Genomic DNA, 143,165 nt, shown 5'->3' on the forward strand with positions numbered 1-143,165 from the left:
CTCCACTTCAGCCTGTTTCCCCCATTTCCAGTCAGCACAGTGCGTCCTGCCTGTGTTCTGCCAGTGTGCAGAAGCCCAGTGCCTCTGGGGCCCCATTCCCCATCCCTCATCACCGCTCTGTCTCCCTTTAGGACCCTTGCCAAGTCCCACCAGGCCCCTTTTCAACTGTGAAATCCAGCTTTGGTCCCAGGGCTCAGCTCTGACCCAGAGAGAAGCTAATTTGTACCTATATGTACCTTCCCCTACCTCTCCTCCCTTCCCTTTAGGTCAGACTAACCTACATCTAATCACAGTGACTTGACTCATCAGAATGTCTCTTCTCCAACCCCCTTCCCCACCCCGCCACCCACCCCTCCCTCTAGAGGCAGCGTGCTCTGCAGTGTTGCTGCGCCCAGTTCTGTCCTCCTTGTGCCTCCAAGGCAGAGGATGAGGCCAAGGCTTACTACTGTAGTGGACACTGTGGGGGGGGGGGGAGCATCCCATGGCCAGGCCACCATTTCTCTCACCTCGTCCCCCCTCCCTGGGGTGGGAGGAAGGGGCCCAGCCCCCACAACTCTCTCCTGGGTGAACAAGAGGAAAGGAATGAGGCAGGCGTGTCTGACTGCTCCTGCCTCCTCCCTAGGGACTCTCACTTGCCTCCCTTGGGGGCCGCTTCCTGGGGGAGGGGGAGAAAAAGCCTGTGCTCCACTGAGACCCAGCGCTGAGCATCTGGAGAGCCCCTGCTGCTACAGGCAGGACCCTGTCTAGGAGCTGCTGGGATTTGGCAACTGGAAGGGAGGGAGCTGAGGGCAACCTGGTGGGGCAAATCTCCCAGCTGCTGGGCAGGGTGCATCACCCAGGGGGAGGGAGATATGATGTAGGGAAATTCAGAGGTTTGATGCAACCTGGCAATTGGGAAAAGGAACAAGACTCCATTCTTGTCTGACTCATCAAAGAAGGGGCACCATTCTGAGGTAAGCTGAGGCCAACAGCAGTCTCACCAGCTGTGAGCAGCCGGAGGCCTGGATGAAGTAGGCAGTGTTCTTTCTCCTAAATTTTGATCCCACCTTGCTCTCCACCACTCTCCTTCTTGAGGGTTTGCTCCAGGAAAACTTCACATCTGAAAGCCAAGGAGAGTACAACAGCAGATCTAAACTGCCTGTTCAGCAGTGTGCTCACTGGTGGAAAAGGTGATCTGCCAAAGGGCCCCCCGAGCTAAGGATCTGGGGGCACAAGAGGCCCAGGCAGGAAGCCAGCCCTCCCTAGCCGGGCTTACATCTTCCGCCTCCCTTGCTTGGACTCAGAGAGGCCCTGAACCCAGACATTGAGTCTCCGGGTCCTCCCCCCACCCCTCGCCGCACCTCCTGGCCCCACCTGCTCCCTGGGGCACTGGGCTGGGTTGAGCTGGGTCTTGCCCAGGAATACTCCTCTCCAAGTGCCTCCTGTGTCTGCTGACGGGTGCTGCTGGGCACTGCCACCCGTCCTGGCTTGTGGCAGAGGGTTCAGGCACAAGGTGGGCGGCTAGGGCTCTGGCACCGAAATGCCCCAGCCCCAGCCCCTGCTCAACATCTTCACTGCCTCCATCTTAGTCAAGGCCCATCTCTGGCTTGGAAGGTGGCTGTAGCTTCCTAACTGGCCTCCCTGCTGTCACCTTGTCCCTCTTCAGCCAGGTCCCCATAAGCAGCCAGAGAAGTCTTCTCCATGTGGAAATCAGACCATAAGCCTCCCCTGCTTAAGACCTTCTGAAGGTTCCCACCCCTCCGAAGTAAAATCCCAACTCTTCATATTGATCTGGAAAGACTCATGATGTGGCCCCTGCCCACCCTGAGCTCCTCTCCTGATGATCTGCCCCTTGATTTCTTCTCTCCAGTCACACTGGCTCCTCCAACCTGCGGGGCTCTTCCCCCTGTGAGAGGTTTTGCATCTGCAGGGCCTCTGCCTGGAAAGCCCTTGCCCATTTGTTCATGGCTCTTCTTGTTGGCTGAGAGAGGCCTCCCCTGACCGGTGGCTTTATCTAAAGGATCCCTGAGCCCCACAGACCACTCCACATCCAGCACCCTGCTCCATTCCCTTCACAGCACACATTGCTCTAGGAAATGATGGTGGTGTGTTTTGACTTGTTTATTGTTCATCTCCCCCAGCCAGCCCGTAAATGCTAAGGGGCCAGGTGCCGTGGCCCTCTTCTTCACATCAGTATCCCCTGTGCCCCCCACTTCCTGCAGAGTGCCAGGCTGCAAAATAGAGTGCAAAATAAATATTTGTTAAGTGAATGATGAGGGGCAGAGGCTGGTGGCGGAGGAGTGTCTGGGACCTTTATAGAATCACTTCAGCTCAATTATGCCCATTTCTTCTCTTTGATCTTCCTTCCCCTGCCCATCAGCTTCTACTCCTTCCCACTCCAGGGGAGGAGTGATGGGATGAAAGGAGACAGGCCAGGGGTTGCCTGTAATACCCAGCCCAGCTGAGTTGCCTCTTGGGTGGTGGTGGGGGGTGGGGTGGGGTGGGCAGAGGGCACCAATTAGTCCTGGAGCCCACATAAGTGAGTGGTGGGGTCCAGACGGGCCTGGACTGGAATGCCCCCTGACTCTGACTTGATGTCCCTCAGAGCTGGGAAGGTCCTATTAGGTCATCTGGTCCAACCTCCTCTTCCAGGAGCCAAGGCGACTCTGCCCGGCCAACATCAAAGCCGCGGAGGGCCAGGCTCAGGGAGGGGAGCCTTCGTCAGGCCCCAGGGGCCCTGGGGCGCTCACTTGCAGACGCTGACCCACTCGGTGATGCGGCACTCCTCGCAGACCACGAAGCAGCACCAGTGGAAGCGGCAGTGGCAGCGCTCGCTGCGCGTCTGGCGCAGGATGTTGTGGCCGCGGCCGCAGCACATGCTGCCGCAGCCGTCGGGACCCGCGCTGCTCTTGTTGCACAGGCGGCCCACGGTGCCCGCCGAGTCCAGTCGCGGCTCCCGCTCGCAGAAGTCGGGGGACTTCTCAAAATAGATCAGGTCGGCGGGGCTGGCGCGGCGGCGCGGTCCCGGCCCCGGGGCGCCCGGTGCCGGCGAGGGTGCCCCCGCGGGGCCCGGCTCCAGCTGGCCGCCGTTGCGGTTGTGCGGCCGGATGAGCGTGGCGCGGTGGAAGCGGCTGCGCAGCAGCGCCCCCACCGCGCGGAACTCGGGAGTCACCTGCCAGCACGTCTTGAGCTGGCAGCTGCCTGACGTACCGTGGCACTTGCACTTCCGCCGCATGTTCTCCATCACCGCCTGCGAAGGACCGCACGGTGAAGGTGGCACCCACGGCCAACCCCTCTGCCCTCCTCCCACCCTGAGGCTGGCTTGCGAGAATCTGGGCCTTTGAAACCAATTCCCAATAGACAGGGGCAAAGCAGAGGGCCGCGCAGGGGGCCCCAGAGCTCCTAAGCCCAACAACTGCGCTCCTGCGGCTCCCCCATCCACCTCGCACCAGGCCAGGCCCTGGGGGAATTCCCTCCTTCCTGTTCCCTTCCCCTCCTACCCCCCTCTTCCAGCAGCTGCAGGGGGCCCTCGGGGGCCACCCAAGTCTGCCCTTACTTCCTGAGGGGGGATCCCAGATCCTCAGGGAAATTCCCTCTCCTTCCTCAGGCTGGGGCTAGGAACTGGGGGGTTGCGGACCCACTACATGCCAGCCCCAAAGCCTCTGGTCCCCCTCCAGGCTGTGAGGTAGGGGCTGCAGTGAGTCTGTGAAAACCCCGTGGCTTCCTGGGGTCCCGCAGGGAGCCTAAGGAGAGGGGTGGGGTCTGGGAAAACACTCCTTCCCCCGCTCCAATTATGCTGGCCAGGGCTTATTCTGCTCTATGCTGAGTGCCATTGTCCCTCCTAGCAAAAAGGGAGCACCAACAGGGGCCAAAGTCTTTACATGACTACAAACCAGGAGCGGAAACCAGAAAGCTGGGCTCAAAAATGCAAGTGGGGACAAAGATTCTTGGGCCACCAAGGGAGGTGGTTATAGGATCACAACCCCCACTCCCACTTCATCCCAGCTCTCAGCCTGCTCTAGAGTCTTCCCAACCCCTGGGCCTTATCCTCACCAGACCCCATAGGAAGTTGGCCACATCCTTTTTCCCCCCAATTCTCTCCAAAAACCCACCCTCAGTCAGGAAGAGTGAAGATGTGGGGGCCCTACAGGCTGGAGGGCCATCCAGAGCGGGGTCCTTCCCCTCCGAGTCTTAAGAGCTCCCACAGCTTATGCGTGCACGCTGGGGCGTCAGCAGCACGTGGGAACCAGCCCGCATGTCTCCCTGGCCAACAGCTCCAGAACATCTGCTTCCCACAGGCAGCAGCCGTTAATTAACCCGTTTAACGAGGAGGCGGTGGCACCACTGGTATGGGCTGGGATTGTATGGAAGCTTGGGAGAAGAGTGCAGGGACAGGGCAGGCCTGAGTGGGAGCTGGACGTGATCTGAGGGTGGGTGTGCCTCAGTTTATCCGCCTCTAAGTCAGGCTGAGAAATGCTGAGCCAGCTCCGAGTCTAGGTGGAGGGAGAAGTTGAACCTGCTCCAACTGAGAGGCTGGAAGGAAGCAGAGGGAGATGGAGAAGGGGCGGCCGCGGTGAGAGGGGGCTGAGAGCAAGGCCTGTGCAGGCAGGCAGACAGGGCCCGAGGAACCAGGAAAGGAGGGTGCTGAGTTACCCTGCGGGCCCCGGAGGCATCACAGTGTAGACTCTACAAGCTTCTTAGTCTCTTGTGCCTCTGTTTCCCTATCTTAACATGAGGCTAAAAATAATACCCACCTCCCAGCATACTTGTAAGGACTAACAGGCTGGGTTGCAGTAGAGGGTTCAGACAGGGCTTGGTACATAGTAAGCACTCATCCCATGCAGGCTTAATTACTGCATGCATTCCTTTCTTTCCCCCCCTTTTTTTTTCTTTTTCTTTAATCTTTTTAAAAAATTGTGATTGGCCTTTGAGGTAGTTATGAACCTCTGAGGGCATGATGGCCCTTGGGAACCTCACTTAGCAGGAACCCCTCATTTGAAGACTCTACAGAAAGGCGGGAGCGCCAGGACCAACGACGAGGCAGCCGCAGACATCACAGAACCACAGAACATGGAAGGGGGCGGGGCTTTACGAGGGATGTCGTTCAACCTTCCAACTCTATAGGGGAAGTCACTGACGCCTGGGGTCCTGACCCACGCCCTCTCTTCATTTATTTCCCAAGGAAACGGGAGCAGCAGGTTGGTCAGCCAGTGAGCTACTCCAGGGCTGAGGTGGTTTCTCCCTAAATCCCCAGGACCAGGCAGTGATAGGCACACAGCAGGCTGCGGCCAACGCATGTTTGTTGACTGAATAATTGCGGAGGGGGGCAGCGAGAGAGGAGGTGACTTAGCAGAAGCAGTGTAGTCCCAGAAGGAGAGGTGGGCCTGGGGGCAGGGGCGCGTCTTGGGCAGAGGGATCTGGGGCAGGCCCAGGGGGCCGGGCTCTCACCTGTCTCCCCACTCGGTTGTTGTGGAGCCTCATGCGCGCGTGGATGTCTCTGTGGGGCTCCCGGGAGTCCAGAAAGTCCTTAGAGAAGCGCTCCCCGAAGCCAACATCCGGGCTACAGCCGCCCCACTCCCAGGAGTCCTGCAGGCCGGAGCTGGCGGGGGGCAGAGTCGGGTGCTCGGGAACCCCGTGGCTCAGGCCCTTGCCGCGCTGCAACGCGTCCAGCTGCAGGCGGTGCAGCTTCCGGCGGAAGGCCTCCTCATCCCCGCGCCGGGACGCGTCGCAGCCGCAGGCCCGCAGTTTGCCCAGGGCGCACGCGTTGGACACCGCGTGCACCACGCCGGCTGCCGCGATGGCGTAGGCAAAGGCGCTCTCTCGGAAACCTGCGGTTGGAGATCCAGAAAACATGGGTGTTGGAGGGACCTCAACAGCCCATCCCCCTGCCCAACCTTCTTCCAGAGAGGGAAGCTGAGGCACGGCACGAGATAGGGTGAGGTACACGCGCACAGAGTCAAGTTGGGGCAGAAATTACACTAAAAGCCAGGTGTTCTACACCTAGTCTCCTCCCACCTCTCTTCTTTTGGCACCCCGTTCTCTCCCCCCCCCCCCCCCCCCCAGCAAGCTCGGAACTTCTGGGTCTAGCCTCTACGGTCGGGCAGAACGTGTCTGATAAGCACATTCCTTTTAAGGCCAGGGGCTTAATCTATTGTCTGTTACAGAGATATTTGCTCTTTTAAAAGAAACCTGCAGAAAAAAGGCAAAATTCAACCTAAAGAATCAGTTATCTGTGATAGAATTCCCAGTCCCAGATGTTAATGGGCAAGAGAGGAAGTAAGGGAAAAGGTCTTCTCCTCAAGCCCCATGCCCCAAGTTGCCTACCTGGTGTGTGCCACCACCGTAGGCCACTGCAGAACCCTCCCTGGGGGCCAGTCCAGACGCAGAGAAAAGGAGCCAGCAGGGCTTCCCTTCCCTGTCCACCACGACATCCCTGCCAAGCAAAGGGCACCACTGAGGCACCCTGCCTGTCTGTGGTCAGTCTAGGTCAGCTGAGAGGTTGAGCGATGCTGGAGGTACCCCGGTACCCTGGCCAGGGTCTGGCCTGTAGTGATGTTGAAAATCGAGAGGGAAGGGCAAGTGAAGACAAGCGCAAGGACTCCCCCTGGCTGGCCGCTCTCAGGGCCCAGGGCTGAGCTGGCCTGGCTGCTGACCTTACACTGCTTTCGTCCTTGGTGCTCCCATCCTGAGCCGGCTTCTGGGAAGGTGGGCCAGTGCCTGTGGCTGAGGGAGGTCTATTTGCCAAGGAGAGTCCAGCTCCCGGATCTGCACGCTGCTTAGTTAAGAGTATGGACTATGAAGCCAGATTGACTCTACCACTTACAAAGTGTTAACAGCTCTGTCACCTTGGCCAAGTGACAGACGCTTTGTGCCTCAGTTTCCTCATCTGTAAAGTAGAGGTATTCACTCCCTTGTTGTTTGTTCCAAGAATTAAGTGAGTTAGTATAAGTTTAAAGTGCTTAAGGGAAGCGGATGTGGCTCAACTGATAGAGTGTCTGCCTACCATATGGAGGGTCCAGGGTTCAAACTGAGGGCCTCCTGATCTGTGTGGTGAGCTGTCCTGCGCACAGTGCTGCTGCGTGCGAGGAGGGCTGTGCCACACAGGAGTGCCCCCGCGTAGGGGTGCCCCACGCGCAAGGAGTGCACCTTGCAAGGAGAGCACCTTGCAAATAGAGCCACCCTGTGTGAAAAAAAAGCACAGCCTGCCCAGGAGTGGCGCTGCACACGTGGAGAGCTGATGCAGCAAGATGATGCAACAAAAAAGAGACACAGATTCCTGGTGCCGCCTGACAAGAATCAAGTGGACACAGAAGAACACACAGAGAATGGACACAAGAGAGCAGACGGGAGAGAAATAAATAAAATAAAATAAATCTTTAAAAAAAAATAAAGTGCTTAAGACAGTAAGTACAACATAAACATTAACTATTACTGAGAACGTTTTCCTGCTGTCTGACTTTACTCACTCCTGCTACAGTTCCAGGCCACTGCTTCTTTTTTTTTTTTTTTTTTAATTAATTAATTTCTCTCTCTTCACCCCCTTCCCCAGTTGTCTGTTCTCTGTGTCTATTTGCTGCGTCTTGCGTTGTTGTCAGCGGCACGGGGATCTGTGTTTCTTTTGGTTGTGTCATCTTGTTGTGTCAGCTCTCCATGTGTGCGGCGCCATTCCTGGACAGGCTGCACTTTCTTTTGCGCTGGGCACTCCTTGCACGCATCAGCACTGTGCATGGGCCAGCTCCCCTCGGGTCAAGGAGGCCCAGGGTTTGAACCGCAGACCTCCCATGTGGTAGACAGACGCCCTAACCACTGGGCCAAGTCCGCTGCCTGCCACTGCTTCTTGTTTCACTCAGAGTTGAGACAGAGCCCAGCAGCTCCTGGCCCCTTCTAGAATAAATCACTTGGGACACTAGAAGCCCACGAAGCAGACTTTCCTTCTCTAGCATCCCCTTTCAGCTCATGGCATCGTAGTACCTTTTCCCTAAGGAGGGTGCCCAGGTGTGAGAAGACAGGCAGGGCTGGGGCTGGGGCTGGAGACTTCAAAGGGGATGTTGGGATTGATGGGAGCTGCAGATGAGTGGAGACTGCTGTGGGAGTGGGGCTCAACAAGGAAGGAGAGGGGACCTATGGCCCTGGGGAGCACACCCTGTGTTGATTCTTCTATCTATGGAACTCTGAGCACTTCTTTCATTGTGAGGAGTCATTAGCCTGCTCCTAGGACAAACAGGAATACTCACACCAAGGCAGCCCAGGTCTCAGAAAGCATCTTCCCTTTCCTCCCACCCACCAACACACACATTATGCAAAGGAGGAAAGCCCAGGGACACAGGGATTATGGAGCTGAGTGCAGCTCCAGCTCTCCCAGCTCACAGGCCTGGCGACTTCCTGCTCAAGGGCATTTAGCTCTCTGGGAGTCCTGTGTTGAGAAAGAAACCCAAGTAATACAATTCCCAGTCTGAATGATGCTGCCCACACATGGCACCAAGAAAGAGCAGAGGCTGGTCTAAGAGATGTGCAGAGTCAACCACCATCTTCCAGGGCCTGTCACTTTCAAGGGCAGGCCTGGAAGACTGGAGAAAAGTAGTCTGCAGCCCACAGAGAGCACCCCTACCGCCCACCGTGCAGCTGAAGCTGCCTTCCCCTACAGCACTCCATGGCCTCTGACAGCTGTCACAACCACGTGTAGGGGTGAGTGGGCCACCCTCTGCTCTAAGCACCCAGGCCTTATAGAAGTCTAGCCCACTGGGTCTACCCCCAGCTCCTGCTCAGGTCCCGGCCCCGACCGTCTGGACAGATGCAGGCACTGGGCCATCTGGCCAGCTGGACGGGGAGGGGGTGGGGTCATGGCCAGCTGGGCTGCCTGGGGCATGGGAGAAGGGGGACTTGTTAAGACACACAATTAGCTGCCCTGCCTTTGATCTGGGACAGGGATTGCCAACATCTAAGTGGAGTCAGCTGCTGCTGCAGGCCGCAGCCAAGGGCCAGCAAGGGGGTGGGGGAGGAGGGTTGGAGGGCAGGGGAGTGTGTGGAGGACAGGGAGTTTGGGAGCAGGTAGGAACCACCAGGAGTTAGAGAGATTTGAGCCCTGCCCATTTGAGTCAAGGAGGGAGAAAAGGGAGAGGTCTCGTCTTCATTTGCTCTGTGCAAATATTCAGTGAATGCTTCTGCCTCTGGACTGAGGGACAGATAGAGAGGTATGCATGTGCGAACACTTAGGCGTCGCACTGAATGTGACTTTGCATTTGCACAAACATGGGTAGGGGTGTGTGTGTGTATGCATATCAGGCTCATTTCTTGGAGCACTTGCGCACTGCAATAGCTCATCTCGGGGCACATGTCGGGAGCTCGAAATGGCCTTATGGCTTGGGAAGCAATGTGCCAGCTTTTCAGTGCAAGCTGTAAGATCAGCTAGCTTGCATTTGAATCCTGGCTCTTCCACTCACTCACAAGCTGTGTGACTTATAGCAAGTTACATAACCTCTCTTAGCCTTATTTGTAAAATGAGGATAGTATTAGGATCTATGGAATGGGGACAGTGTGGAGATCCTAAAGCATAGATAAAGTGCTATAGAAGATTGCCTGACACAGTATGTGCTAGCTACCTTTTTGGGTGCCATCACCTAGGCCTCAGTTTCCCCACCTGAGGGCCACCACATACCCCATGCCCTGGAGACTTAGGCATAAAACCATTTCTTTCTGAGGATGAGAGTGAAAAGGGAGGTAGGAGAAGAAAGAACCAGGCCTTGGAGGGCAGAGGCTGAACACTCAAAGTGCTGGCTTCCCCTGGGCTGGGGGCCTGGCTTCCTGCACAGCCTCATGCCCCCACTTTCCATCCATTTTGAATGGGTCTGGGCCTTAGGGATGGCAGTACCTAAACGGGGTGGAGCTCCGAGGCTCCGCTTTGTGAATCTACACACACTCCTCTATCAAGTCTCTTGTAGACTCCTCATGCCCTGTCACTCCAGCACCCAAGCCCAGCCCCGAGCAATTCCTCCCTAAATCTCCCTCTGGTACCCCATGCTGAGCAAGAGATTGAGGGAGTTCTCTGTTTCTCACAATGAAGACATCAGATGTTCTGCTCAGCACTCTGTCCAGCCACCAACTGCCTGGGTCCACCAACTGCCTCGCAGTGCCAGTGCCCTCAGCACCTAGGTCACAGCTGCCCTGGGCAGGGCAGTGCAGCCAGCATGGGCTTGGGGCCCTCCCATAGCTTTTCCCTGACTCTCTACCTACAGGGAGTTTCCTATCCCTGTGCCCCACCCCCCAGGCTCCAGCACCACTATATGCCCTCTCTGTGACTGGGTAAAGCCCTATTCTATGCCCTGCCTTCCCAGGCTTGCCCACTCCAGGTGTGCAAGCACCCCCTCCCTCTCCCTCCTACATCAGAACCCCATCCCTCCAGCACATCCCATCCCAGGGAAGGTGTCAGGACAAGTAGATGACATAACAGCACTGGTATGGAAGGCCCAAAGGACCACCTCCTCCCAGCAGTCTCTGCATTTTAAACTTAAACATGGCAGAATCCATTTAAGAGAAGCCCATTGGCAGCCTGGGTCAAAAAAGGCTTCTGATATTCCACCTGGGGAAACCAAGGCCACCTGACTCCATCATGGACCCCACATGGCTTGAAAATAAGGGAACCTGGGGGAATGACCCAGACCAGAGACGGACTGCCACCAAGAGTGGACTTATGGGATTCACATTTAGCTAGTCCTCAGGGTGGTGGGCCAGGATGGATCCGGATGTGACGCTGGAGAAGAGTGACTCCGCATTCGAGTGAAAGCTTGTCATAGTGGTGGCCCCGTGGAGGGAAGGTGGCAGCCCCATTCTAGAAGCCCAGGGTCGCCTCCAAGGAGGGAGACGTAGAAACGAGGTGTATCAATGAGAGAAGCAAAAGCCACAGAGCTAGGGCGGTGTTGCAAGGCCAAAGGAGCCCAGCCCTCCCCCAGCCCCAGAGCCTCTGCCCTGCCCCGTCCAGGCGTTGGGTGCCGCCCCGCTCGGTCAGCCCCGGCAAGCCTCCCCCCTCCACCCCTAACCTCTCCTCCCCGCCATCCCCCCGCTCACCTCCTACTTATTAAACTGCAGGTGAACTCGAGAGCATCTGGCACCGCGCCAAACCCGCGCGATTGCGCGGCTCGGAACTCACCCCCAAGCCTCCGAGCCCCTCACGTTAGGCAGCATGGGAGGGGCGGGGCGAAACCATCAGGACGTTCGGGTCCACCCAGTCCAGAGCGGACAGGAGGACCAGAGGGGAATAGGGGGCGCGGAGGCGGAGAGAAGACGAGGAGCCAAGTCTCGCTTGCCCTACCCCAGGCAGCAGGGACGAGCCTACCCGAGACCCCAGTAAGGGGAAGCCGAAGCAAGGGCTGCGGTGTCCTCACCGCGAGGACCCGGGAGCTTTAGGGGGGAAATGGGACTGCGGCGAGCGCGCGTGATCTAGAAACCCTCGGGTGGGCGCGGGCGCGCGGCGGCAGGGAGCGCCCGCCGGGCCCCGCCGGGGCATGAACGGCAGAGGCGCGTCTCTTCGTGCCAGCGCGCGGGGCGGCGGGGGCGGCGGGGGCGGCGGGGGCGGGGAGCGGCGCTGGGCCGGCACTGGACCGACCCCCGGGGTCCCGGGCAGCCGCTTTGGGAGGACTGGAGGGGCGCGGGCTGCGGCCGCTGGGAGGACGACGGGGCGGGGGCGGGAGCGCCGGGCGGAGGCGGGGGCGCGCTCTTGGAGAGCGGCGTGGCTGGGGCCCGGAGCCGTCTGCCGCGGCCCGCGGGGATTAGTTCGCGGCTGCATGCCGCCACACGCGTCGGGCCGGGCTCCGCCGCGCAGAAACAGAAACAGCGCCCGGGGCGCCCCGGGAGAGGGAGGAGGGAGAGCGCGCGGAGGCGGGGCGGACGGCCCCGTGCTGAGTTGGCCCCGGACTTGGGGGCCCAGGCGATGCAGGCAGTCCTGGCCAGAAGGGAAAGACCCTGGCTTTCCAAGGTCTCTCTGAAGTTGGGGTACACTGAAGTCTGATTACCCCGGAGGGTTCGGGCGCCAAGACCAGAACACATTTGGGTACCCTTCCTCCTCCACTGTCACCTGGAGACTGGAAAAGTCCCAAGAAGGGTTCACGGAGTCCCCACACTACCCCACCCTGGCAACTAAGGAGAGATGTATGTGCTGCTAGGCCCATACCGGAGGCCGGGCCTCGACTTTCCCAAAAAACCTGAGTCAAGGTCTAAGATATGAGCCAGGAGGAGGTTGTGAAGGAGATGAGCAACAAAACCTTCGGCTGTAGCTCCAGCCTGAGCCACTCTCAGGATTGTTGGCCTGGGCCCTGGCTGACCCGGAAGTCTGGGGCAAGGGGGATCTGGAGTGGGCTAAGGTTTCTCTGAACTGTGAGGGGAAGAGGGCTCGGCAGGGTGCCAGGCCTGCAGGGCGGGAGGCACTGGGCACCGGCACACGCCCACCCAGAGCCTCTGAATAAGAGAGGTTTTCAGGGGTGGCAAGGATGACACAGAGGCTGGCGGTGTACCCCGCCAGGAGGAGCTTCTGCAGAAACAGACGTTGTACCTGCCCAGGCTTCCCCACCCGCACCATTTGGCAGAAAATTCCCAACCTTCTCCCTCCCCTTTTCGTGCCTGCTTTATCCCAGGCTCTCCATCTTAAATGCTGTTTACTAGGTAGAGGAGGGTAGACTGAGGCAAGTGACAGGTACAGCTGTTTCCTGGGCCTGATATATATGGCATCATTGATGGGCAAGGGAACCCAGGAGCCCTGTGCTCTCAGGCATGAGACCTGCCATCCTCATCCCACACAGCTCAGCCTGGAGCCACATTGTCCCTTGTATGTATGCCTGGCCCCGTGGCCTTTCTGAGAACAGACAGAGGCAGGAGAGCACGGCTGGCCTATGAACACATGATAAGGAGGGGACTACCAGCTTGAGAGAGTGAGTTGGGGGATGGCTGGTGGACAAGTTCTGGGGGAGGGGGATGCTGGATAAGGTGGGCAGGGAAGTGGGAGGGGTGACTACCTCTGCTGAAGATGGGACTCTCGTAGGGGATCTTGTTTCTGGTTTCAAGACTAGAGCAGTTCCAGCGCTGGTCCCGGAACTGGTGCTGGCATTCATGGATGGCGATCTGGATGCCCTGGATGGCGGAGGCAGCCACGTCGGGGTGGCGCACACACACCTCCATCTGCCGCCGGCTCAGGCCTGGCAGTGTCAGGCACACTGTGTTGGCGTTGAGCACAGGTTCGGGGGGCAGGCGGAGGCCTAGGATGTCGTTAGGTGCTGACCTGAAGGGTGGGAATGGGTTGGTGTTGGGTGGGCAAACCAGGGACCAAGGCAGCAGTTACCTGGCCCCATCTAACAACACACACTGCTTCTGAAGGGTTAGCCCATCATTGCACCCCCAAAGCATTCTCCTTTCCTTGATTTCACCATCACCCCCTCCAAAACAACCCATCAAGCCACACACGCACACAGGTAAATGTGCAAATGCACACACATCCAGTGTGCATGCACACACAGTATTTCATAAGTTCATCTCCAGGCACAGATGCCCACACACGCAAAGTCCCCCAGTACCCCACTCCCAAAGGCATGTTCTCAAACAGTCAGCGTTCATGCAGACACACTTTTATGCATGCCATGGTGTACACACAACCCCAGGAACACACACTCGCACTTCATCAGACATCGTTACAGACCCTCATATACAATCAAAGACAGTCACATTTACACACACAGGTTCATTTTAATGTACATTGGCCCATGAGCTCTCACTTTCACACCCATACACATGCACACACATACTGCTGTTTACCCGCACAACTTGCTGGGCTCATTAGATGACACGCATGCACACACCAAGAGCCCTTCCGACTGCAGTCTCTCTCTGACCCCACCTGGGCTGCTTCCTTCTAGGTCCCAACCCCTGCCCCTCCCTGGGGGTGACCTCCAAGGTGGAGAAAGACAGTTTGAGCTTCCTCCTGGGGTGAGGGTGTGTGTAGGGGGGTGCCTTCTCCAAGTGAGGCAGAGACTTCAGGTTGGCACACCCCTCCCCAGACACCTCCCCTCCTAGTTGCCATCACTCTCCTCTGCATTGCCGGGTCTCTCCGGACTGCCCATTCCCTGTTACCTGTCCAGACGCTCCTAACAGGCACTGTCTTGCTGGAAGCCAGTGCTTCCCTGCGACCCCGGCGTCCCCTCCTCCCAGGGCCCCATGCCCCAGCAGGATAGCCAGAAGCCCCTGCCTCTGGGGGTCCCAGCTTCTAGGAAGGCGTGCCATGACATGAGGGCTCACCTGGGCACGGCGGCAGCCAGCAGCAGGAGGAAAAACAGGAGCGCGCAGAGCTCTGGCCGCGGCTGGGGCCGAGGTTGGAGCCGCCGCCAGGGGCGAGGGTGGGCGCTGCCCATGGCGCACAGGCCGTGACGCGCCAGAGGTGGGGGGCTCACAGCCCCGCTGGGCGAGTGAGCCGGGGACGGCGGCGCATGATCCGCCGGGGTCGCGGCGGCTGCGACACACAGCTCCGACGCGGGTCACGGCTCCGGGAGCAGACGGCGCCCTCCTCCAGGCACCATGGGGCAGCGCCCCCGGGCACCGCCCTCGGGGGAGGGGGGCGGGCGGGCGCACTGAGCACCTCCTGGCACAGGGGTCCGGGGAATTTCCCGAGGCCCCCCTACGACAGTTCCCGGTGCCTCTTGAGGGGCTCGGAGGTGTAGCAGGCTGGGGACACGAGGCTGGTATGCTAGGGACCCCCCAGCGCAGGGCGGCGAGCCTGCGCTTCTGAGGGCGAGCGCGGATCCGGGGGGTGGGGGGCGGCGCTGTCTGTGCCCAGCCCCACGGCCCAGCTAGTGAGTGACTGTCCCAGCCGGGGGAGCTCCGCCGCCTCCCCGCTCCCCCCACCCCCCTACATTTAGTGTCTCAGGGCTCTACCCCACGTGACGTCACGGCGGGGGTGGAGGCGTAGAGGCGTCCCGAGGCCACTACATCCTCCGAGGACTGGGGTGGGAACCACTGTAACGAGGGCAGGGGTGAGGGACAGAGAATCGTTGGGGTCGGTGAGCGTGTGCTTGCGGAGGTGCTCCAGCGCGGGGCACGCTGGTTGCTAGCCCCGGGCGTGTTTGTGTGGGAAGGTGTGTTTTACCGTGAGGTGTGTGTTGTTGGGCAGTCCCCCTCCCCCCCAACAGACATCTGCAGGGGCTGGAGGGGCCGGGCGGGCCCCTCTGCTTCTGCCTCTCCACCTCGAAGGGACTTCCCAGGCCTGACTTGTGAGGGAGGTGCCCGGCCCTGCGAAGGGGTTTGGCAGCCTCTAGCACTTGCTCTCGTTGGATGTGTGACCTTAAACCGGTGCCTCCTGCTGGCTGAGCCACCCCCTGCTCCTTGTGAAATGAGTTTAACAAGGGCCCACCTTGCCTCCTGCTGGGAGCCAAGAATGGCACAAGTGCCGGGCCTCCAGTAAATGTGCAGGAGCCCAGCCCTGGGAAGGGTGGTGCACTGTGGAAGGAGGGGTCAGAGAGCCTCTTTAATCCTGGAAGAGGGCTTTGAGGTCATCTCATTAAGCCCCCTTCTATTTCACAAGAAAATATTGAAACTCAGAGGAGTTCATATTGAAACTCAGAGAAGGCCATGGCTTACTCAAGGTCACAAAGCACAGTTAGTGGAAGAATGGGAACCAAATCCAGTTCTGATTCCCAGTGCAGCAGCAGCAGCAGCAGCAGCAGTCGCCGTGGTGGCCCCAGCATTGAGCACGGCTTGCCTGCACCTGCTCTTGGTCTTTGCACTGCCCCTGGCCTGGCCCTGCTCTGGACCAGCCTCCTGGCTCAGACTTCCTCTTCTCTGAGATCGCTTCCTGCCTCCCACCCTGGCTGAATACCGGGCCCCACCTTTATATGGGTAGCGTGTGCTTGGGCCCAGGCAAGGATTTGAGGCAGAGGGTTGGCGGAAAGAGGCTTGTTCCGTGAGTCCTGATAGCAAATCTTACCCCCGCTGTGGCCTCAGCATCCTCCTCTGTGAAATGGGTACAGCCCCTCACTCCATGCACACCCACACCTCTCCCAATCCCCCTGGTCCCTCGCTCTGAAGAGAGCCCCTCCTGGTTTAGGGACAGAATTATCCAAGCTGCTGGGCTCAGAGACAAAAGGAGCCATTCCTGGAATTGCCCTTCCTTGGGGAACTGGAGAAGAGGGAAGGGGCCTTCCTGGTCCCCAGACTGTCAGGTGGTGGGGGCAGCCTGAGCAATGGCAGGCTGACAGTATACTCCCCCTCCTTCCCCCCATCCCTGCCAGCAGCCACCGCAGCTGTCAGGAATTAAGGGCTTGAGGCTGCTGGGGGTGGCGGGGGGAGTTGGGGGAGCAGTCTGGCTGGACAGCAGGGAAACAGCCAGGGGCAGGAAGCAGTCTGCGTCAGCCAGCACCTTGCCTGACCCTAGTCTCCCCCTGCCCCCAATTCTCCCATCAGGTTGTAGAGACAGGACAACAAGAGTTTGGAAAGAATATGGGGAGTGACAGGGCAGGACCAGACTCAATACATGAAGGAGGCATGTGCTCAGGGCAGGAGAGGGCACCAGGGACAAGCCAGGATGTGGAGTCATGCTTCCACTGTCCCATTGCTGTTGGGGAAATTGAGACCCAGAAAAGATTGGAAACAGGCCCAACGTGGCACAGGGAACAGATTCCTGATCCAGGTTGCAGGCCTCCTTCCTCCCCAGCCAGTGCTCACACTTGCCCGCGCTTGACCTATCACGTGGATCCGCTGGGGTAGGCTGTTTTGGGATGCTGCTGAATCAACCTTTCCAGGGGCAAGACCTGGGGTCCTCACGTCTAGGCAGTACCCCAAGTGATTTTGGTAAGGGCCTTGTTTGGGAAATGCTGCTGGCCTGGTTGAAAGGCTGGTTTTCTTTCCTTCGGCCTCCCTTTAATGAGGGAAGGTCCCTTTGCGCTCCCATCCTCCATTGCCCTCGTAATATAGGTGTGCAAAGGAGGGGGAGAAGACTCCAGGAAGGGTTCTGGCCCGAAGTCATGAGGGTCTAGGGATGTGCAAGCCAGAGGAATTTTTCTTCTCCTCTGTTCAGGCAAGGGAGGACGTGCAAGCACTGGGACTTGGCAAGGGTGTCGATGAGGCCAGAGAATGTGTGCTTGGACCCCAAGCTCCACCCCACCCCCATGGCCAGGACCCTATCAGGAGGCCCCCAGGACCCACTCTGGCCCTGCCCTTGCCCTGTGCCCTGGCCCTCAGCCCAGCAGCCGCTGCCTCAGACCACAATTACAGGGGCCACTAGGGGCGGGGGGAGCACTGGGATGAAAGGCGGCTTCAGAATGGTTCCAGCTGTGGCAGCTCTGGAAGAGGCTTCGGGGAAGGGTGGGCTGAGGAGGACCAGGGTGAGAACAGGTGGGACCCTCACAGGCCCAGCTCTCCCTAGCTCAGGCCAACGCAGGCTGAGCCCTGACACTCAGCTGGAGAAGTCTGTCCTGGTGAAGACGAGAGGGATGGAGCCTTAGGCTGACATGGGAGCTCTGTCCTATGGCCCAGCTTGGGGACCACGACCCCTCAGCCAGGTGAGGGGCAATTGCTTGCTGCTTCAGTCTCTCCAAACTGCCCATATGTTTGGTGATTGAAGGGAAAGGGAAAGGTTTCCTGAGCCCTGGGCTTCGGGCTGATTCTGGGCCCTCCAGCTCCACTTCCCCACCCATCTGTCTGTGTCTGGGCTGTTCCTGGCGTGGCCATGCACACATCCGGGACACCTCTTCCCCCACCTCCCCAGGTCCACGTGTCTCCCACTGCTCAGCCAGCAGGGGTCCTGGATAGCTCAGGCTGGAGATGAGCAGCTGGTGGAGCAAGGGGTGGGCAGGATGTGCAATGGGGACCCTCCTAAGCTCCGCCTCTGATCCCTTGCCCCGGCCGAAAGGCAAGAGCCCCCTCTGAGTTTAAAGAGGATCAGGCTAATGGTGGTCAAAGGGGTGCTTCCTAGGTCATCACTCTCACCCCTCACCCTTACACAGGGCAGTTCCCAGGCCCCTGCTGGGCTCTGCCATGGAAGGCAGACCACTAACTGTGACTAGTGGTTTACAGGCTATAAGGCACTCCCCATTTCACACAGGGAAACTGAGGTTCAGAGAGGTTAAGTGACTTGACCAAGCTCCACCTAATGGGATTCCTTTTAGCTTTCTGGATGTAGTGTTGGTTTGTGCCACTGCCTCAGTTTCCCTCTCTGGTATGTTGTAGAAGGATGCCCAGTTATTCCTGCCTCCAGAGCAGGCAGTAGAGACTGGGAGGTAGGCATCCCAGCCCTAGGCGTGCACCAACCCAGAGGTCCCAGGCAGTCTGGGAACCCTCCTTGAACTGTCCCATGGCCTTGCTTCCTTTTAGTCCTGCTCTCTCCTGCCCACCACTCTTTTGAGTTTTCCAAAAGTCTCGCAGATTCTGCGTCTTCCTGTTAACGGGGATGCTGGGCTCTGGGCGCTCTCTGGTGGTCCCTGGGAGAAGTGCAGGAGGTAGGAATGATATGTATTGTACCCAGAGCCCTCAAGCAAGCCTCATTTCTCCTCCACTTTCCTCTTGGCAGGAAGCAGAACCCAAATGCCCTTCACTTCACGCTGCAGCCCGACACCTCCTCCCCACATATGCCTCACTCAGGAGCCCTACCAAGATCCTTGAGGGCTGAATCAGTTAAGGTAATAAAGGTGGTTGTGGGCCCATTGTTGGGGGAAGGAAGGATGCACAATTCTGGATCCTGGAAGTTATTGCTGGAGCCTACCATATACAGGATGAATTTCCCTTCCTTCTGTTGCATTTGAAGAATTCTGCTCTCTTCCCTGTACCCCCATTCCTTGTGGTCCTGGGGTGGGGGGTGGGGGAGGGAGGCTGCCCATTCCAGCCATGCTAATACATCTGCCTGGACTGTCACAGTTGTTTCAGGAATGATCACGCTTGTTTATTTCAAGCTGGAACAATCAGAATCATCCTTGCTTGTGTCTTCTGCTGGAGATAACTGGGAAGGCCTCTCTTCCTTTTGGATCACAGCTCTAATATTGTAGGCACAGAGCTGTCAAATGGGGAAAGCCTGTCTGCAGTAGTAGAGAATGAAGACAGTATGCAGAGACACAAAAAAAGCAGAAGTAATAGAAGGGGGAGAAGGGGAAGAAACAGCAAGAGCTGTGATATCATTGGAGCTCCTGGATTCAGCTATGCCTGAGTTCAGAATTACCCTGGACTTTCCAAGTATAAGATCCAATAATTCTCTTTTGACCTAAGCTAATTCAAATTGGGTAACTTGATTTGCAATCATGTCCTGCCCAATACTTGCAAGCATCCTCTCTATCCCCATTCTCATAGCAACTACCTGCCATTTATTAAACAAAAAAATGTGTCACACAAATTACTATTTGTCAAATGCTTTGCTAAGTGTTTCTCATACCTAGAAAAAGTCCTCCCAACAATTTTATGAGGGTGTGAGATGGATTATGATGACTGCAAATTCTTGTCATTCCCCCCATTGAGAAATAGAATCTATTACCTCTTCCCTTGAGTTTTGGCTGGATCTGTGGCCTGTTTCAACCAAAGCAAATGTGCCAGTGATGCCATGGAACTTCCAGCACTTGACCTTGTGAGACATGAAGCTTCAAGTGTGGCACAGTCCCTCTTGAAAGCCAGCCTCAGGTAAGGAGTCTGACTACCCTGAGGTCAGCAGCCTGTGAGGAAGCCTGAACTAGCTACGTCGAGATGGAATGAGGCCCTGGAGGAGCTCTGAGGCTCTCCAGTGAAGCCTCTTGGACTACCCAGTCTGGCCCGGCCACCAGCGGAATACAGCCAAGGGGTGGAGCCCAGCCTATGCTCTGGAGCAGTACGACCCACTTGAGTTCTGACAAATTCCCCACCTAAAAGGTCATGAGAAAGAATGAATTGTTATTATTGAAGCCAATTTGGGATTGTTTTTACACAGCAATGGATAACTGAACAGGGTAATATTACCATTGTATAGATAAATAAACCAAGCTAACCCAGCCGGTGTTGTAAACGTCTAAGCAGAGCAGAAGTAGCCCTCAAACCTAGGGTTCCTGGACCCAAAGCTCATGCTTTGCCCTACGTATTTGGGTGGGGGAGTCATTCTCCAATTAGTCTTTGGGCTGAGGGCAAATTGGTGGTTCTGAATCCCAGCTTTTGGGCTAAGTCCTCCCCTTCCAGGTTCACTCCTGGAGAGCCCAGAACCCTAAATCCTTACTCTCCGTCCCTTCATCCTCACCTTCTACTTTCTGAAAGGAACCAGAGACGAGGATTTGTGGATGGGTGCCAAGAGAAACTTTAGGGCAACCTTGCTTCCTCTCCCTCCCAGATGCTGTCCTGGGCATCTTTCTCATTTCAGTGGGGGTGAAGTTAGTTTCAATTGTAACCAAGTCTGAGGTCTGTAATAACATTTTAAAAAACCACCTTCTACACTGCATAAAAAAGTGTTTTGCTTTAATTCCATGGGCTTGAATGGTATCATGTCCTCAAATTCCCTAGCGGATACAGAAACAGAAAGGCAGATAAGTGTGCCACAGTCCCTTAGACACAATGGCAAACACTGGCCTCAGAGATGAGTATGCCACCGGACAGAGGTTTCTGGTAGCCTTCTAGAAGCTCTCACTCTGTCCCTCTAAAGAGGAGTCATTAGCTCTTTCCCAGTTTGCACACCCAGGTCCTAGAGGTGTGATAAGGATGAACAGGAAGACAGGCAAGAGAGAGATTTTGGCTTCAACGACCGCCTGAGGGGGTGGGGTGGGAGCGGGACGGGGAGAGAAAGTTGGGACCCAGGGTGGTGACCCCTGAGATGCTAGTTCTATGGAAACCACCTTCCTTTACACCCTCCTTCCAGAGCCTGGCCCTTGGGGAAAAAGCAGGAGACCCATCATCGCCTCCCCCCAACTCTGGGCCCAGAGCATCATTTTAAATACCTTTATTGACACTAAATTCACCCACCCATCCCAGGCCAGCTGTTCCGAGGCATCCAGAACTTGGCATCCAGACGCTTAGAGACTGGCTCTTTGGTTTCCAACTGGGGGCCAAGGGGAGGAAGGGCCTGTATAATCTCCCCCAGGGAACCCCCCGGAGCGCCCCTCTCAAGGGCCCCTCCAGCTCCCTGAGCCTTGGCGGGGCCGGTGGTGTTCATCTCTAGCCTCCTGCCCTCACAGTCTCCATAGGGAGAGGCTGGGCCAGTGCAGCGCCCCCTGCTGGAGCCCAGAGGTCCCGCAGGGGCCGAGAGGCGGTGTCCGCGCAGAGTGGAGAGCGGCGCGGCGGGTCAGAGGCAGAGGCTGAGCTCCTTGCTCACGCGACATTGGTGGCACTGCACCACGCAGCACCAGTGGAAGCGGCACAGGCAGTTCTCCTCGAGCTGCACGCTCTCCTGGCGGTGCCCGCGGCCGCAGCACAGCAGGTCGCAGCCGCTGAGGTCCGGGGCACTGCTGTTGCAGGCGCGGCCGCGCGTGCCCGGCGAGCCGGTGCGCCAGTTGGGCGCGCAGAAGTCGGGCGAATCGGCGGCGCGTAGAGGAGGTCGGCGCGGCCGGGAGGCTTGAGCGTGCGGACCGCGGGCAGCAGGGCTTTGCCGTCGTTGGTGCCCATGACGCGAGAGGCGCCGTGGAAGCGCTCGAGCAGCTGTGCGCCCACCTCGCGGAACGGCGGCAGCTTCTGCCAGCACGTGCGCAGCGCGCACGAGCCGGACAGGCCGTGGCACTTGCACTCGGTGCGCGTGTGGCTCCGCACGGCCTGCGGGGAGCAGAGGAGCGGGCGGATGGGTAGCAGATGGGAGGGCGCGGGCAGAGAAAAGCCCAGAGGACGAAGAGAAAATAAGAGGGGTCAGGGGTGGACGGCAAAGAGGAAAGCGGGGACGAAAACAGAGAGGCCAAAGTGGGAAGGAGATCAAGGAAGCGACAGCCCGGAGAGGAGGAGGAGGGGGAGGGGGATGATAAAGATGAAGAGTAAGAGAAGGGGAGGGTAGTATGTGGCGCAGGAATTGCAGGATCCAAACCCAGGTGGTGGGGAAGAAGGTAGAATGGATGGCAGGGGCGAGACTCTCCGTGGCGGTGGGGGTGGGGGTGGCAGCTGTCGCCGGCCTAGCCCTCCTGCCAGGCCGGCCTTCTCATTCCTACCCCTCACGCCCCCAGGTGGCGCTGAACAGAGCCCGCCTCCTGGGTGTCTGTCTCCGCACCCCTCCCCAGCCCTCTCGGACAGGTATGTGGGCCTGTCCGGACATTCCTTTCCTGGTTCCTCCTCCTTGCCTGCCTGATGTGTAAGGCCCCAGCCCTAAAGGACACAGGACGTGTGTGGGGTGTCCCTAGAGCACCCTAGAACTAAGGCACAGGGTGCAGGAGGGCCCACCATGAACGCATTACTGAGAAGCGAACCCAGGAAACCTGCTTCTTATTCACTATTTGTGTCTAAAGCCGGGAGGCTAAGACCTGCCCACTGCCCAGAAATTTATGAGGTCAAATGACCCAGAGAGAGCTCTCTGGAAGCTCACAGTCCAGGGGTCAACCTGACCTACAGACTTGGGTGTCCCCACCCCCCTCCGGCCCACCCATCCGAGAGCCATCTGACCCAGGCAGGCTTCTTGCCCCCTCAGCAAGGTCTCTGGGGTCCTCAGTGCGAGGAGGAGGGGAGAGCTACCTGGGCGGTGGGCAGGCGAGGCTGGACTGGCGTGCCGAGCAGGGATTCAGCCCGGCTGCCCTGGCCTGGCCTGACCCCTTCCTCCCTCCACCGGGATCCACTCCCTGTCCTTTGCTCCTTTCCAAGCCCCCTGCCCCTGGCTCCTGTTTAGCCCCACTTCTCCCCCCAGCCTAGATCCTGCTCCTTTGCCCCAGATTCTATCCTTCTTCTCATCTCCAGCTTTGGTCTCTCTTCTCTGCCCCTGCCTTGGTGTCCAGAGCCCTGCCCACGCCAAGCCTTTCCCGACTTGTCCTGTCTCAGAGGAACCCCCTCCCCACCTTGGGTCCCTACAGGCCTGAGTCCTGTTCCTGGGATGGCCCTCCCCACCTCTCCCCCTGTATCAAGTGCCTCCCTCCTCTAGGCTGGAGGCCTCACTTCCCCACAAGCTCGCCCAGGCCTCCATGCCCCCCACACCCATTATTAACCTCCTCTTACACTCACACACCCCACCCTCTCCGGCGTCCACCCTCTCCCGCATCTACCCTTCCCCCTCTCGCGCTCACCCTTTCCCCTTCCTTCCCATACTCACTAGCCGGCCCGCCTCGTTGTTGTGCAGTTGCACGAGCGCACGGATGTCTCCGCGTCCCCGCTTGTGCCGCGCATCCATAAAGAGCCTTGACTTCTCATCCCCGAAGTCCACGTCGTCGCCGCAGCCTCCCCACTCCCAGGCGGCGCTGCCATCTGGGGAGCCCGCAAGGGCCGGGGCTCCGGGGGAGCCGGGCAGGCCCGGGGGCCGGGGGCGGAGCGCGCCCGCGGGGTGCCTGACAGCCGCACTGCAGCAGCTCACCCATGGAACAGGCCTGCGTGACCGCGTGGCTGGCGCCGGCCGCGGTAATAGCAAACACGAAGGCAGTCTCCCGGATGTCTGCGGGGGCAGAGAAGGGCTGTCGGCAAGCAGGAGAAGGGCTGGGGAGGGGAGGTCTGCTGTGGACAGGACAATGTGTCATGGGGGCCAGGAGGGGTCTGGGAGGCAGGGTTGGACAAGGTGTAGAGGTGAGGGTGGGCCAGGGTGCCCAAAGACTGCCGAGAGGAGGGTTCAGGCAGTCCTGCCCAAACCACCCCCCTCTCCTCCAGCCTTCCAACCTGGACAGGGCACCTCCCTCCTCGCACTGACCCTGCTGCAGGATGCGCCCAAAGGCCTTGCTGTGGCTGGAGCAGTTCCAGCGGCGGAAGCGGAACTGGAACTGGCACTCTCGCACTCCGAGCCGTGCGCCCCGGGCTAGCTCAGCCACCACTTCAGGCTCAGCCTGGCACAACTCAGCCTGCCGCCCTGCCAGCCTCCGAGCCTTCCGGCAAATGCTGGTCGGATCCATGACCAAGGGGCTGCCCACGGCCTGGGAAGCAGAGACGGGCGAGTCAGAGGTTGTTGTTGGAGAGAAGGGAAGAGGCGCTCACCTTTCATCTCCCACTGGCATTGAGGACAAGGACTCTCCCAGCCAGAACCCAGGCATGTTTCTCATGGTGGGCGATGGAGCTGGGAAGCAACCAGAGCAGCCCCATTCAGCAGGCAGCCAGGAATTGTGACACTGCCCCCCCCCCAGTTAATTGAGATTGTCCTGTCTGGTTGCCTCACCATTCCATGTCTCTGTCCTCTCTTAATTAGATTCTAGACTGAAGATTACTCCAGAGCAAGGATCCAGTCTTATCCTTCTATGCCCTAAATGTATGTGTTCTTCATTAATAAATCCTTACAGGAATATGACTTAAGGTGAAGAGAAGGCAGACACCAGGTAGGACAAGGTTAAAATTCAACAGGTCTGGTCCAAAAGGGAGTCAAGGAAGAATTTATCAAAAGGAAGATCAAGAAATGGTCAAGAAAAGGAAGCATGTCTCATAGACACCAATGAAAAGTAGGCAGTATCAGAGAAGGATCTGGTCTTAGTGGACCACAAGCTGGACATGTGTCCAGTGTATAGCCTAATGCTAGAAAGACAGGGGCAATCCCAAGGATATGGAAAGCCAAGGGATGTTCAAATAGCTAGGGAATGGAGTCTCTAAGGAAAGCCACACCTCCTTTCTAGTCCAAGTTTCTCCCTCCAAAAATGGGAGGGTTGGACTTTGATCTCTAAGGTGTGCCCTACCAATCTGATATTTTGTTTCCCGGAACAAAGCAGGAAGAAGGAGCTAGAGACTGAGACTCTGAAGCATGTGTTGTGAAATGGGTGACACTGACTTGTCTCCTGTTCCAGGGTCTAGCCTTTCCAGAGCAGGATGGCAGCAAGCAAAGCTTATTACTAAGGTGACATCACTTAAGGGGGGTGGAAAGGAAGGTGTCTGTTTGACCTGGTAGGTAAGTGCCTCATGGAAAACACACACTTTGAGAAATCTCTCCACTCTTGGTCTTCAGTATACCTGAGGAGAGAACTGCCATGGTTCCTCTATACCTGAAGGGTAAGCCTGTCAGGTGTTCACATCTTGGGGAAATTGCTTTAATGGGATTGTTCATATTTGAACATTTAGCTGCCCTGTAGAGAATTAGTGGGCACGGCAATCAGAAGCCCAGGGTAATGTGAAACCACCACAAAACCCTTCTGCAGAGGGCAGAAAAGAGACTCTGGATTGGGGGGAGAGGGCACTAGGAGATAGAAAATGTAGAGGAAAATGGTGGTAGATGGGTGCCAAAGGTCAAGGTGGCCTGCTGTTCAATTTTGCTTTAGTGCATATCTGCCCCACGAAGCCCATTTGTGCTACAGGTTCAGGCTGCCCAGGCATGTTCTAACTCCAAACAATGAAATGTAATGATCTTAAATAGCAGCAAGAGGAAGTTGGGTCTTAAGGTAGAACTTCTTAACAGCGAGAAATGAAATACATCAAGAGGTGGCTACAAGAAGGTGTGTAAGTGCAGTCTTTTAAGGTCTCTTAACAGTACACTCCAACTGTCCTACAAGCCGCTCCCATCACCCTGCCCATGTAGTTTAGGAACCAAGGTTTTCTTCTCTTTGAAGAGACCTTACATTTCAGAGCTTCCTTCAGCTGATCAGCCGTGGATCCCAACTGATACCTGGGATAGTCCAGCCCTCTTTCCCAACCCTAAAGAAGTGATAGATGGAGTAGTGGAGAGTGGGCCATGGGTAGGACAGCCCAAATTGTTTCCCAATGACCCAGTGACCTTCAAGAGTTCATGGTTGATATGTCTGTCTGTCTGTCTATTTATCTATCTATCTATCTATCTATCTATCTATCTACCTACCTACCTATCTATCTATCTATCTGTCTATTTTTATCATCCTACCATCTATTCACACATTCCACCTCACAGCAAAAAGGATTTGAAGCAGCTACTAGCACGGTTATACAGGAGCTGTAGATAAACCTAGAAGCTCCTTGAGATTTGGGACTGTCTTGTTTTCCATTGAATCCCCTTGTAGCTTTCTATGTTCTAAATTCATCTACCCCCCAATTTTGTTATGAAAATTTGCATATTAAAAATGGTTGTCATAATAGTCAATCAAACACCATTTAGCATATGTGTGACAGTTTGAAGTTTTGTGAATCCCAGAAAAGGTCATGCTCTTTGAACTAATCCATTCCTGTGGGTGTGGGACCCTTTGATTGCATTAGATTCAGTTATGGGATCTTTTGATTAGATCGCTTTAGGGCCTTTGATTGGACTACATCAGTGAGGTGTGACCCAGGCTAAGTCTCCATCCTCTTGCTAGGGCTTTATGTAAACTGAGAACTGAAAGCAGAAAAACAGAGAAAGCCACCATTTTGACTCTGCCATGTGAGAGAGGACTGCAGGAAGACAGAGGAACCCTGAGAGGCTGAGAGAGAGGCCAGAGGCTGGAATCAGTGGAACTTGGAAAGAGGCCCCTGAGAGGCAAGGCCCATGGAGCAGCTCAAAGCTAAAGAGATGTGCCATGCCATGTGCTTAATTGCCCACAGCTGAGTTTGAGGAGAAAGCAGCCTGGAGGAGAAGGCAGAGACCCAGACAGAAAGCCTCCATTTTGTCTTACCACGTGGCAGGACTCCAGGATCTGCCAGCAGCTGACCTTTGGTGAAACAGCCTCTCTGGTGATGCCTTGATCTGGACTTTTTCACAGCCTCAGAACTGTATGCTTTTACCCTAATAAATTTCTATTGTAAAAGCTAACCCATTTCTGGTCTTTTGCTCCTAGCAGCTTTAGCAAACTAAATGTTTGTGAATGAATAAATGAAGGAATGAGCCATCTAAGGAAAAATTCCGCACCTGAGCCCAGGCCCCTGTTCATGACTCCTAATTTGAGTCTTCAAACATTTTCCCACATTGGGATGCAGGGGCAGGGAAGAAGACCTCTCTGCAGCTATGCGGCTTTTTCTGCCACCTCTCTGTCTAGGATTCCAACCCAGGGGTGTGGGGTTCTGCAGCCTCTTCCCTATCTGCCCCCTCAACCCCACCCTTATGTCTCTACGTTCCCCAGTCCCCCCACCCCCACTTCACTAACTCCCTACTTTCCCAAGGTTGAATGACTGGCCTTATCTTCCCAAGGTTACTCTGCCCCATGCCTCTCCACTCTCCACTCCTCCCCTAGGAAAGCAGGAGGAGTTGAGGGCATGCAGGGGAGAAAGGCAAAATCCTCTTGACCTTGTCTGCTTCCCAGGGGCTGGAGATAGGAGAGGAGTCAGGGGCAGCCTGAAGGGCAGGGCCAGGGAGATGAGGGAGGAAAGGATATGGGGTTGGCCCTTCGTGGTGCCTGGTCAGGGTCTGGCTCCTCAGGCCGGCCGTCTGCTGGGAACTCGGCTTGTTTACAGGCTGACCAGGAGGAGGGATGGGCAGTAGGAGCAGCCAGAATCCCAGGGGACCAGCTTGCTCCCTGCCCTCCTGTCCTCCAGCCCGTCCTGAAGTCATAGAAAAGGAAACTCCAGAAGGGGGAGAAGCAACTGGGCATTGGACAAAACATCAAGCCACTCTCTAAACCCTGGTCTCTGCCAGCTCTGGGTGAGCTGAGCCACTCTGGGCCAGTCAGTCCCACTCTCTGGGTTTCAGAAAAATGAGGACTTAGCATGGGAGGCTCTCACAACCCTTCTAACACCAACCTCTGACTACACATCAAGAAATAATTCTCCCATCTTCCTTCTCCACTCACCTTCCTTGGGAGTAAACTCTGCTTTTTGGGCCTCTGGGTAAGTATTGGACTGAGATCAGACTGGAGAAGAAGATTTGGGGGAATCTGCATTATTGTGTGTGTGTGTGTGTGTGTGAAGCTAAGGAACCCAGTGGTGATAGAGGATTTATAAGTAAAATCTGGAATCCTAATCAAATAGCCATTCCAGGGCATAGGAAAAAATGAGGCTAGTCCTAAAAGAAATCAGCATGCAGACAAGAAGGGACAGGCCTAGGGCTGGCCATTCTAACTGTCTTGGCCTGTGCCAAGAGCTCCCTCCCAGGGACCATAATTGATGAGAACGTCAGGGCGATCAATAGCAAAGTGGGGTGGCATAGGGACCAGCCAGTTCCAACTGGGCAACATCCGTAGACCCAAGCCCTGGAGGCCCCAGGGTTCCAGCCTAACCGGTCTATCTCTACATTCAGGGGGCCAGAGAGAATGCCAGAGGTCATCTAGTCCAAAGCCACCCACCCCACCCCTGTTTTACAGATGAGCAATATGAGATGGGAAATGACCAAGTCAGGCCACTCAGTGGAGGGATTCCCATTGGAAGAAAAGTTAGGAGGATTTTTAAAAAACCAAAAAGTGGCTGGAGGGAATTGGCTGCAGGAGGTATCAGAATATCTCAGGTGGCCTTAAACCATCTTCTACACAGCTCTTGCTCTTAGCTGGTTTGGTCCACTCTTCATTAATCCCAGATCACATTGCTGAAATTTTGGATTCAGTGCCACCCCACTCCCCACTCCCAGGTCATCAAAATCTTACCCTTCCTCACAAAGTTAAACATAGAATTGCTCTGTGACCTGGCAATTCCTCTCTTGGGTATATGCCTCTAAATAATTGAAAGCAGAGACTCAAACAGATACTTGTACAGCAAGAGTCTTAGCAGCATATTTAGAGTAGCCGAAAGGTGGAAACAGCCCAAATGTCCACTGACAGATGAATGGATAAACAATATACAGTATATCCATAAAATGGAATATCACCTGGTCATAAAAATAAATGAAGTTCTGATACACCTTACGACATGAACTTTCAAAGCATTATGTTAAGTGAAATAAGCGGGGTACAAAAGGACAAATATTGTATGATTCCACTTATGTGAACTCTCTGGAATAAGAACTTCATACAGATAGAAACTATTGATAGGTTAGAGGTTACGAGGGGCTGTGGAAAGGGGAAATGGGGAGTTACTGCTTAATGGGTAAATGTTTCTGTTTGGGGTGATGAAAAAGCATTAGTAATGGAGGGTGATGATGGTAACACAGCGTTGTAAAGTAATTAACACCACTGAACTGTACACTTAGGCCTCGGGAGAAAGCACGAGGTCATTAGAGGAGCACACTCAGAGCACTGGGGATTCACCAGGTTGCCCTTTGCTTGTTGTGTGATGCTGAGCAAGTCCCTTGCACGTGCTGTTGGCACTCAGTAAGTATTTGTTGAATGAAGGCCGAGACTCAACCTTCTGAGCCTCAGTTTCCTCAGCTGTAAAATGGAAATAATAATACCTGCCCACTGCCCAGGTTACATATGCAATGAGCCTGTCCAGAGAATGGGACAAGTGTATTTTCCCTCCCTACTCATTCCCTTCTTTCTTGGTCCTGCACGATGCAGATCAGACAGAATTCCAGGTGGCATTTATGGACTCCTATGAACAGCTTTTCCTCCAACTTTCTGCCCTTACTGTCTCCTCCTCCCCCACCCAGCCCTGCACATGAACCAGAAGCATGCTCTAGGACCCCTCCCCTTCCCAGCGGGCACTCCCGGGTGGATTCCTGAGACCCCTTTGATACTCAGCCTCTTCTGAAAGGTCTCATAACCAGCCCCCGTCTCCTTCCCCAATCCCATCCCTGGGGTCTCTAGTCTGACCCCACCTCCCAGAAGCCAGCAGAGGGAGCCCTGAGCCCTGGGGCTGTGGGTGGGGGCTGCGTGGGGGTGGGGGAGGTGGGTGGTGGAGAAGGGGCAGAAAAATGTTGCCTGACGGCTGCTCAGGCGGCTGGGCCCGGGCCTGTGCCCGCCCGCCTGTCCTGTCCTGCTCCGTCTAACTCATAATTACTGCTCCCCTTCCCCCAGCCCCTACCCCCACCTCAACCACCACATCAAAGCCAGGGATGCCCAGCTCCATTAACCCCTGCCTCCCCACTGCCCACCAGCTGCCCCCACTCCACCCCTGACCCGATCTGGTTCCTTCGGCCACTATCTGGACACTGCCCCCCCAACCTCCTCACGTGTCTCTCCTTCCTGTCACTCTTGGGAGAGGCAGGGACCTTTTCTTCCCCAGTAGACTTCACCCTACAAAAGGACTTCCTATTGACCAGGGCAAAGGGATGGACAGACTGGCTCTCCCCTGGCCCCTGAAGGGAATTTGTCCTGTGCCTCCTGCTCTTCCACAGTGGGGACCAGGATCACCCATCTGAGGGTGGGGATGGGAGGGCAGAAGAGGCCTGACCCCCACCCCGCACTCCACACCAGGATGTGCTTCACAGCAGGGCGTGGACTCCCAGCCCTAGCTCTCAACCATCAGCATTCTGGATGGCCATGGACAAGCCACCTCCTGTCCCTGGGTCTTGGTGTCCTCACTGTAGAGTGAAAAGGTTGGACCAAGTGAGCTCCAAGTCCCTTCTTGATCTAATATCGGGATTCAACTGAGGGCTGAGCTCAGGAGGAGCCAGCCAAAGAGGCAGGATGGAGAACAGGGGCCGGAACTGGCCCAGCAACCTTTCTTCCCCTCTGCTCTGCCCTCAGACAGGCCAGGGGTGGCACCCAAGGCTGTGCCTGCCTGGGGCAGGACGGGCTTCTGTGTTCCCCTCTTGCCTCCTCTCTCTGCAGGCGGGAAGGCTGGCTGGGTGCCCTGCCGCCACCCTGACCACTGCCGGGCTGCATGCCCCCCTTGCCTCATCCCTGCCACAGCTGCATTTCTCTATCCAAGTGCACACTCTGGAACCCCCCTCGCCGGGCCCTGGTGATCAAGCCTCCCACTGACCTCCTCCCTCCCCCAGTTCCTGGCTTCCGATGAGAATGGGGCAGGAGGGGGCTGCACCCCCCAGGAAATGTCAGAGTGCCAGGACTCTGGTGGGCTCGGGGCATGCTCCGGCCAGGATCGAGCCAGCCTCCTTCTGCCCCTGCCCTTTTCTGCTCACAGCCCCATTGTCTCCTCCAGGGGAAGCTGCCAAGATGGGAGGCCTGGAAGGGGGGAAATGGACGGCCACCCCACCCCCATCCCCACCCAACCCTGAGCTTGGCAGGGGCCAGCAACAGGATTGCCCGAGAAGTGCCAGGGGCCCCAGAGAAAGACAGGCTGGGAGAGGGTGGCCGGGGCCAGCCTTGGGAGTGGGTGTGTGAGGCGGGTGGCAGCTAGTAAACCTGGGTGTCAGGAGGAAGCCTGGGGCCCTGCCCTGCCTCCCTGTGGGGCCAGAGATGAGGCTGTCCTAGGCCTCTGGTTCCTGTTTCCTCTCCATAAGTGAAGGGTGGGGGTGGGGGGCTGAAAGGCAGGACAATGGGGGAAGGGATGAGCCTGGGTTGTGTCTTTCCTTAGTGGAACAAGAGGAGGGTTAGTTTCACAGAAAATATAAAACAGAAAGAGGAAAAGAGAAGAGGGGAAATTGATTTGACTATTCTGTGAGTGTGAGCTCTTTTCTACATCCCCTGATTGAAGGTGAAAATAAAGAAGGGGTCGGAAATTGAGAAGAACTTCCGGGGGGGGGGCGGATGGAGAGGGTGAGAGCTGGTGACCAGGAAGCCATAGCCGCTCCCTCTTTGCCTCCTTCTCAAGAGGGGGTCTGACTGGGCCAGAGGATAAGCTGAGTGGCCTGGAGGCAGTAAGCAGGATAATAGTTCCTCAAAAGAGCCTGGACAATATCCTGGAATCTGGGATTCTTCGGGTCACAAAGATTATGGTTACAGATGGGAGAGAGACAGAAAGGCTGGAGGCAGAGGGTGGAAAGCATGCCTTCGGAAGGAGGGGGGAAGGGGAAAGAAGGTGGAAAAGAAACTTTCTGGAACCTGATGCCAGGTCCCTGAGCCCATGATTCCAGCACCTGGGCCACCCCCTCCTGGACTCTCTCCTCCTCACCAGGACAGACAAGTCACTCAGCTATCCTGGGGTGCCCTCTGCCCCCAGCCTGGCTGCTGCTAGAATTTTAGAGTAGGCTGCAGTCGGCTGAGGCAGGTGCCGCTGCTTTCCTGGCCACCCCTGGAGTGCAGGCCTGCCTGGCGTTAGTCTGAGAAGGAGAAGAGGGCCAGTAAGCCGGTCCCAAACATCAGGAAACAGCCAGGAAAGGTCCCACCCGGAGTGGGGCTGGGGGCGGGGGCCTGGCAGGAGCCTCAGGTTGAGGGGGTTGTTGAGTTCAGCCACCAGACCAGGCCTGACCTTGGAGGGCAGTGGTGAGGTGGGGTGGGGACAGGAGTATCAACAGAGTCAAAGATCCTGGGAAAGGGAGTCTGGGCTGGGACCAAAGGAATGAAGTGTCAGAGATAGAAGGGGGGGGGGGGGTGGCGGGCAGAGGTTGGGGGGAGGGGGCAAGGAGGCGGGAGAGGCAGGTTCTCTCTCAGGGAAGCACCCGGGCCAGGTGAGGCAGTCTCGCCACCTTATCACCTCAGCCCCTCACTCTTCACCCCACTCACCCCGCAGCTGCGGCCGTGAAGGCCTCTGTGTTCTCCCGCACCTGCCCTCCTCCTCCCTCCCCTCCACTGCCCACTCCCTGCTTCCCAACTTCAGGGTCAGTCCCCAAGGGACCTGGCCTCTCTCCCTTTGGCTTGGCTCCCACCCTGCAGTCCCTGTGGATAAGCCCCCTGGAGACAAGCTCCAGCAACATGACTCAAACCAATGCAGCAGCACTCACAAACCTAGGCCTGGCACCTACGTTGTCTTGGGCTTCAGGGGCCCTAAAGCCAAAGGAGCGGCCTTCCAGGAGCACAAGCGGAGAAGGGAAGAGAGACTCAAAGGAGATGTTTGCCAGTGAAACGCAGTAACTGGCGCAGTGTCCAAGGCATGGGGTGCAGTGAGAGCATGGAGCAGGCAAGTCTTAAGGGAGGGAAGAGAGACAGCTTCGTGGAGGAGGTGCTATTTTACTGGAAGGATGAGATTGGGTCTGGACAGATGGAGAGCAAGGGAGGGAAGGCGACATCAGGGCAAAGATGGGAAAATTTTACTTGGGATCCTTGATTTTAAATGTTAAGTTAACACCCCACCCCTGTCCATTTTCACCTCTGGGACTCTGATCAGGAAGAAACTGGCATTGAAGGAAGGAACTAATGTCAGATCATTTTGTAAAGCATGTCAGGTAGAGGGGCTGCTATCCTTATTTTACAGTTGAGACATTGGTAGGAAGGGTAGAAGGGAGAAATAACTTGCCCAAGGTCACAGGCTTAACAAAGGGGGGCAGAATTATATCTCAGGTCTGTCTGACTTTGAAACTGGCCCTGCCTTTATGCGAAGCCAGCATAGAAGGATGCGCATTTCCTAGCCACGGGGTCGCGCTCCATTTTCCCCTCCTTGGCTTCCCCGAGGGGCATCTGTCCCACACCACGGAAGAGGTATGGGGGCCAGCAACTCCCTGTGTGGGTATCCTGCTCTCCATCTCCCCAGAAGAGGGGGACCTGCCTGCTCATCCCTCCTCCCAAATCCGGGGGGTGGAGGAGGAGTGAAGGGTAGAGAATCCAGCCAATGACCTGGTGATATGCAAATAGCAAGACCCTGCCTTTTTAGGATTGGCGGATCCAGCGACGCTATTGTCCAAGTCCCGCCTATCTCGAGTCTGAGCTATTGCGAGCTAGTCTTTGCGGTCCGGGTCTCCGAGCGGTCCCAGCCCGGCTCCCACTCTCCACGCCGCGGTCCCCACCCACCACTGCTCAAGGCTCCGTCAATCTTCGCTGCCTAGGTGTCTGCTCCAGAGTTATAGGGATAGTTCCAGGGGTCTCTAGGCAGCCAGGAGTCCCTGCCCTCCGCAGTCCCCAACCCGCTTCCCGTACCTCCCCGAGATGACCCCTAAATCTGGAAGGGCCGGGTGGGTGCCGGGGTCCCTTTCCTGCTCTTTCGCCTTTTCCTTGCTGGGGGAGGAGGAAGTAGAGAAAGTCAGGGTCCTGACTCGGTTTCCTCTTTGCGTTCCCTTTCCTGCCACTACCGCCAGCTCCAAAAAGGCCCGGAGGGAGGCTGATGGGTTGGTGGGCAAAGCGGGGCGAGGAGGGGGCAGCTGTTTGTCCCTCCCTGGCTAATTGCTTCCCACCTTCTTCCTTTCTCCAAATCCAGTCCCCTCCTCTAAATCTAGGGACTTCCTCACAAACTCTTTTTTGGATCTCTGATTTTCTCCCTCCAGCCCTCCTGGCAGCTCTCTCCCACCCACCCATCCACCCACCAATTCCTTGGTGACCTGGATTGAGTATATAACTGCGAGGGGTAAAGGCGAGGGAAAACAGCAGAAGGTGCCCTGGTCCCGGCCCTGGAGTTAGGAACCTCCGAGTGGCAGTTCAGAAGTGCCCCGGCGAAGGTCGGGAGGAGAGCGGCACGCGCCCCCGCCCCGCGCGGCAGCCCTGAGGCTTGGCTCCGCGCGCAGGTACAGCCCGGAGGCGACGCAAGCGCCGCGTGGAGCCCCCCGACCGTCTTGGGGTCCCCACCCTCGAGAACCCGCAGCCCACGCGCAGCACTCACCACCAAAGTCCACCGACGTGCGCCGGGCACAGGAGCAGCAGCAGCAGCAGCCCGAGGCGGGAGGGCGCGGGCGGCAGCATCGTGGCGGCTTGGTGGCCGGCGGGTGCGGGTACGCGGCGAGGCTGCTGGGCGAGCCCGTGTGCGCTGCGCCCCGGGCTTCAGGGCGAACGCAGTGGTCGCGGCGGCGGCAGCCAGGCGGCGGCGGCGGCGGCGGCGGCGGGGAGGGCCATCCCGGGCGCGGGAGGGCGCGGTGGAGGCGGAGAGCCGACGGGGCAGCCACCGCCTGTGTCTCCTGCCGAGCTCGCTCGGGAGAAGAAATCAGAGCCAGGGGCGGGGGTAGGAGGGAAGCGGAGCCGGGAGGGGGGCAGGAGGACCGTGGGGGTGGCAATTGCGACAGGCAAGCGGCGGGAGGCCCTAGAGGGAGCCGTGCGCCCCGGGGCGGCAGGCGCGGAGAGCCGCGGAGGGCGGGGAGCGGGGTCCCGGGGCGGGGCCCGAGAGCGCTCGTGGCTGCGGGACCCGCCCGCCTTGGCCGCTCACCTCGCCGCTCGCGGACTGCGCGGCCCCCGCCGCGGGGAGTCGAGGACGGTGGAGGGGGGGGGGGGGCGGGGAAGAAGGGTAAGGGGTGGGGGCAAGGAAGAGGAATGGAGGGCTGGAGGACAGGCTGGGAGAAGTTTGACAGGTTTGTTGACTGTAAAGAGAGAAAACTTTCCAGGAATGAAGGAGTTTGGGGGGTGCGTGTGGCGGGTGGCGGTTGGAAGGAGATGCTGGCTCGGGGACCAGGAGAGGAAGTCGATTTAGGGCGCGGGGTGCTCGGGTTGTGTTGACCTCGACGGCCGGGGGGGGGGGGGCGTATCCTGGAGGGGTCCCCTTCTCCCTACCTCCTCCGCGCCCGGCGCCCCTTCCGCAGCTTCTCCTGGAACGAGGCAGCAAGCTCTAGGTTTCCCCTAGGGCACCCCAGCCGTTCGTCTCCCCAAGCCCATGTTCGTTGGGGGTGGGGGTCGGGATGGGGAAAGAAGAGTTTAGACAGCCGGGGGAGCCTCTCTCTGGCCTGCGTGCTAGTGCTCGCGTGTAAGCCAGCCCAAGAGGGGGTGGGGGTGGGACTGGGGGTGGGCATGAGGGCTTCCCAAAAGTTTGAGGGGTAGGAGCTCTCTGCAGGCCGGCCTCGGGAGGCGCCTGCCCCGCCCAGACCTCGCGTGTCCGCAGGTTCCTGCCTCCGGTTCCTCCCCCAACTTGGCCCGGGGCAGAAGAGGTGGGAGAGCCAGCTGCAGGTGAGATGGCGTTTATCTGATTCTCTAATGCCACAAAAATGTCTTTGATGCCCCCGACCCCCTCCCCACGCGGAGAGATCAAAGGCCTCGTGGGGAGGAGGGACAGCTCCATTCATCGCCCAGCAGGCTGGCCGCGGGCGGCAGCCCCCACCCCTCCCGCCAGGGCAGAGGCCCGCGACTTGCTCCAGGGGTGTCGTGGGACAGGTGGTGCAGGACGTTCTGCAGCAGGAACCAGTCCCCCTTCCAGCACCAACTGGATCCACCACCAGCTTTGAAGGGTGTCTTGGGAATGGGGAAGGACAGATGGAGGACCTCAAGCCCGAGTGGCAGAGACCGCAGGCACCATAAAGCTCCTGGCTCTTGAGGGGTGGGGAGCGGGGCTGAGCGCCTGGACTCAGGTACTGAGACCACTGCAGCTACTGCAGGAAGAGATAAAAGCCCCTGGAGGGCGGACAGAAGGCCCCCAGGACAGTGGAGACAAGTAGATGCAGATGAGGTTGGGGGATTAGGGGACATGACAAAAGACCATAGAGAAGACAGATGTGGGAAAGAAGGAAGCGCCAGCAGAGAAGAGAGAAGATGTGGAGAAAAGTTGCCTAGGTACATAAAGGATGTATGGGAGCTCCACCCCAGGGCCCTGGTGTCCACGCTCATCAGTCCAATCCTGCTGGGCATTGGAAGTCTGGGGAGGGGCTGGGCACACTAGAGAGGGGAAGAGACCCTGTGAGGGAAGGGCTGGCTATTCCTTTAACAACATCCAGTGCTATGCGCGGGCCCCTGCACCTAGGATTTCTGCAGGGCAGTGTCACCTCTGGACATACACACTCTTGGATAGACTCTGGTTGGGCATGCACAGATGGTGGTGAACTGACAGCTGGGGGGCACTGGGGGTTCCTGGAGGCCACAGGTGGCCAATGAAAGGTCCCCAGGGAGCCACTGCCTGGTTCCAAACCCCCTGCCCGCCCCCACCCCCACCCTGCTACTGTTATTGCAGATTATGAAATGCTCTCCCTATCCTGCATTCTTCTCCAAGGCAAGAATTTTAATGTATTTGTCTTTGTCATCAGGGGACCGGGCTCTGGGACCGCCCTGACTTTGCCTGAGGAGGAAGCGCCCCAAATCTAGTCATCTAGTCCCTGCTCTGCCTCCAGACCCCAGCCTCTCTCCATCCACCCCCCATGCCCTAGCCTTGCCCCTTGCCCCCCCACTCCCCCCCTCCCCGCAGACACAGTCTCTCTGTGGGGTGGATAAAGATGATGTTATTGAAACAACAGAATTGGGAGCAGTGGCAGGGAGCAGGAATCAGCTCAGGAAACTGGGGCGTTTGCCAAGAAGCCTTCTCCCCCGCAGGCGGCCTTTCTGCCCCCACCCCCCACCTTTCCTACAAACACACAACCCGCCCCACCCCTCTGCTGCAGGCGCTCTGGCCAGATCTTGCAGAATCTCTTGCCATCCCTGGACTCCCCAGGCCCTCGTTCCCCCACCCCCACCCCTAGTCCCACTCCAGAGTCGGTTGGGCCAGCAGTGCCTGCTAAAGCATCAGGTAGGGGAGGGGGTTGGCTGGAGTGTATGATGGACAGACCTCCAGAAGCCCAGATTCCCAAGGCTTTGGTTCCCAGGTCAAGCCTTGCCATTGCCCAGTCCCCAACTAGGAGCTGGCTGGCACCAGGGCAGAGCCAGAGCAACGCCCCCAAACCTCCAGAGAGATAAGTTTATGTTCCTGAGGCTCCAATCCACTACTCTCAATTTAGAAGTCCTCCCATGGAGTAGGGCTGGGGAACCAGGGTATACTGACAGGAGCACATGGAGACAGACTAAGATGCATGCAAACACATGTGCACTCACACACAGCTGGGCAGACTTCCAGGTAACCCCACAGAAACCACAGGACACTGTTGCCTCCCCCAGTCAGCGGCGGGTGACTTTCACCTACAAGGATGGACGGGCACAGAGATGGGCTGGCTCAGGCCGAGACACATGCCTGCCTCCCTGGAGATCACACACACACACACACACGCGCATCCCCTCTGCATGGATATGCATGCAAAGGAGCAACCACAACTGGCGTGGGAACTCAGCAGTCCAGAAATGGACAGCACTGTGAGGAGGTGCCAGTCTGATCTCCCTCTCTGTCCTTTGGGCACTGCCCCCCTTTCCTCCATTTCTCTGCCTTAGTCCTGAGAACCTGTTAACCCCACTTCTAGACAGACAGGGAAGGAAGGCATGGGAGTCTGGCTGTGGGGCTGGAGAGGAAGGAAGGACAGAAGTGGGGACTGTGAGGGGGGAGGCAGCTGAAGATAGAAAACATCAGAATCGCTGCGGGGCAAAAGCAAAGCCCTCTGTCGCATTCTCTCTCTCCCTCTTTCTTTCTATGTGTCTTTTCACATCTCTACTATCTCCATAATTTGGTCTCTGTTTGTGTCTGTCTCTAAATCACTTTCTCTGCTTCTTTGTTTCCCAGAATGACTGAAACTGCAGGAGCCCAGGAATTTGGTCCTGTGACCCTTCCCTTCCCAGTAACCTCCCTCTCTCCTCCCTTCCCATCCCTCTCTCTCTCCCTCCTTCCCTCCCCAGCAGTGGGACCCAACTCCCATTCCTTTAGGGTGGTGACAGGGCTTGAGAATTCCTAAGGGCCCTTGGTCTCTGGGTCCCAGGAGAACAGAGAGAGAGGAAAGGCCAGTCTCCCAGAGGGATGGAAGAAGGGGAGGGGGGAGAGAGAGAGAGAGAGATTCACGTTCCTCTCCCTTCTGTGTCCCAGCCAGCTCTGCAGCAGCTTTCTCCCAGCCCACCTGAAATCATGAAAATGTACCCTTCCAGCGGGCGGGAGTTCGAATGCCTGGTTTCCAGCTTTAGCCAGTCTTGTCCCTGTCTTGCAGCCAGAGACCCCTCCTGGGCGTTTGTCCAAGGGAACACCCTACCCCAGGCCTTAGGTCCCCACAGAGCCACCTGCTACACAGATCTCAACCTTATCCATGCCTCTAACCCTTCAATCAGCCCACCAGTCAACAGGAGAGAGCTTCCAGGCTGGAGGTGGGGGGCTTGAAGGAGGGGAAGGAGGAGCGGGGGCTGAAGAGGGAGGGTTGCTACCCGCCCACCAGGACTGGGCTGGGGGAAAGCCAGGGAACATTTGTTTCCACTTAGCTCAGCCCCAGCAGACCCGACTGGGAGTGGTTGGACCCAGGAGCCTCTCCAGCCAGCTCAGCCCAGGCCAGGCTCCTGTTCTACTGACTGTGGGGTGGGCAGAAGGGCTCTGGTACGACCTCAGGTATTCTGGGTGAGCTTGGAGCTCTTGCTCTGGGGAGGAGCCACCACCCTCTTCTCTTCTCACTGCTCCGTTCTTCTCCAGCCTGTGTCCTCTATCTCCCTGTTCAGTTCTCATCTCAGAGAATTGGATGGTGGTTCTGCCTGACAGTTAGCAACCCGGGCAGCACGCAGCAAGATTTTAGTTGAACACCTACTATGTGCCAGGGCCCCAGCTGGATTATGGGGAAACACTGGTGAGCAAAAGCAGACATAAAAACCTTCACCTCCCAGAACTGACATTCGTCAATCCTAACAGCTCCCAGATAAGATGGAAAATCACAAATGTGCTAGGCACTGTGAGCAGAAAGGAGGCAGCTGCGAGCAGCTCTGGTGGGGAACCTGGCCAGGCTGGGGAGGGCAGGGCAGACTTCTCGGAGGAGAACTCCAATTAAGATATAAAACTTCAGTGGGGTTAACTGGGAGCAGAGGGGAGGAAGTCCATTTCCAGTAGAGGCAATAACCTTTGTGGGAAAGCAGCCTGGGAGATGAGGCTTCCTACAAGGAAGACCCCATAGGCTTAAAAGCAATGGGAACTCTCCCGGACAAGTACATTGCAAGGGAGATGAGAGGGGTTCCTTTAGATTAAAGGTTACCCAAGTGACGTACATTTAAAAACAGGCAAAGTTGAACTATAGTATTTAGGGATGCGTGCTTGGATGACAAATAAAATTGAGTAATGCTAAGCATCAAAGTTAGAGGGTAGTGTCTCTGGGATGGGGCAGGAGCACAATGGCTAGCAAGATTCTATCCCTTTTCATGGGAGTTGGTTTCAAGCGTGTTCATTTTTACATTTGTTTTATGCGCTTTTCTGTGTTCATTATTTTTAAAATAAAATTTGTTGTGGCGATTTCACTAGGGCAGTGGGTAACATGGTCAGTTCTATAGTTTGAAAGGATGGCTTTGGCCACCGAGGGGAAGAGGGGATGGGAGGAGCCAGAGTGGAAGCAAGAGTATGCCTGAGGAGGCACTGCCCTGGTCCAGGCGGAAAACGGCGGGGCTCTGACCTGGGTGCATAGCCAGCCGAGGAGATGGAAAGAAGCACAGTTCTGACTGGTGCCAAGGAAGTTGGGTTGAGTGGCGTTGGGGAGGGGTTGGGGATGGGGGTGAGAAAGAGAGGGAGAGGAAGAGGATCAAGGACACTGCTGAGATTCCCACCTTGCCTGCAGGGTGGCTGGTGGTGCTGTACGTTCAGCTAAGAAACACCAGAAGAGCACCAGTATTGGGTGGGGAGGTAGGGGGAGTTTGGGGCATGAAATAAAGATGCTTCCAAAACATTTCAGAGCAACTGTCAAGTAGGCACCTGGAGATACGGGTCAGGAGCTCAGAGGGGAGGTTGGGGCTGAGCCACTGGGGTCTAAGGTCTGAGTTGAAATTGAGCTGAGATGGCCCAGGGGAGAGCAGAGTGAGAGGGACTTTGACCAAGTGCAGTCGTTAATGGCTGGGCAAAGGGAGAGAGGCTGCAAAGGAGATGGGCAAGAAGACAAATAGAGCACTGTGGGTCCACAGAGGCCAAGGAAAGAGGCCACTTCTATAAGAAGGAGACGGGCCACCATCTCAACCACTGCTGAGGGCCAAGCAAGGTGGGGAGGAAATGTGCTCCTGCGACACAGGAGGGAGTTAAACCTCAGGCTAACTTTCCCAAAGTACACATATGAGCCCGTCACTTTCTTACTGTGAAGCTTCCCTTTTGCTTACAAAGTAAAGTTCATATTTCTTAGCTTGGCATTCAAGACCTGTCACGGTTTGGCTCCAGCCTTATTTCCACTTAGTCCCCACGAGAGCTCTAGGCTTGCAGTGGCTCACTGGCCCTGGCCCCACACCCTGCCCTCCACCATCTGCTCATCTGCCCCCTGTCTCCACCCCCAGCAGACTCTTTTTTTAAAAAAGATTTATTTTATTTATTTCTTCCCCCTGTTCCGCCCGTTGTCTGCTCTCTGTGTCCATTCACTGTGTGTTCTTCTGTCTGTTGTATTCTCATTAGGCAGCTCTGGGAGCCGATCCTGGGACCTTCCTGAGTGGGAGAGAGGCGATTACTCTCTTGTGCCACCTCAAGTCCCTGATCTGCTACATCTTCTTATTTTGTCTCCTCTGTGTCTCTTGTTGTGTCATCTTGCTGGGCCAGCCCTCAGTGTCGGCCAGCATTCCTGCATGGGGCGTGTTACCCACGCTGGGCGGCATTCTCACGCGGGGGAGCACTCCTGCGCGGGGTGGCATTCTAGTGTAGACCGGCACTCCACATGGGCCAGCTCACCCTCACCAGGAGGCCCTGGACCTACTACATGGTAGATGGGAGCCCAAATGGTTGAGCCGCACCCGTTTCCTGTCCCCAGCAGACTCTTGAAGTCACTCCTGTGTTTCCAGGCCCAACTCAGCGCCCCGTTTCTTGAAGATCCTAGATAGTTGGACTCAGTCTTTCCATTTCCCAGGGACTCGTGGCACGTTGAACCCGTCTGACAGAAAGCACCACATTTAGAGCTGGTTTTGTCTGTATCTTTTTCCTCCACTTGCTGATGGGATTTTGGGAGGGTGTGAACCATGTCTGGCCGGCAGCAGGCACTTCATACGCTTGAGTTCTGCTGAACTGCAGGAGAGTGGAAGATCTGCTGCCGGGCAGGTCGAGGCAGGCTCTGCAGGTGTGGTGACACTTCTTCAGCAAAACGAGGTTGTCTGAACTCAGGTGAGAAATTGGGGCTACAGGGCAAGTATTTCTTAACATCCCCTCTTCCTTGCATATATATCCCCGCCTCCCACACTGACACCACTGCGCCTTCTCAAGACACCTAAGCACAGGGTCACAGCACCATCTCCTGGTGAGATGGGACACTTTTCCTCAAGGGAAACCACTTTGGGCCAGGATTCCAGCTCATGCTTCCTAGCCCCCCACCAGACCCACCAAGTCCAGGCAGAGCTTCCGCAGGAAGTCCCTGACAGAGCTGCCTACCAGGAGGGACTGTCATGGAAGAAATGCTGCAGGGTGGCCCGTGGGTGATCTGAGGGAGTCACGGGGCACCCAGCAGGGCCAACGGCATCAGAAAGGCAGGACCTCCTTCCCCTCTCCTTCCCCACCAGGACTTATGGCCCACATGTCCCCTGACCTCCGTATGCCAGGATTTACCAGGCCTGCCAAGCCTCTATCACAGCCCAGTTCAACTCATGTACTTGTGTCCACTGTCTGTCCCCCTGTGCTGTGAGTCCCTCTGGGGCACAGACTCTGTGCCAGTCATTATTTCTTAACTATGGCTTTTAGGTTTGCATCATTTCACTTTTAATTTTGGAATCCAAGCAACATCAGCATCAGTTGGCTTTGGGGATAGAGTTTGATCAAATTTATTTCAACAACTTACTCATTGGGACCTGGGCAAGTAACTAGCCAGCCTTGATTTTCCATGAGAATAAAAATACCCACCCCCTGGAGCTGTAATAAGGACTACATAGTATAGTGGAGTCACAGAGCAAGGTCAGTACCTGAAAGATCCTGGTTTCTCATTCACCAGTGATGGTTATTTTTGTAAATGAAAGTTTCAAGGTAAGCATTAACTCTTTTTGCAGTGAAGACAATGAAGGCTCCTGGACAGTTTCCAGGGAGCCAGAGGCATCTCCCAGCCATCACACTGAGGAAGGATGATGCGAGTCCTTGGGCCTTTAGCTCAATGGCCTTCATTTTCACTTCAGTCTGTGAGCCAGCCCCTTCCACCCATGTGTCTGTGCCAAAAGTGGGCCAGACACCCCCAGTCTCCACCCACAGAACTGGTCCAATCCCACCCCCCAAAAAAGAAAGAATGTCATTTATCTCTTTGGGTTCTAGTTACACTGCTTGCACCCAAACAGGTCTCACTGTTTTTTAAAATGAATCAGTGAATGTCAAGAACTGGAAGGAACCTCAGCAACAGAGGATCCAACCCAGTCATTTTACATATGAAGGAACTGAAGTCTGCCTCCCTGTGGTGCCCTGCCCAAATCCAAATGCAATTATTTGATGAAAGATCTGAATCTAGAACCCAGGTGTTCTGGTCCCCAAAATAGGGGCCTTTTCCACCGAAGTCAGAAGGAGGAGGCCAAACCTTCCCTGACCCCTTTACTCTCAAGGGTAATGGAGTGGGGAACCCGCCAAGTGGGGCTCTGAGGTCTCCATCCCTTGCAGGGATCAGCTGGCCTAAGCCAGGTTTCCCCAAAATGGTATACATGTACTACTTGTGGTGCTCAAGATTATTTTGGGTGGTATAATTATTTTAATAAACATTTATTTTAATACATAATAGAAATACTATAAAATTTACAATGATATAAAGATTCCTTTTAAAATAAGCTGAAGTTTAAACGAGATGACTTAAAGAAAAATATTATGTAAATAATGGTACATGTGGCTATAGCAAAATCTGCGAAGGCCATCTGCAAATGGTAAGGTTTGGAGAAACATGGCTTATAATGGGCATTACTGAACTTTCTATACCCAGAGGGGAGAAACTGAGGCATCCCAGAGAGGGCAGAAGACGAGCTCAGCTGCGCATTCTCTCCTGCCTGAGAGTCCCTGAGGGCTTCTGGGGGTATGTGTGCAAGGCAGACTCCACTAGCCTGGGGTGAATGTGGCATCTCCTGTGTCTTCCCCATTCTTGCCAACGAGGGTGTGCTGGAAACAGTGCTGCAAGAAAGGTCAGAAGGTCTAAGTTCTTCTGGTCCTAGAAGCTGATTTGCTTTGTGCTCCTGAGCAGGTCACTTCTTCACTTGCTGCCTCAATTTCTTCATATTACAGTGAGGGAGTGAAAATGCATGAGCTCCAAGTTCAAGGCCAGTACAACCTTCCTTTAAAGATTGTAAATCCTAGGAGCCACCAGGGGGCACCAAATCCCAAGAAGCAGATTTGAGGCAACCCCCGCCCCCTCCCCCCAACCCAGGCCTTCCACGGGGAGGGCAGAAAAAGAGGAAAAGTGACTTCGCTGAGATCAGGGACACCCACGGAGCTGACTGGAGGAACAAGGCTGTTCAACAATCTGATGGTGCCTCTTTCCAGAAAGCAGTCACGGATCAGGAGAAAACCTCTGTGTAGGAACTCTGGGCTGATAGCACTATGTTAGTGACCAACCTGCTCTGTATTCAAAAACAACATTCTATTCTAGTACCATCTTCCCCTGGGGATCTCCAAGGAGGGTAGGGCAGGGTTTGAAGATGATACTTCCTTCTTAGTTTTTGTTTTTCCTCTTTACTGATAAAAACTGTTTTAAAATAACCCTTGGGGGAAAATATCTAGCGTCATGGAAAACGATTGTGTTTTACAGAAGACTGAGATGCATCATTTTTATCTAATCTAAGTTCAAAATGAATTTGTAATTTCAAGATATTTAAACAAGACAGCTCATTAAGGCATTACTGGTAACTGTAAAAAAGAGAAATAATTTAAATTTCCATCAATAGGGAAATAATTACATAATAGCAAATACCTGTCATGAAATACAAGCTTTAGAGACCCTGGCAGAGTCAAGACATTGCTCATGAAGAAAATGATAACAATGCACCCGGAATAAATCTGTAAGTGAATAAATTTCTGGAAGGAAACACAAGAAACTGTTAGCAGAGGTTATTTTGGGGACTAGCGGAAAAGGGAGATTTACTTTTTCTCTATTTTGGTGTGGAATTTTCCAACAACGGGCACGTATTATTATTTTTTAATTGTCAGCAGGGATTATCAGGTGGAGAGATTATGGACCTTTTTTTTACTTTTATGATTTAAAAATATTTTGTTGTTTTGAGTGGGTAATAAATTATAATATCCCCAAATCAGAACAATATAATACAATATATATTGAGAAGTCTTGCTCCTGCCCTCCCCCCCCAATCCTGGGTAACCTCTTTTATTATTTCATGTATCTTTCCAATATTTCCTTGTGCAGAATTAAACAAAAATAAATGTATATTCTACCTCCCCCCTTTCTTATACAAAAGGTGAAACACTCTGCACCTTGCTTTTTCCACTTAACAATATGTCCTGGATATCTTTCTATATACCCCCTCCTTTTCTAATGTAAACATTTAGTGCTATAAATTTCCCTCTCAGTCCTATTTTAGCTACATCCCACAAATTTTAATATGTGTTATTTTCATTTTAATTTGATTCAATGTTTTTCTTTATTTCTTCTGAGTCTTTCTCTTTGACCCTTGGATTATTTAGAAGTGTGTTGTTTAGTTATCAAGTAATGGAGATTTTGTTGTTGTCTTTCTATTATTGATTTCTAATTTGATTCCATTATAGTCATAGAATATACTCATCTTATTTTAATTTTGTTAAATTTGTTGACATTTGTTTTATCATCCAGGATATGGTCTATCTTGGTATATGTTCTGTGGGCATTTGAAAAGAATGTGCATTCTGCTGCTGTTGGGTGTGATGTTCTATAAATGTTGATTAGATTCTATTGATTTTTGGTGTTATTGAGTTTTTCTGTATTCTTGTTGATTTTATGTCTAGTTGTTATATCATTGCTAGAGAAGGGTATTGAGGTCTCCAACAAAAATTGTGGATTTCTTTATTTCTCCTTTCAGTTATATCAGTTTTTGCTTCACATGTTTTGTCAGCTTTGCTGTTTGGTGCATACACTTTCAGGATTGCTATATCTTCTTGGTTGTTTGACCCTTTTATCATTATTGGATTTATCCTTCTCTGCCCATGGTAATTTTCTTTGCTCTGAAGTCTACTTTATATGATGCTTCCTTTCTTTTAATTAATGTTTGCATGACATATACTTTTCCATCCATTTACTTTCAACCTGCTTATATCATTATATTTGAGGTGAGTTTCTTGTAGACAGCATAGAGTTGGTATAGCAGTTTGATATAGCTATGAATTTAAAAAATAGATACTGGATTGTTTGTAAACTGGTCTGTCTTGGGCATGATTAAATTATGATTAGGGCATTGAATGGCCTGTGTCAGTAGGGTGCTGATTCCCTGCCCTTTGGTGGGTGGGGACTCACAGATAAAAGACATGGCAAAGGACAGAGTTGGAACTTTTTTTTTTAAAGATTTATTTATTTATTTATTTCTCTCCCCTTCCCCCCCACCCCAGTTGTCTGCTCTCTGTGTTTATTGCTGCGTCTTCTTTGTCCACCTCTGTTGTTGTCAGCCGCACAGGAATGTGTTTCTTTTTGTTGCATCATCTTGTTGTTTCAGCTCTCCATGTGTGCGGCACCATTCCTGGACAGGCTGCACTTTCTTTTGCACTGGGCAGCTCTCCTTATGGGGTGCACTCCTTGCACGCGGGGCTCCCCTACGCGGGGGACACCCCTCGTGGCACGGCACTCCTTGCGCGCATCAGCACTATGCATGGGCCAGTTCCACATGGGTCAAGGAGGCCCAGGGTTTGAGCCATGGACCTCCCATGTGGTAGATGGACACCCTAACCACTGGGTCAAGTCCACCGCCTGGAACTTTTTGATGTTGGAAGTTTTTGATGTTAGAGTTTGATGCTGAAATCTTAAACTGGAGCCCTGGGAAGTAAGCACATGGGGGAAAGAGAAGCAAGCCTCAGGAAGAGAGGAACCCTGAGCCCAAAGAGAAGCAGGCCCTGGGAAAAGAGGAACCCTGAGCCAGGAGAGAAGCAAGACCTGGGAAGAAAGAAACCCAGGAAGCCTGAACCCTTGCAGATGTCGGCAGCCATCTTGCTCCAACATGTGAAAATAGACTTTGGTGAAGGAAGTAACTTATGCTTTATGGCCTGGTATTTGTAAGCTCCTACCCCAAATAAATACCCTGTATGAAAGCCAACAGATTTCTGATATTTTGCACCAACACCTCCTTGGCTGACTAATACAGTACGGTTGTGTTTTTTTTCCATTCCACTCTGCCAATGTGTCTTTTAATTGGTATATTTGGACCATTTACATTTAATATAATTGTTAATCTGTCAGGGATTAAGTCTGTCATTTTATTTTTCTTTTCAGTTTGTTTCCTTTATTTTTTTCCCTTTGTTTTCCTTTTCCTGTATTCATGTGGGTTACATCAACATTTTTAGAATTTTATGTTGATTTATACACTATAGTGTTTTTTTTTGTTTTTTGTTTTTTTAAAGACTTATTTATTTCTCTCCCCTTCCTCCCCCCCCCCCCCCCACCCCGGTTGTCTGTTCTCTGTGTCTATTTGCTGCATCTTCTTTGTCCGCTTCTGTTGTTGTCAGCTGCAGGGGAATCTGTGTTTCTTTTTGTTGCATCATCTTGTTGTGTCAGCTCTCCATGTGTGTGGCACCATTCCTGGGCAGGCTGCACTTTCTTTCGCACTGGGCGGCTCTCCTTACAGGGTGCACTCCTTGCATGTGGGGCTCCCCTACGTGGGGGACACCCCTGCGTGACATGGCACTCCTTGCTGTGCATCAGCACTGCGCATGGGCCAGCTCCACACAGGTCAAGGAGGCCGGGGGTTTGAACTGCAGACCTCCCATGTGGTAGACGGATGCCCTAACCACTGGGCCAAGTCCGCCACCCACTATAGTGTTTTTTAGCATATCTCTTTATATAGCTTTTTTAGTGGTTATTTTAGATATTTCAATATATATACATAACTTATCATAGTCTACTGCTAGTGTCAGCTTTGTACCAGTCTGACTGAAGTATAGAAACCTAATCTCTCTTTACATCCCTTTACCTTTACCCATTTAGAATGTAAGTGTCTTCCATAGTTCCTGTACATACATTAAGAACACATCAGTGCTATGATTTTACTTCAACTGTCAAAAGTAATTTAGAAAATTTAAGAGAAGGAAAATCTGCTGTTTTTACCGATATTTTTATTCTTTCTGTTCTTTCTTTCTTCCTGCTTTTCCAATATTCCTTCTTTTATAATTTCCTTTCTGTCTAGAGAATTTCCTTTAGCCATTCTTTTAGGTTAGATCTGCTGGCAACAAATTCTGTTAGTTTTCTTTCATCTGAGAGTATTTATTTTTATAATTTTTTTATTAGAGAAGTTGTATGTTGACAGAAAAATCATGCAGAAAATAGTTTCCGATATTACCCACCCCCCTTTATCAGTACCTTGCATTAGTGTGGTACATTTGCTACAATTGATGAAAGAATATTATTATAATTTTACTATTTAGCTAATAGTTATATAGTTACATTAGAGTTCACTGTGTTGTAAAGTCTTATTTTTTCAAAAACATTAAATCTAGTAACGTAGTTTATTTAACTGCATTCAAATAAACAACTTGCTCAGTGCTGTTAGTTACATTCACATGTTGTGCTACCATCACCAACATCTGTTAATAAAACTTTTCCATTACCCCAAAAGCAGAATTCTGTACCAACTAAGCATTAACTCTCCATTTCTTGCCTCCACCCTAGCCCCTGATTACTTGTGTTATAATTTCTGACTGTATGATTTTCCTTATTCTAATTATTTTGTGTCAGTGATATTGCATAATATTTATCCTCTTTTGTTTAGCTTATTTCACTCAACATGATATCTCCAAGTTTCATTCATGTTGCCACATGTATCAGAACTCCATTTCCTTTTACTGATGAATAATATTCTGTTATGTGTATATACCACATTATATTTACCGATTTATCAGTTAGTTGATGGACATTTAGTTTTTGCCCATCTTTTGGCGATTGTGGATAATGCTGCTGTGAACATTGGTGTGCAAATATCTGTTTAAATCTTTTGGGTATATATCTAGAGTGGAATTGCTGGATCATATGATAATTCTATACTTAACTTTCTGAGGAACTGCTCAACTGTCTTCCACAGCAGTTGTCCCATTTAACAATACCACCCACAACAAACAAGTATGCCTAGTTCTCCATATCCTCTCTAACATTTGTTATTTTCAGTTTTTTAAACAGTGGCCATTCTAGTGGGTAGAAAATGGTATCTCCCTGTGGTTTTGATTTGCATTTCCTTAATAGCTAATGATGTTAAGCATCTTTTCAAGTGCTTATTGATCATTTATGTATCTTTGGAGAAAAGCCTATTTAAGTCTTTTGCCCATTTTTTAATTTTTTTTTGTCTTTTAGTTGCAGAGTCGTCGGGGTTCTTTTTATATTCTGGATATTGAACTTATCATACGTGGTTTTCAAATATTATCTCCCATTCTGTAGGTTGTCTTTTTTACACTCATGATAAAGTCCTTCAATGCATAAAGTTTTGAATTTTGATGTCCTATTTAGACATTTTTGTTGTTGCTTGCACTTTAAAATGATTCTAAGAAGCCATTGCCTGTAAACGAGGTCCTGAAAATCTTTGCCTATGTTTTCTTCTAGGAGTTTTATGATTGTCACTCTTATAATTAGGTCTTTGATTCATTTTGAGTTGATTTTTGTATATGGGTGTGACATAGGGGTCCGCCTCCATTCTTTTGCACGTGAATATCCAGTTTTCCCAGCTACATGTGTTGAAGAGACAATTCTTTCCCCATTGAGTGGACTGCACCTTGTCAAAGTTCAGTTGGCTGTGGATGTGAATTCTGAATTTTCCATTTGATTCCATTGGTCTATATGTCTGTCCATGTGCCAGTACCATGTTCTTTGGAATATGGTGGCTTTGTATTAATTATCATTTTGTTGTTGTTGTTGTTGTTGTTTTAGGAGGTACCAGGGATTGAAACTGGGACCTCGTATATGGGAAACAGGTGTTCAACCACTGAGCTACACCCACTCCCCTGTAATAGGTTTTTATTTTTTTAAATAAATATATTTATTTATTTTAAAGATTTATTTTATTTATTTCTCTCCCCATCCCCCCCATTGTCTGCTCTCTGTGTCCATTCGCTCTGTGTTTTTCTGCGTATGCTTGCATTATCTGGTGGCCTTGGGAAACTGCGTCTCTTTTTTGTTGCGTCATCTTGCTGTGCTAGTCCTCCATGTATGTGGTGCCACTCCTGGGCGGCTGCACTTTTCTCATAGGGGGTGTCTCTCCTTGCAGGGTGCACTCCTTGCGTGTGGAGTCCTCAAACTTCATTATTTTTCAGGATGGCTTTGGTTATTCAGGCCCCTTACTCTTCCATATAAATCTGATGATTGGTTTTTCAATTTCTGCAAGGAAAGCTATTGGGATTTTTATTGGTATTGCATTGAATCTGTAAGTTGCTTTGGGTAAAATCGACATCTTAATAATTCTAGTCCCTGAACACTGTATGTCCTTCCATTTATTTAGGCTTTCTTTGATTTCTTTTAGTAATGTTTTTTAGTTTTCTGGGTACAAGTCCTTTACATCCTTGGTTATATTTACTCTTAGATATTTGAATCTTTTAGTTATATTGTAAATGGAAAAATTTGCAAAATTTCCTATTCAGATTGTCATCACTAGCATATAGAAACACTCCTGATTTGATCTTGTGTCTTGCCACTTAGCAGAACTTCTTTTTTAGTTCTAGAAGCTTTTTTTTGGTGAATTTTTCAGGATTTTCTGTATGTAGGATGATGTCATCTGCAAATAGGGAATGTTTTATTTCTCCTTTCCATTTAGATTCCTTTTATTTCTCTTTCTTGCCTACTTTTTCTGGCTAGAACTTCCAGTACAATGTTGAATAACAATGGTGACAGAGGGTATCCTTGTCTTGTTCCTGATCTTCAAAAACACGCTTTCAGTCTTTCACCATTGAGTATAATGCTAGCAGTGGATTTTTCATGTATGCCCTTTATCATATTGAGGAAGTTTCCTTCTATTCCTAGTTTTCTAAATGTTTTTACCAAGACATTTTCTGTGTCAATTAAGATGATCACATGGGGTTTTTTCCCCTTCATTCTACTTATGTGGTTCTTTTTTTTTTTTTTTAAAGATTTATTTATTTATTTAATTACCACCCCCCTCCCCCGGTTGTCTGTTCTCTGTGTCTATTTGCTGCGTCTTATTTCTTTGTCCGCTTCTGTTGTTGTCAGCGGCACGGGAAGTGTGGGCGGTGCCATTCCTGGGCAGGCTGCACTTTCTTTCGCGCTGGGCGGCTCTCCTTACGGGTGCACTCCGTGCGTGTGGGGCTCCCCTACGCGGGGGACACCCCTGCGTGGCACGGCACTCCTTGCCCGCATCAGCACTGCGCATGGGGCAGCTCCACACGGGTCAAGGAGGCCCGGGGTTTGAACCGCGGACCTCCCATGTGGTAGACGGACGCCCTGACCACTGGGCCAAGTCCGTTTTCCCCTTATGTGGTTCTTACATTAATTTATTTTCTTATGTGGAATCACCTCTCCATACCTGGGATAAATCCCACTTGACCATTGTCTTAGTTTGCCAAAAGTTGCCAATGCAAAAATACCAGAAATTGTTTTGACTTTTATAAAGGGAATTTATTTGGGGTTAAAGATTGTAGTTCCAAGGCTGTAAACATGTCCAAATCAAGGCATCATCAGAGATGCTTTCTTTCCGAAGGTTGGCTGCTGGCAATCCTGGAGTCCTGCTTCGTGGCGATGCAAGATGGTGGGTCTGCTGTTCTCTCTACTTCTTCCTGGAGCTCAGCTGTGGGTGATCAGGTATCTCTCCCTGGGCCTTGTCTCCTTGAGCTTCTCGGGGTTTTTCTGTCTTTCTGCAGTTACAGGTGAACCTGGAGTTCTCTCTCTAACATGGCAGGGTCAAAATGGCAGATCTCCCTTTCTCTGTGTCTCTTCTCTTCCTCTTTGTGTTTCTGCTTTCAGTTCTCAGTTTATATAAGACCCCACCAAGAAGGCGGTGACCCATCCTGGGTCATGACTCACTTACATAGTCCAATCAAAGGCCCTAAAGTGATCTAATCAAAGGTCCCTTAAGTGAATCTTATAAAAAGCCCCCATCTACACTTTACACTATTTACATGCACAAGTATGGATTAGCTAAAGAGCATAACTTTCTGGGGTCCACAAAAGACAAACCAGTATAATCATGATGTATAATTTTTTTAAAAAGAGGTACCAGGGAACAAACCCAGGACCTTGTACATGGGAAGCAGGTGCTCAACCACTGCGCTACATCTGTTCCCCAGTGACAGTTGGTTTTTTGTTTTATTTGTTTATTTGTTTGATTTGGTTTTAAGAAGTACCAGGGATTGAACCTGGGATTTCGTACATGGGAAGTAGGAGCTCATCCACTTGAGCTACATCTGCTTCCTATATAATTCTTTTAATATGCTGTTGGATTCAGTTTGCAAGTGTTTTTCAGAGGATTTTTCCATCTGTATTTATAAGGGACATTGGTCTGTAATTTCCTTTTCTTTTAGCATCTTTATCTGGATTTGGTATTAGGGTGAATTTGGCCTTATAGATTGAGGGAATGCTCCCTTCTCTTCAATATTTTGGAAGAGTTTGAGCAGGATTGGTGTTAATTCGTTCTTCTTGGAGTGTTTGGTAGAATTCCTCTGTGAAGACATCTGGTCCTGGGCTTTTCTTTTTTGGGAGGTTTTTGATGACTGATTCAATCTTTTTACTAGTTACTGGTCTGTTGAGGTCTTCTCTTTCTTCTGGAGTCAGTATAGGTAGTTTGTTTGTTTCTAGGAATTTGTCCATTCCTTCCAATTGGGGGATTCAACTCCAGCATCAAGAATGAGCCCCAATTTGTCTAAGCCAAACATAGTGTTCTCCCAGTGATGGGGATTGGTTCTCAAATAAGGATTGGCTCAGCTTGGGCTAATGCAATACAGAGAAATTTGCTGGCGGCTTTTGAAGAAGTTTCCTTTGCTTAGAAGAAAGCACAGGCAATATGGTCGCTCTATTTCAGATGTTGCGAATAGCAGTCCAGAACTGCTGCTGCCTTCAGAATTTTAGGATTTGTTCCTGGCGCTGGAGGAAAGAGAGCTAAGAGGATCAAAGGAAGACATATCAGGGCCCCTGGATTAAATCACCTGGAATCAAGTCTGCCCCTGGATGCCCTGTTAGGCATTGAATAAATCCCATATTTTAAACCAATTTGAATTGAGTTTCAATTACATGTGGGTGAAATAATCCCAACTGATACAGTCTGCCTTTTGAGAAATTTAATCTCAATTAGTTCAGGGTCTCCCCAGCACCCTCAGGACTGTGTCAAATTTCCTGAGGACTTGCATAAGACTGAAGTTCAGGCATGTGGGTAGGTATTTGTCTTCAGTCATCATCTTTCCACTCTGGCATACACTGAGATGCCCATCAACCCATCTGGTCCTTAGTTGATGGATCATACAGGTTGCAGCTGTGTTGGTCCTTGTTCCCATCAGCGCACAATCTCTCTTCCTCTCTCTCTTTTTCAGTCCCACTCTTGAGCACACAATAAATATTTGTTTCTTCCTGGGTGCTATGCTAGGTGATAGGGAACTTCATGTGATTTTGAAAGGCTTGGTTTCCTGCATTGCTCTTGGGTACCAGGCTCATTCTGCAGCTCCCTTACCATGGGAGGCCTGGAGAAACTCTGTAAAGCCGTCTAGGGGGCTTTCTGCCCAGGCACACCATGTAACCATTTCTACTCTGGGTTCTAGCCACAGCTGCTCTCAGATTCCACGAACCAATGAGGGGGATGGGCAAAGGGCAAGACTCTCCTTTCTTAGGGACCACATTTGCTCACTTTCGCTTCCTATCTGACTCCTCTCTCCCCTGCAAAGCCAAGGGAACTTTATCTCCTCTTGGAGATAGGGAAGCCTTTCATTCATATCCATTTGCCCCTATTTTTTTGTCCTTTTTGTCACATCTGTCTTGTTGGTTCTATTACTTTCACTTCTTGCCTTCTTTTATATTATTTTTCTTATTTTTGTTTTTTTTTAAATTTAATTATTTTTATAGTGATGTGACAGATTACTCAGTACAAAATAATTACAATAACAATAAATTCATTTTAGCCAGTGGTTACACTTGCCCCTTATTTTTGTTCATTCCCCATACTTGAGGGATTTGGGATGATGTCCACGCTAATTCAGGCTGAGAAGGGATGTAGGTATCATGGGGGCAGAGGAACGGAATTGTTTTGCTTGCAGTTGAAGATACTCTTTGCTTTTGGGATGAGGCTGGTCCATCACCGTCATTGTGTCAGTTGTCCAGGGCAGGCCTGAAGAACTGCAGAGTAGGAATTGGCTGCATACCCGCTGGGACTCAGTGGTCAACTGGCTTAGGGACAATCTGAAGGCCTTAAGCCTCTGAGAAATAAACTTAACAGGTAAATTGAAAATTATAGATTCAAATAAAAGAAGTAGAAAAGTCATGATCAAGGGATTTATAAATGAGTATAACTGTGTTACGCTGGGAAATAACTTTTCATATATTCCTAGATAGAGCCCACCAAGGGGATGTCGATTTAGTTTAGACTTGTGGCTTGCCTAAGGTGTCTGGATGTCCCTAAGACCCTCAGAAGCACTTTTTTTTTTTTCATTTTAAAAACAATTTATTCAAGTATGTCATTCATACGTGAATATACATAAACAATAAGTGTATAGTAAAAGTTGTGAACTTACAAAACAAACAAGCATAAGAGCACTTTTGCTTGAGGCTTTTTTTACTGTGGCAGTCTGTGAAATCTGGCTGAGAACTGCTGAAGCAATTCAAAATGACCTCCTGACTCTCTTTGAACTTTATTCGCCATAAAACTCTATATTTTATTTAATATTTCCTCCTTTGATCAATGTCTTTCTCTGAATGCTTCACTTATTAACACTTAGTAATAATCCCTCGGTGCCAGGGAGCTTCATCCCTGGGAGTCATATCCCAGGTGGGTGGGAAGGTAATGAGTTTATTTGCAGAATTTGTCTTAGAGAGAGGCCACATATAATTATTCCATTTATTATTCCCTTTTCCCATCTTGTTAATTGGAATTTACTAACTCTGTTTCTGTTCTTTTAGTGATTTTGCTAGACATTACAGTGTTCATGATTACTCTATCAAATCTAAAGTTAATCAAAACTTTTTCCTTCTTCCAGGATAATACAAGGATTTTCTAATACTTTAACTATATCTATATATTACGGTTTTCAGTATTTTAATTCTCTTACCCTACAAGACAATATAATTTAAAATTATTTTATACATTTTGTGTTCATTTAGATTTATCTACATTTTTACCACTTTCTTTGTCCTTCTCATCTACTATGAGTATCACTTTCCTTCTTTCTTAAGCATATTCTTTAGAATATCCTTTATGTAGGTGATGCATTCTCTGTTTCTATGTTTAACAGAAAATACATTTTTCATTTTCTTTTAAAATTTTTTCTTGGTATAAAATTATACACTGAAGGTATTTTCTTTCAGCTCACTGTCTGCTCTCATCTGGATTCCATTTTCTATTGAGGCGTCAGCCATTAAACTGTCACCTCTTTTCTTCTCCAATTGCTTTCAAAATGTTTCTATCTTTCCTTTTTCTGCGGTTTTCATTATGCTTCATGGTGTGGATTTCTTTTCATTTATCCTCTTTGGGATTCACTGGCTTCTTGAATCTTAGGAATAGTTTTCATTAATTCTACAAAATTTCAACAATCTTTTCTAATAGTGCTTCTGTCCCATTCTCTCTCTACTTTCCTTTTGGGCCACTGTTAAATATATATTAGACTTTCCTAGTCTAACTCCTTACTCTCTTTTATATGTATCTTATATATTTTATAAACACATAAATTTTTTATTACTGCACTCTGGGTAACTTCTTACCTAACAGTCAGTTCTCTCTCCAGCTATGTCTAATTTACTGTTAAATTCATCTACTTTTTTGCTTTCACTGTTGTATTTTTCTTCTCTAGAAGTTCTAGTTGGTTCTTTTTCAAATCTGTTATGCCACTTTTTATACTTTTTCAAGATTGTTTTATAGTTATTTAAACACAATAAAATTGTTATATATAAAGTGTCTGATAATTCCAGTTTCTGAAGAATTTCTTGGTCTTTTCTGCTGGTTCTTGCTCATGGTTCCAAATTTCCTTGTGTACATAATTATCTTCAACTATGTGCTGGGTATTGTGGGAATATTTGATCGACTTGGAAGAAGGTAACTTTCTCCAGGGAGCATTTGTGTTTGCTTCTGTTCAGCATCTGGGGTCTTTACCCACTCAGTACCACACTCTGGACCATTCAGATGAGGCAAACCTGTGCTTCAAATCTACGTAAGGGCTGCTTTACTTCTAGATTACATCTCTGAAGGTGTGGTCCTTTGAGATCCCAGCTTTTTATAGAGTGGGTCTCCTGTCATACTCTCAATTTGTGTGGGTCCTGGATTCCCTTCCCCCCACCCCTTACCTCACATGGATCCTAACATGAAAGTTTGCTAGGTATATTAATCAACCAAAAGGGGTGCTGATGCAAAGTACCAGAACTCTTTTGGCTTTTATAAAGGGCATTTATTTGGGGTAGAACAGTCACAAGGCTTGAAAGAGTCCAACTCAAGGTACCACAGAGGTACTTTCTCACTCAAAGTCTGGTGCCATGTGTTGACGCAAGATGGTTGCCAATATCGGCGAAGGTTCAGCCTATCTCTTTCCTCTTAAGGCTCTGTGGGCCCACCTTCTCCTGATCTCAGCTGTAGTCTGACAGAAGGCTCATCCCTCCCCCTGGGGCTTCTTTCTTTCTGGGCTCAGCTGCTCTGTTCTCATCACAAGGTCATCTATAGACTATCAGGCTCATCTCTCTTCCGGGGGCCTCTGCTGTGTCTATGGAGCCATCTCTATTCCTCTGTGCATCTACTTCTGTATGAGAGACTAGGGGGCAGGCACTCAACATTGAGTGAGTGGTTGAATCAAAGCCCTAATCTTAACATCTTTTAATCAGACTCTCAGCTGAATGTAATACAATCAAATGGTTATCATGCCAGAGGAACAGACCAGTTTACAAACAAACTATATTTCTTTTTGGAATTCATAAATAATATCAAACTGCCACACTAGGACTGGCACATGCCTTAGAGCAAAAGGCACTTCTATTCTCACTAACTTCATCAAATAGTAGCTCTTGGCCCTCTGTTCTGGCTTCATTCTCAGGCAGGCCCACTCTGTGTGATAGTCTCCAGAATCTCCACACTTATATCCTCACACCTCCAAATCCAGTGGGAAAAAATTCCCTTCTCATTAGTTCCAGTGAAAGTCCCAGGATTCACTTCTGTTGCGCCAGTTTGGTCCTTGGACCCTACTGTGGCCAGGGGAATTTGGTGCACTGGTTGGCTAACTTTGAACCAGAGGCATACTTCTGGGAACCCAAGTTGAGCCCTTCCAAAATTAGGCACTCTGAGATTGTGAGAATCATGGTTCCCTGAAGGAAAACTTGGAGCTTGTCAAAAGAGAAGTATTAATAAATAGATGCTGGATAGAAAAAAAATTACCATTTGTTCTCTACAATCCTCACCAGCTCTTAGAAAAAAGATTCAAGAATTCCATTGACAAGTTACTGGTTTTGTACAGGTCTTTGGGACCCTGGCACAGATGCTGCCTTGTTTTGCCACACACAGACTGGACAGGGGCTGGAGTGTCTGGGTGACTGGCCTGAAAGCTAACCTCTCCACCTCCTAACTGCTCTTCCACTAGGAAGCCCCATCTGTGATTTATCATAATGGAGCTCATCCAAGCCATTCCCTTGGCCTCCTCATGCTGTTTTCCTCCCTCTCATATAAAAATAACACCTAAACAGGATCTCTGATCCCATGTTCTAGACAAATCAGCTCTTCAGAGATGGCAGCCAAATTCACCCTTAGGTCAGAGTACAGGGTCCTTATTATATCCCCTGACAAGACAGGAAGTTGGGTTTCAAGAAATGTGATACTGTGACCAGAAGCTGAAATCAGTCACCCACGAAGTATTTATTACCCCTCCAAAGCCGGTACCTTCTTCTGATTCTCCCTGGCAAAGAAGATGGGTGGGGGCTAGATTGGCAGCAAGAGCAGGGTAGAGGCAGGGCAGGGGCATGGCAGAATTCTCCTTCTTTCAACCAGGGATTGAACAGTTCAGCCTCTATGCTGAAAAACTCAGTATCCCCCATGCTTGCCTGCCTACGGGGCTTCATAGCCGGAGTCTCACAGAGGACTGGGAAGCAGGTGGCAAGGGAATAATAATAGCAACCACTTGCTGAGCATATATTACAGGCCAAGCTGGTGTTTTCCACAAAACTTACTGGTTACGGGTGTGAGCAATAAAGTCCAGAAACCTGGGTTTCACCCTCACCTCCGTTTCACTTGCTTGGAGATTTTGGTCAAGTTGCTTAATCCCTTTGTGCCTCGGTTTCCTCATCTGTAAAATTGTAATAATAAAAGTATTTACCATGTGGGAGTATGAGGGAGTGTGAGATAGTACATGGAAGGGGTTTTGCACAGTCTAGTAGATAGTAAGCAGTGCATAAATATGAAGGGCCATCATTTTAATTATGTAATTTTCTAAACCTACCCTGATCCTTCAAGGTAGATGTATTAGTTAAAGTGAGGCTAGGCTGCTGTAGCAAAGATGCACTTTATCAGTGGCTTAAAGGAAATGGAAGTTATTTCTTTCCAACATAACAGTTCGCATGGTAGGCAGGCCGGGATAGGGGTGGGGAGGTTCTGTGATTTTCAATCTGCGTCTTTCACCTTTGGGTTCAAATAAGTGCTCCCGCTCCCTCCATGGTATTGTAATTCCAGCCAGTAGGAAGGGGGGAACCTGCCCCGTCCTTTCGAAGGCAGCCTGTGAAAGTTGCATGCAACATCACTGCTCAAATTTCATTGGCAGAACTTAATCCCAAGGCCATACTATCTGCAAAGGAAACTGGGAAGTATAATCTCGTACTCAGCTAAAATTGTAGGGATTTACTAGAAGAGTGGAGAATAGATATTGCTTGGCTAGAGCACACCACCTAGCTACCCCACCCAAAAAACACACAATTCCACCCGGTCCAGCACTCTGCTTAGGGCCAGGATCTCTAAGGGACGGGCAATGCTCTCTACCAGGTCTAAAAGGGGTGCCTCATGGCCAGGTGGCCTATAAACTCAAAGGTGGGTAATTTGCTCCTCCCACAAAAAAACAGAGGAGTAGGAACAGAAGACTCTCACTTAAAACATCCACTGGGAACAGGAAAGAATGGCACCCCTCTGGCAGTCACTGGATCTTAAATATTCCTGAATCCAGCTGCGCAGGAACTGCTCGGCCCCTTCTGGACATAAACTCTTGTCCAGCTCATCTGGCCACCCCTAGTTCTGTTCTCAGGGTGGAGTGCTCCTGTCTACTCTCCCACGTGGCCTCTGTCTTTGCCTTCTGAGAGGTTACTTTTTACCCAATATCCTCTGTGGCTGCAATGAACATGATCTTGTGGACCCTGCAGTTTGTATAATCCTCCTGCTGGTGCAAGGGTGGGTGAGGGAGTCAAACCAAGCTTTGATGATCAAGTTTATGGTTTCTTTGTCAATAATGCCCTCAAACTCTTAAAAGGCTTCTGATGATTTCCACGATTGCGTAACCACAGCCTATGGTCTTGTGCAGACATTATTTTTATACTTGAATATTCTGGACTTGATCTTCTTCCTCTTCTTCTCTCTCTCAAATCCTGAGGCCATCTGAGAATACATGCTTGGCTGTGAAGGGAGCACTCTTACTCTGATTTCTTCCCATTGGGTCAGCTCCCACTATCTGTTGAAGAGGATGTGCTTGAGAAATCTGGGAACTAGAGGTGCAGCCCTTGCTAAGGCTTCCTCCTCTGAACCACCTCTTATTACCAGCCTGAGTGCATCTCTTGCAGGACTTTGCTAGTAGCAATAAGAAGCAGCCAATGCATAAACAGTCTGAGTTTTTTCAACCAGTTTCCCCAAGTCACAGGCTCTGTCAGCATGTGATCTACCTTGCAAGGCACTGCAGATGACAGACTTACCAGAAGTTTTGCTGTAACATAACAAGAGTCACCAGCTTACCAACATGCAACATTTGTTCTTGCTATCTGCTGTCTAATCTCTAAGCCAATGCCACCTTCTTTTAGGATTTTAATGTAAAGCCACTTCCAGATACCAAATTCTGCATTAGTTATAATACATGTTTGGTTGCTATAACAAAGACTCAATTTAAGAATGGCTGAAACAAGAAAATTTCTCTCTCACAGAGTATTCTGTACATAGTCTAAAGATGGTAGACTGACAAAGTAACCCTCTACAAACATCTTTCATCTTGAGTACAAGATGGTTGCTCTAGCTCCTGCCATCTCATTGACATTCCAGCCAGCAGAAAAGGAAAAGGAAAAACATAATCCAAACCTCTTTTCTTTGAAGCCTGGCCTGGAAGTCACTCATGTCACTTCCACTCATATCTCACTGGCCAGAATTTAGTCATAAGACCATATTTAGATGCACCAAGGAAGCCTAGAATCTATGTCTTTATTTTGAACAGCCATGCCAGCTGAAAGTCAGGTGATTATATTAATAAAGGAAGAAGAAAACAACAGATAATGGGAGGCAACTGGCAGACTCTGACATTATATGTGTGTATATACACACACACCAGTATCATCCAAACAGTGGCCTCCCCTCTTAGACTGAGTTTCAGCTCAGCAGAGCTCCTCCTCCAAGCTTCAGTGTTTTAATAATTCCAATCTCATTTTTATCTCCAGCACTAGGAATGATAGTTCTTCTTGTCCTAGTACTTCTGTGATACCTTAGTATGCTCTTTTTCCTTTACATTTCTTTAATATCTCACTAACAATTCTTTATATTAAATGCTCTGTTAAAATAATAGGTATGGTTGTGTTTGATCTCCTGGGTGGACAGATATGTCAAAATGTGTTACCTTTTCTTGCTGTCATTAGGAATTTTTTAAAAATAAAATTTTATTGAAGTATATCATTCATACACGAATATACATAAGCAATAAGTATATAGTGTAAGTTGTGAACTTACAAAACAAACATGCATGTCATCTTACAGGGCTCCCATACATCATACATCACCTGGATCTCTGACTATATATATATATATATATATATATTTTTTTTTTTATGAGGCACCAGAGCAGGGATTGAACCCCAGTACCTCATGTGTGGGAAATCGGCACTCAACCACTGAGTCACATTGGCTCCCCTGAGTTGATTTTTCCCTTCGTTTGCTTACTGTTTGTCTTTGTTTTGGGGAGGCACCAGGAACCGAACCTGTACCTCCCATGTGGGAAGCAGGTGCTCAACTGCTTGAGGCATAGGTGCTCCCCTGACACAATATTTTAATCTCCATTTTATATAGGTAGAAACAGGCTCAGAAAATAAAAATAAAAATAAAAACTTTCCAAGGTCGTATGACTAGCAAATGGCAGAGCACGGATGTTATTCAGGACTATCTGATCCCCAAACCCACACTTTTAAAAATTTATTTATTTATTTTTAACCCCCCCCTTTGTGGCTTTTTGTTTGCTGTCTGCTCTCTGTGTCCATTCGCTGTGTGTTCTTCTGTGTCTGTATTTATTTTATTCCCCTCCCCTTTTGTGGCTTACTTGCTGTCTGCTCTCTGTGTCCATTCGTTGCGCACTCCTCTGTGGTCTTGCTTGTCTCCCTCTTTTGTTGCATCACCTTGCTGAGTCAGCTCTCCGCGGTGCTTGCGGGCTGAGCGGCTCTCCGCAGCGTGCGGGTGAGCCTGCCTTCACAAGGAGGCCCAGGGCCACCCATATGGTAGAGGGGAGCCCAGTTGATTGAACCACAGCCACTTCACCCCCACAGGCTTTTATAACCCAGCAAACATAATTTGGTCTTCAAGGTATACACAGTTTCGTTAGAGATTAAAGATATTAACACATGAGACAGGTATGTACTTGCCGGCGCAGTCTACACTGAAATGTGTCCACAGGACATTGAGTGAGCATGTGCAATCAGGGAAAACTTCCTTGAAGAAGGGGCCCTGCTACTGGCCCTGCAGCGTGGAACAGGTCGAGGGGAGAAGGGAACATTCCAGAAGAAAGCAATGGTGTGAGCTGTGCCTGTTTTGTGTCTGCTCTGCTGTAAGAGTGGCCTTGAGCAGACTGGAGCGGGGAGGAGTCTGGGAGGCGCTTTCCACCCTCTGCATTGCACATCTCCAAGGATGGTCCACTTGGCCTTTTCACTGTTTGAAGCATCCCCCTTAGTTTTGCCTTAGAAGGTCCGTCTTCTGGGACCAGGGCGGGGCAGACCACAGGAATGTCCAGAGGGCCCACTGGGGAAGCAGCAGGAGAGCCGCACTCACCCCTGTCCTATCCAAGACATGGGCAAAGGGACAGTCTCTGTCCCGCTCTGCCCTCCACCCTCCCCATGCCAGGTCTTTTGAGAGGTGATGGGAAATATGTTTGATAAATTCAGTAAGAACTGTAGTAATTCAGTTCTGAGTGTTCACTCCAGGGCCTGGGATGGAAGAGGCTGGAAGGAGGAGAGGACGGGAGGGGCAGGCTGAGGGAGTCAGAGCAGCTGGGTCAGCAGTCCCGATTTGGACACTGACTCAGGCCCCAGGAATGCCAAGGAACGGGGGGGAGGGCAGCCACCCGAGCCCGGCCGGATCCGGTTGGCACCAGGAGTCGTAGGGAGAGCACGCACAGCGGGGTGAAGGGGGCTGGGGCGCCCGCACCTTCCAACCACAGGTAGAAACAGGTGTTTCTCACCCTGTGCATGAGGGCGGGCCTGGGCACCTCAAGCTCTCTCCCCACCTTCCAGGGGACCCTCACAGCCACCCCACTTCCCCTGAACCACTCCGGGGCCACCTCCTTGTCTGTCAGACTCCTGGGGCTCAAGTGGGAACGTCTGGACAGACAGTGGCTGCTTTCCCGAGACCACCCACAACCCCCTCGCCCTATCCGCCGCCTCCAAGCCTCCGCACCTTGCTCTTTCTAACTCGAGCACCGCCCCCTAAAGGAGTTTATTCAAGGAAGAAAGTTAAGCTCAACGCCCCTCCACTCTCCCTCCTTCCGCGCCTGACAAAGAGGAGGGAGACCCTTAGCAGGAAGCCGGGAGCCTGCGGGCCGTCCTCGAGCCCCCGCGTCCTCGCCATGCTCCCAGCGCCTCCCCGCTCCGCCGGGTCCCTCCTGACTTGTTCTCAGAGACGCAGGAGCCTCGAGATAGCCGGGCGCGCCCCTTCCCTCCCCACTCCCCTCTGCCCCCTCCCACCCGGCTGCCGGACCGGAGCGGCAGAGCGGCCTGACACCCAATCAGAAGGAAACCGATCCGGGGGGCAGGGTGCCAGGCGCCGGCCCAGAATAGCGCGGCCCGGGCCCAGGGCGCGCACTCGCTCCGCGCTGGTCCGGGCTGGCCGCAGGGAGCCCGAGCTGGCGCGCGCCCTGCGCAGGGTACACGGATCCCAGGCGGCGGGGAGCAGCGGCAGCTGAGGCTGGGGGCTTGAGAGCGTGCGGGGGAATCTGTGTGCGTGCGCTGGTGCTTTTGGGCTGGATTATCTCTGTGTAGATGAGCACGTGGGTGTCTGGGTGTTCGTTTTGTTTATATGTGAGTGTATGTGCTTCTGTGGGTGTTGGGAGTGGCTGGATACCTGTTCTAAGTGTGTATGGCTGTGTGTGGGTCTACGTGTTTGTGTGTGAGTGTGTGTGTTTGTGAAAGAGTGTGTAGTGGGAAGGGGAGGACTTGTGGCTTGGGAACGTAAGGCATTTTCCCCACCCCTGCTCCCCACAGACCCCAACCTGGAGCAGCCTGGGAGCACCTGAGCATCCAGGTAGGTGGGGCTGCCCCCTCCCCATGGCCCTAACTTCTTCTCCCTCTTCCTTTGTCCCCAACTTCTCTGGGATCCCAATTTCCCTATTCCATCAGCCTGGTCTTTGTCTTCCACTCCTTTCTTTCTTTCTTCCTCTTCCTCCTTTCCCCAGTTGTTCCCCTCACTTCCTCTTTCCTCTTTTCAGAAGAAGTGGGGAGGGGGACTCTGGAGTCTGAAGACTTGGACCACAGTCCCACTTGGTAGCTGTGTGATTTGTGGGAAATTGCTTAACCTCTCTGAACCTCAGCTCCCTCATTGGTAAAACAGGGGTGATAATGTCTCCTTTATAGAACTGCTATGGGATTTGAATGACAAATGTTTTGGAGAAAAGCCCTTTGGAAGCTTGCAAATATTAAGTATTATTGTTAATAACATTTTTATTGATTCTGTTGTGTTACTCCCTAGTAACCAGATAGGTTCCATTCCCCCTTCCAGAGATGAATTTCCTAGAACAAGGAGAGAGCACGTCATGGCCGGCTTTGACCACCAGCTCAGAAAGAATCCATGGGAAATCGGGGGCCAAGGTGTCGCGATGGACAAGGCAGGAGGCTGCGGAGGAAGGGGAGCCACCAGGCCTGGGGGAAGGTGAGACGAAGGCTGGTACTGGGGAGGTGGGAGAGAGCTCAGTTGGAAGTCCCAGGACCTGGGGTGGGGGCTCTCCTCTCTCCTGGATCCCTCTGGAAACAGAGTTGGATCCAACCCTCAACTTGTACCCTCAATCTCCCCACATGGGAGGGGACAACTGCACTGCAGAGCCAGGGGCCCAACGTGGCCAACTCAGAAAGAGGGACCAAGCCACTATCTTGCTGTGTGACTCTGAGCTATGGCTTTCTCACTTGCAAAATGGGGGCCACAGCCTCAGGCTTCCCAAGACTGCGGTGAAGATCAACTGAGCCAGCAGGTGAGAAAGGGCTTTGGAAGATGGAGTTACTGTCCACCCCCTACCCCTGCAGGTCCCACGTCCAGACCAGCTGCTGAGTCCACTGGGCTGGATGCCACATTCCCCAAGGCCACACCCTTGGCCCAGGCTGCGGAGGGCACCCCACCAACGGGGCGGGACTGCCTTCCCACTGACTGCGCAGCTTTGGCCGCGGGCTCCAGGGCAGATGGTCTGGATCTGGGCATAGAGTCTCCGGCTATAGCAGCTTGGGGGCATGAGCTCGAAGGCCTGGAGGAAGAGAGGCCGGCCCTGTGCCCATCCCCGCAGGCCCCGCTCCCCAGGCTGGGCTGGGACGATGAACTGCGGAAGCCCGGGGCCCAGGTCTACATGCACTTCATGCAGGAGCACACCTGCTACGATGCCATGGCCACCAGCTCCAAGCTGGTCATCTTCGACACCACGCTGGAGGTGAGGCCACAGCCGCGCCCTGCCTGAGCCCGGTCCGCATTCTCACCCTCCTCTGACTGTCGTCCGCTTCTGCCACCACTCTCTGTGGGACCTTGGGTGGGTCACTTTACCTCCCTCATCTCTAAAATGGGGACAGGAATGCCTGCTCTGCCCTCCCTGCTTCAGAGCACCTTTGGGACAACCCTGTGTGTGTGTGTGTGTGTGACATGAAATACCTGCAGGTCATTGCAGAGTCACGTAGGAGGAGTCACGGCAGGTAGGAGGAGCTCTGGTCCCCGCTCTCCCACTAGGACAAGCTGCAAAATGTCTATGATTCTATTCTTGCCATCGCCTCTCTAGGACAGTGTTCCCCAGGGCATGCTCTGTGGGTCATCCACAGTGCCTGCTTTGATTCTAGTGGTACATGAACAAATATTTTTATTTTAGTGGTTTTGCTTTATGTTAATGTGTGTTTTAAAAATGCAACGAGAAGGTATAGATATTATTGCTTAGAATGAGGTTCACAATGAACTCCTTTAAAGTTTATTTAGAGATGTAAAGCTCCTGTAAATAAGTATATCGTGGGTCCTCCATGCGAACAATCATAAAGACCACACACATGTGGTTTACCAGTGGAAACCCTGGTTTCCCACATCCTGCTGTGTGTGTCAGGACATGAGAGCGGCAGGCAAGCTCGGGTCAAGGAGGGCCTGGGAAAAGGGGCAGAGGGGACGGCAGGCAGATGGGCGGGTGCAGTGAGAGAGGAGGGCGAGGGCCTCCTCAGGTCCCTCAGTCAGTCTCCCCTCCCCGTCAGATCAAGAAGGCCTTCTTTGCCCTGGTGGCCAACGGCCTGCGGGCAGCACCTCTGTGGGACAACAAGAAGCAGAGCTTTGTGGGTGAGCAGAGGCTGGGCAGGGTGGGGTGGGAGGGAATGGGAAGGAGGGACCTGCCTTCTGGGGGTAGTTCGGGGGCCAAACTGTTGGTGCCACAGGTTTGAGTAGAGCCAAGCCAGGGGCCAGTGGGGGAAAAGTCCAGTCCTGGGCCCGGGGTGGCTTAGCAGGGAGACCCTGGGGCTCGATTTCGTGGCCTGTGGAATTTGTGAGCAGCTGGCGCCCTCCACTCTGCTACCCTGTGGTCTCCCATGCCATAGGTGCTAGGTAGGAAAAGAGAAAAGGAAGAGGTGAAAACAAGGAGAATAGGAAAGAGGAAGGGGAAAGGAGAGAGATTAGAGGGGAAAGCGTGAAACGGAGGTCCCAGCTCTCAGGCACGGGCAGGGCTCCCGAGGTTTGTCTCTTTCCACAACCCCCACCGTGTCTCAGCACCAGGGCCCTGGCGGCGTGGGGGGCCGACCCCTCCACCTGCCTCCCACCAAAAGGCCCGGGGCTGACCTTCCCCCGGGCCTGCCCCCTCCCTACCTGCAGGGATGCTGACCATCACGGACTTCATCCTGGTGCTGCATCGCTATTACAGGTGCCCCCTGGTGAGCAGTGGGCTGGAGGCCTGGGGCGCCAGGCCGGCTGCGGTGGGGGGAGTCCAGAGGGGGGCTGGTAGCTGAGGGGCCCCCGCCTGACTGCAGGAGTCCTGTCCGTGTCTCTAGGTCCAGATCTATGAGATCGAAGAACATAAGATTGAGACCTGGAGGGGTGAGTGGGGAGAGGGGACCCAGGAAGTTGCTGGAAGCGCGTGGGTGAGAGCGTGGTCCAGGAAGGGCTAGATGACAGGGGTTTCCTGGGGGGAGCAGGGGAAGGGTGATTGGGAGCCTCGGGGTGCCCGAGGGAAGGGGAGCCGCCAAGGGCTGCAGGTTGGGGCTGACCCCGCTTTTCCTGCAGAGATCCACCTGCAAGGCTGCTTCAAGCCTCTGGTCTCCATCTCTCCCAGTGACAGGTGAGCACCCCCACCTCGCTCAGCTCCGAACTCCCGACTCAGCCCAGGAGGTAGACTGGGCAGCCTCAGGGCCCTGCCCTGTCTTTTAGGGGGAGGGATGTACTCTCCCCGGGCTGCCCCCCGGGCTCACGGCTCCCATCTCCCACAGCCTGTTCGAAGCTGTCTATGCCCTCACCAAAAACCGTATCCATCGCCTGCCTGTCCTGGACCCAGTCTCGGGCGCAGTGCTCCACATTCTTACTCACAAGCGGCTACTCAAGTTCCTACACATCTTTGTGAGCCTGGCCCCGGGGATTGGGGAAGGAGCTAGGGGCTCTCCAGGGGCCACTCAGCCTCTGATCGGCTTCTTCTCCCCGACTGACCGCAAGCAGGGTGCCCTGCTGCCCCGGCCCTCCTTCCTCTCCCGCACCATCCAAGATCTGGGCATCGGCACATTCCGAGACTTGGCCGTGGTGCTGGAAACAGCCCCCATCCTGACGGCTCTGGATATCTTCGTGGACCGTCGCGTGTCGGCGCTGCCTGTGATCAATGAATCTGGTACCTGAGCCCGGATGGAGAGGCTCTGGCTAGGGCAAGGAAGGCTCTGCTGGGGATTATGGGGCGGGGCTTGGGGTCATGGGTCTATGTGGCGTCAGCTTGGGGGCCCACAGTGTCATAGAAAGGACTGGGGTTGGGGTTACGAGTTGTCCGGTTGAAGCTTTGGACCAGTTATTTAGCCTCTCTGTGCCTCAGTTTCCTCTTCTGTGAAATGAGACTCTTAATAATACCCATTCTTCTGACTTCAAAGGATGACAACAGATTATGTGCGATAAAATGAACGTGGTGTGTGGAAACAGCAAGAGATGGGGTTTTTAGTTTTAGTTCATCCTAAAATGGACCATGGTAACTTGTGCCCAGCCAGACTGCAATTTTCTGCTTTGAAAAAGGGTTAGAGGAACTATGAGATCATTTCTTTGATTGAACTATGACTGTAAAATATTTTAGCATTAAAACCATCCTAATGATGCTGGATTTCAAGAAGTTTCTAAATTTACTTTTGATTATGAAAATTTTCAAATAAATGAAACTAGTAGAGAAAATTGTATAATGAACTGCACATACCTATTGCCTGGGCTAACTACTCTTAACATATTGCCATAATCCATTCAATTTTTAAAAAAAAGTTAAAGTAAATTACAGACATCATGTCATTTCACCCCTAAATACTGAATTCTGCACCTCTTAAAGTAAATGTATTTCTTACATTCCCTAATGAAGCATGAGTAATTTATTATTCTCTAATATCCAATCATTCTCATTGTCCCATTTTTTCCCCCAGGAATATTTATTTATTTTTCTTTACAGCTGTTTGCTCAAACCAGCATCCAATTAAGGTCTGTTCTTTAGATTTGACTCTTTTGTCCCATAAATCTTCTTAATCTTTTAATCAGTTCCTCCATCCCTCCCTCCTTCATTTTCATCATGTTGATGAATTGAAATGACTGGGTCAGTTGTCCTATGGAATGCCCCACCTCTGGGATTGCTTTCTAGAGGTGACCTTTACCTTGTCTTCTATGCCTGTGATTCCTATAATCTGGAAATTAGATCTAAGGGCTTGGTCCTGGAACATTTCGGAGGTGAAGCCCCGTGGTCTATAGCACATCAGGAGGCACAACGGTAGGACAGTGCCCTCCGCCTTCCTCTCCGCATCCTGGTTCTGATCCGAGTCTCCTCTTCCTCTCACCCCACCCCTACCCCCACCCCGCCTTCCCCGCAGGTCAGGTCGTGGGCCTCTACTCCCGCTTCGATGTGATCGTAAGTGTCTCTGGGAAATGGAAGGGACATGGGAGTGCCGCAGGGTGGCTGCGGGAAAAAGGGCAAAGGGGGTGGTATCTGGGGCTGGAGCCAGGGCTGGGAGGAGACCCAGAGCGGCTCTTCTCCCTCTGCCCCAGCACCTGGCTGCCCAGAAAACCTACAACCACCTGGACATGAGTGTGGGAGAAGCACTGAGGCAGAGGACGCTGTGTCTGGAGGGAGTGCTTTCCTGCCAGCCCCACGAGAGCTTGGGGGAAGTCATCGACAGGATTGCCCGGGAGCAGGTACGGTCCTGGGCCCCTGCAGGCCGGCCTCCGCGCACACGAGCAGCTCCGGCTATCCCTGGGCCTCGGGCACCTGCCCTGCTCGCCCATGTCATGGCCAAGTTCTTGATGTCTATCGTGGTCTGCTTCTGGTCCTTTCCATGGGGACCCTTGGGCCAAGGGCCACAGCCAGCTGTGGATCACCGCTAGGGGGGTCAGAATTGCCTTAGCAGCTTCCTAGGGGACACTCTTGCTCCCTTCAAATGGTCTCCCCGGATGTTTGGTGCCAAACTCCTTGAGTGCCCTGGCCCCACGGCTTCGCCCCTCACTGAGCCTTGTGGACCACAGGTACACCGGCTGGTGCTAGTGGACGAGACCCAGCATCTCCTGGGCGTGGTCTCCCTCTCTGACATCCTCCAGGCCCTGGTGCTCAGTCCTGCTGGCATCGACGCCCTCGGTGCCTGAGGATATCCAAGTCCTCGCTTCCAGGCCACCTCCTACACCCGGAAGCCAAGGAAGGGAGCCGGGGGACTCAGCTTTCATCTCCCTTCACCCCCTTTTGTCGATTTCAGCTCCGGTTCAGGTAGGCTCCGTCCTGGGCCACCAACCTCAGCACTAGCTTCTGGGTATTTCTGGGTGAGGATGGGAGAGACCCAGCCCATAACCACATAGACCCGTGTAAACGACAAGCGTGACTGACTCCCTATGGGCCCTCAGAGCCGAGGCCACCGCTTTGTCACATTCTCAGCTGTGGTCATGGATTCCCTCATAAGAGGGGTAGACAGGGGCTGGGATTAGAGGAAGGGCAAGGGCGGCAGTGTGATTTCAGGCGCTCCGGGAAGAATTGACTGCTCTCTTACAATTCAGTTCCCACCAGTTTGGAATTCTACTGGAAGGAAGCAAGTTCACCTGCCTTTGTTGGGTGGAATTGCCATCCTCAGTAAGAACGGAGGCTTATAACACAAATGCCCTGGGGGTGGTATCTCAGTACATGTGCCGTGATCTCAGACCTTCCCGAAAAATATTGCAAGGAGCCTGCAGTAGTGTGGGGCACAAACTGCCTATTTGGCAGTGGATAGTGAGAGTGAGGTTCCCCTATTGGAGGAGCAACTTGCCCTCCCCATTTGGTCACATCTTCCCTCTTTCCTTCCCCACAGGCTTCTTCAGCCCTCCCCAATTGCCTTGCCTGGCTATGCCCTCGGAAGCCCTCGGGAGTGCCCAGGAACCATGGGATGATGAAATTAAGGGGAAGAGCTGAGTCAAGCCTGGAGGTCCTTGGCCCAGGGCCACTGTGATTATCCTAGAGCCAGCCGTGCTTTGTGCCCACCCACAGCCCATGGGGCAGTGAGCCCACAGCCCACAGTTTTCTTCAGGGACCCTGGTTTCCTTGGCTTCTGGACTACTGCTCTGTGTCCCCAGCTCCTGGGGGTTCCAGCTGTTCTTCCCTCAAGGGCTCTAACCTTCGTGGCTCCTAAAAACCTTAACCTCTCCCCTCCACTCTCCTGGCCTTGTCATTGCCAGACTACTGGGGGGCACCATGGAACTTCCAAACCAGTTCTCTGTAGAGCTGCCTGTTGGAGCAAGGTCTTTTCTCCATTCTGAGCCAGACAACTCCTTAGCGGTCATGTTCTCCACCCCCAGTGATGCGTTTTTTATTCAGATCATTAAGAATGAGCAATCAAAAAGTCAGAAACCTAAAGAACAAGCCAGTAACTTGGATTTTAGAGGTTTCACTGAGAAAATGCTACCGTCGTTTGACCTGCCCTGGTGGCAAGAATTCAAAGACAGGAAGGAAGATCTGTAATTAACAAATACCACACGTGGCAAGTTTCTTTTGCACATATAATGTTATTCTTCCCAAACTTATAACAAGACCATAAAGGATATTTTAATTATAGTTACTCATATAGTCAGTACAACTCAGTCCACCAACTCTAATCTGCAAGAAATACAGCTTTCTTTATGTTACAAAAAGCAAATATAATTTCTATCATGAACCCCATTTTACCAGGGGGTCGAAATTAATCTCAGTCAATGTAGGGTTTCCCCAACCCTTTCCTGGGACTAAGTTTAGAGTGAGAGAGGCTTTAAGTAGTGTTCCTCAGTCATCATCCATCCATGTCAGCCTCATGCCCATCGTGTTGGCAGTGGCTAGGTCCCTGGTATGTGCAGTTGCTGCTGGGGCCTCTCTCACTCCCTCTCATGAAGCATTTGCAGGCTGGTCTGCTCTTGAGGCATTTAGGACACCCGAGCTCCTGCTCCTGCTTCTGCACCCTCTGGGTTTCTGGAAGCTCTGCGAGACTGCTCAAGCCCATCCACTGAGATGCACAGCAAGCAGCCTCTTCTACTCTAGGGTCTAGCTACATTCCCAGGCTCTTCCCAGGAGATAGGGGCCCTGGGCTGCTCTGCCTACATAACCTCCACACCTCCCTGGGCTATCTGTCATACCCGGACCACTTCTCAGGGCCCTTTTTCTCAAAGACCCTAGCAATATCTACACTTCCTTTCTTTCCCACCAGTTTGTGGGAACCTACCCAGCAGAGAAAGGGGGGGGGCAATTTTGTTCTCAAACCCATCGTATATTCTTTACACCCATTTTATGTGTCCTGAGTTCTTGCCACCCATCTTGAGGATTAGGTTTTTGAAATTCATAGCAATGAATGTCATAGGTCCAGGTGTCCAATGGTGGGATGGTAGGTTAATATTTCTAAAATACGGTCCAGCCATGTTTCTCTCACTGAGCAATATAGTGCAGCCATGGGCTCCATTGGCAGGTGGTTCATGGAGGGCTTTTCTCATTGAGTTCTGTTTCGGATTTTGCCTAAACACAGGGGTCAGTGCCGGCTCTGCTCTCGTCCTACCTGGGATGACCCCTGGCCCTGGGCTTGAGTGACAAGTGTCCTCGGAGAGCCTGGGACATGTGTACAGGGATCAGTCCTTTGAGGCCGTGCCCCAGCTTGCTCTCCATGATGAGGCCCTTCAGAGGTTCTAGCACAGGGTTTCTTTGGAAAGGGCGGGCCGGGGGAAGGCCCTTTTTTCCTCTCTTATTTGCTTGCCCCTTTCTGAGAGCAGCTCAGCCTGTCCCCTTCTGGGCCCACTGTCCTGAGGACCCAGTAGTTCTCCCCTTTGGGACCATCCCCGTCCCTGCCTCAGACTCCGACATCTGCTTCTAGCCTGGCCCTTGGCTTGGCAGTGGCTTTGTCACCGTTCAGCCATCATAGTTGTCATGGAAGAGAGACAAAGCATCGCCACAGTGACTGCAACTGCTTCCATCCTAACTCAGAAGAAGAGCCGTGCTCTGTGAACCTGCCCTGCTGCCCCCTCTATTGATTCGTCTGATCCAGGCCTGGCCAGGTTTCTCCAGTGCGTTGCCCTTTAGGCGCTCAACTCCTTCCAGATCTCTGAGGTGCCTCAGAGGGTCTTTGGCCTCCAGGCTGGACCCCCATAGCCTCCTCTGCTTTTCCCATCTCTCTTCTCACAACCCTCTGAGTAGTTCTCCATCCTGGATGTGCATCAGAATCAACTGGCATTCCAGGATCCCATTCCTAGAGTTACTAATTTCCTGATTTGAGCTTGGGACCTAGACAACTAGGTCTAGACAACTCCTTTAAAATGTAGAAAATTTTGATTTATTAATCACATGATGAGAATGAGAGCATGCTGAGAATTAGAGGCATCTCATTCTCAAAGTTGGGAAAATAATTTGGTCGAGTTACTGCGACTTTTTTAGTGTGACTAAGAGCACTGGCTGAGAGCAGTGACACAATAGAGAGGATATATGCTTTGTTAGCATTTTCACCAATCTTCTCCCAAACATCCTTAAATGCAGAAGAATTTAATACAAAGTAATGTCAGGTATATCAATTTCATGATAATTCTCAAAGTTCTAATTTGGCATACATATTAAAACTAGAATCATAAATAATGACCTGTAAACCAATTCCTGTGACCAAGCCAAAAGATGTTAAAAGCTAAACTTTATAGAACATGAGAATGTAAACAGCTAGGAAACATTAGGTACCTGGTCTATTTTTATTCATAAGAGTGCTGCCCGGTTGTTTCAGATGACAAGCTGTTTTCTTAAAGTCTTAGCCAAAAATATAGATCCTAATTTGACCACCAAATTTAAATGAGCTGGAATGGATGTGACGAGGAGTAAGGCCTGCTTTGCTATGTGAATGTTCTTTACGTCTGTTGTGCTAAATCAATGTCTTCTTCTGTGCGATTATCCTAAATCCATTATTGTTCCACCCTCTTTGAAGAGACCGGTCAGGAAGGGTGAAACCTCACAGTGACGTCCCTTCACTATGACTTTTCGGGGCAGCCAGGAGTCCCTGAGACTCAGAACCTGGAAGAGTGCCCCAACACTGGCCATCACCGACGGGATTTGTGCCAACCCTCAAAGAAGAGATGGGACTTTCCATCTTCCAGAGAAAAAGTTGCAAGGGAAGGAACCTACGCTATTACATCACATCCAACCTAGAGCTGTTATATGTGTTTGAATGAAGCACTGTCAAAGAAAGTTATTTCTTCATTTACATTGTCAGTCTTTTCCTGGCATCGTGCTGGAATAAGAAAACGGAGGCCAATTTTAGTTCCCAAAATAACCAAATAACTTCGTGTTACACTTATGGTACATGCAGTTTTCTGTAGGTATATTACACTTCAATAAAAGTACTTAAAAAATTATAGAACACCCAGTATAGAGATCACCTCTTTGGCCGTGCTATATTTTGCTCTTTGTTTTTCTCTCTTCTGGGTAGAAATCTTTGGTTCTCTTGTTTCCAGTCCTGTCTGTATCTGTTAGCTTTTGGAGTTCTCTGTAGGCGAGGTTTCGTATCTTTGTTACTAACACTTTCGGCCCTTATACGTTGTTTGCAGGTACTGATGGCAAAAACTTTTGGAGGGAGTCTTTGAAACTGCCTACGTGTTATCAAAATGTGAGGGAATATTTTGCCCTTTAATTAATCCTCACAAGGACTTCATTACTTTATCAAACTGCTTAGGGCTTGTCCCTGTTTTGCTACTGCAGTTTCCAATTTGAGGGTAGGTTTTAGGCCCTCTGAATGTTCATCAAGGCAGAGATGCTGCAGAATTCCCTTTTGTGTCTCAAGGATCTTCTGTGAGTGTAGTTTCCAGTGGCAGCTCTTTATACAATAATCTTATCAAACTGATCTCCATAGATTACAGTTGATTGAGATATAAATCATGTACCATAAAATTCACCCTTTCAAAGAGTACAATTTAGTGTATTCACAGAGTTGTGCCATGATCTCCAGTCTAATGCCAGAATATTTTCAAAACCCAAAAACAAACCCCATACTTCTAATTCCCATTCCCGCTCCTGACTTGCTCCTGGAAACCAGTAATCTATTTTCTGTCTTTAAAGATTTGCCTCTTCTGTACATTTTATATAAATGGAATCCTGCAACACATAGCCTTTTGTGACTGGCTTCTTTTACTTTTTTCAGCATAACGTTTTCAAGGTTTATCCATGTAGTTGTGTGGATCAGTGTTCATTCCTTTTTATGGCTGAACAATTTTCTATGGTATAGATACACAACATCTTCACGGATTTTGTTTTTTAAAGATTTATTTTATTTATTTCTCTCCCCTCCCCCCGCCCCTTGTTTGCTCTGTGTCCATTCACTGTGTGTTCTTCTGCGTCTGCTTGCATTATCAGGCGGCAGTGGGAAACTGAGTCTCTTTTTTGTTGCGTCATCTTGCTGCGTCACCTCTCCATATGCACGGCACCATTTCTGGGCAGGCTGCTCTTTTTTCACACGGGGCGGCTCTTCTTGTGGGGCGCACACCTTGTGCATGGGGCACCCCCATGCAGGGGCACCCCTGCATGGCATGGCACTCTTTGCACACAGCAGCACTGCATGTGGGCCAGCTCACCACACGAGTCTCAAGACCCTGGGATCGAACCCTGGACCCTCCATATGTTAGACAGACGCTCTATCACTTGAGCCATGTCTGCTTCCCCCTTCACAGATTTTTTTTTTTTTTTTTTAAAGATTTTATTTATTTATTTAATTTCCCCCCCTCCCCTGGTTGTCTGTTCTTGGTGTCTATTTGCTGCGTCTTGTTTCTTTGTCCGCTTCTGTTGTCGTCAGCGGCACAGGAAGTGTGGGCGGCGCCATTCCTGGGCAGGCTGCACTTTCTTTTCACGCTGGGCGGCTTTCCTCACGGGCGCACTCCTTGCGCGTGGGGCTCCCCCACGCGGGGGACACCCTTGCGTGGCACGGCACTCCTTGCGCGCATCAGCACTGCGCATGGCCAGCTCCACATGGGTCAAGGAGGTCCGGGGTTTGAACCGCGGACCTCCCATATGGTAGACGGACGCCCTAACCACTGGGCCAAAGTCCGTTTCCCCCCCTTCACAGATTTTAATGCATGGTTAGCCTGTAGATTCATTAACCGAGCAGCTGACCCTGAACACAGACACTCTCTTGCACAGCTGCTACAAATCCCAACCTCAAGCCACATCACACAGACATACCTCCAAACCAAGCATCAGCATCAAGGAGCAGCTGAACCCTGCTGCTTTGAAAGAGCAGCACACTGGGGTCCTCTTGGAGAGGGAAGCTCAGGTCCGCTCTGTGATTGGCTTTGTGACAGAGAGCTTGGCAACCTCTGCACCCAGCCCCATCCCCTGCGTGGATAAGGAGCTCGCACAGATGGACCCACTAAATAACTGGGTCAAAAGCTATATGCTTCTATTTAAGAATTCCTTCTAATTCCCTCCTGGTTCCTCTTATGGAGGTAGAAAGCTCTGTATTTTCCCCTCCTTTCCCCTCCTCTCATTGCAGATTCTTCTCCTTCACCACCTAGATGCTAAATGCAGAATTAGATACTGGGATCCACACTTGGAAGAAGCTCAGTTTGTGCCCTCCAGGGGGTGCACAGCCAATGGGTAGGGAGACAGTGGGCCCACACAGGACGATTCTGCTGAGTGCTCGGTTCTCGGACTGGGACGCCGGTGTGTGATCCAAGAGGAAGGGTTCACCCTCACCCCAAGAGTTCAGACAAGGCTTTCCAGAGGCACTGACATGGGAGCCAAGTCCTAGGGAAGAGCAATTCTCTCGGAGGACATGGCAGTTGGCAAAGAGCATGTTCCAAGGAGAGGGGACAGCAAGTACAGAGTGTTGAGACCAAAAGAGCATAATGTGCTCGGGAACCTCAAGGATACTGGACTCACATTGGGAAGGGTGTCCGCGGGGGTGGAGGGTGCCAGAGCGTGATGGACATTGTAAACTTCAGTAAGCACTTTGGACTCATATTCGAGGGCTGAAGGATTTAATTACAGCAATGACGCCATTTTATAATGGTTCAAATACCAATCCACAGAGGTCTTAGAAATTCAACTTTATTTTTGAACGATGCAGCAGAAATTTATAACCGAGGTAGAGGCTGTAGGTGGAAGGGATTTGTTGACTTCAGTTTGTGGTATGGGACATCAGAGTTCAATATTAACCCTCTGCCCGTCTGTTTCACTGCCTGTACTGTACAGGCTGGAAAGCTCTAGACATCCTTGCAGTAAGAGTGCCAGGTAGAACTGAGGTTCTACGCCTTGCATGGATGTGACAGGGATTTGGAGGATGGATATGACATAGGGAAGCTTCTGTGGTCAGGGGCAGGCAGGAGGCACTAGCAGAGCTCCCGAGCAGAGCTCCCGAACAGAGCTCGTGACTTCGTGGTGAAGAGAGCCAGGAAGGGAGCATCGTTTTTACCTTTCCTTTTCATTTTTTCTCGTCAGCCTGGGTAGGGAGACCTGGAGAGCTGGAGCCCCTGGTTGTGGCAGGAGCCCCCAGACTCCTCATACCCCCGACTGAGGCCAACGTGGAAGTGCCCAGCCCAGTCAGGGCCCTGGTGGTGTTCTAGGCGTCTTCCAGCCATGTTGATAGCACCTCTTTCCCATGGGTGAGCTCCTTCTCTTGAAAAGAGGGTGGTTTCTATTCTCTATAACTAAATCTGACTGCTATGGTGTCTCTCTGAGGTTCTGAGAATTGTGCTGAATTTTCTACCCCACTGACCCTTAGCCAACACCAAATGAAGCTAAAGTCTCCCTGTGTGTCCCAGGGAAGCAGTGGACCATCTCAGTTTACATGGAGGGAGGTGGCTCTGCTTCCCACCATGATTCCTAAGTGGGGGGACTGCATTGCCCAATCAAGAAAGGAGTTCAGGTGCAGGGACACCACAAAGAATGACAAAGGTCCCCTCGAATCAATGACAGTCACTTTATTCTGTATGTTTCCAAGGTAGCAATGCTGACAGGACAGGGCCTTTCATCTCAGAGGCAGATGCTCAACACAGACAAAAGAGGCAAACCCCAGGTTCCACGGGAGGTGTGCGGAGCTCCTCCTACCCTGCAGAGGCAGCCTCCTCCTCCACAACTCACCGGAGACACAGCTGTGGCAGAACCAGGGCGGGGACATCTGGCACAAGCCCAGGAAGGCAGGGGCCCAGCTCAGCACTGTCTCTGCAGGAAGCGCAGCCCCACCTTGTGGGGCACCAGCACGATGCGGGCCATGTTGTGCAGCTCCCCCGTCTCAGGGGCCAGGACCACCTGGTACCTCTGAATCAGCTGGGGGGTGAGAGGCACATGGGGTGGTGAGAGTCTGTGTCCTCCCCCAATGCCCCCTCTGCACACACCTCCCCACGACCTCCAACTGCTTCAGCCTCCCTGGCCCACGCTCCCCTCCAGTCTCTCCTCCTCACCCTTGCCAGCAGTAGCTGCACCTCCAGCTCCGCAATCCTGCGGCCCAGGCAGGCCCGGACCCCGTAACCAAAGGGCAAGGAGCCAAACGGGTGTTGGACCCCTACAGCACCAGGCTGGCTCTTCCTCAGCCAGCGGCTGGGCTGGAAGCTCTCAGGCTCAGGGAAGGTGCTGGGGTCCCGGGAGATCACATAGTGGCAAAACACAAACTGGGTCTGCAGAGGAGGAACGGGCAGCACGTGAGCTGAGGCCAACCTAGGGTGGGGTGGGGGGACCGGGCTCTCCACCACACTCACGTTCTTGGGGAACAGGAAGCCACCCACTTCAATTTCCTTTTCCATGATGACCCGATAGTTTGTGGGGACGACGGGATAGAGGCTGTGGGGAGAAGGGAGTTCAGGGTCTGTCTCGACATCCCAGGAGGGCAGGTGCCCGCCATCTGCCCCACCTCTCAGATCCCCTCTTCCCAGTCCACCCATCCCTACCCCAGCACACCAGCCCCCACTTCCCACTCCCATCGCTGATGTCTCCCCTCCCTCCCGCGCCAGCATCCTACCGCAGGGTCTCCTTCAGCACAGCCTTGAGCAGGGGCATCTGGGCAAAGTCCTTGTGCTGGGGCACCTGCCCGGTGGGCACCACCCCCACTACCTCGTCGTGCAGAGCCGCCTGCACCTCCGGGCTCCTGGACAGGTGGTACAGCGCCCACGTCAGCGTGTTGGATGTCTGGGAGGAAGAGCGGGAGATGAAGTGAGGGGAGATGAAGTGAGGGGATTTCTACCGACGAGGCCAGCTGGGAAGTGGGAGGGGCTGTGAGTGGGTGGTACACAAGGCGATAAACCATGTGCCACCAGCGTGATAGGAAAAGCCACGGGTCCATGGGGACCTCCGAGCTAAGCAGCATGAGTATCAGTGTCACACGGTCCACGCTTTACCCTCAGGAGGGGGCAACAAGGGCAATCCAACATGACCAAAGACCGGCGGCCCCCGGGAAAGAAGGAGCTTGTGGACAGCTCTGTGACTCTCCAGAGGATAAAATGAGAAGTGGGCTTAAATTTCAGCAAGAGGGAGCTGCATTGGCTGTGAGATGGAACTTCCCAGCCATCAGAAAGAGCGAAGAGGCAGTGGACTCCCCCTCATGAAAGGACCTTCCCACCTCAGCTGGGCCGAAAGACCCGTCTGCTTTCCATCCAGCTCTGTGTCCATGTCACGGACAGAGAAGCAGGCACCTGAAGACAGGTCACGAACAGTGGGGGTTAATGGGGACCAGAGCTGGGTGTCCCTGGGGTCCTCTCTGGTTCCCCTCATGCACAGTGTCCACTCCAGCCATGAGCAGCTTGGGCAAGCTGCCCATGGCCTCCTGAGGACTGAGTTGTTCACTGGTCAGCAGGAAGTGCAGGTAGCCAGACACCTGGACCCCAGCTGGCCTCCTTCCTGCAGCTGGGCCTCAACCTGCTTGACTTTCTCATCAATTAGCTTCTTCCCTGCAGGGGGCACAATGGAGGGTGGAGAGAACCAGGTTTAACTCCCGACCTGCATGGACCAAGAGCCACCCTGGCAGCTGGAAGCATGAGGGAGAAGGTCTTGGGAGAGACTGCTCATGCCCCAACTCTTCTTGGCTCTAGTCTGGGACGCCTCACCAAAGGAGAAGATGGTGTCCCAGCCGCCCAGGTATCACCTTCAGAAGGGCAGCAGGGGCCGGGTCCACTTAGGGAGGAAGGTCACATAGACCGAGTTCCAGAACATGCTCTCAACACATCTGATGAAGGCCGCAGTGTCCTCAGGGATGGACTCCTTCAAGCAGCCGACACGTTTCTCAAACAGGATGTAGCAAATAGCTGGTCAGGGCAGAAGGTTGGGGGCCATGCACCCAGGTCATAACAGGAGGCGCCCAGGCACAGGGAATCCCATTCCCACCCCAGCCCTCCTCCCCAGTGGGGGTACCTTCCAAGGCCACTTGGTAGAGGAACTGAGCCATGTCGGGCACCTGGCCCCCTGAGATGCTCTGTGCCCGCAGCTGGTCCAATCGAGCCAGAAAGTCGTCGGCCACCTCATTCAGTGCGTCTGTATACAGCGCGGCCTCTGCTGGTTTCAGCAACCGCTGGTTCAGAGCCTGGCGCAGCCTATACCAGTCATGCCCCTCCCTGCAGGGCAATGGAGAAGAAGACTGAGTGTAAGCATATGATGTGCTGAATCCAATGGTCATCTCACTCTTAGATCTCTATGGGGGGCTACAAAAATCAGATTCCTAGAATTTAGGATTATGCGATCATCAAAATTTGAATGATGGACTCTTAGAATCACAAACCTACAGAATCACACTGCTGCACCACCAAGGGGTTAAAGTGGGCTTCTGGAATCAGACTGCAGAGGTCAAATCACAAGTCGGGAATTCTTGGTGAGTGACCTTCAGTGACAGACCCTCCTGGGTCCCAGCTTCCCCATCTCTAACACGGGGATTTCTAGGGCCCTGACGTGTATGATCATTCAGGTGATTAAGCTCTCAGATCACTGCCCAGAGGTGATGAATGCTTAAGTGGACTGTGTTTCTGAGAATTATACAACTCTGGAATCTTCTCCATGGGAGATGAGGGTGTCTGGGTGGTTCCAGCCCTGCAGTGAGGAGATAGAGGAATAAAGGCTCACTTCCTGGGTGCTCAGGTCCTGGATTTCCATGCCTTCATTTGCAGTGGCTCAAGGGCGCAGGAGGGCCCACCAGCTGCTGCCCAGGCCCTCTTGCCCCTGCACCCAGGAGACGGTTGGGCCCCCTCCCTGGTTAGGCAGGGATGCTCCTGGGGGGGAACAGGCTTCTTTGCCAGCGTCTTAGCATTCCGAGGGCGCCCCCAGCTGTCCCCCAACCTGTTACCTTTTCTAAGCAAACTAAGTCCTTATTTTTAAAGCAGAGAAATATGTAGATCTGCATGTGACTAATTAAACTGAGGAGCATATGCATCAAACTATTAACTCTGGTCATGTAGGAGGATGGGATTGGAGTGGGGAGAGGGAGACTAAATATTTTGTTTATTACCGGAATTTCTACAATAATGATCTATTATTTTTTCAGAGAAATCCATTCCATCCCTTATTAGCTGTGTAACCTCTGGCAAGTGATGTGAATCTCACTAGGATTCAGCTTCTTTGTCCATAAATTGGGAAAATAATATTATCTTCTTCATGGACTTATTGTGTGGATGAAATGAAATAATCCACGTAAAGAGCATCTCCAGAGACCTGGCATGTCACAAGCATATACTTATTATCACAGGTACAGGTATGACTGTCACCTGAAGAAGTGACTAAAACACGGATGTCAAGCAACTAGGGAAAAATAAAGTTGTTCATTGTTTTTGAGGTCTGCTGCCATACTATAGTAAAAAGAAGCCCAGAATATATCCAATTTCAATCTGTGGCATTGGGAATGTTGACCTGTAATGATGTCCAATGACCTACTTCAGCTGGCATATGAGTCAAGTCAATATACTTAGCCCATCACTCAGTTCATTATCGCCAAATAATCTTCACTTTTTAAGGTATAATTTGGCAGCTGTGACCTAGAGCTATCCCCATGTTTGGAGAGCGTACATGAAAGCTGTAGCCAAGAAACATGAGTGCATAATTTAAGAACATATTTAAATTTAATGCTTCCAACTAATAGGTAATGATGGTTTTCAGCTATAAACAGATATGCTCTACTGTGATTTGAGCTGATCTTTTTTCAACCATAATGGAGCCAGAAAGAGCCTTAGAGATCCCCGGAGATACTCCAGTCCACACCTCCCACCTCACAGATGAGAAACACAAGTCCCAGGAAGGGGAAATTACTCACTTGTCCTAAGCCACATGGCCTGTTATAGGAAGAGCCAATGAATGGTGCCTGGGCTTCAGCCCATCTCAACCTCTGCTTTCTAAGTATCAGGACCACAGGATGCAGGGAGACCCCTTCTGCCCATTGTCCAACTGGTCACCCAGTGCCCACTGCTCCTGCCCCTTAAGGCCAGGTCCCGGCTCACATGGTGAGGGGCCCATAGGCCAGGCCCCGCAGGTCCCGGTGTGCCTTCCAATCCACCATGTCCTGCCGCTTCGGGTACTTGTCTTCCTGACGCATCACTTGCTCCAGGAGCTGGGCACTGGCCAGGTTCACCCGGACTTATGGGTCTCTCTGGGTTATCCACATTGGACCATACTTGGCCTTGTTCAGCATCTGTGGAGTTCAACCAAAGCCAAATAAGTGGGGCCCAGCTGGCAGGTACCTGGAGAGAGGAAATGGCATGTGGGAAGGTCTGACGGCCACTCCAGAGCACATGGGCTGAGAAAAAGTACACTGTGTGGGCAGAGGGCACTGGTATGGCCTGAGGATCCATGGGACACATGAGTACTTAGAATATTGGGGGTAACGATTATTTGATGGAACCAAGTTTCCTAGAAAAGTGAGATTTCAGAAAATCATGATAGCTGAAGTATGTTGAGGTGTAGATATTTGGGGTCCAGGGTTTTAGGGCAACTGAGACCCTTGGTGAGGTATGGAAGAATGACTATGGCCCTTTCTGTTTCTTAGCAGTTAAATCCAGTCCAGGTAGTTAACTGTGGCTTGTTTTCAACCAGATGAAGACAAATGTCTTTTGTAATCAACAACAAAAAGAAGCAATTAGAAACTGCAGGAGAAACAAAATGCTCAATGAGAAAAATCTCAGGGCCCAAATATGAAGTAAGCTACACGATATGATTTTGAGCATGCCACAATGTTGATGGTCTGTGGTTGACGGTGATTCTGGAAGCAAATAAGCACATTCACAAGTTTCTGCTGGGTGTCTTAATGATACAACCTTATATACAGGACAATTTTAATAAAATTTACAAGTGAATTTATGAGCAAAATATGATATATCCCCATAATGAGATAGTATATTGCTTAAAAAAGGAATCAAGAAGCTCCCTGTGCACCATTAAGGAATAATATCCAGAAGAGATTTTAAAAATATGACATCTTTTGCATAAAAGGGGGAACAAAATAACAATATACATTATTTATACTTGCTTTTATAAAGAAACACTGGATGACTACATAAGAAACTTACAAAAGTAATTACCTTTAGAAAGGTGGGGAAGGTGCCACTGGTGAGAATAAGAATGGACTTTGGCCCAGTGGTTAGGGCGTCCGTCTACCATATGGGAGGTCCGCGGTTCATACCCCGGGCCTCCTCGACCCGTGTGGAGCTGGCCATGCGCAGTGCTGATGCGCGCAAGGAGTGCCGTGCCACGCAAGGGTGTCCCCCGCGTGGGGGAGCCCCACGCGCAAGGAGTGCACCCGTGAGGAAAGCCGCCCAGCGTGAAAAGAAAGAGCAGCCTGCCCAGGAATGGCGCCGCCCACACTTCCCGTGCCGCTGACGACAACAGAAGCGGACAAAGAAACAAGACGCAGCGAATAGACACCAAGAACAGACAACCAGGGGAGGGGGGGAATTAAATAAATAAATAAATCTTTTAAAAAAAAAAGAATATATATAGTGATCTTGTTTTGATTTCTGAATGCATTACCTATTCAATGATGTTTATCCTAAGGGAAAAGAATGATTGTTTTCTGAAATAAGTTAATGAACCATTGATCAGGCAATTCCAGAGGGCACAAAAGCCCAGCCGAACTTGTGAATTCATATAGATACTCCTTAGATTTATAAGTGGGCCCCAGACATATCCATTTTCTTTTACCTGATATTTGTTTATTTTCCTTAAAACATCTGTTTCTGAAATATTTCACTTACAGGTGTACTTTTCTCTATTAATTCCTGGAAGAATTATCCTAAAAGATATTATTCTAAAAGAATTATCCTAATGTTTCCAGTTTGGTTCATTTAAGACGTCAATAATAATGGTAGCAAATACTCACTGACCCCAGCCTTTTACTTGTTAGCTCATTCAGTGCCCATGACGGCCGAGTTAGGTAGTGTAACCCTACCACGATTTTAACCCTACCACGAGGACACTGAGGCCCAGAGAGGTTGCCCACAGTCATATTGTTAGTAAGTAGTAGAGTCAGGATTCAAACTCAGACCACCTGCCTGAGTTATGCTCTCAACCACTTATTCCACTGATCCTTGAGGAAACTGACTCTGTCCTATAAACTGGAAACAAACAGGCCCTTTTAAAAAAAACCATAGTAAATATAACAGTACCCCAGGGTTTCTCAGCTATGGCACTACTGACTTCAGGGGCTGGACATTTCTTCACTGTGGGAGGCTGCCCCGTGCAGTGGGGGCTGGGAGCCTCTCTGGCTTCCCCACTAGCACCCACCCCCAGCTGTGGCCACCAAAAATTACCCCTATTTGAGAACCTTTGCAATAACCCCAACTCTTCAAATGTCTTTTAATTCTTAAATTTGAGGACTCTACTTAAGAAATAGTATGTCATTTTGAAGGAGCATTTTTATGAATTTGGTTTCTTTTTCTTCTAAGTTCAAGAAAATTACATGTGATATTTTTATCAATACACAAATGGGTTATTTCAGAAAAATTTTTCTTTATGCTTTGATTTGTTCTTTAAATTTTCTATCATGAAGTCAGAATCAGGAAAAAAAAAAGGTAGGTTTTAAAAGAGTGGACAAATATCCCTTTACCCAGATAGCAGCTTCTTCCCTGGAATCCAAAGCCGCAGGCACCATTTCTCCCCTATCAGTTTGGAGATTTCTGGGACATGTCCCCTTTTTCCTAGGACACGCTTCTGCCCTCCCCCTTCCAGCTACCTTCCTGCAGTTAGTTTACTTGGTGGAGCTTGGTAAGAACCTGTTTATGTAAGAAGTTATTTTAGAAAGACATTGAATACTTGTTGAGAGACATGTGCTGGGTCTGTAAGGTTGCAATTAGGTCGTAACCGGAGCCCCGGAGCCCCGGAGCTCAGATGGGTCCTTCCGAAGCACCACTGTGCTGAATGGAGCCCCCCAGGGATCAATTTCCAGGATGAATGGAAGGCTGACCCACTCCCGTTGAGACCCCAACGAAAGGGAGCCTGTGCAAATGATTGTTTCATTAAATTGAGACCCTGCTCAGCTCTAGATGCTGGGGGCACAACAGTGAATGCAACGGGCCAAGCCAGCCCTTGGAGCATTTACATCCCGCTGTGCGACCCACGCGGTTGAGTATTCGATTGCTTAGGTTTCTAAATTGTTCTCTAATTATTTCATGCGTATGTCTTGTCTCTTGGACTAGACATTGAAAATTCCTTGAGGGCAGGAACCAGGTCATCCTTCTTCATTACATCGCACTTCGCGTGACACGCTGCTAGGCACTCGACAAATATATGTCAGCTGTCAATCAAGTGGAGAAAAAAAAGTTACGGACAATACAAAGACTACCAGAGAGACGGAGAAAGAAGTGGTGGGGAGAAGGACTCACAGGAAACAGGCATTACAGAGGGGTGGGTAGGGAATGGACGGACTATGAAGGGAAATCTTTGCTTCTCTTATATTGTTAAAGTGTCACAAGAAGGGATTCATGTTTCACTTGTGCGATTAAAATTTGTGAATTTTAAAAGCACGGAGCCTCCATAACAACCTGCTGTTGATCAGCCCATGGAAAAGAGAGATGGGAAAGGCACTGAGGGATGTTCTCCCTGAGTTGGTCCTTCCTTGAGTCCAAGGTGTCCTCTTATGCGGATCAAAGAGAAAGAGGACCAGATCAAATCTTCCTTGCCATGCTCAGCTCCCAGCCTGGGCTTTAAGGGGTGTTTGTTCATTGGTTTCTTTGCTCTCAGAAGAACTAACTGGTGGAGACTGCCTTTCTACAGGAAGTAGGATGCATTTCCTCCTGGCAGCAGCAAGCAGGCCGTGAGCAGCTTTCTGAAAGCGTGAACAGAAACATGAGGGCTTCCTCGCTTTTGACACGCAGTTAGAATGAGACTCCAAAAAGCAACAGAAACCTGCGTGGCTGAGAATAAGTGCAGCTCTAAATGAGCACAAAACCGAGAAAGACTTACATAAATTTAAAGGTAATAATCAGTAGAGCAAGGGCTCGCAGAACACAGACAGTTCTGTTTCTTGACATCAAAACCTAGTCTCAGATAACAGGGAACCAGTAAGTAATTTAACAAATGTTATTAAAGCAACTAGTTAATCATTCTGGGGGGAGGGGGGCATGATAGACTTAGAACCTAAGAGTACCAGAACTAGGCATTTGGGAAAAATGCCCACTCTGGAAGGAGGGGGCTCCATACAGGCTGGGGTACATGCCCTGCTGGGCAAAGCCCTTGGCCAAGGGTTGGTGCCCTGTGGACCACATAACGCCATGCACATAAATTAATTCCAGATGGATTAAAGATTGAGAAAGAAATTACAAAAACATGAGAAGGTCACATGGCTGGATACATTATTTTTAAAACCTTGGGGTGGGAGAGGACTTGGTAGGTAGGGTCCCCAAAGTGAAAAAGCATAATGAAAAGGCTGATTTGATGACACAATGTTATGAAAACATCAATCCAGGAATATATTTTCACTTGGTACGTCAAAGAGTCAATATCCTCCTTATTTAAAGAGGGAGTTGAAATCCATATGAAAAATATTTAAAAATTCTTAGAAAAGTAGATCCAAGGGCAACAACATGGAATTCAAAAAACAATAAATGCAAATAGTAAATACATGTGGAAAATAGGCTAGTCTCACAAGCAAAGGCATGTACTACGTACCACAAAGTATACCATTTCAACTGATACTTACAGAGATTTTGTAAAAGTAGTAATGCCCTTTGTAGCAGTTTGATATGGTTATGAATTCCAAAAATAGATATTGGATTATTTGTAATCTGGTCTGTTCCTGGGTGTGATTAAGTTATGATTAGCACTTCAGTTGGGCCATGACATTAAGGCATTGAGTCCGCACCTCTTGGTGAGTGGGACTCACAGATAAAAGGCACGGCAAAGGACAGAGTTTAGGGTTTCTGATGTTGGAGTTTTGTTTTGTTTTGTTTTAAAGATTTATTTTATTCATTTATCCTCCTCCCTTGCTGCTTGCTTGCTGTCTGCTCTCTGTGTCCATGCGCTGTGGGTTCTTCTGTGTCTCTTGTCTCCCTTTGTTGCGTCATCTTGCTGTGCCAGCTCTCCATGGTGTGTGGGCTGCCAGCTCTCTGTGGACATGGGCCAGCCTGCTTCACAAAGAGGCCCTGGGAAGCAAACCCAGGACTCCCATATGGTACACTGGAGCCACATTCCCTTCCACAATCAGTTGAGCCACATTCCCTTCCTGATGTTGGAGTTTTGATGTTGGAGTTTGATACTGAAGCCTTAAGCTGGAGTCCCAGGAAGTAAGCCCACAGAGGAAAGAGAAGCCAGCCCCTGGAAGAAAGGAACCTTGAACCCAGAGATAAGCAAGACCCTGGAAAGGAGGAACCCAGGAAGCCTGAACCCTCTCAGACTTTGGTAGCCATTTTGCTCCAACATGTGAAAATAAACTTTGGTGAGGGAATTAACTTATACTTTATGACCTGGTATGTGTAAGCTCCTACCCCCCAAAATTACCCTTTATACAAACCAACCAGTTTCTGGTATTTTGCATCAGCACCCACCCCTTTGGCTGACTAATATACCCTCTGTTGTGAAAAACTACTGCATTTATGAATTATGGAGAGGTTTGTTGATACAAATGGAAGAACTTAACAAAATATTCTGCCACCACAATTCTATTGTCAGAAGACAACTTGGGGGAAGTGGTTGTGGCTCAACTGATAGAGTGTCCACCTACCATATGGAGGGTCCAGGGTTCAATACCCAGGGCCTCCTGACCTGTCTGGTGAGCTGGCCCATGCACAGTGCTGCTGTGTGCAAGGAGTGCCGTGCCACGTAAGGGTGTTCCCCGAGTAGGGGTGCCCCATGTGCAAGGAGCGTGCCCCGCAAGGAGAGCCGCCCCATGTGAAAAAAGCACAGCCTGCCCATGCTCAGGAGTGGCACCGCACACGTGGAGAGCTGACACAGCAAGATAATGCAACAAAAAAAGTGACACAGTTTCCCGGTGCTGAATGACAAGAATGCAAGTGTACACAGAAGAACACACAGCAAATGGACATGGAGAAAGCAGACAACGAGGGGGAAGGGGAGAGAAATAAATAAAATAAACTTTTTTTTTTTTAAAGACAACTTGGTGTCCTGCTGCAGTTTACCTTTTATTGCATTTTATTCAGGACACCAATTTGGCTGCAGTGGAAGAAAATGTTTGCCTGCAAAAACAAAAATACCTGTGAGGCCAGGGCGTTTGTGGGCAGTTTCATGAACAGAAAGAAGTGGGCTAGGTTTTATTGGACAGGGATGGGGTTCATTTTATAAGGGTGGGTAAATATAAGCGGGTTTTGTTTTTAGTTGGGCTAGGTGTGTTTAACTAGGGGCTTCTTTGAGTTTTCAGGGTCTGGCGTCCTGATAGGGACATTCTGAAGCAGATGTTTGTCACATAATTCTATGCCAGTTTGGGGTATTTAACTTTTGTGTTGATCCTGAGATAACCCAGGGGCATTTTTTATTATGCTTATCATCATGTTAGTGGTTTATTCCAAGGAAATAATTGAGGATGTACAGGATATACGATGACAGATATATTGAGCAAATTTCTCTGCCAAAAAGTCAAATCTAAAATCTAAATGTAGAACTATAGAGTTGAGTAAATTATTTCCCTACAATGGAGACCTGCTTAGCCATTAAAGATTACATTATAGAAGTGTGTTTATTGCTATAGAAAGATATTCATATTTATTTTTTAATAGTAATGGCAAGTTACAACATAGAAATATAATATTTTTATTAAAAATATATATGCTTGATACATGGGAGGGATGGGTAAATGTAGAAGCCTATTCAGAAGATGAGGCAATGCTTTCTTAAATAAAGAGAATGTATATTTACACACTTGTTTCACAAATGTTTATTAAGTACCTTGGTGTGCAAAGTACTGTACTATATGCTGAGTGATGGGATTATGGAATATTTGAATTGTCTACTTTTTGCTTCTCTCTCTTTTCTGAATTCTCTACAATAAACATGTATTACTTCTGTAAATTAGTTTACCTTAGCCTAAATGGCATTTTCTCTTAAATGCAGTAGGTCATCACAAACATTTAGCACGTAACTCATATTTCTGTCACATTTGTAAACAAAGATAATTATTATAGAACAAAAACTTGCCTTTCTCCCTGTGTCATGTGTTTTTAACTCAGCGCAGTCATTCACAGCCAGTGGTATCAACTGAGGGGTCAGGGACTACTTGGCAGGAGACATTGTTCTAGCTCCAGGCTGTACATTAACAAGCATTGTCACTTTGTCCCCTGAAAGGAAGCAGCTCTGCCCTGGCACCCCGTGCAGCCTGCAGGTGCACACACAGGGGAAGGCTGGAATCTCACCTCCCTAAGGCTTGACAACTGAATACCCATGATCCTCTGGGTGAGGAGGGGCGCTGGTGAGGAGGTCTCTCAACTCCTCTGAGGCACTGCCATGAGACAGGTTCTCATCATCACCTTCTGGGGTCTGATGAGGCTGGTGCTTTCTGTCTTAGTGCCTTCAGAACAGAGCTGCAGAGTGTTAAACGGCTTGGCTGCCTTCTAGAAGTGGCTCCTCAGCAACAGGGTTTCCCACAACTCCTGTTGCAGTCACTGGCCCCGTTTATTTACATATGGCCTTTTGGTGGGTGGGACAGGTTTCCTGGGGAGCTGATAACTTTGGCTTATCCTCTCTTCCTGTCTATGTGAGTATTAAACTGCTCACATCTAAAAGTGGTTCATTGTCTCTTTACTGGTGAAGCATTCAGGCCTTGGTCTAGTCCTGTCCTGTAAGCACTGTCCTAACAATTCCTCCTCAGTTAAACAAGGAAACTGCACCCCTAGTTGCCTCATAGGTGTGCGTGGCCAGCCCATATGTCAAGGGTTGGTATTCCAAGGAAGCCCGTGGTAGATATTACCGAAATTGCACATAGTGTGAAAACGCATGGATCTGCCTGCAAGACAAGAGGTGTACAGACAGGCTTGGGTTGAGAGGGAGGGGGAGGGCCTAAATAGCATGCAATGCAATATGTGTAGAATTTTTTTTTTCTGGAGAAAAATAACATAGTTTTCAGATTTTCAAAAGGTTGGTAACCTGAGAAATTTGGAAGCGCAGCACTGAGTTGTGTGTGCCTTGAAAACTCAGAAAGTGGTGCTGAGCCCCAAAGCAGAACCCACCCAAATGTCCATCAACTGGTGAATGAATAAATAAATATGGTATATCCATACATGGGAATATTATTTCAAACAAAAAGGAATGACGTACTCATTCATGCTATAACATGGATGAATACTGAAAACATGTTAAAGTGAAAAAAGCCAGTCAGAAAAGACCAGAACTTTGTGAATACACTGGAAACCATTTAATTATTAAATGAGTGAATTGTATGCTATGTGATTACATCTCAATAAAGTGATTTCAAAAAGACATAACAAAAACAAAGAACATTAAAATCCCCTGAAATTCCTCAGCACAACATAAAACTGATATTATATTTTTAAAAGAAGTTTAGAAAATCCCTTTTAATTTTATAACACCTTTTAAACACTTTTCATTTAACTTATAACATATCAAATTAACTTTTTAATTACTTTTTTATTACTTTCCTTTTTTAAAGGTGAAAGCACGAATCTTTTGCTAGAGTTTCAAATAATAAGATACTTTTCATGTTGGACTTTGATAAAGCGAAATGGTAAAAGTTGTTAGGTTTGAACATTATGTTCCCTTAAAAATGAGAAGACTTGGGAAGCGGACTTGGCGCAGTGGTTAGGGCGTTCATCTACCACATAGGAGATCCGTGGTTCAAACCCCAGGCCTCCTTGACCCGTGTGGAGCTGGCCCATGCGCAGGGCTGATGCACACGAGTGCCGTGCCACGCAGGGGTGTTCCCCATGTAGGGAAGCCCCATGCGCAAGGAGTATGCCCGTAAGGAGAGTCACCCAGGGCAAAAGAAAGTGCAGCCTGCCCAGGAATGGTGCTGCACACACAGAGAGCTGACACAACAAGATGACACAACAAAAAGAAACAGATACCCATGCCGCTGACAACAACAGAAGCGGACAAAGAAGACACAGCAAATAGACACAAGAACAGATAACTGGGGTGGGAGGGAAGAGGAGAGAAATAAGTAAATAAATCTTAAAAAAAAAAAAGTGAGAAGACTTGTTTTCCTTAAACCACTAAGAGCATAAGTTTAAAGTACATCAAGCATTTTGATGAGACAGATTTTCTCTCTATATAGCAATTATTCAGAAGAAAATTCTTTGCAACCTTCTAAAACAGACTAATGGTTTAAAAAACTTTATTACATCAACAGAGAGAGAACTAAATTTTGGTTTTGCATCGGTATACTATTTGATACTGAGGCTTTTAAAACTTTTAGTTAGACCCATCAAACCTGACTTTTTTTTAAACAAATCAATTTTATTGATACATATAAATAAAGCATACAATTTATTCAAAGCGTACAATCAATGATATTTGGTATAATCACACAGTTGTGTGTTCATCACTTCAATAATTATTAAAACATTTTCATTATTTCAATAACAATAATAAACAAAAAACAGACAAACAAACAAGAAAATTCTTCACCTCTAAATCCTCTGTTTCCCCTGATGTACATAACTGCTATTTCTGGCTATTTTTGCACAATTATTTATGTTTATTAAGCAGTTTTATTGAGATATATTCACATACTATATGATCTATTCAAAGTTGTATAATCAATGGACTGGTTTTTTTTAGTTGTTAAAAAGTACTTTATTGTAAAATAAATAGAAAATAGATAGAAAAAAATTACAAATTGTAAAAGAGAGGGCAAGGCCAGGTTAGATTTAACATAATCAATTATAAAAAATATTAAGGGAAGTGAATGTGGCTCAAGTGATAAGGCCTCTGCTTAACATGTGGGACAACCCGGGTTCTATCCCTGGAGCCTCCTGGTGAAAAAGAAGAAGAAAGAGCGTGCCTGTGCAGTGAGCCAGTGCCCACATGGAGAGTCAAGTGCCCATGCTGTGAGCCAAGTGCCCATGTGGTGAGTGTCTGCATGGCAAGCCGAGTTCCCAAGTGGGCGCCTGCATAGTGAGCCGAGTGCTCACATGGTGAGCTGAGTGCCCACACGAGTGTCCACATGGCAAGCCTAGTGCCTGCATGATAAGTCAAGTTCCTGTGGGTGATCCAGTGCCTGTGTGGCGAGCCAGTGTCCGTGTGGTGAGCAGAGTGCCCATGCAGCAAGCCGAGTGCCATGTGGTGAGCCAGTGCCTATGGAAATTATTCACACGGCAAGATGATGACTCAACAAAAGAAGGATGAAAGGGAGAGTCAAGGTGAGGCACAGCAGAAACCAGGAATTGAGGTGGTGCAATTGACATGGACCCTCTCTCCACATCAGGAGTCCCCAATCCTGGTGAATCCTAGCAAAAGAAGAGAAGACAAGAGAAATAGATACAGATCACACAGCAAATGGACACAGCAAAAACAGCAGGGCAGGGGAGGGGAAGGGGGGGTTGAAGAAAAAATATTAATAAATAGCATAGTAACAAACATCTATAAATGTAAAGAATAATTCAAATATAATAGAAAATAACTATAACATAATTCTAAGTTTTATATTATAGCTGTATTGGAAATAATAATCTCTAAGAATGAAATAAATTATTGGTTTAATTATTTAATTTCCATTTAAGCCATAATTTTCTCTAAATAATCAGATTCCTATTTGGAAATTCTTCACATCTTATTGGAATGAATTACAGCAGATAACAATTTTCCAACTCATAATTTTATGGGGAAACAGATGTGGCTCAAGTGATTGGGCTCCTGTCTACCATGTAGGAGGTCCAGCTGGCCCATGTGGCAAGTTGGCCCAAGCGGAGAGCTGGTTCATGTGGAGTGCTGGCCCGCATAGAATGCTTACCTGCTCAGTGTGCTGGCCCACACAGGAGTGCTGGCCTGAGTGGAAAGCTGGTGCAGCAAGATGACCCAACAAAAAGAGACATAGAGGGGAGACAGTAAGAGATGCAAGAGACCAGGGGGCTGAGGTGGTGCAAGAGATAGAGCACCTTTTTCCCACTCCAGAAGGTCCCAAGATTGGTTCACGGTGCTGCCTAAAGAGAAGACAGGCAAACACAGAAGAATATACAGCAAATGGACACAGAAAGCAGACAGTGACTGCAAAACAACAGGGGCAAGGGAATAAATAAATAAATCTTAAGAAAATAATTTTATGAGGCAGAAAAACTCAAAAACTTGTTCAACAGTGGTTATTTTATATCATTATTGATCTGGATAGATTATTTTAAAGAGTAGTAATAAGGAAGGGTTAAAGAACAATGAAGTATCCAAAAAATATCTCTTGTCCAGCCCTCCTCAATTAAAAGCAAGTGTTTATTTTATATGAAAAAAATTACAGAATGCTGATCACAGGAACAATTTGCCAGCTGCACTAAGTAATTATTATTCATATACTATAATGTCATTATTTTACATTCATCTGGTCTACTTCAGCTCTTTTTTGGTTACTATTTGCATGGAATACCTTTTTCCAACCTTTCACTTTTAACTTAGTTTTGTCCTTACATCTGAGGTAGGTCTCTTGGAAAGAACATTTAGATGGCTCATATTTTTTTATCCACTCTGTCAGTTTATGTCTTTTGATTGTGGAATTTAATCCATTAACATTCAGTGTTATTACTGTAAAGCCATTACTCACTTCATCCATTGTGTCCTTCAGTTCTGTTGTTCTATTGTTCTATTGTTTGTCTTCTTATCCTTTAGTTTACCCTTCCTAAAAACATCATTTCTAAATTCTTCTCCAAATGTCTTGCCCTTTTTTTGCCCCCTGTAGTATCCTTTGCAAAACAGGTCTGTTGGCAACATATTCTATCAGTGTTTATTTGTTTGTGAAGACTTTGAGCTCACCCTCATTTTTTTTGGCTTAATAAGAATTTATTGGCTTCTGGTTTAGAGATCATTAGGCTTGCTTCTTCCAGGGATCAGTATCTTTTTAATTTTTAATTTTTAAAAATAGATGCTTATATTACATAAATGTTACATAAAATATATAGGGGTTTCCCATATGTCCCGCTCCCTAGCTTTCCTACATTCTCCCATATTAACAACATTCTTCATTAGTATGGCACATTTATTATAATTGATGAACTCATTTTGGAGCATTGCCATTACCCATGGATTATAGTTTACATTATAGTTCACATTCTCTCTGCACATTTTTGTAAGTTATTATAAGATATATAATGGCCTGCATCTGTCATTGCAATGTCATTCAGGACAATTCCTGTGTCTTGAAAATGCCCCCCAAATTACACCTGTTTTTCCCTGTTTCTCCCCTCAAAACCACCAGTGGCCACTGCCTCCGCATCAATGATAAAAGTTCCTCTATTGCTAGAATCACTAAAAGTCTATAGTAGATTAATGGTAAGTCTACTGTAGTCCATCATTCATTCCCCAATCCTGAGGATACTGGGATGGTGATGTTCACTCCACCTTTAATTGAGAGGGGGCTTAGATCCCATGGGGCAGATGGGTGGGACTATCTTGCTTGCAGTTGCAGACTCTCTCTGTTCCTTGAGGTGGTTGTTGTCCTTGTTTGTTGTCCTGGGTGAGTCCAATGAACTGAAGAGTAAGTGTTGCAAGTCTGCAGCAAAAACAGTGGCATGTGGGATGTTATAGATATCCCAGTCCTAGGCTTCCTGGGCCTAAGCATCAACCAATTAAAAATGGGCTGTGAGCTCGCCCGGATCTGCCTGGACCAAAGGAGCAAGAGCTGGGTGGGGTGGGGCCTAGTGGGGCCACTGACAGTGGGGCAGGCCCTGTAAAGGCACCCGGCGCCTCTTCGCAGGCCTCTCCTCTCTCGCCACAATACGGTCCTTCCGCCATCTTCTGTGAAGGTGAAGGAGACAAGATGGCGGAGGTCGACAGTGACGACTTGCTCTACCCACAGCAGTTGTCATAGACGAGCACTGCAAGGAGGTTGTGCAGGTCGAGAGGATTCTGGGGCCTGGGGAAAGAAAGCGAGGGGGTCCTGGGGGGCTGGGTGGTCCTCCTCCCTCATTTTTAAAGGACAGCTTTGCCAGATATAAAAACTGGCTGGCAGTTTTTCTCTTTCTGTACCTTGATAAATCGTATCACACTTTATTCTCTCCTCCATGGTTTCTGGTGAGGGGTCAGCACTTAATTGTATTGAGTTTCCCTTGCATGTGATGCTTTTCTTTCCTCTTGCTGCTTTCAGAATCCTCTCTTTATCTCTGATATTTATCATTCTGCAAAGTAAGTGTCTCAGGGTAGGTCTATTCAGATTTATTCTGTTTGGGGTGCATTGTCCTTCTTGGATATTGATGCTTATGTCCTTCATAGGGACTGGGAAGTTTTGAGGCATTATTTCCCTAAATATTTTTTCTTCCCCTTTTCCATTCTCTTCTATTTCTGGGACACCAATGATGCAAATGTTTGTGTGTTTTGTGTTGTCATTCAATTTCTTGAGAATCTGTTCCATTTTTTCCATTCTCTTTCTGTTCACCTGTCTTTTCCAGTTCATATATTCTGTCTTTGAAATCACTAATACTGTCTTCAAGCAATTCAACTCTGCTCTTCTGTGCCTCTAATGTATTTTTAATCTCATCCATCGTGTCTTTGATTCCCACAAGGTCTGTGACTTTTCTTTGCAGGCTTTCAAAAAAAATTTTTTTTTATTTTGCTCTCCCAGTGTCTTCTTAATATCCTTTATTTCTTTAGTCATATTTTCTTTAAATTCTTTGAAGTGATTTAGGAGAGTTATGTAATTATTACTGATTAATTGTATTAAATCCTGTATCTCTTCAGGATATTTGGTTTGTTCTTTTGACTGGGCTATCTCTTCCTGTTTCCTAACATGGCTTCTTGTAATTTTTTGCTGATATCTAGACATCTGACTATGTTGGTGAATTTACTCATATGGCTAATTTCTCTCTTGTCTATTTTTTTTTCATAGCTCTTCTTTCATATTTGGTTTAACATATTCTCAATCTTTAAAATTGCCCAGCTTAAGTTTTCAGAATTGGGCCAGGGACTTACTAGTGGGCACAGATTTTCTCCCAGGGGGTGGCCATAGAGAGTGTAAACAGTTTTTGTCAATGCCATTTCCAGACAGGTCAGCAGATAGCCCTAGTCAGTGCACCTCTCCACTGAGGTGTTTCAGTCTTGGCTTTCCTATGTTCCTGTGTTGAATCTCCAGACCAGAGATTCAAAGCAGGTTCTTCTGGCTGAATTCACTGAAGAAAAGCACCCTGACCTCCCCTCCTTTTTCCCTTGAAACAGCTGACAAGGAGGAAGATGACCGTTTTCCTCTCAGTGGGCTGCAGTGAGCCAGGGTTTTACCCCAGCTTAACATCTTGGGGGTGAGGGAGGGGAGACCTTCCCGGTTACCATGGGGGCTTGGTAACTCTTGTTTGTCATTTTGGCTTTTTTTCTCTCTGTCCCTCACCCTCCTGGGAGTTGTGTGGCACTGTCCTGGTCTGCTGACCCCCAAAGCAGGCCCCTGGGACAGCTTTTGGTTCTTTCTCCATTGTTTTTGTGGGAGCATTCAGCTCTGCCTGTGGGTCTGTCGCCATCTTCCGACAATTCTGATACTATATTTTTATATTCCACTGTCCCATTTAGTGACCTGGTTAACTTAGTGATAGCAAAGAAGCTCAGACACAGCAAGGAAATAGCTTTGAGGACAAAAGTGAACACAATCGCCAAATACGATTTTGTCAGCGTCAACAAACCTGCCCTTAAAAGCCCTCAGTTGGATGACCAGAAGGAGAGGTGAGACTCCAGGCACGCGCCACTCTTTTGCCTATGCTGACAAATGTGAGAAGGAAGGCCCATTTGCGGTCAGAGGGAAGGAAAGACAAGTTGGGCTAGCCACAGTGTCATCAGGGATTTAATCCCAGCCCTCTCCTGCCAGTGAATCCTTAGTGGCAGGATGTACTAAATAATTAGCAGCAGTTCCAGTTTCTTCTTCCTCCAAAACCAGACCAAGTTAGTAGTACCAACTTGCTCATGATGAGCAGGATTACTTGTATTTTTCATTAAGAAAACTTTAGTATAGAAAAAATACAGAAAATGCCATTGCAAACTCCCATGTACCCACCTTCAGTATGAAGAAATGTTGATATCTGTCATATTTGCCTCAAATCTTAATTAAGAATGGAAAGATATGAGATACAAACTCTCCCATTTCACCCTTCTCCAGTCAAGAGCAACCAATTTTCTAAATTTGAATTTTATCTTTCTTGTCAATATTTATATAATTTAACTACATATATATGTATTCATTAATAACCTGTTGTATTTATGTGATTTTCCTTTTTTATTTGTTTTTATTTTTATTTTTTAGGAGGTATCTGGGGTTGGACCTGGGACCTTTTACATGGGAAGCAGGTGAAAAACCACAGTGCTATGCCTGCTCCCCTGTGATTTTCATTGTTCAAAATGATACTCCTCTTTCTGTATGTATTCTACATATCATTTTATTTTTGTGTTATTCACCTTGATACCTAAAGATTTTGTGTATTCATTATAACCACTATATGAATAGACCTCAATTTATTTATCTTATTAATGAGCATTTAATGTTTCTTAATTTTTTATTTGGCACCCAAAGTTGTAAAAAACATTTTTGTGCATGTGTGCAGTCATAATTTAAATATCAGAAAAATGTAAGTTTTTAAGCAAGAAGACAGAGCTATTCATAAATAACAAGGATAGATACCAAATAATTGAATAATAAGATTTCATTTTGGTGTTTCAATCTAGACAAACAATGGGAGAAGGGCAGGGTAAGATTCCAGAGTGTTCCAAGGAAAGGCTTTTCCTGGGATGCCCTGAGAGGCATTCAGGAAAACCAGGAAGCACATTCCCCCTTCTCCCTCCCCACAGAAGGGGCTAAGCTGAGAACACCTTTGTCTGCAGACACGGCTGGGCTAGAGGGAGAGGGTGGTTCGTAATGGATGCAGAGCTGAAATGAGGATGTGGACTCAGAGGTGGACACCAAAGTAAGGACCAGGAGGCTAATAAGGTACAGCTAGGAAAGGGCATCAGAAGACCCCAGTATGTGATGCTGGACCAGAAGGCTTATGGTCAGCCATGATTTTATCTTCTGCCCTCAATTCTTTTGCTATTGCATTTTTTTTTAATTGCAAAAGGTTATAAATATATACACATGGTTAAAATTCTAAGAGTACAAGAGGATATGTAAGGAAATTAAGACTTCCTCCTACCTCTCACCTCCAGACTCAAGACCCCTACAAAGAGCCAACCATGCTACCAATTTCTTGTGGGTCCTTCAAGAGATATTTTATACATATTCTATAACACACACACACACTTTCATATCTGAGACTCTTTATTCACAAATGATGGCTATTATGAAGTTTTTCCACATTGATTTCTTCCCATATTTGACTATCAATTGACCTGAGTACATACAAGTATGCCACTGTTATTTTTAATGGTTGCACAGAGTTCCATTGTAAGCATACACCATACTTTATTTATTTCCCTACCGAGTTATATTTCAGCCTTTCTAATCTTCCCCAGCCACATGTAATGTTATCTTGAATATTTGTGAATATCTCTGTCAACACACTAGCTTATCTGTTAGATAGATTCTGGCAGCAAAATTGCTGTTTGTAAGAGGCCCACATTTTGCCTTGATATGTAATGCCACATTCCCCATTCCTGTGACTTGAAGGCGGTGTAACCAGTTCTGTTATATTTTGCTTCCCTCCCCCGCCCCTTCTCTTTTGCCCTTTGTCCTTTGCCCTTTCCCCTCCCCAACCCTTTTTCCCACCACACACAAAAAATCCCCTGTAAATGTCTGCCAGATATGATTGAAAAACACTCTAGTTGAGTCAAGTTAAGTGGAGGATTATCTCTGGAAGACTTGATGGTAACTTGAGTCCTGGGGAAGAAATACCATCTAATCCATGGTATTGCCAAACTGAAGAAAGAATGTGGTAACAGAATGGGATGGTTTTTACAAAATCCAAAAGAGCATAGCCAGACTTTGGCAATCCTTTGGCAGCATTTATCCCTTTTATGTCTTTTATCCAAGAACAGCGTTACTTAATGTAATGGACTGGCACTGGAGAAGCACATTCCACCAGTTCTCTCCAAGGCCTATATGCATTTCCTTCACGGGATTCTGCTGCTGTACTTCTGGGTCCCTATGCACCAAGCAGTTCACTAACGTAGTTAGAATTTCTCTCCCCAGATTCCTGGATCCTAGGAAGAGGATGTGGTGGATTCCATTGGCCATAAATTATTTGACACCCGTCCCAGTAAGAAGTGGGGATCTATGTCTTCACTTCTAGAATTTGGAGTGCTCTGTGACTGGACTGACCAGCAGAGTACAGTGAACATGACCCTGTGCTAGTGTTCAGGCCTAGACTTAAAGAAACTGGCAACTTACACTTTCTATGTCTAGGACGTTAATCAGGGGAAGCTGGACCACGTGAGAAGCGCGAGTATCCTGAGACCACCATGTTGTGAGGGAGCCCAATTTTTCCACCTGGAGAGAGAAAGATGCCCATTTGTTTGAGGAAACCAGCCATGGCACCAAACATGCAGTTAAACATCCACCTTCAACATTCCAGTCCCAGCACATATGACATGGAGAAAAAAGAGAAAGACCTGAAAACCAGAACTGAGGCTCCAGACAGGCAGAGTTCAGGGATGAGCAATTAACCTGGGCCCAGGCAGGGAGTCAGGGCACTTCCCCTGACCACAGAGAACGGGCTGGGGGTAAAGACATGATGCATGCTGACCCAATCACAGGGAGGCCCAAGACTTGTGCCCAGGACTTGGGGACAAACTGTAGGCCAGTGGATTCTCACAGTGGACTTGCTGGCCGTAGCCTCAGTACCTCAGAGGTCCATAGCCCAAGGAGAAACGTCTACAAGACAGCAAAACCAAGAGAAGGGCAGAAAAACAAAGCTGTGACCTTGATGACATCATGGAACTCTAGACAAAGTGTACCTAAAGGCATCCAATTATTAGACTTTTCAGTTTTATGAACCCATAAGTCTACTGTATAGTTTAAGCCAATTTGAGAGGAATCAAATGACTTTTTTTTTTTAAAAGGATATATAGGGGTTTAATCCCAGGACCTTGTACTTGGGAAGCAGGCACTAACCACTTGAGCTCATCTGCTCCCCAAAAATGAATTCTAGCAAGTACACAGGGGTCACTGAATTCGACCCTCTTCCTCAGTAATATTAACTGAATTTCATACATGGAAGCCACTGTGTTTTTTATTAACTCACACCAGCAACAGGCAGTGGGAAGGGCTGGTGCATTTCTCATGGTGCACCCCGTACATGTGACCCAAGATCTCTGGGTAGAAGGGCTAGAGCCAGGGTGTCTAAATACCAGCCCTGGCCTCCCCTTAGAAGGCCAGCCGTTTCTGGCTTTCTCCAGCTTCTGACTCCTCATAGACCTGTTTCAAATCTCTATGGTAGTTACTGTTCTAGCAATAACCCTGAGCAAAACTGCCCAGCAAATCCCCTGAGAAAAGCTGACAAATCCTCAGTCCCCACTCTTGGACTTTCTCTGGGTACTCAGGTTTCATGGTTAAATCATGCAGGGAAACTTTATAGGACTCTGTTTTCTTGGATTAGAGGAGCCGGTTCCACCAGAGAATGTCATTTAAACCATCTCTGAGTACCTTGTGACCGGCCACACTGCGCGGGAAGGGGCCAGGATTGCAGAGGAGAGGGCGGCCTCCAGGTAGAGGAGGCAGCCCTGGCTGAGGTCAGTTGTGCAACCCTCACAGTCATTTCCTCCCTTGTACCCGAGACCCAGGCCAGCTCTCTCTGGACTGGAAGAGAAACCTGCTTCTCCATCTTCCATCAGACCAGCGTCTCCAGCTTCCATTTGCCACTCCCCAGCCCTATTCCCTCAGACCCTCATCCCCCAGGCCCTGTCCCGTCCAGTCCATCCTGATGCACACACCACAACCTGGACTGTGCTCCTTGGGTGCCACCCTAACCCCACCCCTGCAAGAACCGACCATGGCCACCACACCTGCCCCGAGCCACCAGGACCTCAGAGGACAGTCCACCAGACCCCGCGGCTCCTCCACATTCTGAGCTCACTCTACATCCCCAAAGTGACCTCATGGCTTACCATCCCAGCCCAAGGCCTGCCTGCCTTCTGTCAGTCACTGTCAATGGGAAGTCCCTGTGGAGGGCACACATCCAGCCCCCTGGACCAGTCCTTGTGCCCTCTCTCCCCCCTCAGCAACCTCTGGCCAGTTCCTCCTCCCAGGCACTCCAGTTCTCTCACGGATTAACTGCTCTTAACTCCCTGCCTTCTGTCTTCTCCCAAGAAGCCTCTCAACCCCAGGAGGGCGAACCTCATCTCCAGGGCTCCCAGCACTTGGAACAGGGCCTGGAGCACAGCTCCTGATAAGTTTTTCAAATAGTCATTAAGAACAAAGATCCTTCAGGAGCCCCTTGGCTCCATTTCCTAAAACCTCTCCACCTCAGCCCACCTTAGCTCAGGGTGGGGCTCTCCAGGCTCCTTTGACGGTGGGCTACCCATTCACCCCTGCCTAGCCTCCGGGTTCCACTAGATAAGCCCTTCTTACAGGAAATCTACTTCTTAATAACAAAAATGCACCTTTCCCTTTAAGTCTATGGTTTGCTTTCACTGCCTAAGAAGTGACATCTTTTCCTCTTTAAGGGGAAATTTACCTTGCAAATTACTAAGAAGTCTCTACGATCCTTCTTAAGTTGTTTCCTTTGGAAAAATCTGTGGTAGCCAGTGTGACCACAGCATCTGGCAGCTTATGCACTCACGTCTGACATTCTGGTAGGAGGACAGATCCCGCTTCTCTCAACCGTTGTCCTCTTTCAACCTAACCTCCAGGTCACCTCCTTCCCGTTGCTTTTCAGATCCATTCCCTTGATAGGCCTGTTCAAAGGGTTCTCCTTGCACTTTGCACTTCCCCTATAGAGTTCCAATTTATGACGGTAAGATCCATTTGGTCCTGAGCTAAGATCCCATGCCCTTCACTTTGTCCAGCGTCTCCTCCACCCCCTGCTTCTCCACCCCGGTGCTCACCCCCATCCCGTTCGCGATGCCCCGCCCGGGTACCTGGAGCTGGTGCAGCTGGAGCGCGTAGCCTTGCACGAACAGCTGGAAGAGGAAACGCAGCTTCCCGGGCCCTGGAAGCTCTTCTGGGCTCCGCAGCCGCGGGACGCCAGGCCCGGCTCCGGGAGCGGAGGCTGCCTCTGCCGCGGGGAGGGCAGCGGGGAGCGCGGCCTTGGTTCTCGTCCCTGGCGGCCGGAGCCCAGGACCCGCCACCCGCGTCCCCAGCAGCGCCCAGCGCAGCCTCGCGCAGCGCAGCGCAGCCATGGCCCTGCTCGCCCCGCCGCGCCTCCGGATCCCGAGTGCCCGGCGCCTGGACCAGCCTGGGGGTGAACAGGCGGGGCGGGGTCAAGTTCAGCGACTGCCCGGAGCAGGAGGGAAAATGTCTGCCAGGGCCTTTCCCGCTCACTTTTGCGGTCCTCACCCCTTCCAAAGCAGGACCTAGAGAGCGTGCAAAGCCCCCCTTTCCAGCTGGAAGCGCCCGGGGCCGCGGTCAGGGCAGGCCACCCCGAAGGCAGGAGACGGCTCGGGGACCGTAGGGAGAGCCACGGCGCTCTGCTGATGGCCATCTCTGCCTCCTACGCCCCACAGGGCTCTTCTGCCACTTCTTCGCCTGCTCTGGAAAGTTGGCGGTAGCGCAGCGAAGGCCAATTTACATGAGCCGCTATGATTCAGTGGCTGAGCGCCGGCTTCCCGCATACAAGGTCCACGGTTCAGTTCCTGGCCCTGATACCACACACACAAAATTAAGCAAAGTCGAGGAGCTTCTGACACTTGGAGACTCACTTCCCCCGCCTCCCAGTCGCAGAAACCAGCTCTCCTTGTCCTCTACCGCCACTCGCCACTCGTGTCCCTCACCTCCCTGCAGGGTATGGTGCCTGCCGCCGAGGTTAAACTTGTGGCTGCTTTGCCTAAACGCAACTTGCATAGATTTGTGTATCTCAACGCTGGATGAGGAGAGAATGCAAAGTGACAGGAGAGCAAATTGTGGCTAGCACAGGGGCTTGCTGCCTGAGAGCAAAACAAATGATCCAACAAAATATTTACATATTGGAGGTATTAACGATATAATTCTCCCCATCCACCCCAAGCCTGCCATGGCAGGACTTTTTGAAACTGTAGGTTGAGACCAGATTTAGTGGTTTGTAGCCAGAATTATTATTAATAAAATGGAAGAGAATAAAATAGTACAGATAATTTTGCCAGAAGAAAAAGTGTTGCTCCATGAATCTTTAAATTAATACTTTGTATATATGTAGTGTGTGATACATATATATTCTTTTCAAAAAGTTAAAAACTTGACTCATACAAATATAAAATAAGCACATATCAAAGACTACTCAACCCACTAATGAGGACCAAGCAGGAGAGAAAACTGGTTCTAAGAGCATTTGAAGACTTGGTATTTCCTGGCAGTCAGAGGAAGGCATATGAAGTTCAAAGGGGCAACTAGACTGATGGCTGAGGTGGCTTTGGGTGGATTTTTCAACTTTTCCCATTAGGGTTCCTAGAGCTTCTTGACTCTTTGGCAGAATGTCTTTCATTAGTGTTGGGAAATGTCCAGCCATTCTCTGTTCAAGCATTGCTTCTACCTCACTCCTAAAGCTTCAAGTTGTCTATATATTAGACCTTCTCGCTGTATTTTCTTACCCTCTCTTCTGTATTTTCTCTCCTTTTTTCTTTTCTACTTGATTAATTTCCTATTTAGCTGTGTCTAATGCTATCAAATGTATCCATGAGTTCTTTTTATTTAAGATTGTTATTTTTTATTCCCCTCCCCCCCTCCACAACCCCATCTGCTCTTTGTGTCCATTCACTGTGTGTTCTTCTGTGTCTGCTTGCATTCTTGTCAGTGGCACCAGGAATCTGTGTCTGTTTTTGTTGCATCATCTTGCTGTATCAGTTCTCCGTGTGTGCAGAGTCACTCATGGGCAGGCTGTACTTTCTTTCGCACTGGGTGGCTCTCCTTACGGGGCGCACTCCTTGCACATGGGGCTCCCCTACACAAGGGACACCCCTGTGTGGCATGGCACTCCTTGCGTGCATCAACACCACGCGTGGCTCAGCTCATCACATGGGTCAGGAGGCCCTGGGTTTGAACCCTGGACCTCCCATGTGGTAGGTGGACACTCTAGCCGTTGAGCCAAATATGCTTTTCCCTCCATGAATTCTTCATCTCTATTATTGAACTTCTCAGTTTTCAATTTTGATTAGTTTCAAATCAGTGTCTTTTCATGGATTCTAGTTTTAAATTAAATCTCTTACTCCTGTCTTCTATTTTCCCTTTTAATTTTGTCAACAGAGTTGTCTGTAGGATTATGACTGGCAAGTCCAATAACAGAACCCCTGTGGGACAGTATCTATTGCCTGTTGTTTCAGGTGCTTGTTAATATTAACATATTTTCTCCTAGGCCTGGCAACTTCTGATTTTGGGTAGGAAAATACATTAAGTTACTGATTAAACTAATTTGATACTTTAGGATGTTATTATTTCCCTCCAGTCAAGATTTACTGTTTTTTCCGGCACTTGTCTGAAGGCATGAGCCATCCAGGATCACCTTCATGCAGTTTCAGGAGTGAGATGCCTGGAAGCCTTCAGAGGGCTGGTCTGTTTCCAGGCTTAGTCCTTTAGGGTCCCAGCACGAAGTTTGGCAGCTATTAAAACCAGGGCTCCACGGTTGGGAGGTAGCTCTGCATTTTGGGAAGGTCTCTTCTCTATGTTTGACTGTAGTATGGTTCAAGCCAGAGGGACAGAAGATCCCTGTAATTCCGTCACGAGTGGTGCCTTACCAGGAGTAGGACTGGCATCACGAAATGGACTGGAGGCCATGGTTGGGTAAGGTGGTATTCTCCTAGATTTAATTGAAGAAACCGGTATTTTATTGACAAGATTTGCTTCTGCACATTTTCCCAATGGACCTCCATTTGCTGATGACCCCTCCCAGTAGCCTTCAACTTCAATTCAGTTAACACCCTCACCGTCTGAAAACTATCGGCAATATCAGTACACCTGTTGCTTCAGACTTTCTTTAACAGAATGAGCTGTATTTTAAGGAAGATTTCAGAAGACCAAGTTACAGTCTGCTTTTAAAACCATAGGTGGGAGAACTATTGTCAAATGGGCTAGGAAGAGGCATTTAGTACCTTTTTTCTATTTAAAGAAATGAGGGAGGCATTTAAAAGATATTACATTTAATTATTCACACTTGTATTGCATTTGTGATCAAAATAAACGTCTGATATCATAAAAAGGAAATCTAATAAGTGCTTAGAAAATGAAAGGCCAAAGGGCCAATAGCATGAAGCATGACTCTCACTTCCTTGGGGACTCCTCAGCCTGGTTTTGAGTGTCCAGTTATTCAAACAATAAAACAATCCTGCAACTTGCTGTTTCTTTTGAAGGTAAGTTGTAGAATTCTACTCTTTCTTTCTTGAATATTACAAATAAAGCAAAGTCCATTCAAAACTGCACTTTATAGTTAGTGTCTCATTTGGCTTGAAGTGAATTGTGTGTGAGAAGAATTCAGCAGTCAACATGGATCAAACCAGAGTAAAGAATATGGTAAAATATTTATCCTTTACTTTGAAAGTAAAATATGTACTGTTTTGCTTTTATGTTGTTAGCTACAAAGCAATTGCCTTGATTCCTGATCTTTGGAAATGTCACCAGAAATAACTTGCTTTCAACATACCCAATTCTATATGAGAAGAATTTATAGAAGGTACAGCTGTCATTGGAAAAGTTTGGTATTTATTGTGTGCTTGAAAATAAAATGTATGCTATTTTTAATGTGAAAAAAAGTAATTTTCTCTTTTATCCCCATTGGATCCATTTTATTGATACTTGCTGTTTTTAAACCTTTGAAATAATTGATTGCCTAATGAATTCCTCTTATTTATTTTTAAATGCATTGAAGGGTATACATTTTCCTATTACACTATTTTGGCCATATCAGACTGTATTTGCTGCAATACTTCCCTCATTGTCATTCATTTCCAAATAGTTTCTAAGTTCCTTTGTGATTTCCTATGTAATCTGAGACATATAGAAAGTTGTTTTCATTCACAAGTAATCAATTGTTTTGTTTTGAAAGTGGTCATTCTTTTGTTATTAATTTCTAATGACATTACATTATGGTCAGAGTGTAAGTGTGCAATTTTTTTAGAATAATTGAAATACTTTTGAATTTTATTTTGAACTTTATTTTTTTAATGCAAATACATGTGTACTTTTAAAAATGTGCCTTGTTTGTTCACTAATTTATTAGTTTTGTTACTTAAATCCTCTATAGCTCTACTTATTCTTGTCCTATTTTTTAACTTCTGAAAGAAGTTGTTCATGTTCAAATATTCCAAAAATATAATGAATTTGTAGATTTGCCAAATATGCTTTGATTTCCAATGGCTTTTGTTTTATATTTTGAAGATCTGTGGAGTTTTTTTGGTACATAAAGGCTCATGCTTATTCATACTTTTTATGGATTGTAATTTCATAAATTTGAAATATACAATTGCTTGGGATTTAGTTTCTTAGATTTTAATATGCCTATTCCTCTTATTTTTTTTTGTAATTATTTGCATGATATTTCTTCATACATTCCTCTATTTTCAATCATTCTGTGTTAATTCGATTAGGAAGTATCTCTTATAAATAGCATGTAGCAAGATAGATATTTTTATCCCATGACAGAATCTTTGAATAATTATACTGATTTTATCATTTGAATGAAATTTAAAAATAAGTGAATGTGGAGGAAGTCAGAAAAAAAAACTTATAAAAGTTGCTTAAAAATCAAATTAACTTAACCAAGGACATAAAAGACCTGTATTCAGAAACCTAGAAAACATTGTTAAAGAAACCAAAGGAGACATAAATAAAAACATTCTGTGTTCATGGATTGGAAGACTCAATATCTTTAAGATGTCAATTCTTTTTTTAAAAAATGTACTATTTTTATTGTCTTTTTTTAAAAAAAGATAAATAGGTCACACAAAATGTTACATTAAAAAACAAAAGAGGTTCCTATATACCCCAAGCCCCACCCCACCCCACTCCTCCCACATCAACATCCCCTTTCAACAGTGAGGCACATTCATTGCATTTGGTGAATGCACCCTGGAGCACTGCCACACCACATGGACTATAGTTTACACTGTAGTTCACACTCTCCCCCAGCCCATCCAGTGGGTTATGGCAGGATATACAATGTCCTGCATCTGTCCTTGCAATATCATTCAGGACAACTCCGAGTCCCCAAAATGCCCCATATCACACCTCTTCCTCCTTCGCCCTGCCCTCAGCAACTCCCATGGCAAAGGTCTCCACATCCATGATTCAATTTCTTCCATCGCTAGAGTCACAACATTCTATAGTAGAATTTCAGCAAGTGCACTCCAATCCATATTATATTCCTCCATCTTGTGGACCCTGGGATGGCGATGTCCACTCCACCTCTAAATCGCTAGGGGGCTTAGATCCCACATGGTTGATGGGATTGAGAAACTTTTATAAGTGTTTTTTTTCCCTGACTTCCTCCTCAGATTGCTCATCACTCGTGTATAGAAACATTTGGTTTTTGCATATTAATCATGTGTTCCACTACTCTGCTGAACTCATCTATTAATTGTACTAGCTTTGTTGTGGATTTTTTTTGGAATTTCTAGGTATAAGATCATATCAGCAAATAGTGAAAGTTTTCTTCTTCCTTTCCTATCTGGGTGCTTTTCATTTCATCTTGTTGCATAATTGCTCTGATATAACTTCTAGCACAATATTGAATAACAGTGGTGAAAGTGGCATCCTTGTCTTCTTCCCAATCTCAGTGGGAAAGCTTTTAGTCTGCTAGCTGTAGGTTTTTCGTATATGTACTTTACCATGTTGAGAAAGCTTCCTTCTATTCCTATCTTTTTGAGCATTTTTATCAAAAAAGGATGCTGGATTTTGTCAAATGACTTTTGTGCATGAATAAGATGATCATGTGGCTTTTTCTTATTCATTTTATTAACGTGTTTTAATACAGTAATTGATTTTCTTGTGTGAACCACCCTTGCATACCTTGCATAAAACCCACTTGGGGGTAGGGAGTGGGGTATATGGGAACCTCATATTTTTTAATGTAACACTTTGTGTGATCTATGTATCTTTTTAAAAAAAGACAATAAAAATAAAATAAACATAAAAAAACTAATAAATATTATATCTAAGCATAGAGAATTATTATTTTGATATTCAAATGAAAAATTATTTTATTGTGAAATTATTTGGAATCAATCACTGTACAAAGTTTGAAAAGTAAAAAAAAAATAAGTGAATGAAATTAAATAAAATGGAAACATAATGAGTGGACAGTTTATAGAAGAGGAGTTATATCAATTATATGCAAATATGTTATGGGAAGTGGACTTGGCCCAGTGGTTAGGGAGTCCGTCTACCGCATGGGAGGTCCGCAGTTCAAACCACAGGTTCAGCTCCCTGTGGAGTTGGCCCATGCGCAGTGCTGATGTGTGCAAGGAGTGCCCTGCCATGCAGGGGTGTCCCCCGCGTAGGGGAGCCCCATGCGCAAGGAGTGCGCCCTGTAAGGAAAACCGCCCAGTGCGAAAGAAAGTGCAGCCTGCCCAGGAATGGCGCCGCACACACGGAGAGCTGACACAACAAGATGACGCAACAAAAAGAAACACAGATTCCCATGCTGCTGACAACAACAGAAGCGAACAAAGAACACGCAGCAAATAGACACAGAGAACAGACAACCGGGGTGGGCGGGGAAGGGGAGAGAAATAAATAAAATAAATAAATCTTTTAAAAAATATGTAAATATGTTAAACTTTACTTATTTTAAGAGAAAAGCAAAATAAACCTATATAAGAGGGCACTATGATGGATTAGAAGGTCCAAGCTCTCATCCCCACACAGAAACAATGGTAAACAAGCAGACAGCACCCAGAACCAACATTTTCAGAACTCTGAAAGTCATTCAAAACTTTACAGCAACTTCAGTCAACCCAGACGGTGGTATTCCATTCCCCCCCAGAAGGATTCCATTCTCCCACAGAAGCTTTGAACAGTAGCAAAAACTGGCAGAGCCATCTTCCTCAGAGATCTGGAAAAGTTAGGTGGTTGTACTAACTGGGCAAATGCCAAATCCAGAAAAAGGCAACTTAAAAGCTGTAGGAAAAGCTGTGGCACCAGAGCAGATGGAGGCACAAGACACTCCCGGGTACATAAGACACTTCTCAGAATCTGTGAACAACCAGAAAAAATGGCAGAGCCATCTTACTCCAAACTTCAGAAGACTGCAAAAGCATCACAATAACTGCTTGAGTGCTGAACCAAGAAAGCACAGCTTTAAAAACAGCTGTAGAATCTACCCATCAGCCATGTGGGATCTAAGCCACTTTTCGATTTAGAAGTAGAGAGGACATCACCGTCACAGGGTCCTCAGGATGGAGGAATAAAGTATGGATTAGAATGACTTACTGGTATTCTACTATAGAATTATTGTGACTCTAGCAGTGGAAGAAACTGTATCATTGATGTGGAGACAGTGGCCACAGGAGATGCTGAGGGCAGGGAGAGGGAAGAAGAGGTGTGATATAGGGGCATTTTTGAGACTTGGAGTTGTCCGGAATGATATTGCAGGGTCAGTTGCAGAACATTATATATCCTGCCATAACCCACAGAATGGACTGGGGGAGAGTGTAAACAACAATGTAAACTATAATTCATCCTGTGTAGCAGTGCTCCAGAATGTATTCATCAAATGCAATGAATGTGCCATATTGATGAAAGAGGTGGTTTATGTGGAAGGAGTGGGAGGGGGTGGGGATTGGAGTGTATGGGAACCTCATATTTTTTAACGCAACATTTTCTGTGATCTATATATCTTTCAAAAAATCCCTCATCCGAAAATAAATAAATAAATAATAAATTAATTAAAAAAAGACATTAGGAGAAGCTCGTGGCACCCTTGTGGCCCCATCCCCACCCCAGGAGCTTTGGAGGCAGCCTATGCTCCAATTTTGAATCCCTGGCTCTGTTTTGGAAGGAGCAGAGTAACCTTTAAGTGCATATGGGGTGCCTGTATGTTTATGCCAGCCTAGTGTGTATGTAGGTGCCTCAAAGCCTGGACCTTCCTGGAACTTGTCCTGCAGGCAGAAGCAGCTTGTGGACAACTTAAGCATACTTATAAAGTATAAGAAATGGAAAGTTGAAAATTATATAGAAAAATCAATGAAACCAGATGTCAGTTCTTTTAAAAATATCAACAAAATTGTTAAACCTATCGCTTAGGGATCTATGAGCTCGAATTGAAAATTCAGAAAAACATTATTCTTGGGAGGACATGTTGGTGTGGATGTGATATATTTCTTAAATAATACACAGTAAAAAAGAAAGAAACAAGTCAAAGTGGACTGAAGCACAAGATTACGTGCTTTAAGTCATATAATAGAGCACCCTAGAACAGGGAGGAAGTCTACAGGGAGTACTGAGGACATTCGAAGTCCTGTAATCAGGGAAATTCCTTAGGCAGTGAGAAGCACCAACCCAGGGCAAAACACAGGTCAGAAAAGACAGAGAGGACCCTGCACGTCACATGTGCCCCAGGCTGATCTTCTTGAAAGGAGGACTAAACTCTAAACGAGAGCACCAGCCAATGCAGAGCTAATTTGTGAAGACCGTGAAAGGTGTTTTTGCCTTGGTTTGTTTGTTTGTTTTGGCTCCTGGCACTGAAGGAAATAGCAGTCATTTTACTAGATGAATATAAATAAGGAAGTGAACACCCCAGGACTAATTCCCAGAGTTAAGACTTTGAAATATTAATATATACAGTGTACAAAAAAAAAAAAAAAAAGATTTTAAGGAAAACAAAGAAACAAGAAAGGATGGCCCATCCAAAGAGGGAAGATAAAAAATCCAGAAACCACAAATGAAGAAGACTAGACTTAGGACATACTGGACAAAAACTTTAAAAAAATCCTCAATATGCCCAAGAAGATAAAGGAAATACTAAGAAAGAACTAAAGGATATCAGGAAAATAATGAGTGAACATTTTGGAATCTCAATAAAGAGATATAAATTTTAAAAAGGAACCAAATAGAAATAGTAAAGTTGAGGACTATAATAACTGAAATGGAAAGTTCCCTAGAGAGCTTCAACAGCAGATTGGACCTGGTAGAAAAAAGAATCTGTGAACCCAAGACAAATGAAATGATTCAGGCTGAGGAGCAGAAAGAAAAAAGAATTAAAATGTCAACAGAGCCTAAGAGATCTGTCGGACATTGTTAAGCATACCCGTCTGGCATGTCCCAGAAAGAGTGAAAGGGGCAGAGGAATATTCAAAGAAATAATGGCAGAAAACTTCCCCAATTTAATGAAAGACACAAATATGCACATTCAAGAAGCCCAACAACCCTCAGCAGGAGAAACTCAGGGAAAATCATGCCTAGACACATAGTAGTCAAACTGTTGAATGCTAAGAACAAGGAGAGAGATCTGAAAGCTGAAAGAGAAAAGCAAAATGGTGTGTACAAGGGAGCCCAATAAGTTTAAGTGCCAATTTCTAATCAGAAAAACTATGGAGGCAAAAAGACAATGGTACAAAATATTTAAAGGGATGAAAGAAAACGATTGCTAACCAAGAATTTTATATCCATTGAGACTATCTCTCAAAAATAAAGGAGAAATTAAGATCTCCCCAGTTAAACAAAAGCTGAGAAACTTCATCACTAAGTGCAAGCAATGCTAAGGGACTTCTTCAGACTGAAAGAAAATGATACTAGACAATGGGTTGAAGCGTCATAAAGAGTTAAAGAGCTCTGGTAAAGGTAACCATGTGGGTAATTATAAATGTCATTCCTATTGCATTGTATTTTTTGGTATGTAATTCCACAGTTTACACTACACTGCATTGAACACCAACACAAACATGACTAAGAAACCCAGCAAACATTGGGTCCAGTGAATATGTAACCACAAAGAAAATATATGACAAATATATACAGAAATAAATAAGAAAGGACTCAAAATGGTACAATAGAAAAATCAAATAAATATGAAAGCAGGAATTAATGGAAGAAGTGAAGGACAAAAGTGGAAGAAGACTTACAAAGACCAAATAACAAATGGCAGAAGAAAGTCCTGCATTATCAGTAGTGACTTTAAATGTAAATGTAATAAACTCTCCAGTCAAAGGCAGAGATAGGCAAAATGGATAAAATACTGTTTACAAGGGCTTCACCTTAAGCTCAAAGACTCAGGTGGGTTAAAAGTGAAATCATGGAAGAAATACACTATGCTAATGTAAACAAATGAGAGCTGAGGGACACTTATATCAGATTAAATAGACTGTGGCAATTTAAGATTATTTTATGTGTCCCCAAAACAGAAAGATTATGTTTGTAAATAAATCTATTCCTCTGGGTGTGATACCCTTTGACTGCATTAAATTCAGTGGTGGGGCATTTGATTAGATTACTTGATAAGATCAATTTGGGACTTTTACTGAGGCAACTCAGGTTGAGTCTCCACCTCCTTGCTGGATCCGTTATAAACCCAGAGGCACAGACAGACAGACAGACAAAGGAAAAGGAAGCCAGCTTATTTGATTCTGCAATGTGAGAGAGAGGACTGTGGGAAAACAGAAATCCCCAAGAAGCCCAAAGAGGCTGGACCCACAGAACAGCTTCAGAGGAGACAAGCCCTGCTGTATGCCTGGTTGTCTCAGCTGAGCTCAAACCTCAGGAAGAAATTAGAGCAGCCAAGACTGAGATAGAAGGCCCAGAAAGAGACAAGACTCTGCCAGGTTGCCCTCAGCTAAGCTCACACCTCAGCAGAGATCAGCGGCCATCTTGCTTCAAACACATGGCAGCTGATTTTGGTGAGAAAGCACCTCTTATGGCATCTGGATTTGGACTTTTCATGACCTTGGAACTGTGAGCTTCTACTCCCAAATAAATCTCCTATATAGAACCTAACCCATTTCTGGTACTTTAGTTTTCCCTTTGACAAACTAAAACATAGACTTTAAGTCAGAGACTGTTATGAGGGACAAAGAAAGTCACTATAAACTGATAAAGGCATCAATTAACAAGAAGATATAAAGACAGAGCCCCAAGAGATACGAAGCAAATATTGACAGTTTGGAAGAGAGAAATAGATGGTTCTGCATTAATAGTAGGAGACTTCATTGCACCATTTTCAATAATGGATAGAATATCTAGAAAGAAAATCAATTTAAAAATAGAAGATGTGAAAGACAGTAATAAACCAAATTGACCTAAGAACACTTCACCCAACATCAGTAGAATACACATTCTTCTCTAGTGCATACGGATCATTCTCCAGGATAGACAATAAGTTAGGTTACAAAACAAGTCTAGATAAATTCAGAAATATTGAAATATACAGTGAATCTTCTCTGACCACAATGGAATAAAGGTAAAAATCAATAACAGGGAAAAACGAAAAAATTAAAAATATGTGGATATTAAACAGCATACTCTTAAACAATTAATGGATCAAATAAGAACTCATATGGGAAATTAGGAAATATCTTGAGGAGAAGGAAAACGAAAACACAGCATACCAGACCTTATGAGATGCAAGAAAGGCATTGCTGAGAAGGGAATTTAGAGCTAACAATGTTTACATTAAAAAAAAAAAAGAAAGATCTCAAATCAATGATCAAATCCCACCACTGGAAGATCTAGAAAAAGAAGAGCAAACTAAACCCAAAGCAGATGAGGAAGGAAATAACAAAGATTTGAATGAAGATAAATTAAATAGAGCCAAAAAGCAACAGAATAAAAAAAAAATGAAAAGTTGGTTCTTTAAAAAGATCATTAAATTCAACAAAACTTTAGATAGACTCACAAAGAAAAGAGAGAGGACAGAAATAACTAAAATTAGAAATGACAGGAAGTAGATGTGGCTCAGGAGACTGGGCTTCTGCCTGAGACGTGGGAGGTTGCTGGTTCAGATCCAGGTGCCTCCTAAAGAAGACAGCAAGCTGGCATAATAGACAGATATGGCAAGCTGACAGAAGAAGAGACACAAGAAGGAAAAACATAATGAGAGACAACAAAGCAGGGAGCTGAGATTCCTGATACCTTCCAAAGAAGACAGGGAGCTGACATGACAGGCAGGTATGGTGAGCTGATGCAACAAGATGACATAACAAGAGATGTGGGGAGAAAAAACAAAAGCAGGGAGCAGAGGTGGCTCAAGCGATTAGGCACCTCCTTCCCACATAAGATGTCCTGGGTTTGCCTCCCAGGCCTCTTAAAAAACAAGGAAGAAAAAAAGACACACCAAGTGAAAAGCAAGGGGGTGGGGAGAAACAAATAAAAAAAATCTTTAAAAAAAAGAACTGAAAGGGAAATATTACTACTGACCCCACAGAAACAAAAAGGATTATAAAAGGATACTATGAATCTGAACAGCTGTACACCAACAAATTAGGTAACCTAGATGAAATGGAAAATATCCTGAATCATAAAAACTGTCTCCACTGACTCAAGAGGAAACACCAGACTTCACTAAAGCAATAACAAATAAGAGATTGAATCCATAATAACTACGAAAAAAAACCTCCTATAAAGAAAAGCCTGAGAACAGATGGCTTCACTGCTGAATTTTACCAAGTATTCCAAGAATAATTAATACCAAATCCTGCTCAAATCTTCAAAAAAATTGAAAAGGAAAGAAACATTAATACATTCTATAAGATCAACATTGCCCTAATACCAAAGCCTGATAAAAATGCCACAAGAGGAGACTTCTGGGAAGATAGCAGACTAGAAAGACATGGGACTCTCCCAGAAAATAGTTAGAGGATAGGAAGAAATGACCTGGAAAAAAATTTTTCTGGGGTTTAGGACAGGGTCCAGGGGAAGTCTGGACACTGCCCAGAGAAGAGAGGGGCAAAGGAAGAGAATCATGACAGCAAAACTGTGAGTTGAAAGCTGCAGCTGCAAATGCTGGACCCTCCCCCACATTAAAGACCCTTTTGAATTACCAGGCCTTGGGGCCCCAGGGATCCATCTCCGTAGGAAGAGGCAGAGCGAGGGGCACAGGCTAAATCGACTCAGCTTTTGACCCACAAAATTGGTCTGCTATGTTCCACGAGCCATTGCAGGCCAATGGGGCCACAAAATTGTTTGCCCTGGGAGCTGCTGGCAAGGAACTAAGAAGATATAACTCTCTCAGTCTCCCTCTCTACTGCCTGGAAGTAGTTGTTGAGGACACAGAGGGGAGTGGAATTTATTTTCAACTGGGGAAAAGGGAGGGGCCAGCAAGCTGTTGGAGAATTGCCTCTGAGAAAGTTTGAATTATGAGGCTCTTGGCATTCAGGCAAGAACCTCTGTCGCATTGATCCAGTCTAAGTTGTAGCAAACACATTGCCACCAGTCATTGAACTGAGAAGGCTGCCAAAGAGTGCCATCTGCTAGCAGACCAAGGAAGCGCATGTGAAGAAATTAAGAGATAATAAGCAAGAGAGCCTTTTCCCAACCTTTCCAACCTCCTTCCCCAAGGCCCTAGGAAGCAGGTCTGAAGCAACTAACAGGGACAATCCTAAAAATCAGAACAGACTTATCTATCCTGGAGAATGATCCATGTGCACTAGAGAAGAATCAAAGAACAGCAGTAAAACGCGAATGGATAAAAAACAAAACAAAACATGAGCTATCCACATATGCTGCCTACAAGAGACTTACCTTAGAACCAGAGATACAAATAGGCTGAAAGTGAAAGTTTGGAAAAAGATATTCCATGCAAATAGTAACCAAAAAAGAGCAGGGGGAGCTATGCTAATATTGGACCAAAAAGACTTTAAATGCAAAAAAGTTATAAGAGATACAGAAGACCATTATACATTTTAAAAAGGTACAATCCACCAGGAAGGAGTAACAGTCTTAAATATCTATGCACCTATTCAGGGTACCCCAAATTACGTGTGGCAAACTCTGACAAAACTGAAGGGAGAACTAGATATCTCTACAATAGTAGTTGGAGATTTTCAACACACCACTCACATCATTATACAGAACAACTACACAGAAGATCAAAAAGGAAATGGAGAACTTGAACAATATCATAGACCTAGCAGACATATACGTTACATCCAAACTCAGTGGATTATATATTCTCCTCAAGTGCTCATGAATATTTTTCCAGGATAGACCACATGTTAGTACAGGACTCAATAAATACAAAAAGATTGAAATTATCCAAAGCATGTTCTCATATCATAATGGAATGAAACTGGAAATCAATATTAGACAGGAAAGAGGTAAATTCACAAACATGTGGAGCCTAAACAACATACTCCACAATAATCAGTGGGTCAAAGAAGACATTGTAAGTGAAATTAGTAAATATATTGAGATGAATGAAAATGAGAGCACAACTTATCAAAACTTATGGGACACAGGGAAGGCAGAATTGAGAGGGAAATTTATAGACCTAAATGCCTGTGTTCAAAAAGAAGAGCTAAAATCAAAGATCGAACTGAACAACAGGAGAAATGGGAAAATGAAGAGCAAACCAATCCCAAAGCAAGCAGAAGGAAATAATGATAAAGATTAGAGCAGAAATAAATGAAACTGAGAACAAAAAACAAGCAAACAAACAAAAAACAAGAGAAAATCAACAAAACTGGAAGCTGATTTTTTGACAAGATCAATAAAATTGACAAACCCCTAGCCAGACTATCAAAGAAATAAAGAGAGAAGATTCAAATAAATAAAACCAGAAATGAAAAGGGTGAAGTTATGACTGACTCCACAGAAGTAAAAAGGATTATAAGAAGATATTATGAGAAAGTGTATGCTAACTGGACAATCTAAGATGAAATGGACAGATTCCTAGAAACACACAAACAACCTACACTGACGCTACAGGAAGTACAACCAAACAAACCAATCACATTTGAAAAGATTATATCAGTCACCAAAAATCTCCCAACAAAGAAAAGTCCAGAACCAAGCATTTTGAGAAGAATCCTGTTTAAACTCTTTTGAAAAATCTGGAAATTAGCAAGTGTTGAAGAGGATGTGGAGAAACAGAATACTAGTTCATTGTTGGTGGGAATGTAAAATGGTTTTGGGGAGTGGATGTAGCTCAGTGGTTGAGAGCCTGCCTTCCATGTATAAGGTCCCAGGTTCAATCCCAGGTAACTTCTTAAAAGAAAAAAAAAGGTTTAGCTGCTGTGGAAAACAGTTTGGCAGTTCCCAGAATTTTATGTATAGATTTACCATATGACCCAGCAATCCTACTTCCAGGTATATAATGAAAAGTTTTGAAAGCAGGGACTGGAACAAATATTTGCACAACAATGTTCTTTGCAGTATTATCCACAATTGCCAAAAGATGAAAGGAGCCCAAGTGTCTGTCATTAAATGAATGGGTATACAAAATTTGGTATATAAATACAGTAGAATGTTATTCAATCAGAAAAAGGAATGGAGTTCTGATACATGCAGCAACATGGATGAACCTTGAAGACATCAGGTTGAGTGAAATAATCCAGATAGAAAAAGACAAATATTGTATGATCTCACTGATAAGAAGTAAATGGAATAAACAAATTCATAGGGTGAGCAACTAGAGCACAGGTTATCAAGTGCTGGGGTTGGGGTAGAGAATGCAGAGTTAATGCTTAGGTAGTAGGGCAGACTTCCTGTTTGGGATAATGTAAAAGCATTTGTAATGGATTTTGCCTGTGGTATCACAACATTGTGAATGTATTTAACACCTCTGAATGAGATATATGAAAGTGGTTAAAAGAAAAAAGAGGCTGGCTCAACATAAGAAAATCCTCTAATGTAATATACCACATTAACAGAACAAAGGACAAACCCACATAATAACCTCCACAGATGGAGAACAGTCATGTGCCATAATCCTACACTTTTTCATGATGAAAACACTAAAAACAGAAACAAAAGCAAACAAACAAACCAAAAAACCAAAAATCTAAGAAACAGAAGGAACTTCCTCAGTATGATAAAGAGTATTTTTGGAAAAATACCACAGTTCACATAATATTCAATGGAAAAAGATAGAAAACATTCCCCCTAAGATCAGGAACAAGTGAAGGATGCCTACTCTCACTACTGCTGTTCAAAATTGTATGTGAACTTCTAGCCAGAGCAATCAGGCAAGGTGAAGAAATAACAGGCATCCAAACTGGAAAGGAAGAATTAAAACTACTCTACTCCATTGAGTAGACTGGGAGAGAGTGTAAACTACAACATAAACTATAATCCATGCTGTGTAGCAGTGCTCCAAAATGTACTCATCATGTGCAATGAATGTACCACACTAATGAAAGAAGTCGATGTGGGAGGAATGGGAGGTGTGTGGAGTGGGATATATGGGAATGTCTTATATTTTGTAATATAACATTCTGTGTGATCTATGTATCTTTAAATAAAAGATAATTTAAAAATTTTAAAAAAGTAAAACTGCACAAAATAAGAACAACAAAATTCAAAAAAAATATGCACACAAAAAACACTATTCTACTCCAGAGGACATGATCCTATATAGAGACTATCCCATATAATTCACACAAAAAATCTATTAGAGGCGGCGGACTTGGCCCAGTGGTTAGGGCGTCCGTCTACCACATGGGAGGTCTGCGGTTCAAACCCTGGGCCTCCTTGACCCATGTGGAGCTGGCCCATGCGCAGTGCTGATGTGCACAAAGAGTGCTGTGCCACGCAGGGGTATCCCCGGTGAAGGGGAGCCCCACGCGCAAGGAGTGTGCACCGTAAGGAGAGCCGCCCAGCGCCAAAGAAAGTGCAACCTGCCTAAGAATGGTGCTGCCCACATGGAGAAATGACACAAGATGACGTAGCAAAAAGAAACACAGATTCCCACGCCACTGACAAAAACAGAAGCGGACAAAGAAGGCGCAGGAAATAGACACAGAGAACAGACAAAGGGTTGGGTGGGGGAAGGGGAGAGAAATAAATAAAAATAAATCTTAAAAAAAAAAATCTATTAGAGCTAATAAAAAAAAATCAGCAAGTTTGCTGGATCCAAGATTAACACTCAAAAAATTTGTCTCTATACACAATGGATGAAAAATCTGAAAAAAAAATTAAGAACACAATCTTTTTGCAATAGCATCATAATAATAAAATAAAACATCTAACATTTAATTAATGAAGGAGGCAAAACACTTAGATGCTGAAACTTGAAATACTGCAGAGAGAAATTGAAGAACCTAAAAGATATTAAGACAGCCACGTTCATCAACTGTAAGATGTAATACTAAGATCTTAATACTAGCCAAAGCAATCTATGCATACATACAGTGTAATTCCTGTCAAAACTTCAGACTTTTTTGCAGAAATAGATCCACAAAATCATATGGAATTACAAGGGACCTCAAATTGCCAAAAACAGTATTTTTTCATTTAAAAAATTAATTGAAGTTTATCATTCATACATGGACATACATAAACAATAAGAATATAGTAAAGGTTGTGAACATATCAAAGAAACATGGGTAACATGATACAGGACTTCCATACATCACCCTACCATGAAAACCTGCATTCTTATGGAACATTTGTAACAAATTATGAAAGAGTACCATCAAAGTATTACAATTAACTAGAATTCATACATTATATTTTGCATATTTCCCCCCAACCCACCCTATTCTTTTTGTCCATAAACTCTACAATTTATCTAAAGTACCATCAGTGGCATTCGGTATAATTACCGAGTTGTGAATTCATTACTTTAGTCAATATTAGATCATTTACACTGTTCCAAAAAGAAGAAGGAGGAGGAGAAGAAGGAGAAGGAGGAGGAGAAGGAGAAGGAGGAGAAGAAGGAGAAGGAGGAGAAGGGGGAGAGGAAGGGGAGGGGAAGAGAAGGGAGAGGGAAAGGAGAAGGAGGGGAAGGAGAAGGAGAAGGAGGAGAAGGAGAAGGAGAAGGTGAAGGAGAAGGAGAAGGAGAAGGAGAAGGAGAAGAAGGAGAAGAAGCCTTTATAGTACCATGTTAGGGAAGCAGATGTGGCTCAACTAGTTGGGCATCTGCCAACCACATGGGAAATTCCAGTTCAGTCCCCTTGCCTCCTAAAGAAAACAAGCCAGGAACTGAACCCAGAAAAGATGCAGCCACCCAGACCTGTAGCAATGAGAGCATTTCTCTCCCATGTGGGAGGTTCTGGGTTCAGTTCCTGGTGCCTCCTGGAAAAGGCAAGCAAACAATGAGTAGGCAGGCAAAGCAAACCATCTGTGGAAGGGGGCTAAATTAAAAATAAAATAAATAAAAAGTAAAAAATAAATAGATCTTTAAAAAAAATCCATATGTTAGTGCTACTAATTACAAAGCTTATGATGTGCTTTCACCATTTTTATTCATTTTCAAACATTTACAAACAACTTTTTGCCAATTCTGTACAGATTAAAACTCAGCTTTCCATTCTCTAGCCACATTCTCTAACCAATATGCTAGCTATTAACTCCATGATTTTGCTCATTATATTTAGTTCATAACAGCAAAATCATACACTATCTGTCCTTTTGTGCCTGGCTTGCTTCACTGAACATAATGTCCTTAAGGTTCATCCGTGTTGTCATATGCTTCAAGACTTCATTTCTTCTTCAAGCTGAATAACATTCCATAGTGTATATATTCTAGTTTGTTTATCCATTCATCAGTTGATGGACACCTGGATTGTGCAGATGTCTGTTTGTGTACCTGCTCTCAGGTCTTCTGCATATATACCTAGCAATGGCATTACAGGGTCACATTGTAGACCTATATCTAACTTCCTTAGGTAATGCCAAACAAACTTCCACATTCTACATTCCCACCAATAGTGAGTAAGAATTCCTATCTTTCCATATCCTCTCTAACACATGTAGTTTTCTGTTGTTTTTTAAAAAATAGTGGCCATTGTTGTGAAATGTTATCTCATTGTACCTTTGATTAGCATTTCCCTAGTAGCTGGTGATGTCGAACATTTTTTTCATGAGTTTTCTCACCACGTGTATTTCCTCTTTGGACAAATATGTATTCAGGTTTTTTGCCCATTTTTTTAGTTGGGACATTTGTCTTTATTGTTTAGATGTAGGATATCTTTATATGTCATAGATATTGGAGTCTTGTGAGAAGTATGACTTCCAAATATTTTCTCCCATTCAGTAGGCTATGTTTTACCCTCTTCACAATGTCTATTGAGGTGCAGAAGTATTTAATTTTGAGGAGGTCCCTTTTACCTGTTTTTTCTTTTGTTGCTCATGCTTTGGGTGTAAAGTTTGAGAGCCATCCACCTACTACCAGGTATTGTAGAGGTTTCCCTACATTATCTTGTAGGAGTTTTAAGCCCCTGGTTTTTATGTTTAGGTCTTTGATCCACTTTGAATTGATTCTTACATAGGGAGTGAGATAAGGATAGGGATCCTCTTTCATTCTTTTTGTTTGGGTATCAGTTCTCCCAGCACCATTTGTTGAAGGGTCTCTTCTGTCCCAGACAAGTGGTCTTGGTAGGCTTATCAAAAATCAGTTGACCATAGAGGTGAGGGCCTATTTCTGAACTCTCAATTTGATTCCACTGATCATTGTGGCTATCTATATACCAATACCATGCTGTTTTTACCACTGTAGCTCTATAATACATTTTAGGGTCAGGAAGCATGCATTCTCTGACTTCACTCTTCTTTTTTAAGATGTTTTTGGCTATTCAGGATCCCTTTCCCTCCCTAATAAATTTGGATATTTGGCTTTTCTATTTCCAAAAGTAGGCCGTTGAAATTTTGCTCCATATTGCATTGAATCAATAAATCAATTTGGGTAGAATTGACATCATGATATTTCAGTCTTCCAATCTATGAACATGGAATGCCCATCCATTGTTTAGATCTTCTTTGATTTCTTTTATCAGTGTTTTATTGTTTTCTGAATATAGGTCCTTTTCATTCCTGGTTAAATTAATTCCTGCATATTAGAGTCTTCTTTGCTTTGTAAATGGAGCTATATTCTTGACTTCCTCCTCAGGATGTTCATTACTAGTGTATAGAAATGTTACTGATTTTTGCATGCTGACCTTGTTTCCTGTCATTTTGCTCAACTCATTTTATTATCTCTAACAGCTTTATTGCAGATATTCCAGAGTTTTCTAAATATTGGATCATGTCATCTGCAAATAGTGAGTTTATTTCCTCTTTTCCTATTTGGATGCCTTTTATTTTATTTTCTTGTCTAATGGCACTTCCTAGCAAGCACTTCTAGCACAATGTTGAATAACAGTGGTGACAATGGGCAACCTTGTCCTTTCAGATTCTTCCAATTGAGTATGAAGTTGGCTGTGGGATTTTCAAATATGTCCTTTATTATGTTGAGAAACTTTTCTTCTATACCAATCCTTTCAGGTGGTTTTTTTTTTTCCAAGAAAGGATGCTGGATTTTGTCAAATGCCTTTTCTGCATTAATCAAGATGTACGTGTGTATTTTCCCCCTTCGGTTTGTTAATGTAGTGTATTACATTCATTGATTTTCTTGTGTTGAACCTTCCTGCATACCAGGAATAAAACCCACTTGAGGAGTAGACATGGCTCAAGCAGTTGAGCACCTGCTTCCTACATTGTAGGTCCCAGGTTTGTTTCCCAGTGACACCTAAGAGCAAAGAAACAAACAACAAGGGAACAAATGGAAAGACCAACTCAAGGCAGCTGATGTGGCTTAGTGGCTGAGTGCCATCTTCCCACATATAAAGTCTGGAGTTCAATCTCTGGTTCTGGTACCTAAAAAAGCAAATAAACAAACAAAACCACTTGATCGTGTGTATATGATTCTTTTAATAAGCTGTTGGATTTGATTTGTAAGTATTTTGTTGAGAATTTTATATCTATGTTCATTAGAAAGATTGGCCTGTAATTTTTTTTTGTAATCCCTTTATCTGGCTCTGGTATTAGGGTGATCTTGGCTTCATAAAATGTCTTTGGTAATTTTCCTTTCCTTTTCATATTTTTGGAAGTGTTTTAACAGGATTGGTATTAATTCTTCTTGAAATATGTGGTAAAATTCACCAGTGAAGCTTGTTGTTTGTCAATTTTTTAAAAAGGGCATATACCTTTCACTTTGCCCTGATTCTCATCACTCCATATTCTGGTTTCTGGTCTGATTATCTTTAATTAGAGCTATTTGAGTTAGTGACTCCCGGAATGAAGATTACAGAAACAGATCCTAATACATAATTGGAATTGAAGAAAAGGTCTGGTGGAATTTCAAAATTATGGGCAAGCACTGTGTGGAAGAATTGGCCATGCCATACCACCCCCAATCAGAGGCTAATTACTGACTCAAAAAAGTTTAATTAAGGCAGGTGATGTTTACTTTTGGCATGTTTTTCTGTTTAACAACTCTTTCAAAAGCAATGCAAACGTAAATTCTCCATTAAATCATGGTACTAATTACATTCACCATGCGCTACCATCAACACTATCTATTTTGAAATCTTTTCATCACCCCAAAATGATATTCCGTACCCATTAAGCAATAATTCTCCATATCCTTTTTCCCTCTAGGCTCCTGATAACCTCTAGTCTACTTTATGTCCCTATGAATTTGCTTATTTTAGATATCTCATGTAAGTGGCAGCATACACTATTTGTCTTTGTGTGTCTACTCATTTCACTAAACATAATGTTTTCAAGGTTCATCCACGTATCATATCTTCATTCCTCTTTATGGCTGAATAATATTCCATTGCTCCATTTTGTTCTTCCCTTCATCTGTTGATACTTGGGTTATTTCCCTCTTCTGGCTATTGTGAATATTGCTGCTTTGGTTATTGTTGTACAATATTGTTTTCAGTTCTTTGAGATATATACTTGGGAGTAGAATTGCCAAGTCATTTGGTATTTCTATGTTTTCCACAGTAGAGAAACTATTTTACATTCAGGGGTCCTTTTCTCCACATCCTGGAAAACATTAGTTATTTTCTGTTTGTTTGGCTTTTTTTTTTTTTTTTATAATCCCATTCTAGAGCATGTAAAGTAGTATCTCATTGTGGGTTTGATTTTGCATTTCCCTAATGTGTTATGATATTAACCATTTTTCATATGCTTATTGGCCATTTTTATACCTTCTCTGGAGAAATGACTGTTAAAACCCTTTTTCCATTTTTAATTGGGTTTTTTTATCTTTTTACTGATGAGTTTCAAGCCAATCTTTATGCAAATGATTTCCCCCTACACTTAATTTGTGAATATCTCTAATTAAGCATTTTCCCCAGCATGTTCGTTCTAGATACATACTCCACAAAACGAAGGAGGGAGGCAGGGAAGGAAGGAGGGAAGGAGGGAAGGAGGGAAGGAGGGAAGGAGGGAAGGAGGGAAGGAAGGAAGGAAGGAAGGAAGGAAGGAAGGAAGGAAGGAAGGAAGGAAGGAAGGAAGGAAGGAAGGAAGGAAGGAAAAGAGAAGAAAAGTTTGGTGGTATATATATATGTGTGTGTGTAAGGATTTAATATTTTTATACCCTTTTATTGCTCCCTTTTATTGCTGTCACTAAAGATCTTGGTTATAGGGGAGGAGGGGCTGAATTACTAAGGTAATGAACAGTCAGTCATCTTTTTGGGAAACTAGTTTCCCAGGAAGTTAAAAAATAAATATCCTCACTAACATGAATTTGATAAGATACTTGGAAACACCAGATAATTCATGAAAGTGTCAAAGAGTCCAAAATGGCAGTCTGTGTAGATGTGTTCCTGCTACCTTTGTCCCAGAGGCAACTACTATTACAAGTTTCTCTTGTATCCTTTCAGAGATATTCAATGAGTAAGTAAGCATTATATAGTAGTCTACCATAACAGTGATCTGCATGTTGATTTTTAAAAAGTATATAATATGGAAAAATCTTCTGTATCAGTAGGGATAGAGCTGCATCATTCATATCCACAGCTGCTAATGATCCCAGTGCATGGAATAGCCGTACATTATTTCATTTTCCCCTTACTTACGGGCATTGATATTGTTTATAATATTTTCTTTATCAGTACAAATAGGATTGCAATAAATATCCTTGTAAATTTTTTTTGTGTGTGGAAAATACACTAGTATATTTGTAGAATAAATCCATGGAAATAGGATTGTTGTTCCAAAAGGTAGGTGTATTTTGTATTTTTGAAAGCTCCATAGCAATTTGCACTCCCCTGAACCTTAACTGAGAGTTTGTTTCCCCTCATCTTCAACCGCATACTGTATCAAACATTTGATTTGTACCAATCTTACAGGTGAAAATGGTTTCTTATGTAGTTTTTATTTATATTTTTCTTATTATCAGTAAATTTGAATATTTTATATATTTTGAAGTCATTTATAATTCCTCTTCTATCAACTGTTCACAATTAGATTTTTCATTTTATTTCATTTCATTTGTTTTTATTTTTTATAGTTTTATTTTTTTTTTCCTTATTTTATTTTATTTTTAAAGATACATAGACCAAATGAGTTTATATGGCTAAGAGTCTTAAAAAATCAGAGTAGTCGCGCTTACGCACGCCTCAGGAGGATCCCAGAGACAGCTAAAGTAGATACAACCCCAGATAATGGTGCTCCTGAAGGCTATGGAGACACAAAGGTTCTACGGTCAGGGCAGTTGGCTCTGAAGTTCAGTGCCCTGTAAGTGGACCCTACTTTGGAATTTGTATGCCTGAGTGTCATGTAGTTGGACTCAGATGTGACCTTGAACACATGCCTCTTCTGTCACTTTTACTGAACCTCTGGTTGGCACTGGGGTTGGTATATACTCAGGAGACGTCAATAGTTTTATTTTATTTATACCCACCTCCTTTGCTGTCTGAGCTCGCTGTCTGCGCTCTGTGAACGTTTGCTGCACATTCTTCTATGTATGGTTGTCTTCTCTCTCATCTTTCTTTAGGAGCCACTGGGAACCAATCCTGGGACCTCTGACATGGGAGAGAGGCATTCAATCACTTGAGCCACCTCAGGTTTGTTGTGTCTCTCATCGTCTTTCCTCTGTCTTTGTTGTGTTATCTTGTTGTATCAGCTCTCTGCATGGGCCAGCTCACCAAAGCATGGGCCAGGTCTCTGTAGTGCAGGCCAGCTCACCTTCACCAGGATACCCCCCCCCAGGAACTGAACCAGGGACCCCCCCCCCCAAATGGTAGACAGGAGCCCAATCACTTGAGCCACACCAGCTTCCCCATTTGTTTATTTTGAAAGTTATACTAAAATTATAAAAATGTACCTACATACTATTTACAAGAGATACTTATGAATCAAAATAACAGAATAATTTGAAATAGAAGGATATATAAATATATACTAAGCAAATACTTACAAAAATAAACTAGGAATAGAAACATTAAAATTAAGCAAACTGAATTCAATGTAATTGATTATTACAAATTGATAAAATATGTCATCCATCAAAAATGGATCTCATTAACCTTTATATACCTAAAAGCAGATCTACAAAATATTTTTTAAAAAGCTGTTTGGAAATACCAAAAAAAAAGATTGATTTTTTTTTTGATTTTCAAATCCATAATGATTTTGGAAGACTTAAACATATGCCCTTCAGAAATTAACAAATCCCGAGGACATAAATAAGTAAGACTACACAGGATTTAAATAACAAAATTAATGAACTAATAAACACAGAATACACATTTTTCAAAAATACACATGGAACTTTCAGAAAAAGAAACAAGCACTAGACTATCAAAACATGTCAATAATTCTAAAAAAAGCACACATATACCCTGACCACAATCCAAAAGCATTAGACAATAATAACAAAAGAATGGCCCCATTCAAAGCAAAAGAACAAAACAATTATTTCCTTGTAAATAAAAACACTTTCTACATGTTCTACATGCTCTTAGGTTAAGCAGGAAATCAAAATAGAAATGACAGACAATTTGTTAATGAATGACAATGAGAGAAACTATTGTGTTGAATCCTGTTGGATATGGCCTAAATAGTATCATAGGAAAATGCATAGCCTTAAAAGCATTTATTAGGCAATAAGAAAGACTCATTAAGCAGTCAATTTTTGAAAGGCTAAAAATATCAAATAGTAACACAAATAACCAGTGGGAGAAAGAAGAAAGGATAAACAAATAAGCATATGTTGGATTTCTGCTTCTGTTAATACCTGACCCAACTATCTTGTTGCATTTATTGAAGGCATCAGCATCAGAAAACAAACAAGGTAATGAAAAATTGCCAGGAAAGAATTGAGAGAAGATGGAAATCTGTAGGTAAATTAGGCAGTTGGGGTATTTTCTTACTGGCGGTTTTTGCCTTTTTCAGAATAGGAAGCTGAGAAGCTGAGTGATTGAGTAACCGAGGCTTGCAGTGAGAAAAGCTGGAGTCCAGACCTGTTAAATCTGAACTTAGTGCTGGGACGCAAATGGACTAAGCCTGGAAAAGGCCAGCCCACTGAAGGCTTCAAGGTATCTCATACCTGAAACTACAATAAGGTGATCTTGGATAGCTCTTGCCTTCAGGCAAGTGTCAGAAACAGCAGTAAATCTTCAATGGAGGAAAACAGAATCATCATAAGTCCCAAATTAGTTCCATCAGTAACTTGAAGAATATATTTTCCTGTGCACAATCCAAAGTAACCAGGGCTAGGAAAAACTATGATAATATGTTCAAAGCATCTGTAAGAACAGGCAATAAACACTGTCCGACAGGGATTCCCTTATTGCAATTGCCAGTCATAATCCTAAAGACTGCTATGCTTACAAAATTCAAGGGGAAAATGGAAGATAAGAGATTTGTTATAAAACTAGAATCCATGAAAAGACACTGGTTTGAAACTAATCAAAATTGAAAACTGAGAAATTCAATAATAGAGATTAAGAGCTAGGAAAAGAGATGTGTCTCAATCAATTGGGCTGCTGTCTACCATATTGGAGGTCCAGGGTTCAATGCCCATGGCCTCATGGTGAGGGCAAGCTGGCCCATGCAGTGAGCTGGCCCACACAGACTGGCGGGACACACATGAATGATGCCTTGTGCAGGAGTACCCCCCTGCATGGGAATGCTGCCCAGCACAGGAAAGCTGCCCCTTGCAAGAGTGCTGGCCAATGTGGAGAGCTGGTGCAGCAAGATGATGCAACAAGAGACATAGAGGAGAGAAAATAAGAAGACACAGCAGAACAGGGAGGTGGCACAAGAGAGTAATCTCCTTTCTCCCACACCAGAAGGTCCCAGGATCAGTTCCCGGAATCGCCTAATGAGAACACAAGCAGACACAGAGGAGGATGGGGCAAGATGGTGTCTGAGTGAGTGCACCTCATAATCTCTCCTGCAAAGAAGCAGCTGAGTAGGGTTGGAGGCCTGCTGGACCGGGCTGTTTCGGGTGTTTGCAGGGCAGGAGGTGTCTGGACGTCAATTTGGTGAGACAGTGACGGAGGAGTTTCTTGTGAGAGGGGGAATTTTGGGTTTCTGACACAGAGGTCAGAAGTTGTGGATGGAGCCCCTCCCCCTAGGGCTGGCAGCCTGGCCACGGCAATCCCTGGGATCTTTGTTGTGCTGGGATGTTCCCAAACCCTGAGCGGGCTGTTTTAGGGGCTTGCAGGGCAGGAAGTGTCTGGATGTCGATTTGGTGAGACAATGACAGAAGAGATTCTTGCAAGAGGTGGAATTTTGGGTTTCTGACAAGGAGGTCAGAAGTTTAGGCAGAATCCCTCCCCCTAGTGCTGGCGGCCCGGCCGCTGCAATCCCAGAAATCTTTGTTGTGCTGCAGTGTTCCCAGGCCCTGTGTTAACCGGATGCATGGTTCCCAGGTCTGTGTCCCCTAAGCCCTGCTGGCCCACACTCCAGAGACTCACACACCTTGAGTCTGCAATATCACAGACATCCCATCCCCAAATCCACTGCACCCTGACCATGCCCTGAGGTCCGTCTGAGGTCCTTGATTACCCTAGCCCTCAGCGTTTTGTGTTGGTTTTTTTTTTTTCCTCTCTCTCTCTGTTTAAGCTGACTTGGGGGAGAGTCTGGGAAGAAAGGAGAGGTGAATCTGCTGAGAAAGCCCAATTTACCTAAACGTCCTGGGATAGGAAACTTGGTCTTGGAGAAGGTGGAGTCAGAAAATCAATTAGACCTCTCCTAGCACACCTAAGGGGGAGGGACTGTAGGAGGTGCTATCCAAGCTTCCAATAGTATATTTGCGGTTTCTGGTGAGGTGTAGGTGCTCTCATGCTGGAAATAAAGAGTCATAGTCTCCTGTGTTGAATTGATTCAACAAGGACGTACTTGAATCTCCTACTGGACCTCACAGGGAGCTTTCCTGCTGCCCTGGGAGAGAGAGAAGTGAGGAAAGGAGAAAGGGGGAAGGTCAGATCCCTAAGTATATTCTTTAACTGCAAAGAGGATTCCTAGCTTGAAAAGTTGGTTCTTTTTTGTTGTTGTTGTTGTTGTTGTGGTTGCTAATATTGCATTATCTCCTGGTCTTTTCTCCCATTGTATCCCCCAAGGTCCTTTTTCATTTATTTAGTTTTTTTCTTTTTCTTGCTTGTTTCCCCTCCTTTTTCTTTGCCCCGCCTTTTTCTCTTCTTTTTTTTTTTCTCTCTTTTTCTTCTTATTTTATATTATTTTCTTTATATAATAGGTGCTGCAGGGAGCACTTCACACTTGCTGTGTTTCCTCATCCTCCATTTCCTCTTTTCCGTGTGTATTGATTTTGGCCACCTACTCTATCCCCTTTCCCCCACATCTTTCTATCCTCCATCATCTACTGTTTCTCTTACATTCTACCTCCCTTTCTTTGACCCCCAAATTGTCTGACTTTTTATTTCTAATACCTTTGTTCTGTTTTCTGTCTTTTATCCACTTTTGATATTATTGTCTTTCTTTTCTCTTTCCCTCTCTCATGAAAGCCCTGGCCTTTTAATTCATACTATATTCCTCCCCATATTGAGTTGACTATCTCATTATAGGTACTCTACTTACTGCTATAACTCTACACAATTTACATGAGTCTAATATCCATTTTCCTAGATCTCATATTGTTGCTATGCTAACATTTATTACCAGTACTACTTTATACATTTTCTTTTCTTGTTCATTTTGCTTTCCTTGGCCCTAATATTTTCCTTCAAAGTGAACTTATCCAGCAACAAGAAATTAGAGTAAAAAGAACAAAGTGACAAAGAGAAGACATAACGCTTACGCAAGAACAACAACTAACTAATCCCCAAGACTAGACAAAGAAGCTAAGGAACTGATTAAACCCGTCAAGATAAAATGATGACCAGATAGCAACAAAAACTACAAACCAAACCAATAATTAGGAAAACATGGCTGAACCCAATGAACAAACTAAAAACCAGGAAGAGGAGTAGAACATCGGACAAGTAATTAAAGATCTCAAAACATATATTAGAGACCAACTTAATGAAGTAAAGGAAGAGATTAACAATATGAAGAAAACACTTGGAGAGGAAATTGCAGACATATGCAAAAAGATAACAGATATGATGGGGATAAACACCACAGTTCAAGAAATCAAAAATACACTCTCAGCAAATAGCAGCAGATTAGAAGAGGCAGAGGAGAGAATTAGTGATGTGGAAGACAGTACATCTGAAATCAAACAGATAGTAGAACTAATTGATAAGAAGATAGGAAAAATCCAGCTGGGACTTAGGGACCTGAATGACAATGCAAAATGGGCAAACATATGTATTATAGGCATCCCAGAAGGAGAAGAGAAGGGAAAGGGGACAGAAGGGGTGTTGGAGGAAATAATGGCTGAAAACTTCCCAAATCTACTGAGAGAGATGGATGTACATGTCCAGGATGCACCCCAAAACCATAAATCCCAACAGGCCCACACCAAGACCTATACTTGTCAAATTATCCAATGCTCAAGACAAAGAGAAAATTCTAAAAGCAGCAAGAGAAAAGAGAACCATCACATACAAGGGAGGCTCCATAAGCTTCAGTGCTGATTTCTCATCTGAAACCATGGAGGCAAGAAGGCAGTGGTATGATATAGTCAAGGTACTAAAAGAAAAAAATTTCCAACCAAGAATACTCTACCCAGCTTAGCTAGCATTCAAAAATGATGGAGAGTTCAAAATGTTCACAGATAAACAGAAATTAAAAGAGTATGCCAACAAGAACCCTGCCCTTCAGGAAATACTAAAGGGAGTTCTGCAGGAAGAAAAGAAAAAAACAGGAGGGGCAGAGTTGGAGGAGAGTGTAAGAGCAACAAAAAAGACAAAAAGAGAAGGAAATAAACAAACAAAATATGACAAACACAAATCCAAACAAAATATGGCTAACATAAATAATTCCTTGAAAGTAATAACACTGAATGTCAATGGATTAAACTCACTTGTCAAAAGATTTAGACTGGAGGATTGGATAAGTAAATATGATCCATCTATATGCTGCCTACAAGAAACACATCTTAGACCCAGGGATTCATGGAGGTTGAAAGTGAATGGCTGGAAAACAATCTTACAAGCAAACAATAACCAAAAAAAGGCAGGAGTAGCCATATTAATATCAGACAAAATAGACTTTAAATGCAAAACAATTGTGAGAGACAAAGATGGATACTACATATTAGTGCAAGGGATAATTTTTCAAGAAGAATTAACAATCATAAATATTTATGCTCCTTACAAAGGCACCTCCAAATACATGAGGCAAACACTGGAAAAACTAAGTGAAAGAATAAATGCCTCTACAATTATAGTGGGAGACTTTAATACACCACTATCAACTTTGGACAGAACATCTCAAAAGAGAATCAATAAAGAAATAAAAACTTTGAATAGTATATTAGAGGAGTTGGATTTAATAGACATATACAGATCATTACACCCAAATACAGCAGGATATACATTTTTCTCAAGTGCACATGAATCATTCTCCAAGATAGACCATATGCTAGACCACAAAGAAAGGCTCAATGAATTCAGAAAGATCAAAATCATACAAAATAATATCTCTGACCACAGTGGAGTGAAGCTGGAAATCTGCAAGGGGCAGAGGCCCAGATTTCACACCAAGATATGGAAATTAAAGAGCACACTCTTAGAAAAACAGTGGGTCAAAGAGGAAATCTCAAAAGAAATCCATAACTACCTTGAAACTAATGAAGATGATAACACAACATACCAAAGTTTATGGGACGCAGCAAAAGCAGTACTGAGAGGGAAATTTATAGCCATAAATTTATACATCAAAAAAGAAGAAAGAGCAAAAATTGAAGAACTAACTGCACATTTGGAGGTATTATTAAAAAAACTACAAAGTAACCCCACAGGAAGAAGAAAGAAAGAACGAACTAAGATAAGAGCAGAACTAAATGAAATAAAAAATAAGAAAGCACTTGAAAACATAAACAAAACCAAGAGCTGGTTCTTGGAGAAGATCAATAAAATTGACAAACCCTTATCTAGACTAACAAAGAAAAAAAAGAGAGAAGATGCAAATACACAAAATAAGAAATGAGAAAGAAGATATCACCACTGACCCCACAGAAATAAAGGCTATCATAAGAGGATACTTTGAAAAACTATATTCCAACAAAAATGACAATTCAGAGAAAATGGAAAAATTCCTAGAAACACATAAGCAGCCTATATTGATGAAAGAAGAAACTGATGATCTCAACAAACCAATCACAATAAAGAGATAGAATCAGTCATTAAAAACCTCCCAACTAAGAAGAGCCCTGGGCCAGACGGCTTCACAAGGTGAATTCTACAAAACATTCCAGAAAGAACTAACGCCAGTTTTGCTGAAACTCTTCCAAAAAATTGAAATAGAAGGAACATTACCTAACTCATTCTATGATGCCAACATTACCCTAGTACCAAAGCCAAACAAAGACACCACAAGAAAGGAAAATTACAGACCAATTTCTCTAATGAACCTAGATGCAAAAATCCTCAACAAAATACTTGCAAGCTGTATTCAACAACACATTAAACGAATTATACACCATGACCAAGTGGGATTCATTCTGGATATGCAAGGATGGTTCAGCATAAGAAAATCAATCAATGTAATACACCATATAAACAGATTGAAGGAAAAAAATCACATGATTATGTCTACAGATGCAGAAAAAGCATTTGACAAAATACAGCACCCTTTCTTGATAAAACACTGCAAAAGATTGGGATACAAGGAAATTTTCTCAACATGATAAAGAGTATATATGAAAAACCCACAGTCAACATCATTTACAATGGTGAAATCCTAAGATCTTTCCCTCTAAGATCACGAACAAGACAAGGATGCCCACTATCACCTCTTCTATTTAACATTGTCTTAGAAGTACTTGCTCGAGCTCTGAAGCAAGAACCAGATATAAAAGGCATTCAAATTGGAAAGGAAGAAGTCAAAATTTCATTATTTGCAGATGACATGATCCTATACATAGAAAACCCTGAGAGGTCTACAACAAAGCTTCTAGAACTCATAAATGAGTTTAGTAAAGTTACAAGTTATAAGATCAATGCACAAAAATCAGTAGCATTTCTGTACACCAATAATGAGCAAGCTCAGGAGGATATCAAGAAACAAATACCATTTACAATAGACAATTGAAAAATCAAATACCTAGGAATAAATTTAACTAAAGATGTAAAAAGCTTATACACAGAGAACTACACAACACTCTTCAAGGAAATCAAAGAAGACCTAAATAAATGGAAGAATATTCCCTGTTCGTGGATAGGAAGACTAAATATTATTAAGATGTCTACCCTACCAAAACTGATCTACACATTCAACGCAATCACAATAAAAATCAACACAGCATTCTTTAAGGAACTAGAAAAACTAGCTATGAAATTTATTTGGAAAGGAAAGAGGCCCTAAATAGCCAAAGACATATTGAAAAGGAAAACGAAATCGGTATTGGCACAAGGAGAGACACACAGACCAATGGAACCGAATTGAGAGTTCTGACATAGGTCCTCATATATATAGTCATATAATATTCGATAAAGCCACCAAACCCTCTCAACTGGGAGAGAATGGCCTCATCAACTAATGGTGCCTGGAGAACTGGATATCCAAATATAAAGGAATGAAAGAGAATTAACTAACTCACACCTTATACAAAAATCAACTCAAGATGGATCAGAGACCTAAATAGAAGAGCCAAGACCATAAAGACTTTGGAAAGCAGTATAGGGAAGGCTCTACAGGGCCTTGTCATAGGAAATGGCTTCATGAACTTCACACCAAAAGCACGAGCAGCAAAAGAACAAATAGATAAATGGGACTTCCTCAAAATTAAAGCCTTTTGCACCTCAAAGGAGTTTGTTATGAAAGTGAAAAGAGAGCCTACACAATGGGAGAAAATATTTGGTAACCATATATCTGATAGGAGACTTATATCCTGCATATATAAAGAACTCCTATATCTTGAAAATAAAAAGACAAACAACCCATTTAAAAAATGGGAAAAAGATTTAAACAGACATTTCTCCAAAGAAGAAATACAAATGGCTAAAAAGCACATGAAAAAATGCTCCAAATCTCTAGCTATCAGGGAATGCAAATCAAAACTACAATGAGATACCATCTTACTCCCATAAGACTGGCAGCTATCAAAACAACAGAAGGCTACAAGTGCTGGAGAGGAGTGGAGGAATGGGAACACTCATCCACTGCTGGTGGGAATGCAGAAGGACCCAGCCATTCTGGAGGACAGTTTGGCGGTTTCTCAAAAAACCAGCTATTAGATTTGCCATATGGCTCAGCAATTCCACTGCTGGGTATATACCAGTATATACTGCTGGGTATATACCAGTAGAACTGAAAACAAGGACAAAAGCCGATATATGCACACCAATGTTCATAGCAGCATTGTTCACTATTGTCAAAAGTTGGAATCAACCCAAATGCCCATCAACAGATGAATGGATAAATAAAATGTGGTATATACATACAATGGAGTACTACTCAGCTTTAAGAATGAATACATTACAAACACATGTAATAACATGGATGAATCTTGAGAACCTTATGTTGAGTGAAGCAATCCAGGCATTGAAGGACAAATACTACATGACCTCAATGATATGAAATAAGTAAACCAAGCTGCCTCAGATAGCTTAAGGGAAATTAGAGGGGTAGAAGAAGGATGTAAGCTGACACCTACATGGGTGAAATCTATGATAAGCTGGAGGTAAGTATTTGTACAAGGAAGGGATAAAATGGGGGCATAGGGTTACCTTTGGGTGGAGCTTCGCAGGCTTGAGGGTGGCTAGGGATGAGAGGATTGGTAATATTGCCCAAGAAATTGGAAGGAGGGTGGGGGAACATATGAACATAGGAGATTGTCAGGTATGTGGTTGAGAGTATAAAGCTGAGAAAACTTTTTCAAAAATATAATAAAAAACTTTTTCAAAAATATAGTAAGGAAGGTTACTGTTTATGCTTAAAGGGGATAATCTGATGCAGGACAGGCTCCTAGGGAGTGTGTGAGTGCTCATTTTGCCATAGTGGGTTATATCATTGGATAGAGACCCATATAATGAGAGTGAAGGTATATCCACATCCTGGGGAAGACTGATGTTCTCAAATAGAGGGAACTGTATCTCTTCGAGAGAAATGGTGGCTCCCAGTGCATTAGGGCAGTTGAACATGTCAAGCCCTCAGCACTGTTGCAAGTATCTCTGAACATGGCCCTTCAAGCAATGAAGATTGACTGTCACTGTGGGCCCTAAGGGGAGGGGGAGAGAGGTATTGAATAGATGGAATCAGTGTAACTGTGTGGGCAATAGAAGTGTTCCACAAGAGTATGCAAGGATGGATATAAGACATGTTAAATTACACCAAAAATATATAGGGGCTGATAAGCTAAAATGTAAATCATAATGTAAAACATAAGATAACTAAAAATTTAGAAAATTTTATGGTCTAAAATATAAACCACAATGTAAACCGAAATGTTATCTTGCTTGAAAGCTATTATCTCAATATCTGTACATCAGTTTCAGTAAATATAGCATTAATATGTAAAAAGATTATTGCTGTGGAAGGGGAAAGGGTTTTATGTTGGATATGTGGGAGTACTGTATATTGTATATATGAATTACTGTGATCTAAAACTTTTGTGAAGATAAGCTCAATAATTAGGAAAAAAAAGAAAAAGAAAGGACATAGACACTGAGGAAAAGACAGAAGAAGTTGCCTGCCAATTTGCATATAGGACAACCTTAAATTGCAGTGACGCAAAACATCAAAAACGAAGCTTTTGCATTTTTAAATTTTTTGATACCCCAATTAATTTTTACCTTAATTTTTCTAAATTAATTTGTATTCTATATCTAACCTTTAAACTCATCACTATTTTCTTTTTTATTATTAACAGAACCTGGCAATATATTGGGCTTCATTTTTGAAGAAGTTTTGGATCAGAGAGGTTCAACAATGGCGGGGGAGGAATACTGGTGTGAGATGTTATTGACAGGGGACACATGGCTGGCAGGGAGTTCTCCAGGGCATATATCTAGGGTACATAAAAATGTTTGGATATTTTCATAGTGGTTATAATTGGGAACAACAACTGTGGGAGTACTGAGTTCCTAGCCAGGGGAGCTCTATCACCTTCCCTAAAGGAGCAGCAACAATCCCCCAAGCGCAGCGGCAAAACCAAAAAAGAAGGAAGGTCCAACAATGAACCCTTGATACTTATGATTATGCTTGTAAGCCTGTGCACCTGAAATAAGAACAAGGCCTAGAGCTACAGGATGCCTAAGAGTTACCTCCTCAGAGCCTCTGTGTTGCTCAAATGTGGCCAGTCTCAAAGTCAAACTCAGCATGTAAATGTATTCCCTTCCCCCCAGCGTGGGACACGACTTCCCAGGATGAGCCTCCCTGGGGCCGAGGGATTACTACCAAGTACCAGCTGATGATGTAACTAGAAAATGACCTTGAATAAAAGGGTCAACACGGACCAGCAGAATATCTCAGTCTACGTATAATACCAGGAGCTAAAAATGCTTTTTGACCTGAACAAAAGGGGGAAATGGAAAGGACAAATGAGTTTATATGGCTAGGAGTCTCCAAAAAGAGCCGGGAGGTTATCAGAGGGTTGCCCTTATGCACACCTCAGCAGAGTCCTAGAGACAGATAAAATAGATACAACTTCAGGTATTGATTCTCCTGAGGGCTACAGAGACCCACAGGTTCTATGGTCATGGCAGATGGAGTTCAGTGCCATGTCAGTTTACCCTACTTTGGAGTTTGTGTTTCTGTGTGATGGAGCTGGACTCAGACGTGATCTTTGTCCATAAGCTTCTCTGGCTAATTTTACTGGAACTGTAGTTGGCGTTGGGTTTAATGTACACCCAGGGGACCTGAATCTCTGGACTGACCATGTGATAGCCAGGCCTTGAGCCTCAGCAGACTTGCAACTCCTACACTCTGGTTTATTGGACTTACCCCACTCAGCTAACATGGAGGTGAAGAAGGTCAACCAACACACCAGGGAGCCAAGAGTGCCTACAACTGAAAGCAGGTGAATTGCATCCAGCATCCATGTGGAATCTAAGCCCCCTCTTGATATAGATGTGGAGTGGACACAATCACTCTAAGGTCTACAGGATGGAGGAATAGAGTATGGATTAGAGTGGACTTACTGATATTCTATTCATGAACTATTGTGATTAATAGTCAAAGAAGGTGTGGCATTGGTGTGGAGAAAGTGGCCATGGTGGATGCTGGGGGTAGGGAGTGGGAGGAAGAGATGTGATGTGGGGGCATTTTCGGGACTTGGAGTTGTCCTGGGTGGTGCTGCAGGGACAGTTACGGACAATGTATGTCCTCCCATGGCCCACTGGGTGGACTGTTGAAGAGTGTGGGCTATGGTGTGGACCATTGACCATGAGGTGCAGCGGTGCTCAGAGATGTATTCACCAAATGCAATCTCATGATGATGGAGGAGGTTATTGTTTTGGGAGAGGGGTGGGGGAGGGAGGTGGGGAGTATATGGGGACCTCATATTTTTTAGAATGTAACATTAAAAAAGCAAATAAAGACAAAAAAATTAAAAAAAAGAACACACAGCGAAAGGACACAAAGAGCAGACAATGGGGGGAACAGCTGGGGGGGTTAGAGAAATAAATAAAATAAATCTTAAAAAAGAAGAACTTAAGGGTACATGAAATTAATCAACTAGAAAAGACAAAAGGAGAGGAAACACAGAAGAGAGGGTAAGGAAATACAGTGAAAGTTCTAATGTATGGATAACTTGGAGTTCTAGAAGGAGAGGAGTTTGAGGAATGGGGTGGAAGCAATGTTTGAACAGAGAAGGCTGAACATTTCCTAACACTAACGAAAGACATTCAGTCAAAGATTCAAGAACCTCTAGGAATCCTAATGGCAAAAAATGAAAAATCCAGAGTCACCTCAGCTATCAGTCTAATAGTTGTTCCTCTGAACTTCGCATGCCTTTTTCCTCCTCTGGCTGCCAAGAAATACCAAGTCTTCCAATGCTTTTACAACCATCTTTCCTATCCTGCTGAGTGCTCATCATTGGGTCAAATAATCCTTGCCATGTTCTTATTTTCTATTTGTACAAGTCATGCTTTTAATTTTTTGAAAATTTTATTTTGAATATATATATATATATATATAAAGCACAAGATTCATGGAGCAGCACTTTTTATTCTGGCAATTTTTCTGTACTATTTTATTCTTTTCCATTTTATTAAAAATAATTCTGTACCAACCCACTGAATTTGGTCTCAACCTACAGTTTGAAAAACCCTACTTAGGGTGGGTGAGGAGGATTGTATCTTAAAAACTATAATATTTCAGTATTTTGTTTGGTTGTTTGGTCAGAATGAAGTGGAGGTGTGTTGGGGAATGATGAGTTCCTCTAGGTTCTTGGCTGTGTTATACGAAACATTTTGAAACATGCTGGTTTAATTATGCCAGTAGTTTACTGAGAATGGGAGAATAATCTGCAGATACAGGCTCTTCTAGGTAGAGAGAGCTTTTGTGGATTGTGGGGATCTCTTTAGTAAGCTGTTATTTACTCCTCCCGTTCCTAATGATGGGAGAGGGGCCCCAGCTCTTTGCTGTTCTGATTGCTTCCTCCACCTGTTAGTTCCCCAAGGAACCAAGGGTGAGGCCCCTTGAGAGTTTCTGGGGCTTTCCCTTGACCCCAGTGAGATCTCCTTCCAAGCTCCCTCAAAAGGGGTTCTTGTGGGGTCCTTCTGGCAGCCTTCTTGGTGGCGGTCTTTCCCTCAGGGGGTTTCCAGACAGGGTTCTATGGCCATGTGCTTTGTGGCCATGTTTTTCTGCCAGATCTTTGACTCTTCTTCCCTTTATCTAAACTAACCTGCCACAAGAAGACCTTCGCCTTTCTGCTTACCAGATTTCTCTCCCTCAGCTGAGACACTCAACAATCTAAGTGGTGCTTAGGAAAAGCCAGCAGCCAGTTTAGCTACAGCAGACTGCGACTGCTGAAGCTCTTGGAAGTGACTACTGGGGTCACAGTGCTAGTGGTGGTGAAACTGCAGGCAGGCACAAGTCTCTTTGGGAGGGGTCTCCTGGCCTTGGAAGGCTCTTGACTTCCCCTGAACTTTGCAGTACTCCTGCCAAAAGTTAGCAGAAGCGCTGGGTGCAGAGTCCACGCAGAGGCAGCCCTAGTCCTAGCTCAGAGGGTCACCCTAAGTCACCCTGCTATTGGGGTGAACTGCCCCTTTCCCAGACCCTGGCGCTTCCTGCTGGACAAGTATGTTCCTTAGGTATTACTGAAGCTGGATTCCTCTAGATTCTTGACTATGCCACATAAAAGAATTTAAGAACTTTCCAGTTTAGCAGGCCAGTAGTTTATTGATAAAGTGGGAGAAGGGAACAGAAACAGGAGTCAGTAACAGATTACACATCCCCAGGTGTACGTGTAGGCTGCTTCAGGCAGACAGAGATTTGGCCTGTGTGGTTACTTTTTAAAAAATAAAGACTTATTTTCTTTATTTATTTCTCTCCCCTTCCTCCCCGCCCCCCTTGTCTGCTCTCTGTGTCCATTTGCTGTATGTTCTTCTGTGTCCACTTGCATTCTTGTCAGCAGTGCCAGGAATCTCTCTTTTATGTTGCATCATCTTGCTGCATCAGCTCTCCATGTATGTGGCGCCACTCCTGGGCAAACTGCTTTTTTCACGCTGGGTGGCTCTCTTTGCAGGGTGTACTCCTTGTGCATGGGGCTCCACTATGCAGGGGACGCCCTTGCATGGCTCAGCACTCCTTGAGCAAGGCAGCTCTGCACGTGGGCCAGCTCACCATATGGGTCAGAAGGCCCTGGGTTTGAACCTCGGACCTCCCATGTGGTAGGGGCTCCATCCTTAAGCCACATCCACTTTCCTGTGTGGTTACTTTTTAAACTATTAATAATTCCTCCCCTTCTTAATGTTCAGGGGAGGAGTCTCAGCTGTTTGCTGTTTTGACTGACTGCCTCACCCATCAGTTCCCCAGAATGCCCAATGATGAGGCCCCTTAAGGATATCCAGCTTTTCCGCCAGGTTCCCCCCTCTACCCAGTGCCTCCCTGGCCACTCTGAGCTTGCTCTGTGCTGGGAATCCTGCCAAGCCGCTGCTGCCGCTGCCTCCCTCCAGCAGCCATCATGATCATCTACTGGGATCTCATCAGCCATGAGGAGATGTTGTCTGACGTTTACAAGATTTGGGAGAGTGCAGACGGCTGTGCCTGGACGTGGAAGGGAAGATGGTCAGTAGGACAGAGAGTAGCACTGATGACTCGCTCATTGGTGGAAATGCTTCTTCTGAAGGCCCCGAGGGTGAAGGTACCAAAAGCACAGTCATCACTGGTATAGCTATTGTCATGAACCATCACTTGGAGGAAACCAGCTTCACAAAAGAAGCTTCAAGAAGTACAGCAAAGATGCCATGAAATCAATCAAAGGCAAACTTGCAGAACAGAGACAAGAAAGAGTAAAATCTTTTATGACAGGGGCTGCAGAACAACTCAAGCACATCCTTGCTAATTTCAACAACTATCAGTTCTTTATTGGTGAAAACATGTATCCAAATGGTATGGTTGCTCTCCTGGACTGAGCATGGTGTGACCCCATATATGATTTTCTTTAAGGATGGTTTAGAAATGGAGAAATGTTAACAAATTTGGTAATTGCTTTGGATCTGTCATTGTCATAACTGGCTGCGGCTTTTCATTCACACCACAACAGGACTTAGATGGACTGATGCCAACTTGAACTCATCATTTATTTTTATCCAGATTTATCTGGAGTGGAGTCATTGTTTTTAAGAAAAACATGCCATGTAGGTTGTCTGAAAAATAAAAACATATTTTAAATTGTTTGAGAGAATGCCTCTTTGTTTAATATATTTAAATTCATCCTGTAGATTTTCCTGGAGAAGCTAGAGCCTGTTTTTAGATAACTGCTATGCAGCATAAGACTGTCTGCAGATACCTATGACTACAGTTAACCTACTTGTTTTTATAGTAGGACTGGAATATAAAAACAAGAACCAAAAGTCTTAATTCTGATTTGAAGGGAGAGACCATGTTCATAGCAGTGTCAGCATTTGAAGTGAATCTTTATATATTTCATCATCTACAAACCAATGTAGCTAACTCTGGAAGAGTTTAGCAAAATAATAAAAAGAGATTGTATAATACATTTGGAAGCTAAGTATTGTCAGAATTTACTTATCATAAATAAAATAGAACCAATTCTAGAGAAATCTAGAAGTCTCCTGGAATGAATGTGGCTAACTTCCTGGCATTGGGATAGTATCTAGAACAGTAGTCAGGCAAACTGGCCTGTCCTACCACATGTTTTTGTACAATGCACGAACAAAGATAGTTTTATATATTTAAATGGTTGAAAAAGTCAAAATACCTTGTGAAAAGTATATGAAATTTATAATTTCAGTGTCCAGTTTTATTGAAAAAAAAAAGCATACCCAGGGCTTTCCTTTGACCTCAGACAAAATCTCATTCCAAATGGAGTTCTTATGGCTGGGTTCTCTTGGGGTTCTTCCAGCAGCCTTCTGGTGGGGTATGTCCCTCAGGGGGTTTCAGGTGGGGTTCCGTGGCCACATGTTTCATGACCACGTTTTTCTGACAGGTTTTAGCCTCTTCATCCCATTCCCTAAACTAGCCTGCCTCAACTTCCCCCTTGTAGGGTTTATACCCTTCTTCTTAAAGGGTTGTTGAGGGACAGTGGTCATTCTTCTGTAACTACTTCCTGCTGGTTAGGGGCAGTAGGCCCTACATGACACAGTGTAAAACCCTTTTGCTAGTCTATCACAGTGGGGCAAGATGAGTCTGACACCATGTGTGGGGATGGATGAAATCCCTGCATGGCTAATAAGGCATTGATTCTGGAAGAAATAAACTTAGTTGGAATTTAAGATACATGGCTTTACTAAAAGGATAAAGAAGATGGTGGTAGGCAGGTCCAAGCAGGGGCTAGCCATGACATACTGGACCACAAGAGAGAGAAAGGCCAGGTACCTTCAGAGGCTGCATCCTCCTAAAGTTGATGGGAAACAGCATTCTTTTTCTTTTCTTCTTCTTCTTCTTCTTTTTTTTTTTTTTTTTTTTTTTTGAGTTATTTTATACTGTAGTTACCTCAAGGGAGAGATTATGGTAGACAAGCTGGGCTTGGTATAAATTGCCAACCTCAGTTTTCCCATGGCAGTGGTTATACTTAGGACAGCTGGGAGAGGTATGAAGAGAGGCACTGCCCCGGACATAAACTCACAAGCACAACACAGGCAACACAAGACAAGCATGTGGCAAGCAAAATGGAAACAGTACTTAAGAGAGCTATTCCTTTATCTCATAGGCATATTCATTAACTACTTATAAAATGAATTAAGGTTACCAAAACTTTTAACATGTTCAATATCGTTCTGTATATGATTTAGAATAGAAGATACTAGCATAATCATCAGGCATATAGCTACAGGATTTAATACTAAAAATGAACAATTTCCTCTTTGAGCCGAAGTTAATAGATCTATGCTCCAGGTTTTCCATATCATACATGTTATCTCTCCATGGGAGCAAGTCATACTACCAATTGTGTTTGTTTAAGTTCTCCTCATACAAGCCTAGTAATTGTTGCTCCAATTGGTGTGCCCTGCACTGTTGATCCTTGAGAGAGACTAGGAAGGTAAGGCTCCAGTGTTTCACTTTGGCACTATGAAACAGAGCCAGTATGGAGGCAATGTCCATTGTATACCTGGCCATATCAAACCATCGCTGGCTGCTGTGGAGTCTGAGACTGTAACATACTCTCCATCCACTTCAGGAGCATAACCAGAGATGTAGTGGATACTTTTATTTTTGGTGGTGTCTGTGAAAAACCTAGCCAATAACTCAAATGGAGAGGCACCATGCAGGGTTATCTGGGCCTGGCCTGAATGCACAAGAGAGCTTGACAATTCTGAAGTCTATCTCTTTTACCTTTATACACTTTAGAAACACTTCCAATGCAAAATATAATGTCACAATGAACTTAACTATTTTAGTACTTTGTTTTTCACTTCTACACCTTTACATTAATGAACAGGTATTACTTTAGTAGCACAGGAAAAAC

General features: G+C 47.1%; 3 protein-coding genes and 1 pseudogene across 5 annotated transcripts; 1 reads left to right on the forward strand and 3 right to left on the reverse strand.

The window, feature by feature from the left end:
- Positions 1–2,725: 2,725 nt before the first annotated feature.
- WNT10A (Wnt family member 10A) lies at positions 2,726–14,366 on the reverse strand. The gene is made up of 4 exons (XM_004467785.2): positions 14,254–14,366; positions 12,981–13,243; positions 5,428–5,807; positions 2,726–3,229 (listed from the first exon to the last, which is right to left on the reverse strand). Exons 1-4 carry the CDS (start codon positions 14,364–14,366, stop codon positions 2,726–2,728), a joined length of 1,260 nt encoding a protein of 419 aa, XP_004467842.2.
- Positions 14,367–20,869: 6,503 nt separating this feature from the next.
- WNT6 (Wnt family member 6) lies at positions 20,870–34,769 on the reverse strand. Its single transcript, XM_058300105.1, is given in 6 exon segments — positions 20,870–21,466; positions 21,469–21,690; positions 23,159–23,368; positions 23,370–23,494; positions 23,744–23,963; positions 34,359–34,769. Coding segments are annotated over 6 exon segments (1,101 nt in total). The 5' UTR covers positions 34,443–34,769; the 3' UTR covers positions 20,870–21,226.
- A 27,480-nt stretch (positions 34,770–62,249) lies between these two features.
- On the forward strand, positions 62,250–74,166 carry PRKAG3 (protein kinase AMP-activated non-catalytic subunit gamma 3). 3 transcript variants are annotated; one of them, XM_012528704.4, is made up of 14 exons: positions 62,250–62,343; positions 63,383–63,422; positions 63,897–64,046; positions 64,415–64,809; positions 65,603–65,684; positions 66,210–66,268; positions 66,386–66,431; positions 66,618–66,672; positions 66,821–66,947; positions 67,044–67,209; positions 68,429–68,466; positions 68,604–68,750; positions 69,078–69,312; positions 69,887–74,166. In XM_012528704.4, the coding sequence occupies exons 3-13, from the start codon at positions 63,899–63,901 to the stop codon at positions 69,192–69,194; spliced, it is 1,380 nt and encodes a 459-aa protein (XP_012384158.1). In that variant the 5' UTR covers positions 62,250–62,343; positions 63,383–63,422; positions 63,897–63,898; the 3' UTR covers positions 69,195–69,312; positions 69,887–74,166. The 3 variants fall into 3 exon arrangements, with proteins under 3 accessions (XP_012384158.1, XP_012384162.2, XP_012384161.1); XM_012528708.4 differs by lacking the exon at positions 62,250–62,343 and adding an exon at positions 62,676–63,045; XM_012528707.4 differs by lacking the exon at positions 62,250–62,343 and adding an exon at positions 62,964–63,118.
- A 2,792-nt stretch (positions 74,167–76,958) lies between these two features.
- On the reverse strand, positions 76,959–102,367 carry LOC101413702 (sterol 26-hydroxylase, mitochondrial-like; annotated as a pseudogene).
- Between the last annotated feature and the right edge of the window lie 40,798 nt (positions 102,368–143,165).

Source organism: Dasypus novemcinctus, chromosome 7 (assembly GCF_030445035.2).
Source record: "Dasypus novemcinctus isolate mDasNov1 chromosome 7, mDasNov1.1.hap2, whole genome shotgun sequence".
Taxonomy (NCBI): domain Eukaryota; kingdom Metazoa; phylum Chordata; class Mammalia; order Cingulata; family Dasypodidae; genus Dasypus; species Dasypus novemcinctus.

Excerpts from the sequence above, each read along its gene's own strand:
- WNT10A (XM_004467785.2), bottom strand. The coding sequence starts at position 14,366 with ATGGGCAGCGCCCACCCTCGCCCCTGGCGGCGGCTCCAACCTCGGCCC. Across the intron at positions 5,808-12,980 it reads GAGTCCCATCTTCAGCAGAG|GTTTCCGAGAGAGCGCCTTT; the intron begins GTAGTCACCCCT and ends CTCCAACCGCAG. Across the intron at positions 3,230-5,427 it reads ACAACCGAGTGGGGAGACAG|GCGGTGATGGAGAACATGCG; the intron begins GTGAGAGCCCGG and ends GGTCCTTCGCAG.
- PRKAG3 (XM_012528708.4), top strand. The coding sequence starts at position 62,749 with ATGCTCCCAGCGCCTCCCCGCTCCGCCGGGTCCCTCCTGACTTGTTCT. Across the intron at positions 63,423-63,896 it reads GGGAGCACCTGAGCATCCAG|AGATGAATTTCCTAGAACAA; the intron begins GTAGGTGGGGCT and ends TCCCCCTTCCAG. Across the intron at positions 66,673-66,820 it reads TCCATCTCTCCCAGTGACAG|CCTGTTCGAAGCTGTCTATG; the intron begins GTGAGCACCCCC and ends CATCTCCCACAG.